At 40.3% G+C, this 132,500-nt stretch overlaps 6 protein-coding genes across 7 annotated transcripts; 1 reads left to right on the forward strand and 5 right to left on the reverse strand.

Annotated features, from left to right (window-relative positions):
- The first annotated feature begins 41,881 nt into the window (after positions 1–41,881).
- pou3f2b (POU class 3 homeobox 2b) lies at positions 41,882–43,451 on the forward strand. Its single transcript, XM_058419115.1, has one exon. The coding sequence runs from the start codon at positions 41,932–41,934 to the stop codon at positions 43,171–43,173; it is 1,242 nt and encodes a 413-aa protein (XP_058275098.1). The 5' UTR covers positions 41,882–41,931; the 3' UTR covers positions 43,174–43,451.
- A 6,351-nt stretch (positions 43,452–49,802) lies between these two features.
- fbxl4 (F-box and leucine-rich repeat protein 4) lies at positions 49,803–65,835 on the reverse strand. Of its 2 annotated transcripts, none has more exons than XM_058419112.1 (8): positions 65,689–65,835; positions 62,356–63,068; positions 60,895–61,189; positions 57,246–57,490; positions 56,887–57,100; positions 53,420–53,491; positions 51,675–52,005; positions 49,803–51,550 (listed from the first exon to the last, which is right to left on the reverse strand). In XM_058419112.1, exons 2-8 carry the CDS (start codon positions 62,844–62,846, stop codon positions 51,387–51,389), a joined length of 1,812 nt encoding a protein of 603 aa, XP_058275095.1. In that variant the 5' UTR covers positions 62,847–63,068; positions 65,689–65,835; the 3' UTR covers positions 49,803–51,386. The 2 variants fall into 2 exon arrangements, with proteins under 2 accessions (XP_058275095.1, XP_058275096.1); XM_058419113.1 differs by lacking the exon at positions 65,689–65,835 and adding an exon at positions 65,518–65,662.
- A 12,834-nt stretch (positions 65,836–78,669) lies between these two features.
- On the reverse strand, positions 78,670–87,967 carry faxcb (failed axon connections homolog, metaxin like GST domain containing b). Its single transcript, XM_058418060.1, has 6 exons — positions 87,543–87,967; positions 84,987–85,119; positions 83,770–83,966; positions 82,482–82,687; positions 82,258–82,374; positions 78,670–79,962 (listed from the first exon to the last, which is right to left on the reverse strand). Exons 1-6 carry the CDS (start codon positions 87,653–87,655, stop codon positions 79,691–79,693), a joined length of 1,038 nt encoding a protein of 345 aa, XP_058274043.1. The 5' UTR covers positions 87,656–87,967; the 3' UTR covers positions 78,670–79,690.
- A 200-nt stretch (positions 87,968–88,167) lies between these two features.
- Positions 88,168–92,460, reverse strand: coq3 (coenzyme Q3 methyltransferase). The gene is made up of 6 exons (XM_058418061.1): positions 92,192–92,460; positions 90,797–90,949; positions 90,572–90,671; positions 90,227–90,475; positions 89,628–89,787; positions 88,168–89,088 (listed from the first exon to the last, which is right to left on the reverse strand). Exons 1-6 carry the CDS (start codon positions 92,359–92,361, stop codon positions 88,940–88,942), a joined length of 981 nt encoding a protein of 326 aa, XP_058274044.1. The 5' UTR covers positions 92,362–92,460; the 3' UTR covers positions 88,168–88,939.
- Positions 92,461–94,387: 1,927 nt separating this feature from the next.
- On the reverse strand, positions 94,388–101,376 carry pnisr (PNN-interacting serine/arginine-rich protein). The gene is made up of 12 exons (XM_058418058.1): positions 101,326–101,376; positions 99,976–100,087; positions 99,695–99,892; positions 99,319–99,557; positions 98,991–99,141; positions 98,711–98,898; positions 98,111–98,239; positions 97,872–97,971; positions 97,298–97,351; positions 96,299–96,475; positions 95,046–95,955; positions 94,388–94,732 (listed from the first exon to the last, which is right to left on the reverse strand). Exons 2-12 carry the CDS (start codon positions 100,061–100,063, stop codon positions 94,702–94,704), a joined length of 2,265 nt encoding a protein of 754 aa, XP_058274041.1. The 5' UTR covers positions 100,064–100,087; positions 101,326–101,376; the 3' UTR covers positions 94,388–94,701.
- Positions 101,377–117,097: 15,721 nt separating this feature from the next.
- On the reverse strand, positions 117,098–131,584 carry LOC131370659 (galanin receptor type 1-like). Its single transcript, XM_058418059.1, has 3 exons — positions 130,262–131,584; positions 126,732–126,797; positions 117,098–119,063 (listed from the first exon to the last, which is right to left on the reverse strand). Exons 1-3 carry the CDS (start codon positions 130,976–130,978, stop codon positions 118,746–118,748), a joined length of 1,101 nt encoding a protein of 366 aa, XP_058274042.1. The 5' UTR covers positions 130,979–131,584; the 3' UTR covers positions 117,098–118,745.
- Positions 131,585–132,500: the final 916 nt, after the last annotated feature.

Consider the following 132,500-nt stretch of genomic DNA (forward strand, 5'->3'; position numbering starts at 1 on the left):
ACTAAACACAAACACTAGACGCAAACACTAAACACAAACACTAGACGCAAACACTAAACACAAACACTAAACACAAACACTAAACACAAACACTAAACACAAACACCAAACACAAACACTAAACACAAACACTAAACACAAACACTAGACGCAAACACTAAACACAAACACTAAACACAAACACTAAACACAAACACTAAACACAAACACTAAACACAAACACTAAACACAAACACTAAACACAAACACTAGACGCAAACACTAAACACAAACACTAAACACAAACACAAACACTAAACACAAACACTAAACACAAACACTAAACACAAACACTAAACACAAACACTAAACACAAACACTAAACACAAACACCAAACACAAACACTAAACACAAACACTAAACACAAACACTAAACACAAACACTAAACACAAACACTAAACACAAACACCAAACACAAACACTAAACACAAACACTAAACACAAACACTAAACACAAACACTAGACGCAAACACTAAACACAAACACTAAACACAAACACCAAACACAAACACCAAACACAAACACTAAACACAAACACTAAACACAAACACTAAACACAAACACCAAACACAAACACCAAACACAAACACTAAACACAAACACTAAACACAAACACTAAACACAAACACCAAACACAAACACTAAACACAAACACCAAACACAAACACCAAACACAAACACTAAACACAAACACCAAACACAAACACCAAACACAAACACTAAACACAAACACTAAACACAAACACTAAACACAAACACTAAACACAAACACTAAACACAAACACTAAACACAAACACTAAACACAAACACTAAACACAAACACTAGACGCAAACACTAAACACAAACACTAGAGTCTTGTGAGGTGTGTAGTGAGGACGCAAGCACAAGGTTTTTTGGTCAAATAAGTCGCTTTTGGAACAAAGTCGTTTACATCCATACTGGCCTGGTCAGGGTCAGGGTCAGGGTCAGGGTCATATTATTTTTAAATACTTCGGGAAATACCGCCGACTAGAAAATACAACAGAAAAACAAACAAAAAGAGAGAAAAAAGATGAACTCAAGTGATGTAGCAGAGGAACCGTCAGAGCCAGGCTCCAGGCTGACATTTCTACATCTGTATATCTTTTCTCAGTGAAAGCCAGATAGAAGAAAGCAGGGAAGGAAAGAAGATAGAAGACACCCAGAAAGAAAGAAAGAAAGAAAGAAAGAAAGAAAGAAAGAAAGAAAGAAAGAAAGAAAGAAAGAAAGAAAAGTGGGTGGAGGCAAGGAAGGAATGAAAAAAGAAGACAAATACAAGAACAGAAACCAAAATGAAGAAAAAAGACAAAGAAAGAAATGTAGTTAGATAGATAGATAGATAGATAGATAGATAGATAGATAGATAGATAGATAGATAGATAGATAGATAGATAGATAGATAGATAGATAGATAGATAGATAGATAGATAGATAGATAGATGGATGGATGGATGGATGGATGGATCTGCCTAAACAGAAACATGGAGAACTCCACATTTTAGAGAGAGAGAGAGAGAGAGAGAGAGAGAGGGAAATGTTACTTTGGCAGCACTGCAGCATATATAATGGAGTCATATCCATGTGTGTGTGTCAGAGAGAGAGAGAGAGAGAGAGAGAGCGGGGGGGGAGAGAGTCGTTGTAACTCTCTGGGACCTGTGGAGCTCATTTGAATTCATCTCACCTCCACACACACACACACACACTCACACACACACACACACACACACACACACACACACACACACTACCTGCTTGCTTTGCCATCATTTGCATAAAATAAGATGGAAACTGAGGCCTGATTTGTTTCAGCACAATGTTACAGTAGTGTTCAAAACTGAGCACTGTTTGTATTTTAGCCGTTATCAAACATCAGCCATTTTCTTCCATCACTATCCTGTAGTATGGTGTAAAACATTCACACTCAACATGTCCTGGCTCACAGTCTCCACTCTAATTCCTCCCAAACATGTTCTGTTGGGTTGAGGTCAGGACTCTGTGAAGTTCCGCCACACCAAACTCACTCATTTATGTGTTTATGGTTCTTCCTTTGTGCAATATTAGGGAGGTGGTCATAATGTTATGGCTGATCAGTGTATAGAAAATGTATGAAAAAAGGTGCTTGGGAATTAAGATGATATTTCACATGGCATTATATTAACACATCCTAATGTAAATTAGGATAGTGTGCATAATAATACAGTAATAAAGGCTTATAACAAAGATATAATAAAGATGTTTACCATTAAAATCCAAACAAAACAAAAAGTGTGCAGAACAGGGAGTGTTACAATTATTCTACCCCTACATCTAGTAGATAAGCATTTGGGACACTGCTCCTTTTTCAATATATAATACATCGACTTTAGTGTGTGTGTGTGTGTGTGTGTGTGTTTGCATTTATGTTTGCTGTAAAATACACTCTCACTGTTTACCTAGGGTTGATGTAGGTGGTGTTTGTGCGTTTGAGTATGTGTGTGTAGTAGGATAGATTAATGGCAGTCCCAGAAATGACTCTGTGTGTGTGTGTGTGTGTGTGTGTGTGAGGCCAAGTATAGTGGGTCAGATTAATAGCAGTGCCAGGGCCGAGGGAATATGGGTGGTTTTATGTTTGTGTGTGTGTGTGTGTGTGTGTGTGTGAATTGATAGCAGAGGGAATGTGTGCAATGTTCTGGCACTCCATCACGCCCCCCAGAGGCCAGTGTCACCGCTGCTAATGTGCTTCTTAATTACATTCGGTTTGCAAACTGCCATCACACACACACACACACACACACACAGAGACAGCTTCCACTAATATTTTAACAGCAGCTGAGGGCGAGAGGACTGAACTCTGTGTGTGTTAATGTTGACTGTGCTGTGAAATGGAGACATATAAATATGAGCCCACTGCTGAAGCCTGCGATCCAACCCCACATCCTCGCCAAAAATAAGTACACCCCCCTCCCCCTTAAGATTTTCACTGATGTTTTTTGCTGAAATATGTCTGATGGTCTGGGGACATTGCTGCATTTGAATTCTGGCCAGACAAAATCTCAAAAAAACAAAAGATTTCAAGGAAAAATATGTTTTTTCTCCAATAACACATTTTTAAGAAGCAATAAACAATGTAGAAATGTGTTTTCTGATTTTCTAACTATCTGACATTTAAGCTAAGTCGTCTTTATTCGTCACATATACATCACTGCACAGTGAAATTCTTTCTTCACATATCCCATCCTTTGTGGTTGGGGTCAGAGCCGCAGGGTCAGCCATGATACAGCGCCCCTGGAGCAGGGTGGGGTTAAGGGTCTTGTTCAAGGGTCCAACGGTGGCAGCTTGACGGTGCTGGGGCTTGAACCCCGATCTTCTGGTCAATGACCCAGAGCCTTAATCACTTGAGCTACCACTTTTTGCCCTCATTTAACACTTTTATTCAAGAGCACTATAAAACGTTTCACTGTGTAAACATGAAAATCATATCAGTATATTATCTAATAATATAATCAGTATATTAATTGATTAATTAATGGAATAAATAACTAGTTTTAAACATTCAGAGAATTCTATCCAATGTTTATTTTCTCTTTTTGTTCATTGTTCCAAATACTTTTGCAGCACTACAGCTCTGTCCTCTGGATCCGCTCACGAAATCTACAAAACTGTGCTGCGACCTAAAACACACAGCAGGATTGAATCACTTCATGGAGTTGATTCTGAATCAGTTCACTTTTTCAGTGCAATGGAATTGAATCGTTTGGAGTTCGATCAGAATCATTAAGACCTTGTTTGAGACCGTCTTGCTCGGCTGCTCCCGGATCGGGCGGCTGCTGTGTTTTCACCTGCCTTAGGGATCACGTGAAAGAGGAAAATAAAATACACCAGGGATTGATTCAAACAGACTAATCACTACGTAAAGCCTTAAAGAGCCTAAATGATTCCTCTTGGTTAAGATTGAGATTGAGGTGCAGCATAGGATTAATAAACTGAAGTAATAATTATGTCTATGTCTATGGAAGGTCCGCACAAGGATAGTAAGACTAATGTGTGTGTGTGTGTGTGTGTGTGCGTGTGTATGTGTGTGTGTGTGTGTGTAATCACTGTAGTTATATTCATCAGTGTAACATTGGCGCTCATGAGGGATGAAGCTGTTAGCATTTGGTACAACAGCCATGAATCACACACACACACACACACACACACTGGCATCCCACCCTAAAACAAAAGATGGGGATGAAAAACACGGCAATTAAGTGATTTGATTTCTACTTGGACTTTTCTATTCGTTTCTTTTTTTTTCTTCTTCGCTTTGCTTTAGAGGGACATTAGTGGCTTATTGGTTAGTATGCTTGCTGCACATCTCCAGGGTTTGCTCTTTTTACACAGAGTTTGTATTCTATCTGTGTTTTGGGGTTACCTGCTGGTAGTGCGATTTCCTTTTCTAGTTCAAAGATACATACACCATGTTGCCAAAAGTTTTGGGACGTCTGCCTTTACTTACACATGAATGTAATATGGAGTTGGCTCGCCCTTTGCAGCTATAACAGCTTCAACTCTTCTGGGAAGGCTTTCCACTGATGTTGGACAAGAAGGTCTGGCTCAAAATCTCCGCTCTAATTTATCCCAAAGGTGTTGATGAGGTTGAGGTCAAGACTCTGTGCAGGTCAGTCAAATTCCTCCACATCAAACTCCCTCATCCATGTCTTTATAGACAGTTTGGGGAAGGGGTCATCCCCAAACTGTTCCCACAAAGCATGAAATTGACCAAAATGTCTTGGTTTGAAGCTGAAGCATTAAGAGTTCCTTTCACTGGAACTAAGAGGCTGAGCCCAACCCCTGAAAAACAACACCTGAATTCAATGATTTGGAGGGATGTCCCAATACTTTTGGCAATATAGTGTATGTTAAAGGCTGGTTGGCATATCTGAACTGTGTGTGTGTGTGTGATTGTAGCATGTGAGGTCCCCCACCTTAAGCAATGAGTCCCCTGATTGTTATAAGTTTGGCAATGAGAAGCTTTTCATCAAAGGTTTTTGAATATTGTCAGTAAAGAAATTTTATTATTTCCTAAATCACCTTGTATTTTCTCACTAATAAGATATTTTTCATCCTACATATTTGTTTTTTTTGATTTACCCTCTAACTTGCATCCTGATTGGCCAGGAGGTAAAAAAAAAAATGTAATATGTAATATGTGTGCTGGTGGTTGAGAAACCGTAAATGCAGCCTAAGTCATGTCCAGCTCCTGCAGGAATTGCCTCCGGTCTGTGTCCTAATCCATTAGGAGTTATGTCTGACTGCTGTTGTAGCTCAGTAGGTAGTTGTAATGTTTAACTCTGGAGTCTCCTCATTAGTGTTGTTATTAATTACTTCTCATTTAACCTCTCATCTATGGTATGTGTCCTAATTCATTAATCCTGCATCACTGAACTGTATTCAAATGAATTAGTGATTGCGTCTGGGTCGTGTCCTAATTCTTTAGGGATGGTCTCTCGGTTGTATCCTAATTCAGTAGGAATTGTCATGTATTATTTTAGAAGAAATCATCTATCATTATCCTTTGGCAGTTGTCAGTGGAACTCGGTCTGGAACCCAGCTACATCCTAATCATGTGTGTGTGTGTGTGTGTGTGTGTGAACTTTATCCCTTCCTGTCCTTCTACCCTTCATCTCTCTCTCTCCAGCTGTGTATCCTGTGCTGGTCGTGAGCTCTGCACATCTCAATCCATCTCGCTGTTCCCGTAGGCATCATGATTGTCGTATGTGTGTGTGTGTGTATGTGTGTGTGTGTATGTGTGTGTGTGTGTGTGTGTGTGTCTGTCTGTCTGTCTGTCCATCAAGGCATGGAGAGATGAAGGCAGCAAGGAGATCACTGCAGGATGCCTAGCAAACACACACACACACACCAAGAAATGACATCATCACCATCGCCTAGACAATTATGAAGACAGAGCATGGAGCAGGGAGTGAACAGACATTTAAAATGATCTTTGGGACGTGTCCTATTCCAGTAATAATTACTCCTGGGTTGTGTTCTATTCCATTAAGAATTGTCTTTGTTCATGGAAATCTACCGCCCAAGATGGCTGCCCTAAAAGCAAAAAGCATTTCTGATTATAGAGGTGCATCTTGAATCTCATTAATATCTCAATCTCTGTCCTTAAGGGGTTTTCTCCCACTTTTCTCAGAAAACACACTGGCTGGTGAACTGGTGACTTCAGGAAGTGTAAACGAGTGAGTGAACATGTGTGTGTGTGTGTGTGTGTGTGTGTGTGGTGCCCTGTAATGGGTGTATTCTTGCCTCACTTAAAAAAAATAAATTTTAGGGCATGTCCTAATCCAGTGAAAATAATCTCTGGGTTGTTTTCTGGTTCTAGCAACAACTGTATTTGGGTTGTATCTGGGAGTCAGCTGTGTGTCCTATAGTACAGGTGTGTCCTAACCTGGTGTAAGTTGTCTAAGTAGTGTGTCCTAATCTAATTCATTCTAATTCTAATCTAAATTCTAAATTGTCTATTTTGTTCTAGCAAGAATCATCTCCAGGCCTTGTCCTATTCCAATAAGCAGTCTCTGGGCCATGTCACATTGTACTTAGTACAGTCTCTGCGCCATGTCCTATTCCCCTAAACACTCTCTGGGCCATATCCCATTCCACTAAAAATAGTCTCTGGGTCATATCCTATTCCACTATATATTGTCTCTGGACCATGTCCTAGTCCACTAAACACTCTCTGGGCCATGTCCCATTCCACTAAATGTAGCCTATGAGCTACATCTTGTTCCACTAAATATAGTCTCTGCTCCATGTCCTATTTCACTAAACACTTTCTGGACTATGTCCAAATCAAGTAAGAAATGTCTTGGGACCATGTGATAAACAGAAATTGGCCCGTCTGTATTCTGATGGAGTGTGAGAGAGAGAGAGAGAGAGAGAGAGAGAGAGAGAGAGGGAGAAAGAAATGTTAAAAAATGAAGACAGACCATGGACGTGTTTGTTCTTCTCCTCTCTTACTCTGCTGTGGATGCTGTGGATGGCACGCCGTCACCATGGCGACAGTGGTGGTTGAGCCCTATGTATGACAACGGTAGCCATAAAGCATCTTCAGAAGGATGTGTGTGTGTGAAATTAAAAAGCATAAACCTGCTTCCTGTTCTTAATATGTCACTTAACAAACCCAGGATAAGATGACATAATTGCCTAATCACGATAAATCCAGATGTGTTCGTTTGGCTCTTCGAATACGTTGAAAAAACACACATTCTTGTGTTAATGTAAAAGCTAATGTAAAAGCTATTGACATTTGTAGAGACCATTAAAAAAAAGCTTTTTTCTTTCTGCCACATATTCTAGTGATCCTTAATGTTAAACAGGAAATCACAAACAATAACGCTTTCATAAGATTTAGCTGACTTTGCTGTTTATAATCATTTTATTACAGTATTTTTCAAATGCTAACCATTGCAGCACCAAATACAATGGACAAATATCATGGCATGTCATGTCAAATGGTCAACAATCCATTCTAGCTAACTCCAAAAACACAATGCTTCCCGTTCCATAGCTAGTATATCAGCTAATACAACTTTAGCATCAGTTTAGACCCAGATCTATTCCTGAACTCTGATGGAAATAAATATAAAAGCCTAAACTAGCTACGAAAATCAGCTCATTTTAGAGTTAGCAAACAGGAAAAGTGGGACGAATCCTAAAATCTTCTCACTGTCCAAATTATTATCTCAATTTAATTCTTATCTTGCTGGGTCACTACAGCTTATGGAATGTTTTTTTAAGCTGCTAAATGACTACATTTTAATGTTTTTTTATTAATTATTATTTTAGCCTGAAACATAACAAAATAAGAGTCTAGATACTTTCTAAATAGACTGTACACTATATGTTTGACCTAAGAAGCCATTTAAAGCATCTCATTATGTTTGGTAGTTAATCCATAATATCGTCCATCGTCCTCTCTATCTCTGATATGAGGACGTTTCCAGGTTCTTACAGTTAGTTCATCCGAGTCCAAAGGAATATTCATGACTCTCTTGATGCCTTTACCAACAACTCTCCTTTTAACTAAAGACTAGACTTGATAGAAAGCCTGGATGTTATGGCTAAGTTAAAGTTCAGACTTCCACTTGTTTCTGTCTCAACTTAAGTGTATGGGTAATATCTTTAATGTAACAAAGAGCTCTCTAATAAATTATGAACGAAGCTACATTTCATCACACACACACACACACACTGACACACACTAGAATCCCTGTAGATCGCTTGTCCTCTTTAATTATTAGTGAGCTCCTTATTCGTCTCAGCACTTTGTAATGATGGGGTGATTAATTAATGAGAGGGAAAGAGATGCTCTGCCTTGTTGCCTTATAGGATTTCTATACTCAACCCCAAAGACTTCAGCGGACATGTTCAGGCTTCGTGTTTAAAATTTCAGCCCTGGTATTTTACTAGTATGCTGTGGTATGATGGTCGATGCTCAATTTAGGGAAAAGCAAGAAGCACTGTCAGTGTCCATAACCTTTGGTAAGACTACACGAAGAACTTGACTTGGGTTCACCCCTGGGTCTTAACCTGATATCAGTTAGTCCTGGTCTTGGGTTTGTCAGTGGTGGTCTGGCATTTGACAGATGCCCTTATCCAAAGCAACTTACATTTTATCTTTATATACAACTGAGCAATTCAGGGTTAAGGACTTTGCTCAGGGGCCCATCAGTGGCAGCTTGATGGACCTGGGATTCTGATCAGTAGTCCAACACTTTAACCACTAAGCACTCATGAATAATGAATGAAACACATGGGCAGTTGTAGCTCAGTAGATCAGACCTCTGATTGGACGGTCGTGAGTTCAAATCCCAGCACCATCAAGCTGCAGCTGCTTGGCTCTTGAGAACCTGCAACTTCTCAGGTAGAGATAATAGAAGGCCCTCTTAATAACGGTGTCTGTTAAATGCTCTTGAATTCAGGTGTTGTTTTTCAGGCGTTGGGCTCGGCCCCTTAGTTCCAGTAAAAGGAACTCTTAATGCTTCAGCTTCATACCAAGATATTTTGGACAATTTCATGCTCCCAACTTTGTGGGAACAGTTTGGGGATGACCCCTCCCTGTTAGAACATGACTCCACACCAGTGCACAAAGCAAGGTCCATAAAGACATGGATGAGTGAGTTTGGTGTGGAGGAACTTACACAGACTCCTGACCTCAACCTGATACAACACCTTTGGGATGAATTAGAGCAGAGATTGCGAGTCAGACCTTCTCATCCTTCTCATTGGTGTGGGCCAACTCCATGTTACATTCATGTGCATGTAAAAGCAGACGTCCCAAAACTTTTGGCAATATAGTGTGTGTTCAGTTCTCTGAGAGGGGTTGAATTCATGACCCACATATACACTCACTTTGGTCGACATGTAATAGAATAGATTTGGTCTAATCCCATTTCAATATGTATTAATTGTGCGCCCTCAAAGAACACACACACACACACACCTCCACTGGTGCTGCAAGTGCACACTCATGTGATGCAAACTTAGTTATGGGAAGTTGATGAGGGCATGCTGAAAAGAGGCAGCTATATTTAACACATCCTGAGAGGTTTGCTCATTAACACCTAGTCATGTAGCAAAGAAATGATCACTTACAGTTAATGTGTGTGTGTGTGTGTGTGGATAGAGAAGAAAGAGACAGAGACTTATTGTGCCACAGTTTGACTTTATACATATACATATATATATATATATATACATACAGAATAGACTTGCTGTGTGTGTGTGTGTGTGTGTGTGTGTATAGGTGTTAATTGGGGGTGAAAGAGCAGCGAGCAGTGTTGATGTGTGGACACACTGTGCCAGAGTGTGAAGAAGCCTCAGGATAAAATGTCACAAGACTGGGAAAGAACACACACACACACACACACAGGCTCACCATCTGCTAACAGTCGAGCTTTATTATTATCTACTCACTTCTCTGCTGTATCATTTGTTTCTGAAAGAAAAACAGTGAATTCCACCAAACAAGCCAAAGCGGTCAACAAACACTGGACGGAAGCCAACAGCCACCAATCAGCTTGAAGTCTTTTCCGAAAAACTCCATTTTTGCCGAATATGGTCCTATTATTTGAATACATTTTCACTCATTAGTTAGCTCTAACCTATGATATCCCCGCTAGCATGTGCATCCTCTTCCTCATTTGCATTATAGAGAAGGATATCACACTCATCAATAAGCTATCGGCTATCTGCCCTCTTCCACATACCTGAGCTCACAGATGCCCATAATTGGTAAATGTGTTGCTGTTTGGAAATTGATGAGTAATGTTGTTAGCATGCCTCCAGCCAGCTAAGTGTGCTAAGTGATCTATATTTACCTCAGTAGTCAGTGCGACAGATTTATAAGCGAACATTTGTATGTATTTATGTATTTGTATGCATTTGTATTTTTCATTTATCTCACATTAACTGTAAGCACTTGTATATCTGGTGTGTAATTTAAAAGTCTTCTTTGTTTACTGTTGGAGATATTCCGAGCAGGAATTCCAGGTTCCGAAAAGGGGCACGTTCCTCATCAGTGTCAGAAATATTTAGTAGAACGCATCATATCTCAGTAGAGACGTTTGTGCATATAATGACTTTTTATCACACTTGCAGTATCAATAAGCAGAAAGAGACTGTGGAAGAAAAAGAGAAAAAGACTCAAACAGATGGAGAGAGAGAGAGAGAGAGAGAGAGAGAGAGAGAGTCATTAATATCTGCTGCAAAAACAGAGCATGTCTTCCTTTGCTTATCTTCATTCCTGATACCTTTTTCTCTAAAATCTCTTTTCCCCTCATCTCTTCCCTCTTCTTCTGTATTCCTCTCTTCTCTTCTTTTTTGCTTACCTCGGCGTCACTTATCATTTCTTCTTTCCTCTTCCCGCTCCTCTTTTCCTTATTTTCTTTTTCCCGTCTTGGTTTTGTGCTTTCCTCTCATTTTGCTCCGTTCTCATCTTCTCTTGTTATGTCTTATATTCTTTCTTCTTCTTCTTTTTTTCGATCTTCTTTGATTCACCTATCTTTTCATCTCTTCTGTTTCCTACTGTAATAAATTATCCTTTGACATGTTCGCGAGTCCCACCGCTGCTCATTACACACACACACACACTGACACACACACACACACACACACCAAGAGGTTTAATGCTATACATGTGGGCTATTCCACAGAGATATGTTACATGTTTATACCAAATCCTTAACTTTAGGATTACTCTCAATAACTAAAACTAAAATGAATGATCTTCTTTATATTTCCATTTATTTTATGTAAATCTTCATGAACATCCAACAAATTTTTACGATTTGCATTGCTGGTCAGAATGTGTACTATATGAACGTATAAATTCCTGTTAGCGTTTACGCTATAGATCCTTTTTGTGCCACGATTACCTCACAGCGCTAGCTGGAGGCAAAACAAAGGGAAAACTGGAGATGACCGATACAAACCAGTACAGAGTCGGTCATCTTGTTGTGTTGTTGGGTGACAGAATGGAGTACAGGCTCCAATTTGAAGTTTTATCGCATACCTGCTGCCACTGCCGGACAAAAAAAACAACAGCTGTGGCTAAACAGTAAGTTAGCTAACTGGTAGCTAACAACCGGAGACTAAACAAAGGAAACTGTTTGTGTCATCTCCCTTTCTACAGTTGCCAGATAGTCGTAGATGTCAGGTCACTCAACCGGTCAACTCATCCTGTCACATGGTCCATCTATCGAAGAAAAACATCACAATATTTACTAACAGAAAAAGTGTCTATAGCAGCTATAATCTGTCAGTCCATTACGGTCTCCTTTTTTTTTGTCTCCTGAATAAAAAATGTAGCATGTCACGTTACCAAGAAACCAACTACATAGTCATCCATCCTGAAGTGTTGGGAAACTTAACATAACAGCTTTACCTCTTACTGCTGAACTACCAAAAAATTGAGACTCCTTCCAAAAAGTTGCTAACCAATTTCACACATTTCTTAATTCATTAATGTTGAACACCCACTAAATCCTTTAAGTCCCTATGTTGGTTGTTATTATAGAAACGATACTGTATTAGAACGACACATTAATATAAACCTGTCTGTGATTTAAATTACAGCTGAACCCATGGTCCGAGACTGATGACGTGGAAAATGATGTGGTGGTCACCTTTTTGAAGTACAATGGAACCTCAGCATATGAATGTCCTCCCTTAAGAATTTTCACCTTAAGAAATGAAATTTTGCAAGGAATTTGCATCAGCATTTTCGTCAACCGAACGAACCCCGGCTAAGTTACATGTATGTCCAGGACCCGTTCAAAACTTGTTAGTGTCGGTGGAAAGCCAAGCTAAGCAAGTTTACAAATTTTACGATTTAGTCAGCTAAAGCTGTTTCAAAAGAGCCAACCCACGATACCAGCGTTGCCTTCGGCATGTGTTCAAAAGCTAGGTGATTTTTCAGGCATTTTCTTGTTGACAGATTGGTGGCATGGGTGGTCTGTTCTACACTATATTGCCAAAGGTTTTGGGACACCCCTCCAAATCATTGAATTCAGGTGTTGTTTTTCAGGGGTTGGGCTCGGCCCCTTAGTTCCAGTAAAAGGAACTCTTAATGGTTCAGCTTCATACCAAGACATTTTGGACAATTTCATGCTCCCAACTTTGTGGGAACAGTTTGGGGATGACCCCTTCCTGTTCCAACATGACTGCACACCAGTGCACAAAGCAAGGTCCATAAAGACATGGATGAGCGAGTTTGGTGTGGAGGAACTTGACTGACCTCAACCTGATAGAACACCTTTGGGATGAATTAGAGCGGAGAGTGCGAGCCAGACCTTCTCGTCCAACATCAGTGCCTGACCTCACAAATCCACTTCTAGAGGAACGGTCAAAAATTCCCCTAAACACATTCCTTAACCTTGTGGAAAGCCTTCCTGAAGCTGTTATAGCTGCAAAGGGCAGGACAACTCCATATTACATTCATGTAAAGGCAGATGTTACAAATCCTTTGGCAAAATACTTCCTGTGAGGAACCTTGACATGGAATGCTTGGCTTGGGTCAGTTCTTTGTAAGCAGCCTTTGTGTACTGTTTGAACACCTTCATAACAGGTATGCATTCAGACACACACTTCATCTTCACCCCTTGTCATGTTAAATATAGACTTTGACACACCCCAGTTCTGTGTGTGAGTGTGTGTTTGTTTGTTTTTCACGCTTTTATGTCTCATATTTCACGGACCCATATTTTTGAACTGAATATGGAGGATGCTGTGAGGATGGTGTGAAGGTCACTTCATGTCACACAACAGGGAAAAAATGAAGAAATAAGAGCACTAGTGATAGCAAAAGAGACAAAAATGCGGCAGAAAGAAATTAATTCAACATTATTAGCTCATTTTGCAAAATAAAAGAGAATAAAAAGCAGAAAAGTTTAAGAAGAGAGTTATATGAGTGACATTTTTCTATAGAGACCAAATTCATAAAATTGTAGAACTGAGCTTATTGTTCTTTATATGTTGTTATTGACTCATTATAAGCACTCTACAAACAGTAATAATATGCTATGAATGAGTTCCTAGCTCCTCTCTCTTATCTGCGTCATAGCGAATTAATAATCTAACACTCATGACATGTGGCTGTATTCAGTAGAAACTATTCAGGGTCTGTTGCAGGGTCTGTAGGACCTCATATCTGCACCTGAGTCTCACTTTTCTGCCCCTATATACTATACAGCTAAAGGTTTGTAGACATCCATCACACCTACTGTATATGTGCTTGATGAACATCTCATTCCATATTTAGGCCTCATTTTGCTGTTACACTCCTAAAAAATGTTTCTATGGTTCTTTCACTTGCTTCATATATGGAACCCTTAAATGGTTCTTCATACAGAACCATATTGAAAGGTTCATTGAAAAACAAAAACAAATGGAGACCAAGTTAGATAGTTAGATGTTTTTTAGAATTATTTTGGGGTTCTTTATAATAATAATAATAATAATAATAATAATAATAATAATAATAATATTTATTATTATTATTATTATTATTATTATTATTATTATTATGAATAATAATAATAATAATAATAATAATAATAATTATTATTATTATTATTATTATTGTTATTATTATTATTATTATTATTATTTACAAATTTTTATAAGAAAATACAGCACATCCATAACTGTATAAGGTTTATTGCTCTCCCAGAGTTCAACCATTTTCTGGAAAAGGTTCACATAAAAGTTCCTAAATGGTTCTTTTTCAGGTGTAAGGTTCTGTGTAGATCCTTTAACATCCATGGAGCGTTTCTATTGCAGGAAAGGGACTTTGTGTTGGAAAACAGTTCTTTAGACTATAAAAATGGTCTATAATGTTCTAAGAATGTTCTCTACTCTTTATGGCACTAAGAGAAAAATGTGTTCTTTTACTTGAAAGCTTCTTCGCGAAACCAAAAAAAAAAGGTTCTTCTATGGCATCATGGTGAAAACCTCCGCTTCTTCCTACACCTTTATTTTTAAGTGTGTTTTATTGCCCAAAAAAACCCCTAAGGTTCTATATAGAATTGCAAGGAGCCTCATTTTTTCAGAGTGTATTCTTCTTGTGTGGCTGTGAGGATCAACCATAAGAGCATTAGTGAGATCAGACACTGATGATGATGATGATGATGATGATGATGATGGTAAGGAAGTCTGGGGTGCAGTCGCTGTTCCAGTTCATCCCAAAGGTGTTCGGGTTGAGGTCAGGGACCTGTGAAGGACACTCGAGTTCTTCTACTCCAAATTTGGCAAAGCATGTCTTCATGGAGTTTGATTTGTCATGCTGGAAGGTTTGGATCCAATACAAGGACTTCAGCTATGATTGTGTGCTTCTGAATGTTTGAGGACCATCTCACCCAAAGGATGGGTGAGATGGTCCGGTGTCCATGTACATTTGGCCAAGTAGTGTATCACTTGGCCAGGCGCGTTCTTGTATCCAGTATCAACCAGTCGACAGTCTTTACAGCTTGAAGAAAGCAGATTAATGGCTGTAAGTGGTTAATGCTCTTCATCTAATCCAGTATACCTCTGATGTTTTGAAATTTTTGTTTTCATTTTTAGATTTTCAAATCCCCCCCAAAAAAAAGAGTCTCAGGAGACCAGAAGTGGATTTTCAAGAGCAAAAACGCCTTTTTGCAAATAAATCTGTGTGTGTGTCTGTCGCGGTTCACTAATTAATTCCCATGTTGAGGGTTTTTCTGAGCCTCTTGGCCCAGTCTCTCTTTCTCTCTCTCTCTCTCTCCCGGTTTTTATTCTGCTGTGATACAGAGGAGAGGTTTTTGGAATAATTTGTCCCAGAGAGAGCAGCTCAGTAAATCACACATGCTTTGATTTAGCAAAGCAGATTTAATTTTGTTTGCTTTATGCAAACCCAGTGTGTTTGGGGCATGTTTTTTTATGTCTTAGTGGGGACCAAATGTCCTCGAGTGAATAGAAACATCTGATAGTTTTAGAGGTCAAAAGCAGCCATTTGTCTGGTCTGTAGTAAAACTGTGAAAGAGATAATATCTTGCCTTTTGGTCACTGAGGTTAAAAGTAGTGTTTGATTTAGATGTGTCCAAGCATTAGTTTTAATTTCCATTCATATTTATGTCAAGGGAAGGTCAAGAGGAAAGGGAGCTGTTCATGTTCATGTGTAAAGTTAACCAACTGAATCCATATATCTAACTGTGTGTAAATACAGTAGATGATTAATCTCTGTGAAGGTTTAAACTAAAAAATAGGTTTAGAATTCTCTCTTTGAGCTCATGTATGTGGAAGAGGACAGACAGCACCCTCTGTTATTTGCCTTATATATATTTTTTAATATATTTCGTAAATGAAAATGTATATTTTCATATTTTCACATTGTATATGAAAAATATGTATTTTGTCTTTTAGTTATTATTTTAGATTTTGATTTTTTAAATTTATTATATTATTGTATCATAATTTCTAAAGTTTTTTTGTTTGTTTTTTAAATTGTCCTTTATTTGTAGAATTTTATTTTAATGTTTTTCTTTTTTTACTTTTTTTATATCTAAGATATTTTTTAAGAAGGTTTTTTCAATTTTTTTATTTGAATTGTTTTGTATCTAATAATGTTTTGATATATTAACCATTTTAGCTGTTTTTTATGTATGAAAGCTGCTATACAAATCATTAAATTAATTTAAATAATTAATTAATTAATAATACTTTTATTATTATTATTATTATTATTATTATTATTATTATTATTATCATTATCTCTTGTGAATTCCCTGTGACGATGCATGAAAATATGTTTTTGGATGGCTTCATTTAAATACATAAATAAATAACAAAGAATGAAAAAAAAGAAAGAAAGAAACAGAAAAATTCCCCTCTCTCCAATGGCCTGGACTGTGCTGAGGCTGAGCTAATTAAAACCTCAGTTTTAGCCAGGAGGCGAGACATTTCCCCAACAGTGAAACATACACGAGCTCTATTTAATCACTCCTGCTCTTCAGCCATGTGAAAAAAAGAGAGAACAAGATATGAAATCAAGTGAAATTTTAATGAATCTTTCGAACCGTTACCTTGGTTTTGATGCGCTTTATAAATACGAACCGAAATGAAGCATTAAGTATGGACTTTAATAATATTGTTATAATAGTGATGTTATTATATTAAACATAGGCATGTGTTATTATATATAAGTCTTATTTTATCAGAATCCAATGCAGTCAAAGACAAATCTTTGGTTGAATCTCTAAAAGTCTTTATTTAATTAATGCTCTACAATGAGCTGCCTGGCTTTTTCGCCCAAAACGACCTCCACGATCATCTCCAAAATGACCCGCTCCACAGAAACTGCTCATGTAGCTGAGAAGACTCCTGCTGTTAGATTAGGCAAGCTGTCATCGACCCTGACCCTTCTTACCCTCTCAGCAGCGTTGCGCTCGGTCAATCGCAAGAATCTCCTGTGTGTCCTCATGAGCCATGGACTTAGAGGCACAGCATGGCGGAGCTTTGCTTTCTACCCCGGTCGGAGCCTCATGTCTGACGATCCTTCATGTAGACTCTCACTTGGAGTCCCTCAGAGCTTAGTGCTTGGTCTTCTTCTTTTTGTTTTTTTGGGGTTTTTTTTTTTCTCTGCTCTCTCTGAGTGAGATTTTCAGCATGCATCTGAGGATGTCTAGCAGATACTTCCTCACCACCTAATACTGAGATCTTTCTGATCTTTGGTGTTTTTTTTCAGACTCTTGTTCAGTCATCTCAAAGATTAGCAGCATGCAGCCAGACATCTTTTCACCTAACATCACAATGGCACGGTGTTCCTGGCCCGAAAAACAGAAACATGATATTAAATGTAGTTTCAGTGACATTTACCGAAGCTGAATTTTGTGGTTTGGTGTAAGGAAAACCGTCTTTTGTGCAACTCTTCCGAACTGTCTGCTGTAGAAGTGGCACCTAATCGATTTTATTGGTTTTATTGGTCAGAATGCATGTCAGTCCTAATTTATTTACAGTCGCCAGGCACTACGCACTACGTTTTCATTCACACACGGACACACACACTTACATCTGGGCCAGATATAAGCACAAGAAACTTAACTTTATCTCATTTCTTAGGGAGGAATCAGACACAACCCGAGTAGTCACAACATCAAAGGCAGAAAAAGATCAAAGACATTTTTGTAAATATGAAACACAGCGTAGGGGTGTGTGTGTGTGTGTGTGTGTGTGTGTGTGTGTGTGAAGGAGAGAGAGAGTGTGTGTGTGTGTGTGTGTGAGAGAGACAGAGAGACAGAGAGAGACAGAATGTAGGGTATGAAAAATGAGTGTGGATTCAGATGGCCGTGTTTGAAAAATGATCTGGGCTTTATGAGGCTCTATTAGAATGTTTACATTGCATTCTGTATCTGAAGAATTAATTGCCACCATTTGGAAATTAAATGCGCATTACGACGCAATTAACAACGCAAATGAGTCCTGTACTTCCTCATCCAAACACAGAGACAGACAGAGAGAGAGACAGAGAGAGAGATATTAGCAGTAACACCTTGTGTGATATTTTCCAATGTAACTTCACTGGCGCACTGGCTTGTTGTTATTATTATTATTATTATTATTATTATTATTATTATTTATATATACACAAATCCATATATGGATAAAAAAAAATCCATAAACAAAGCTAAACATGCTGATGCATGGAAAAATTAAAGACAGATACAGGGACAAACAAATGACACATGGAGAGAATACATACATATAGAGACAGAAAGACAAACAGAGAGGCAGACAGAAAGAAAGACAAAGAGAGAGGCAGACAGACAGAGAGACAAACAAACAGAGACACCGACAGACAGAGAGACAAACAACTGAGACAGAGAGGCAGACATATATAGACAGACGGAACTTTGGAAAAACAACAGACAGACAGACTGACAAACAAAGAGAGAGACAGTAAGACAGACAGACAGATAGACAAACAGAAAGATAAACTTACAGACAGACAGACAAACAAACAAACAGAAAGTCAGACAGACAGGAAGACAAACAAACAGATACACAGAAAGACAGACAAATAGAGAGACAAACAACGGAGACAGAGAGGCAGACAGAACTTTGGAAAAGCAACAGACAGACAGACAGACATAAACAGACAGACAGGACTTTGGAACTTTGGACATAAACAGACAGACAGACAAGACAGAGAGACAGACAGACAGACAGACAGGCAAACAAATAGACAGATAAACACAGATAAATAGACCTACAAATACAGACAGATATATAGACACATGGAAGTAATACAGACAGGTCGATACACAGAAATATGAAAAAAAGTACAGGCAGAAATAAAAGTCAACAGATACATACAGATAGAAAAATACAGACAGAAAGAGAGAGACATGAAGAAAATACACAAACATATAAAGCAAACAGACAGACAAAGAGTCAGCGAGACACATGGACACTCAGACACACAGACATCTATTTCTTCTGTCTATTGATCTGTTGGTCTGTCTGTAATGAATACTGTCCAATTCACCATAATATCACATCTATTTCACAATAACAAGCTGCTTTTTGTAATTGATAAAACAATTTCAGTATTATTGTGTGTGTGTTTGTGTGTGTGTGTGTGTGTGTGTGTGTGAGAGAGAGAGAGAGAGAGAGAGAGAGAGAAAGAGAGAGAGAGAGAGAGATTTTGTTCATAAAACTTGAGTCGGCCATAACCTTCCCTCTTTGCAGGAAAAAAAACAGATATAAAAGTTTATAGTGTGTGTTTTAATGCTGCCTGCTCACCTCCAGCACACACTTGAACAAATGCACACACACACACACACACACACACACACAGCTGACGGATGCTTCATGTCTTACAAGCTTTAATTGGTCATAAATTGACCTCGAGAAACGGATTCTCTGCCGGTGTTGGAATCGAGGGGGGGGGGGTGAAAGAGAGAGAGAAAGAGAGAGATAGATGGATGAGTGAAAGAGATAGAGACTGAGAGTGAAAGAGATAGAGAGGGAGAGAGAGAGAGAGAGAGAGAGAGAGAGAGAGAAGGGAGCATGAGAGAGAGAGAGAGAGAGAGAGGAATAGAGAGAGAGAGGAATAGAGAGAGAAAGAGAGAGGGGGGGCAAGAGAGAGAGAGAGAGAAATAGAGAGAGAAAGAGAGGGGGGGCAAGAGAGAGAGAGAGGAAGAGAGAGGAATAGAGAGAGAAAGAGAGAGGGGGGCAAGAGAGAGAGAGAGAGAGAGAGAGAGAAATAGAGAGAGAAAGAGAGGGGGGGCAAGAGAGAGAGAGAGAGAGCACAATGTCCAGAAGGCCACTTCCTATATAGTGCACTATGTAGGGTATAAATAAGTTCTTCTACACCCTATGTAGTGCACTTCATGTCAGTAGAGAGCCCCATAGACTAATGTTCCCTACTCACTATATAACCTCCCTACATAAGATATGAGATAATTGCGTCTCCACCATATGTAGTGCACTAGGTATATCCAATAGGGAACCTTTTAGGACACTGTTCCTGACTCTCTATAAAACTGTACTAGAGAGATAGTGGGGAAAAAATGCACAAAAAAGATTTCTTAGATTTATTTATTTATGAATTTCTTGGATTTTTCTGTTTCTGCCCCCAGCAAAACATCAAAATTGTGACTTAGTATGAATTATGCATTAGCGGAGGCTGAGATGAGGCCCCTGGGGGGACAAGGGGCTGCCCGAGCGCGTGCCTGCTCAAAACCCCCCTGCTGTGACAAACCTGCCCCCCCACAGGAAACACATCACTCTACTTCCTCTGTCCCCGAGGGCGAGACGGTATCTCACACACATATTCAGCCAGCCTGTCAATCAAAAGCACAGATACACTCAGTGCAACACAAAAGGCCAAAACACACACACACACACACAAAATTAGTATGTATATACTCTTCACTTAACCTTTGTAAATTTAGCAAACAAACTTAAATTCAGATCTAAGATGCCTCCTCATCATCACCTTCATCATTTTTTTATGTTAAAACCCCCGTGAGTCAGCTTCAGAGTGGTCATGTGTTTCTGTATGTTAAAGATCTTCTTCTTCTTCTTCTTCTTTCAGCTTTTCCCTTCAGGGGTCTCCACAGCGAATCATCTCTCTCCACCTATCCCTATCTTCTGCATCCTCAACACTTGCACCCACTAGCTTCATATCCTCATTTTTTACATCCATATACCTCCTCTTTGGCGTTCCTCTTTGCCTCCTGCCTGGCAGCTCCATGTCCAACATTCTCCTACCAATATACTCACTGTCCCTCCTCTGAACATGTCCAAACCATCTTAACCTGGCCTCCCTAACTTGTCATGTCCAACATGAGCTGTCCCTCTGATGTACTCGTTCCTAATCCTGTCCAACCGGGTCACTCCCAAAGAGAACCTCAACATCTTCAGCTCTGCTACCTCCAGCTCTGACTCCTGTCTCTTCCTCAGTGACTCTGCCTCTAAACCATACAGCATGGCCGGACTCACCACTGTCTTGTACATTCGCATGATTAAATTTGGCAATGTTTTACGCCGGATGCCCTTCCTGATGCAACCCTCTCTATTTATCTGAGCTTGGGACCGGCACAGAAGTCACTGGACTGTGACCCTCATGGCTGGATCGATTCTGTATGGTGAAGACGATTTCCTTTTTCGTGGTCGGCTTCCATTCCGAGTTCAAGACTAGACATATTTAACATTATCTAAGGTAGCTAGCTAGCTTGATGGTGCACCTGTGGGAGGAGTTAAAGTTTTCACAGGAGGCAAAAATCTGTTTTAAAATCTGTAGTAGAAGACAAACAGGAAGTCTGTCCTAAAAGGATGTTCAGTATGAACATATTCCGAGCACAAGCCTCATGTTGAGACGATGTTCAGCTGGCTTTGATCATATGACGTAATTGTGTAGAAAATGCCCCTAGCGTATAGGGAAGCTAGATCGATATCAGTTAGCGTGCAAACTTTTGCTAATGATAATCTTCCCAATTGTCTGTGAATGTAGCTAGCTAGGTCACGTAGCTACGAGGAAGATCCGTGATGAAGCACTGCTGCTTGTCGAGGACGTGCTGTAACATGGCCGAATGAAAGATTTGTATTAATTACCAAGTGTTTGTGTGACATAGTGTGAAGCTCCTCACTAAGGTGACCTTAATGTCCAGCTCACAGCAAGCCTCAGTCTGGTCTGAGTGCTTCATTATGCTAAGTAATCTTAATTAGCTTCAAATGAACCAGGACACTGGAGGAAGGTTTTATCTGAAGTGTCTTTATCACATGAAAAACATGATATGTGGCATCCTTTCAATCTCTTGTTTCCTCTGCAAATGCACCTGTAATCAAAAGGAGCCTGATTATTGGTTGGCGAATGGCGTTGACAACAGATTGGAACATGTTTTGGAAGATGATCCTACAGATGTGAAGGTGAAAGAGCTGGACAGACTAAAAGAATAAAGTGCTGCTGCATCATTCTCTTTATATATATATATATATATATATATATATATATATATATATATATATATATATATATATATATATATAAATAAATATATATATATTATGTATATATATATGTATAATATGTATAATATGTATATATATATATATATATATATATATATATATATGTATATATATATATATATATATATATATATATATATATATATATATATATATATATATATAAATATATTATATACACTATGTTGGCAAAAGTTTTGGGACATCTGCCTTTACATGCACATGACTGTACTATGGAGTTGACCCCGCCCTTTGCAGCTATCTCTTCTGGGAAGGCTTTCCACAAGGTTTAGGAGTGTGTTTATGGGAATTTTGGCTCACAGTCTCTGCTCTAATTCATCCCAAAGGTGTTCTATGGGGTTGAGGTCAGGACTCTGTGCAGGCCAGTCAAGTTCCTCACTCATCCATGTCTTTATGGACCTTGCTTTGTGCACTGGTGTGCAGTCATGTTTTGGAACAGGAAAGCGGTCATCCCCAAACTGGTGTCCCAAAACCTTTGATAATATAGTGTATATATAGAGAGAGACTAAATCACACTGTCATCACTACCAGCAGGTAGGTAATGTGGGAAACCAAATATGACCAATATATATCGATGTTGCACCAATGAAGATCACATGCAAATTATAATTTCTGTATAATTTTATAAGATTAATATGCATATATTCAGGGTGGATTTTGGCTTTAATATTCCAGCTGTTTTGATGTAAAATCTATGGATATAACACTACCAAGTACAGGAGAGATACATTGCACAGTGTGTGTGTGTGGTCTGTGCTTCACTGTGGATTATAGGATTAGTCAGACGAGAGAGAGAGAGAGAGAGAGAGAGAGAGACAAAGAGAGGTGTGGATCTATCTGTTGGCCATCACAGGCAATGTGTGAACAGTGCATTGTTTCTTCTCAGATGTCAGATGCACAACTAATTAGTCTTATTAGGTAATTAAGACAAGAAGTCTTAATTAAACAAGATACACACACACACACACACACACACACGGGCCTCTGGGAGGTGTTGACATTGTGTTCATAGTTAATTGAATTTTATCTATGTGTTATCTTAATTCAGTGCATAGTCAGTGCTAAAAACTTCAAATGTCAAAGCAAATAGTGTCGCTGAGAATAGAAGGCCAGGCTGAATATGCCACTGTGTGTGTGTGTGTGTGTGTGTGTCCGCGCAGTGGTGTTGCTCACTGCTCACCTCTTTTGAGATCAGATGAGCTGCCAATGACTCTCCATTCCAAAAGCTGTCACTCACACCACTAGCACCCCCTCCACACACACACACACACACACACATAGCATTCCCATTCTGAAAAGAAGATGGTCGACACCACACAGCAAGATCTCAAGGAGGGCACAGAGGCATGAAAGAGTGAAAGAATCCTCAGACAGTTAAAAGAGGGAGTGAGAAAAGGAGAGAGGCAGAGGGGAGTGCGAGAGACAGTGGGGAGAAAGAGAGATGAAAAGCTGATGTTTTTTTCTGCCGCTTCACTCAGTGACAGCCTGAAAAGGAGCCTATAGATCTGTACATGTGATATGTGAAGAAGGAAGAGTTTCATGCAGTGCTTGCTGCCTAATACAAGAACCTGTCAATCACTGATTCAGGCAGACATGAGCTTAAATTCTCTCTCTCTCTCTCTCTCTCTCTCTCTCTCTCTCTCTCTTTCTCTCCCTCTCTCTCTCTCTCCCTCTCTCTCTCTCTCTCTCCCTCTCTCTCTCTCTCTCTCTCTCTCTCTCTCTCTCTCCCTCTCTCTCTCTCTCTCTCTCTCTCTCTCTCCCTCTCTCTCTCCCTCCCTCTCTCTCTCTCTCTCTCTCTCTCTCTCTCTCTCTCTCTCTCTCACTCACTCTCTCCCTCTCACTCTCTCTCTCTCTCTCTCTCTCTCTCTCTCTCTCTCTCTCTCTCTCTCTCTCCCTCTCTCTCTCTCTCTCTCTCTCTCTCTCTCTCTCTCTCACTCTCTCTCTCCCTCTCTCTCTCTCTCTCTCTCTCTCTCTCTCCCTCTCTCTCTCTCTCTCTCTCTCCCTCTCTCTCTCCCTCTCTCTCTCTCTCTCTCTCTCTCTCTCTCTCCCTCTCTCTCTCCCTCTCTCTCAATCGCAAACCCTCTCTCTTGTTATCTGTATGTTACATGTACAGTACATATAGGATTAGTTGGATTGTATACAAGTATATCAGTGTGTATTCAGACATACTGCACTGTACTGGTGTGTATCAGGATATTATGGGATGTATAGTCATATACTGGGGTGTATTAGAATATTATGGGATGTATAGTGGTATGCTTGGGTGTATTAGAATATTATGGGATGTATAGTGGTATACTGGGGTGTATTAGAATATTATGGGATGTATAATGGTATACTATGGTGTATTATGATATAATGGGATTTATAGTGATATACTGGGGCGTATAAGGATATTATGTGATGTAGGATATTATGGGATGTATAGTGGTATACTGGGGTGTGTTAGGATATTATGGGATGTATAGTGGTATACTGGGGCGTGTTAAGATAGTATGGGATGTATAGGGGTGTATTGGGGCCTATTGGAATATTATGGGATGTATAGTGGTATACTAGGGTGTATTGGGATATTATGGGATGTATAGTGGTATACTAGTGCGTAATTTGATATAATTGGATTTATAGTTGTATACTGGGGCGTATTGGGATATTATGGGATGTAGGATATTATGGGATGTATAGTGGTGTACAAGGGTGAATTGTGATATAATGGAATTTATAGTGGTATACTGGGGCGTATTAGGATATTATGTGATGTAGGATATTATGGGATGTATAATGGTATACTAGGCCGTATTTTGATATAATGGGATTTATAGTGGTATACTGGAGCGTATTGGGATATTATGGGATGTATAGTGGTAGGCTGGGGAGTATTGGGATATTATGGGGTGTATAGTGGTATACTGGGGTGTACTGGGATATTATGGGATGTAGGATATTATGGGATTTATAGTGGTATACTAGGACATATTAGGATATTGTGGGAAGTATAGTGGTATACTGGGGTGTGTTAGGGTATAATGGGATGTATAGTGGTATACTGGAGCATGTTCAGATATATAGTGGTATACTGGAGCATGTTCAGATATAATGGGATATATAATGGTATACTGGGGTGTGTTAGGATATTATGGGATGTATAGTGGTATTCCGGTGCATGTTAGGATATTATGGGATGTATAGTGGTATTCTGGGGCATATTGGGATATTATGGGATGTGTAATGGTATACTGGGGCGTATTAGGATGTTGCATCATTATAGGATATTTTGCATTGTAAAATAAATTAATACAATTTGGGGGGTTAAGAGGTACAGTGGTGTGTGTATCTTAGGCTATTCTTGGTATTTGATATTGGGAAAATTAGGATTAGGGTATACTGGTTTGTATGTGGTTTCACTGGGTTGTGCTGATGGTTTGTTGCAGTGTATTGGTATATACTGGTTTGCAATATACTGGAGTGTATTACTGTTCATTGGGGTGTATTAGGAAATATTGGGATGTATTGGGGTATATGATAATATATTGCATTGTACTTAGGTTTATTGGGGTGTATTGGTTTTTTTATGATATATAGGGACATACTGAGGTCTACTGGAGTGTATTAGTACATACTGGCTTGTATTGGGGTGTATTACAATATATTGGGTTTACTGGGGTGTGCTGGATATACTGGGTGTATCAAGGTTCAATGGGGATGCATTAAAGTATACTGAGTTGCATTTGTGTCCACTGTGGTGTATTAGGAAATATTGGAGCATAGTAGGGTATATTTCAGGGACTCTTGGGGCGTATGGTACCAAATGGGTTTTACTGGGGTGTAGAAAGGTAAAACATATTATGGTTTTGTGAAGTTGCTGATGTATACAGGGGGAATATTAGAAAATACTAATAGGGTTTATTGGGCTGTACTGGTGTATACTGGGGTTTGTTGGAGCCAGTTGAAATAAGGATGTGGTAGTTTAGTGGTTAAGGTGTTGGACTAGAGTTTGGAAAGTTCGAATCCCGGGTCCACCGAGTTCCCACTGCTGGGCCCTTGAGCAAGGCCCTTAACCCTCAGTTGTAGAAAAATGAGATAAAATGTATGTCGCCCTGAATAAGAGCATCTGCCATATTCTGGAAATGTCAGTGAAATGTATTTGGGTATTCTGTGGAAGTCTGTAAGCCTGCAACCTACTGGGTTACTAGGAACTAAAATGCACTAATGTAGTAAAACATATTTATTGCAAACTGGTGAATACTGAAGTATATCAGGGTGTACTAGCATATACTGAAGCTGCTGTGTTGTGAATAATTGATGTAGGCTATTTGGACTGCAGCCGGCACCACGCGACTCTCTCCTGCTGATCTACATGTGTTCACACAGCACGAAATCTTGCTGGCACAAATCCACAAGCACTTTCTTCTTCTTTTTTTCCCCAGACTAACTCCCTCTCTCTCTCTCTCTCTCTCTCTCTCTGTGCATCCTACACTATCTCTCTAAATCATGCCCACTGTCCATTCCACAATCTCTCCTGCAATTTCTCCCGCTAATCTTCCTCTTGCTCTGTGTAAAATCATCCATCCCTCTTTCTCTCACCATTTATCTTTGTCTCTTTCTTTGTATGGCTCTCAGAACGTACGTTTCCCCCTGTCCTGTTCTCTTTATTCCAAACCCAGCATGTGGGTTTTTTGTGTACTGGTCTACTGTTTTCATTCACAAATAATGATCATGGAGAAAAAAAAGTGACACAATTAGAATAAAGGAAGCTGTTCCGAGCAGAGGCTTTTATCAATTTTGCTGTATTATTGTATGGCGCTTAATTTTAGAGAATTTCAGCATTTCATCATAGCTGACTGTGCTATTGTTATCAAGCAAACATCAAAATCTGCATCCCTGAATGATCCTAAACATGTTGCTGTGAGGAGCCGTGTAACAAGTGTCTTTTTATTTTATTTTTTTTCACGGGCAGCCACATAAAATATTAGCATATACTTTTAAAGGGAAAGCAAGAGGTATACTCATGCATGCTCATTAATATCCACTCAGACAGTCATTTAGGCAGAACACAAACACCAGAATGGCAAAAAAAATATGTGAGCTGAGTTACTTTAACCATTGGTATCCTTCCAGAAGGTTCCAGGTTGCCCGGTCCAGAGAGGTTGGTTGAGTATTTTAGGGATTTTCAAACACAGAAGTTTATCAAGAATGGTACAAAAAAGCAAAAATGAATCTATTTAGCAAAGGAGAGTGTCCAAAGTGGTTTCATCTGACAGGAAGGTTATGCTAACTGTGAAAAGCATATCAGAAAGCACAGCACATCAAATCTCGACACAGATACAGTCTTAAAAATATCGGTCCTTAAATGGTTCTTTGTCCAGGGGTTACATTTCTATAAAAAGGGTCATTTTTAAGTGTTCTTTATTCCATAAGAATGTTCTTTATGGCGCTAAGAAAAAACAGGGTTCTTTTACGAAGGATTTACTAAAAGGTTCTTCGATGACATCACTGCGAAAACGTCTTATTGGTCCTTTATTTCTAGGAGTTATTTCCCATAACAGCTGAGAATGACAGAGTGCTGCTTCTATTTTGTAACAGATTAGAATATGAGTGAAAATCATCATTGGTTTCTCTTCCTCCATCTTTATTCCTCCAACATTAAAGCTCTGTTCAGAACCTGTCCTATTTGCTGTCAGTAAAAATCTTCTCTTTTTTTTTTGGTGTCTGCTGTGTCCTCGTATTCTCATTACAATCAAACGAGATGCTTTAACACCAAAATGTGTGCATTGGTAGTTCATTATGTTCAACGAATGCCGAAAACACCACCATCTTGTGACGTAAAGTGTGCAGCTTAAGCCGTTTAAAGAGTATGTCTCTTAAGATGCACGTGTTTATTCGAACTGTACCAAAAAAGCTACAAAACTAGCAAATTGAATTGAATTTTAAGGCCAAATTTAATTTTGTAGATGCGTGTTGTAAAAGGGAGCGATATTGACTTTGTGGGGAGAGAGGAGCGTGTCTGCGGAGAGTCGGCGCTCTGCTTGTGGTGAGAAACACTATCGATTCACTGCTGACATCCGGCGGCTTATTTACCAACAACAAATCGATGCTGCCCTCCGTCGAGGGGAGGCGAGAGCTGTTGTTAGATCCACCTCGGTTCGGTACTGTTACAATGAGAAGATCTGGAAATCCATCAGTGTTTGTATTGTTTCTACTGCTACCACCAGCAGCCTGCATTACACGTGTTATTTTCAGATTCTAAAATGGAAATGATCGACCATGAGAAGATGGGATGGTGCAATGTATCCTGATCACACCAAAGCTGATTAGGGTCACAGGGATCTGCTGGAGCCTATCCCAGCACACATTGGGTGACAGGCAGGGGTACACCCTAGACAGGTCACCAGTCCATCACAGGGCCACATGTATAGACAGACAACCACACACAGGCAATTTAGAATTACCAATCAACCTAATGTACATGTTTTTGGACTGTGGAAGGAAACCAGAGTAAACCCACACAGGCATGCAAACTCCATACAGAAAGGCTGTTCGAACCCGAGAGTCAAACCCAGGATCTTTTAGCTGTGAGGTAACAGTGCTAACCACTAAGCCACCCTGCTGCCCCAGCATTTCATCATGTGTTGGAAAATTGAAATTAATGTTGTAAAGCACTGAAACTGGAGACTCCTTCCAAAAATGCTAAACAAACATCTCCTCAGAGAAAAGCTGTTGCTTTAGAAACAAAAATGTATTGGAATGAAGGCATTCAAATAAACCTGTGAATTGAATTAGATATTAAATATTGCTGAAGGCAGCAAAAGACACAATAGTTAGAGAAACAATAATTAATATTTAACAACATATGGGATATACTGCTTCCTGTCCCACTTGACCTGTACTGGTTTTTTTGCAGGTAACAGAGGATCCAGTACAGGCCATGTGACCTGTAATGTCTGGGACCCCCGCCCTATGCAGGGCTCGGCCCCAGACGCCCGTGGTGTGCACGCACGCCAGCACACGGTGTAATGAGCCCCATGCGCAGGATTCAGCGAAGCACTGCTTTTATTACATTTAAGATGCGACATAGGGAAACAAACGTTACAAGACATGGCGTGGTTAACTAAACAAAACAAACAAAACCTAGACCTTAGCTTGGACATGAAACCTAGCAAACAAAACCCCAACAGAAACCACGGTACAGATTACAATCATGGACCAGGACACAAACACAAGGATCCCTATTTATAGGGGTAGACATTAGGGCTAATGGGATACAGGTGACACAATCAGGATAGGAACAATAGGAAGGGCGTAACACAAGACACACAAAGAAGCAGGCTTCCAAGGTTCACCTGCCAGCGCCCTCTCTGGGACTGGCAGGGAACTGTCCAGCTGTTCCTGACATAACCCCCTCCTCTAAGGCGCAGCTCCCGAAGCACCCAACCTCCGCCTAGGGGACGCCTCAGGAGTAGGCGGAAGATGTAGTTCATAGAGGGGACATGCAAGGCCTGGTGTAGTTCATAAATGCAGTCTACGGCGATGCCCCAGGTCCCAGGGGTAAGTTGACATCCGGCCCTGGAAAGAAACGGGAGGGAAGCGTCTTCCACCCGTGGTGCAGAGCGACGTCCTCCACGGAAACTCCATCGTGGAGCGGCGTCCCCGGCTGACATGGTGGTGGAAGCCCGCCTCCAGTGGGACCGATAAAAAGGGGGTGTCCCCCATGGCCTGAAGTTGAGTGACGTCCTCCTTGTAAATTCCCTGGGGGAACGACGTCCTCGACCATAACGAAGATGGGGACACCTCCCTGGTGAAACGGGGAAAAGGATCCGCCGGATGCCATCCACCGGTTGTCCAGGGCTCTAGCCAGCAGACTGCAAATCCTTACCGAAGACAGGAACTAGCTGGGAATCCCGCTGGGTCTCAGAGATGGTCCATGATTCTGTAACGTCTGGGACCCCCACCCTATGCGGGGCTCGACCCCAGACGCCCGTGGTGTGTGTGCGCACGCCAGCACACGGTGTAATGAGACCCATGCGCAGGATTCAGCGAAGCACTGCTTTTATTACATTTAAGACGCGACATAGGGAAACAAACGTAACACTAGACATGGCGTGGTTAACTAAACAAAACAAAACCTAGACCTTAGCTTGGACATGGAACCTAGCAAACAAAACCCCAACAGAAACCATGGTACAGATTACAATCATGGACCAGGACACAAACACAAGGATCCCTATTTATAGGGGTAGACATTAGGGCTAATGGGATACAGGTGACACAATCAGGATAGGAACAATAGGAAGGGCGTAACACAAGACACACAAAGAAGCAGGCTTCCAAGGTTCACCTGCCAGCGCCCTCTCTGGGCCTGGCAGGGAACTGTCCAGCTGTTCCTGACATGACCACCTAGTTAATATTTTTACATACACTTAAATAATATTTTTCTTGCTTATTGCCAATAACTCAACTTAACACTATATTTCATTATTCACTTATTTTATATTCATTTATTTAAATTGTATTTCATTCTTTTTCTATTATCTTCGTTATTTTTGATTTAGTTCAATAAATGAAGTATAAGGTATAATAATTGCATTTGAATTGTAAACAACTTAAGTGACCATATAGAACCTTCTCTATAGAACCTTAACACAGGCTACAAAGAACCCTGTAGTGTTCTTAAACTTAAAAAGGGTTCTATATAGCAGCGTTTCCCAATATGAAGCACCTGATAGAACCTTGTACTTATTCCATATATGAAGCGCTTGACAGAACTTTTGAAGGTTCTATGTAGAACATATTAGGCTTCCAAATATGAAATGCCTGATAGAAAGGGATAAAACCATTTAATGTTTTACTTGCAACCTTTGCAAAGGTTTAAAAAATCTTGAACAATCTATATAGAACCTATGAAAGGTTCCAAATATGAAGCACCTAATAGAAACCTTTAAGGTTCCATATAGAAAATCTTAGGGGTTCCAGATATGAAGCACCTGATAGAACTATTGAAGTTTCTCTACACAGTCTTTTACTGGTTACAAATATGAAGTGCTTGGTAGAACCTTTGAAGGTTCTATATAGAACATTTTAGGGGTTCCAAATATAAAACACCTGATAGAACCCTTTAATGTTCTACTTACAACTTTTCACAGGTTTTAAAAACCTTTAATGATCTATATAGGACCTATTAGAAGTTCCAAATAGCAGCTGATAGAACCCTTTAATGATCCCTATAGAATTTTGTTCTGCTTCCAAATATGAAGCGCTTGATAGAACCATTAAAGTTTCTATACACCACCTTTTACTGGTTACAAATATGAAGTACCTAGTAGAACCCTTTAATGTTCTATATATATTCTATATATTTCACGTCTCTAAATATGAAGCACCCAAAAGAACCCTTTCATTTTCTATACGGAACCCCCTGCTGATTCCAAATATGAAGCGCTTGATAGAACTTTTGCAGGTTCTAAATAGAACATTCTAGGGTTTCCAAATTTGAAACACCTGATAGAACCCTTTAATGTTCTATGTATAACCTTTAACGAACTATATAGAACTTATTAGGGCTTCTAAATATCAAGCACCAATAGAACCTTTTAGCTTGCAAATAAGAACCTCTTGATAGAAACCTGCAAGGTTCTGTATAAAAATTAGTCCTGGATGCATCAGTGACAGCAAGACAGTCCTAAACATTAGCACCTAGGAATTAGTGGAGTAAACCATGGAGCCTTCTTCTATATCATGCAGAAGAAACTTAGAACCTAGAACACTGTCGATGTGAAAGGAAAAGATCCAGATTCATACTCGTAGGTTCTGTTACAGTAATCATACCTACTAATAAAAAATGGACAAATTGCCAAGATTCCAGCCGATGGTGATGGCGTCGGATGATGGTGATGGTGATGGAGGTCCAGATTAGTGTGTTAGACTGAAGGAAATAGGGTGTAAGGAGGCCATTTTGTTCCTGACACTGTATGTCTATCAAACTCGTGAAAGCTCTGTTACTTTAGCACTCTCATTCTCACTTGGCCCGAGTCTGACCACTGGGTTCTTCTCTCTTTCAATCACACTCTCGCAGTGTGTGTCTTCCAAACACACAGTCCATCCCAGCGTGTGCTCGCTCTGAAGTGTGTGCATGTCTGCTTGTGTGTCACGCCTCTTAATCCAGCTTCTAGCCTCGCAGTGTGTCTAACGAGACAGCAGAGGCACAGAAGGTCTGACACACATCACTGGCACAAGATGGCTGGAACGTAACAAACACAAAAGTCTTTACAAAGCCGGGCGCTTGTTTAGAGATCGCCGGACCTGAGAAGGGTCCGAGAATGAAAATGAGAACGGCTGAGTGGACACAATAACCAGTATATCATTTTATAAATAAAGAATAAAACACTAATTAGGGGAAAAAAAATCAATGATTTGTCAGCAGTGTTACTGTTAGCTTCAGGTGAATGCTGATTGGTTGAAAATTGCATACAAATGACCGAGAATCAATCCTACGTGGAAATAATTAACTGCAATGAATCAGCACAAATTCGCCCCCCCGATTATGAAAAGTCTATTTGTGAGCCGCTAGTTAGCTCAGCTACCAAGCTAGCAATAATCCTGTGGTAACTTCAGCCTGTAGCTTCTAGCGCAAAGACTCAAAGCTAAAGTGAGCAGCGAATCTCGGAAAGTCCGTCGCCTACTCTTCTGCACTACTGTTTTGTAGTAGAAATACTTTGAGTAGCTATAATCTTCAATTATGCTTTTATTCAACGAAGTGTGGAATGATGGACACTTCATACAATAGACGTTTGTAGCTTTGCTTATGTAGCGGGAAAAGGGTGGCGCTAAAAGGCACTGAAGATGGATGAGAGAAAATTTTCAAGATGGCCGACGACTCTGGCAAACAAAACGTCTTTCAAATGTCTTTTAGATTAGCTTGGGCTATTGTGTGATTTGTTTTTACATTTAAAAAAGTAAAGTGGCGTCACGTTACACGGGTTTGACATCATTTGCCAGCAACCAGGAAATTTCCGGCTAGTAGAAAAACAATTACTGTCCCATTTTTGAGACAATACTACTCTTTCTACTCGAGCGTAGAGTGCACAGTGCATAGAGTAAGTGCGTAATCATTTGGGACCACAGTCTATCTGAAGTATCATTTGTTCTTGTGAATTGTTCTTGTGAAGTTCACGCTAGTTTAAGCTTCGTGTTCTTGCTGCTGATTCTGACAGCGCTAATTCTGATGTCTGAAATCACACCGTACTCAAACAGAGGTGTTTACTATTAGGAAGCCAAATGGTAGAAAAGGGATGATTATTTTTGCTCCCATGAAATACTGCAAAAAAAAAAAAAAAAAGCTGACGCTAAATACCCATAATGCCCTGTAGCGTTTGTAGGGGAAAATTCTATACAGATCACAATGAAATGTGAAATAGCAATGAAGTGTGATATTTGTTGCTATAATAATATAATGTTAATAATAATAATAATAATAATAAAGACCTTCACTCTTCTGGGAAGGGTTTCTGCTAGATTTGGGAGCTGTGGCTTTGGACTCATCAAGAATACCCAAAAGATTTTGTTAGCAGATGGATATAATATATATATATATATATAAAACCTGCTAGCATTGACCTGCTATATTTTAACCTGCTAGCACTGACGCTTCAATCAGAACATTGTGACAGACGTTATCATGCATCTCCAGCCATCTGCTCCATAACCGACAAGCCAAACAGTGTGTGCTTAAAAGTGTCGCAAATTAAACACGTGACTGCAGGGTACTCTCATCAACCCTCTCTCTCTCACTATAACATCACCGGGTCTAATCTCAGGCTGTCCAATTCCCAGGATAGAGTCAGATTCCTGATCTTGGCTGACAGAAGTGGGACCTCATGTGGTCTTCTGTGGAGGTAGTTTATCCATCTCAAGGTTTGATGCTTTGTTCTGAGATGCGTTTCTGCTCAGCATGGCTGCAAAGAGTGGTTACTGTTATAAGTTATTGGTATAAGTTAAGTGTCTGGCCATTCTCCTCTGATTTCTCTCAACAGTGAGGTGTTTTGTCCCACAGAATTGTCCCCCAGTGGATGGTTTTTGTTCTGTGCACCGTTCAGTGTAAAATCTAGAATTTCAAAAGCCACACTGGAATTTGAAATTCTAGATTTTATACCAAATGGTGCACAAATTTTTTATTTAAAATGTGAAATTCTACATTTCACACAGAATGGTGCAAACATTTGAATTTGAAATTCTACAATTTACACATAATGCTACGCAGATTTGAAATGTGAAATTCTAGATTTTATACAGAATGGTGCACAAATTTGCATATTTTAATTTTAGATTTTACACGTAATGGTATGCAGATTAGTGTTCGAAATTCTAGATTTTATACAGAATGGTTCGCAAATTTTTATTTAAAATGTGAAATTCTACATTTGGTGCAATGGTGCAAACATTTGAATTTGAAATTCTAGAATTTACACATAATGCTACGCAGATTTGAAATGTGAAATTCTAGATTTTACACATAATGTTGCATAAATATTAATTTTAAAATGTGAAATTCTAGATTTTACCCAGAATGGTATGCAGATTAGAGCTTGGAATTCTAGATTTTATACCGAATGATGCGCAAATTTTTATTTAAAATGTGAAATTCTAGATTTTCCACAGAATGGTATGCAGATTAGAATAGTGAAATTTAAAATTCTAGATTTTAGACAGAATGGTGTGCAAAGTTTAATCTTGAAATTTGATATTATAGATTTTACCCAGGATGGTATGCAGATTAGAGTTTGAAATTCTAGATTTTACACATAATGGTGTGCAAACTTTAATCTTGAAATTTGATATTATAGATTTTACCCAGGATGGTATGCAGATTAGAGTTTGAAATTCTAGATTTTACACATAATGGTGTGCAAACTTTAATCTTGAAATTTGAAATTCTAGATTTGACAGAGAATGGTGAATAAATTTTAATTTTAAAATGTGAAATTCTAGATTTTACACAGGATTTGAATGTGATCTGTATTTACATGATTTTATATGATTTTTATGCATTTCACCGATGCCACATGATTGATAACATGAGGGAATGAACGTACAATTGTTCACAAAGTTTTTCCAACGTTCCTCTTTAAAGACTTTAAGCGTCTGTGACATTTATTTATTAGTACCAGTAAAGTACAAACACAGGATAATAAAAATAGATGATAAAAAAGTTGTTTCTTAGATCCTGAATTAAATATGAGTTAAATATATTTGGTTAAAAGAAATAACAATAAATAAAAGAAAACATAAAGCCATTAAACTGTTGGTTATTTGGCTTTAATTATGCTATTACAGTACATTTATACTCAAACATTTCTAGTATTTTGGATTTATAGAATATATCAGGACGAAGTTAGCCATTAATGTCTCACATGCAACATGTTACTATTTGTCTTTTGTTGCCTAGATAGATTGAAAATATCCAATAAATGTGATATATTTTAAAGAATATGCGACACTACATGTATGATGCCTAGAATGCTAGATGTTTTTTTGTTGTTTTTGTTTTTGTTTTTTTTAAATGTGTGCTTATTTATTCAAATGAACCAATTTGACTGTTTCACATCTGCCTCTAAAATATATTTTGGTACAATAATACCACAGACATGTCATTTGATATAATATATATACTGTAATAATTCACAATAATAGGACTTTATTTATTTAATCAGTCATTCATTTCCCCACGTTTTTTTAATAATGTGTATTTGCGGGTTTTGTTGGATGAAATGAACCCAAAATCGTCGTAGCGTGTGACGAAGACGGATGTGTTTCGGTGCACGAAAAAGAAAAGCTGAGGCAAATCCTCAAATAAACACTGAGCGGGTTGGAGACGATTAGATATTAGGATGTAATTTGATTTCACTTTATTGTCATTGTGTGTATAACAGAGTAGAGAAGAGCATTATGCGGCCCTCAGGACTGAGAGCAATCAGAAAACTAGGGGTAACACGGACGGTGGGATGTTGTGCGCATGCACGCTGCTGTTTGATCGTCATGGGAAGAAAACGGTGCTTTAGTTCATCAACAATGGAAACCATGCAGCTATTCACCTCTCTCGCTTTTTTAAAGATCTAGGGGGCACTCTCTCTCTCTCTCTGCCTCTCTCTCTCTCTCTCTCTCTCTCTGTAAGCTCTCTCTAAGTCACACACACTCACACACACACACACACACACCACACACCAGGGTGGTCGTTCTTTTCAACCCCAACAATCACCAGCCGAGTTTAGAGAGGGACAGATTTAACGATGTCTTTGTGCTCCCTAATTGCATTGGATTACGAGATCCTGGTGAAAGATACCCCACCACCACCACCACCACCTACACCTCCACCACCATCACCGCCAGAGAAGAGACACACTCTCACTCACTCGCTGTGTGTGTGTGTGTGTGTGTGTGAGACCGCCTGTGTATGTGTGGAGAGTTTAACACTGGAATGTGTCAAATAACTCCTCACACTCTAGCACTACAATGTACCTTTCTTTGTACTTTCAAGCGGACGTCGTACCTTCCGTACCTTCCATTTGCATCGTTCACCTTTAAAAAGTGGATTTAGAAAAGAAATTCAATAAAGGTACACACATGGAGTGTAAATAGTATTCACTTTCTGGGTAAAAAGAAAGCGACATAAGCGACTAAACGTACAAGATGTCTACTGTTTAGCTGGATACGGTTTAGTGGAAAGGACAGGCCGCCCCTGCTAGTAGGCTAATCGCCTTGTGTCTCTTGATTTGGCTCCGATTTACAGCCTGTCCTCACAAAACGTGCTTAATTATTTTTTAACTCCGTGTTGGAACATGACACATGAAACCCCCGCTGCTGTACAGGGAGACAGTTATCCAATTAGACCATAAAAAATGAGAATCTTTAGAGCATGTGGGTCACATAATTACTGTTAATTTAACGCTTTGATTCTCCCTCTTCCATTTTTATTTCCTTATATGTAGTTTGGGCAGCGGCTGGCTCGAGCTGTGTGATAGCCTGGACGGGAGTGGACGTGTAATCGTCGGCGCTTCCTAATGAATCAGCGCCGGGCCTCACGCATCATTTATGCGCCGTTAAGCCGTGTAATTGGACGAGCCGTAGTTTGCATATTAGACCATTAAACGTAATGTGCTCCGGTTTTCTCATGACACGGAGTGTTTAAGGCTTTGTGGTGACATGCTAATGCGCTGAATTATGACCCTAATTGCACACAATTGTTCTTTTGATTTGGCCGATTTGGCTGTTAGCAGCGCAATGATGTTCCTTATTGCACCAGCGGATTTCCGGACCATGCAGAAGCCTGAACGTTTTCGGTCACGGTCCGCGTACAAGTCATTTAACTTGTGCGTAAAAACCTAGCACAAGCTAGCGTGTTCTTTAAATGGCTAATGCATGACACGGCTCTTCCCTCACACTTTTAGGACCTAGGGTTCAACAACTGCACAATTAGCTCTACTCGTGTAATCCTTCCCAGAATCCTTCCATTAACTCGAAAGGAAGCAGAAATGTGACTTAGAAATCTCTTACCTAGAAGTCCATTTAAACAAAGTCCATTTGTTTTGCTTTTTGTATCAGCTAGTAGTTTACGTCTTGTTTAATATGATATATCACCTCACCACCCCACCACCTCTCTACCCCTTCACCCCAACATCCCTCTACTCTTTCACCTCACTACCCCTCTACCCCGTCACCTCACCTCAGTACCACCCCTTCACCCCACCATCCCTCTACCCCTTCATCTCACCACCATTCCAACCCTCTCCCCCTTCACCACATCACTCCTCTACCCCTTCACCCCACTCTCCCATTACCCCATCACCCCACCATCCCTCTACCCCTTCACCTCACCACCATACCAACCTTCTCCCCCTTCACCACATCACTCCTCTACCCCTTCACCCCACTATCCCTTTACCCTTTCATCTCACCACCCCCTCTACCCCTTCACCTCACCACCGTACCACCCCTTCACCCCACCATCCCTCTACCCCTTCACCTCACCACCATACCAACCCTCTCCCCTTTCACATCACTCCTCTACACCTTCACCCCACTATCCCATAACCCCTTCACCTCACCACCCCTCTACCCCTTCACCCCACCATTCCTCTACCCCTTCACCACACCACCCCTCTACCCCTCCACCCCAACCCCCAGATGCCACAGAGACTGGAATTAAACAGCGTGGCTCAACTGGTGGCTGCAGCAAGAGAAATGACTTTCTCACACTCATCTGATAAGGATGACAGACCTTCAAGTTAATGCAAAGCTTCACATTGCACTTTCTCATATCCTGGATCATGGATTTTATCAAAAGCCTGAAAGCACTGGTCAGTTAGGGGAAGTATTGAGGTATTGATAAGAGAGATTTAGACACTGACTGCATGGTTATTAATGTACACCTCTTTGCTACAGCATCAATTACAGAAAGGGTCACTCGAGGATTTCCAGGAGGTTTTAATTCGCAGCCAAAAATTTCATTTTGCAGCAAAAAAATTTGCGATGGAGTTTTATGTGCTTATTCAGCGTAAAACCACTTGAAATTGAAAGCTCAGGATTCTTCTTTTACACTCCTACCAGTGGAAACTCATAAAGTATGTAATGAATTTCTATGAGTCAATGAAGGAGGGCTTCAGGTGGTGTGTTGTGGTCACATGACACGTCTTGGTCCAAATCTGTGGAAAATTTGCGGTAAAAAAGCAAGCCCATTTCTATGGCTGCTATTGCTCTATACTGTGTTCATTTAGAACCATTGTCTAAGATTGTTTTGAATCTTGTTTACATATCAGCCAACAAGATATATTTAAATTATTATTTAAATTAGCTAGCTATTGAACAAGCTAATCAAGTTTGCATTTTTTTTGGGGGGGGGGTTGTTTGTTAGATAGATAGATAGATAGATAGATAGATAGATAGATAGATAGATAGATAGATAGATAGATAGATAGATAGATAGATAGATAGATAGATAGATAGAAGCCTATCATCTGAAATGTAACTATATCTTTGTTTAGATGTTATTAATAGAATTGATTTTCTTTTTGTGATTGTGATGTAATTGATTCGCACCACTGGCTCACTCACTGGGTTGAGTGTTTTTGTTTAACTCATCTCAGTTTTGTTTAATACGCCAATAAAGAGAAGCTCTGATGAAACCAGTGTCACCCTCCTCCACTCCCTCCCTCCACCTGTACACACACACACACACACACACTCTTAGTCTCTCTGTCTTCTCTCATTCGGTCCTCTCCTACTCTGCTCTTTGTCCAGTTGAAAGCTGATGTAAGTAGGCTCTCAGATGCCCCAGAGGGGGGTGACGAGGGGGGGTGCTGTTTGATTTGCCCCTACCCGTTTCCTCGGCCGGTCTCTATAGCAACCCCCTGAGCTGATGAAGAAATGTACGGTGGGGGAGAATAATGCGGTGTGCTTTTGCTTTCAGCACGGACATGGACAGCTGGTCAGTCTGAGACACCTGCAGCCTGCTAACACACACACACGGGCACACACACACTGACCACCTGAACTTCACTGTGTGTGTGTGTGTGTTTTCTTCTCTCTGTTCTTCATTTCTTTTTCACCCTCCTACTATTTCTTTTGCTATAATTCTCCATCAGCTTCGTTTTAGCTTTGTGTGTTTCTCAGATATTTACCAGAGAGATTCGTTTCACATGATAAAACAGCCACAAGTAGATTTCACCATTTTATTTAAACTTAATCCAGAGTGTCCAGTATTGATGAACGTGAACCTACTGTAACCTCAAATTCCTGTTCTGGAATTAAAGGAGTGGAATGTAATATGGCCTGTTTGACGTTTTTTTATAGGTTTGTTCTGAGATTCTTTTCCGCTCACCACGAGTGCAACAAGTTGATCTTTGAGTTCTATTGCCATCCAGTAGGCTTATCTCGGTCTGGTCATTCTCCTCTGACCTCTCTCATCAGTAAAGGCTCCTGCTCAAGGGATGTTTTTTTTTTTTTTCTGTGTAAACTCTACACTCTTTAATAAAAAAAAGAAAAGAAGAAAAAAAGGTTCCTTGCAGTTCTACATAGAGTCCCGGGAGGCATAACATTATGACCACTGCTAGGTGAAGTGAATAAGACTGATGATCTCCTCATCATGGCACCTGTTAGTGGGGGGGATATATTAGGCAGCAAGTGAACATTTTGTCCTCAAAGTTAATGTGTTAGAAGCAGGAAAAATGGACAAGCGTAAGGATTTGTGTGAGTTTGACAAAGGGCCAAATTGTGATTAGTAGACCACTGGATCAGAGCATCTCCAAAACTGCAGCTCTTGTGGGGTGTTCCCGGTCTGCAGTGGTCAGAATCCATTAAAAGTGTCCTGTAAGTATCCTTTAAGACCTGTAAGTTGTGAGGTGGAGCCTCCTTGGGAAACTTACAGGACTTAAAGGATCTGCTGCTAACATCGTGGTGCCAGATACCACAGCACAACCTCAGGGATCTAGTGGAGTCCTCCTGAATACCTCGAAGGGTCAGGGCTGTTTTGTTTTGGAATTTTATCAACATGTAGATAACGCTGCAAGATGTTTTGAAGTAACGTGTGTTTATGAATGACATATTTCAGAAAAGATCAAATAATTGATTAAATCTGTGAAATTGTTAAAACTGAAAAGATCGAAACACTACATATACAGAATACAGTGTTGTTTGAATTTGCTGTATTTTCTTGTCCAAATTTTCTATATAAAAATTTATTAGCAAAATAGAACCATCTCACTTGGAATTAATAAACCCTTTCTATATAAAGAACCGTTCTGGGGTTATATATATGGAGCAAGGTTTCAGAAACCATTCCTTTTAAAGTGCAGAGACTTTTTGTGTGTGAAAATCCAAGGAGATCAGAAGCTTTGGAAAAACTCCAACCTGCTCATCTGCAGTCAAAGTCACTGTCATCACATTTTCCCTCCATTCTGATGTTTAAAGTGAACATTACCTACAGCTCTTGACCTGGAACTTTACTTCACATGATTGACCAGATGGTCTGATAAAGTGTGTAATGAGTGTGTAGATCTCTGCCTCTATATTAGCAACAGACCTAAAGCCTGTCTATTTGGAAACTGTGCAAGAAGGAAAGTTTTTAACTGTCTTTCTTTGTTGTTGCAGTTCTCTCTCTCTCTCTCTCTCTCTCACTCTCTAATATCTATTTTTGGATGACGGGATATGTGCATAATTTATATAAATGATTTAAAGGAAATGAAAGAAGGCAGAACGAAAAACATAATGATGCCCATAAACAAATAAATACAGAGAATATTCATGGGAGAGGAAATGACTTTTAACTTACTCTGTAGTACCACTAAATGAATCGAGATCAGAAGTGTGTGTGTGTGTGTGTGTGTGTGAGAGAGAGAGAGAGAGAGAGAGAGAGAGAGAGGAAAGTACATACAGAGAGAGGGGGAGAGAGACAGAAAAAGAGAGAGAGCTTGTGTGATAGATGATAGACAATGAGGGAAGCAGATAGAAAGAAGAGCAGAAGAGAAGAAAGTCAGAGAAAGAGGCAGAAAGTAAGAGACAGAGATAAAGAATGACAGAAAAGTGTGAGACAAAGATACGAGGTGAGAGAGACAGAGAGAACTCACTGCAGTGTGCAGTAAAGACGCATCTGCTAACCAATGAGCCTCATTTAGAGGCGGGGCTTCGGTTGAAAACGTGTGTGTGTGTGTGTGTGTGGTTGTGTGTGTGTGTGTGTGTGTGTGTGTGACAGAAAGACAGAAAGAGAGAGAGAGTAGGTGTGTGTGTGTGTGTGTTTTACCTACGTCTCCTCTGTTCACTGCTTTTCAGTTTCGCGCTGCTCCTCATGGCCGCGACAGCCTCCGCCGCTCACTACAGTCTACTCAGCGCGAGCGCGCCGGTGCACGCGGACTCCGGCGGCATGCAGCAGCACGCGGCTCCGGGGTCGGCTTACAGGCACGCGCACGCCGCCGCGCTGCTGCAGAGCGAGTTCGCGCTGCAGAACAACGGCGCTGGGAGTCACGCGCACCAGTGGATCGCGGCCGCGCTCTCTCACGGCGGGAGAGGAGGATTAGGAGGAGGTGGAGGAGGAGGTGGTGGGGAAGGAACCGCGTGGACGTCCGCCGACATCAAGCCCACGATCCGTAGCACCGGAGACGACATGCACGAGGACAACGACAACAGCGACGATAACAGCAACAACAACAACAACAACAACTCAAGCAGCGGCAACTTACAGCACATGCTTCATCATCCTCATCATCCCCATCACCATCATCATCAGCATCACGAGGAAGACGCCACACGCGCTTGGAGGAGCGCGAGCGGTACGGCGGCGGCTCACCTGCCCAGCGTGGGCGCGGCGACTGGGCAGCAGAGTCTCGCGTACTCCGGCGGGTTTGGCGCGCTCAGCGGGCTCGTGCCGGGCATTCAAGCGCATCACCAGCACCATCCAGATCACGAGCACGAGCACCACCATCACCACAGCCCGCATCTTCGGGAGCACCAGCACCATCACCGGAGTTTGCACGAGTCGCCTGCGTCGGACGAGGACGCGACCCCGACGTCAGACGACCTGGAGCACTTCGCCAAGCAGTTCAAGCAGCGGCGCATCAAGCTGGGTTTTACGCAGGCAGATGTCGGGCTCGCGCTCGGCACGCTCTACGGCAACGTGTTCTCACAGACGACAATCTGTCGGTTCGAGGCGCTGCAGCTCAGCTTCAAAAACATGTGCAAGCTCAAGCCGCTGCTTAGCAAGTGGCTCGAGGAGGCGGACTGCAGCGCGAGCGGCGGCGGCGGTGGCACCGGCCTGGATAAGCTCGCCGCGCAGGGCAGGAAGCGGAAGAAGCGCACGTCCATCGAGGTGAGCGTAAAGGGCGCGCTCGAGAGCCACTTTCTGAAGTGTCCCAAACCGGCCGCGGCGGAGATCACGAGCCTCGCGGACAGTCTGCACCTCGAGAAGGAGGTGGTGCGCGTGTGGTTCTGTAACCGGCGGCAGAAAGAGAAGAGGATGACGCCGCCCAGGGTGCATGGCACGCACGGGACCGAGGAGGCCATGCTCGAGCTCAAAACGCAAAATGTGCAGTGATGGAGAGAGAGAGAGAGAGAGAGAGAGAGAGAGACCGGAGTGTGTACGGAGCTACAACAGGATTTACTGTGCGGAAACAAAATGCATCACTGTGACAGAGGCTTAACTTGGAGAAACACACACACACACACACACACACACAAAATCCGCGCGTGCAGGGCTGCTTTCCTATTTCCGCCTTTCCTTTGCAGAAAATTGTTACAGTCTTGAGACCAGCCTGCGGACGATGAGTACACTTTAAAAATAGTCTCCATTATTATTATTATTATTATTATTATTATTATTATTATTATTATTATTATTATTATTATTATTATTATTATTTATTATTATTATTATTATTATGTTTGATTGGTATTAATAATAATAATAATAATAATAATAATAATAGGAGAGTGTGTAAATAGTGTATCATTGAGAGAGGGCGATTATTTCTTCACTTCAGCACTTTTTTTATTTCTTTAAACAGGTAAAAAAAAAAATTCTAGTGCTTATTATTCTTAATTATTTTTGGTTTATTTTTGTATCATTTTGTTTAGATATATCCAATATGTTATAACCTTCATCTTTGTTTTTTCCCCCTCTTTTACATTTAGCTTTTTTTTTTTTTAAATAAAACAAAAAAAAAAATAAAATAAATAAATAAAATATTTTATAAATTTGAATATACAACATGACGGAGTGTCCACGCTATTGTATACCCCCATATCCAACTCTGTAAATATTTTAAACAAGTGATTTTTAAAAACCTGCTTTTTCAACATAAAAGTATTTAAAACTCCGACTGAAATCTTGCTTAAAAGGCTGCAGTTCCATTTGTTGTGTATTTTATATTTATATTTTATATGAAACAAAAGCAATGACACGTTATTATTATTATTATTATTATTATTATTATTATTATTATTATTGTGGTCTTTTGTACAGTTCCTTCAATATTCAGATATCCACTTTTACAACCTGAATGAATTCCTTATTTATACTGACTGTACGTGTCCCAATATAAGATTTTTATATTGTGAAAATTGCCATGAAAAAAAGTGATTTATTGTACATTATTTCTTTTCTATCACATTATTATAATAATACACATTTTTATTTATGTACAATATGAATCTGCTTAATATAAAACATTATTATTATCGAGGCTTTAGACCTCCATATTAGATTTGTTTTCAGCTGGATGTGTGTCATAACAATAATAATAATAATAATAATAATAATAATAATAATAATAATAATAATAATAATAATAATAATATAATGCACAGTCTTAAAGGGTTTCACTTTTATTTTTTTATTTTTTTTAAATATTCATGATAAATCACAACCCTCAAACGATCTCTAATCACTTTCTATAAATATTTAATAATTCATATACAAATGCTTGATTTATAATAAGGATATAAAGAAATAACTATTTTTGGGGATTTCCAGGCACTCGCTTTATGTTTCAATGGATGACCCAAGAGATCTAATTTGCACAACAACAAGCTCTTGACCTGATTTATTTATCGCATGATTATTCTTTTTTTATTATTATTATTATTATTATTATTATTATTATTATTATTATTATTATTAAATCTTTCGAAACCTTCTCCAGTCAGGATTATGGTTGAACTGGTTAATTGTCACGATGTCTTTTGGCTATAAATTGCTGAAAATGTAACAGTGTCAGTGAGACTGGGAGACCCGTGTTAACCCAAGACAGACGTGTGCTAGAAGGAAGAGAGGGGGAAGAGAGAGAGAGAGAGAGAGATGGAGAGAGAGGGAGATGGGGAGAGAGAGAGATGGCGAGACAGAGAGAGAGATGGGGAGGGAGAGAGAGAGAGAGAATCACAGAGAGAGAGAGAGAGAGACAGAGTCTGAGAGAGAGAAAGAGACAGAGAAAATAGAGAGACAGGGAGAGAGATAAACAGACAGAGAGATGGGGAGAGAGAGAGAGAGAGAGAGAGAGAGAAAGAGAGTGACAGGAAGAGAGAAAGAGATAGAGAGAGTGGTGGAGAGGGAGAGACAGAGAGATGGGGAGAGAGAGATGTGGAGAGAGAGAGAGACAGAGAGAAATGGAGAGAGAGAGAGAGAGAGAGAGAGCATAAGCCTTCAAAAAAAAGCTAAATTTAACTTCAAGCTTTTCTTCAAACCCTAAAGAACTGACAGAACTAAAAGCCTTGCAAAAAAAAAAAAACCACCCACTTCTAAGTTCTCACAATGAGAGAAAAATATTTATTTATCTTTCCTTTTCCGTCACCTTTGTCTGAAATGAATACACTCTTCCTGCTACCACACATCTGAAAACTATTAGTACACAAAAAGATAAAAACAAAATGAAGTAAACACGGTCAACAAACAACGTTTAATCACCAATCCTGTCAGTCTATAAAGCTCCAGAGCTCCAGAGCCGGGTTTGGTGGTATCACAACACGTCCACAGCCCCTGAGTCGGTCTTATACAGAAAAAGTAAGGAGGAGAAATGGAGAAATAATGACTTTGGCATTGAGGTAACAAATTAGACCTGATCTGTATATAATCCGAAATAATCCGAATCAGCCATTTAAAGAGGAATTAAGTGTTTAAAACCCATAGAGTGGGGAAAAACTTCTAGGACGTTCAGTCTGGTGCTGTAATGTGAACTTAACTGTAAATGTAAACAGCAACAACAAGAAAGATGATGAAGGATTTTATAAAACTGACCTCATGATCCTGTATGTTCTTCCTGTCCCAGACGTCACAGGGTGTGTGTATTTAGTGTCTTTAATCAGGGAAAGCTGGAACGTTTCTGAGAGATGTGGCAGTACTTCTATCCTCTTCTGCACTACATGTGTGTACTTTTCCTTCACAAGAACCAAGTGCCTACTTTTCAATGCACAGTATGAGAAGTAGGAGAACTGAGCCACAGCGATTCTCGTTAATGTAGTGATGTTTAATGAACATTTAGAGAAAGATTCTCCTGTCTCTGTGATATGATATTTCTTTAGTCTTGAGAGAGAGAGAGAGAGAGAGAGAGAGAGAATACTTCTGTTGAAAGAAAGAAAGAAAGAAAGGAGAATGTTGTACAACACAATAAAGAAAGAGAGAGAGAGAGAGAGAGAGAGAAAATACTTTTGTTGTTCAAGGTACAGCTTTATATCAAAAGAAAGAAAGAAAGAAAGAAAGAAAGAAAGAAAGAAAGAAAGAAAGAAAGAAAGGAGAATGTTGTACAACACAATAAAGAAAGAGAGAGAGAGAGAGAGAGAGAGAGAGAGAGAGAGAATACTTTTGTTGTTCAAGGTACAGCTTTACATCAAAAGAAAGAAAGAAAGAAAGAAAGAAAGAAAGAAAGAAAGGAGAATGTTGTACAACACAATAAAGAAAGAGAGAGAGAGAGAGAATACTTTTGTTGTTCAAGGTACAGCTTTATATCTTTCTTTTGAAAGATATAAAGAAAAGAAAGAAAGAAAGAAAGAAAGAAAGAAAGAAAGAAAGAAAGAAAGAAAGAAAGAAAGAAAGAATAGAGTACGTTTATTGTTCATTGTACAGTTGTATGTCAAAATGAAGAAAGAAAGAAAGAAAGAAAGAAAGAAAGAAAGAAGGAAAGAAAGAAAGAAAGAAAGAAAGAAAGAAAGAAAGAAAGAAAGAAAGAAAGAAAGAAAGAAAGAAAGGAGAATGTTGTACAACACAATAAAGAAAGAGAGAGAGAGAGAGAGAGAGAGAATACTTTTGTTGTTCAAGGTACAGCTTTATATCTTTCTTTTGAAAGATATAAAGAAAAGAAAGAAAGAAAGAAAGAAAGAAAGAAAGAAAGAAAGAAAGAAAGAAAGAAAGAAAGAAAGAATAGAGTACTTTTATTGTTCATTGTACAGTTGTATGTCAAAATGAAGAAAGAAAGAAAGAAAGAAAGAAAGAAAGAAAGAAAGAAAGAAAGAAAGAAAGAAAGAAAGAAAGAAAGAAAGAAAGAAAGAAAGAAAGGAGAATGTTGTACAACACAATAAAGAAAGAGAGAGAGAGAGAGAGAATACTTTTGTTGTTCAAGGTACAGCTTTATATCTTTCTTTTGAAAGATATAAAGAAAAGAAAAAGAAAGAAAGAAAGAAAGAAAGAAAGAATAGAGTACTTTTATTGTTCATTGTACAGTTGTATGTCAAAATGAAGAAAGAAAGAAAGAAGGAAGGAAAGAAAGAAAGAAAGAAAGAAAGAAAGAAAGAAAGAAAGAAAGAAAGAAAGAAAGAAAGAAAGAAAGAATACTTTTATTGCTGTGGTACAGCTGTAGAAAGAAGGGGAGAGAGAGAGAGAGAGAGAGAGAGAGAAAACACAGGAATTTTATTTTATTGTATATGGCTGAGCTGCACAGTTACATAGAAAGCTACGGTTTAGCCGATTTCTTTCCTGATAAATATAAATGGCCAATATTTCTGTAATCCAAAATTCTTCCTCCAACTCTGGAAACTGTCCAGTCTAGAGGAAAGTGAACAATTTACAGCAAAATGGTGTTGATGGGAATCAAAATAGAGTGAGTTGTACATGTAAGATCTGTAGTTAAGGTTTCTTAGCTTTAAATCATTTCTACTAAAGAAACAGAGGAGCAACTGAGGAGCCGAGAAAGTAGCGGTGGAATCCTATTAAATCATTTCTATTGAAATATCCGGTAAATATGCGGTCAGTGAGTCTGCTGATAATTTGTTTGAGGGATTGTTATAGTTTCAATTGTGTTTAATAAGACGGAATCCTTTTACGTACACGATTCTTCTATTAAACTCCTACCTGTGAAGACACATACACCGTTCAGGCATAACATTATGACCACTGAGAGGCGAAGTGATTATCTCCTCATCATGGCACCTGTTAGTGGGTGGGATATATTAGGCAGCAGGTGAACATTTTGTCCTCAAAGTTGATGTGTTAGAAGCAGGAAAAATGGACAAGCGTAAGGATTTGACTGAGTTTGAAGAAACTGTGATGGCTAGACGACTGGATCAGAGCATCTCCAAAACTGCAGCTCTTGTGGAGGTGTTCCCGGTCTGCAGTGGTCAGTATCTGTCAAAAGTATGCTTTAAGTCCTGTAGGTGGTGAAGTGGGGCCCATGGAGGCATCTTGGTGCCAGATACCACAGCACACACCTTCAGGGATCTACTGGAGTCCTCCTGAATGCCTCGACATGTCAGGGCTGTTTTGGTAGCAAAAGGGGGACCAACACAATATTAAGCCGGTGGTCATAATGTTATGCCTGATGATTTTTGTGATGACGTGACACGACTCAAAACTGAAGTAAATCTGCGGTAATATATTATTATTATTATTATTATATTATTATTATTATTCATTTACATTTATTCCTGGTTTATCACGGTTTCCTTCACTGAAATTAAAAGGCAGGAAAGTCAGTATCTTCAGCCACAAAATAGGGTTTCTTTAAATAAAATAAATTGTTGAAATTATTTCGTATTGTTTACTGCCCCCTGGAGGAGACCACCGGATATTACAGCACAGCGTCATTTCAATGCAATGCTAAATAGTTTCCCTAAACAGCTGTATAATGTTCAAAATAGTCGGAAGTGACGTTATTTGGGATGCAAAAAAGAAAGAGTGTGTGAGAGTGAGAGAGTGATGGGAGAGACCTCTAAAATCAACTGTTTTAATCAACTGTTGAATTTGTTTTTAGTGCACACCATGTTTCAAACACAGAGTAATGGTTTTAATGGACCATTCTGGGTTAGAAGGCACCAGTTACCTCACTTAGACCCACAACAAATTGGGAAAGGCAATAAGCGATAATCGAGGTCCATCGGGACGGGAATCACGCTGCCCCAAGTTACTGTAACTTCAGTAACTATTTTCTACTCTTATTTATATCAGATTCATGGCATGGGGTTGTAGTTATGATTACATTATCCTTAAGAATGTTACTAGGATATTATATACATGTATACACTGATCAGGCATAACATTATGACCGGTGATCTCCTCATCATGGCACCTGTTAGTGGGTGGGATATATTAGGCAGCAAGTCAACATTTTGTCCTCAAAGTTGATGTGTTAGAAGCAGGAAAAATGGACAAGCGTAAGGATTTGAGCGAGTTTGACGAAGGGCCAAATTGTGATGGCTAGACCACTGGATCAGAGCATCTCCAAAACTGCAGCTCTTGTGGAGGTGTTCCCGGTCTGCAGTGGTCAGTATCTATCAAAAGTGGTCCAAGGTAGGAACAGTGGTGAACCAGTGACAGGGTCATGTACGGCCAAGGCTCACTGATGTACGTGGGGAGCGAAGGCTGGCCCGTGTGATCCGATCCAACAGACGAGCTACTGTTACTTAAATTTCTGCATCAGCTTGTGTTGTGTGTCTTTTCATAAAACTATTACACAATACACAAAGGAACACAAACACTGAAAGACAGATAGACACCACAATTCATGACTGCTATTCTTTTTTATTTGATTAAAGTCGAGTCCTTCTAGTCTGTAATCATGCTGTGTCTCTTACGAACCTCTTTCTTTCTCTTTCCTTCATTTACAAGCACACACAAAACCTAGGATTCTGTCCTTTCTGCTTTTTCTGTAATTTGGGCTTTGTTTTCGATTGTGGTTTGTTTTGTTCGTTGAGTTCAAGTTTCTCTGAAGGCTTTCTGGATCAGAAAATCCGAGACGGATAAAGTAATTCACATTGTTCATATTTATTACACTCGCAATTAATTGTCCTTCTCTCACTCTCACACACACACACACACACACACACAGAGTATTTCTTCCTCAACATAAGGCACTGACACACTTCAGCCTTCAGTGTGTTATTCAAAAGGAAAACTTTATAATACACACACACACACACACACACAATGGCACATTAACTCACAGCTTCAATAAATAATCCAACCCCCTTCATCTTCACTTCTTAGATAACAAAAGACAGAAGTTAATGCATCAGTAGTTCCATCATCAGTTCAACACTTTCACCTTAATCCTTTATCTTTCTCCCAGAATCCACTGCTGTGTTATTGAGATGCACCTCAAAAAAAGTAATGGTCTAAAAATAAAAAATCTGTAGTCACATACAAATGAGAATAAGACAGCAGGGGTGTGTACTGTACTGTACGTCTTATAAGGCTTGTACAGCCACCGGTTCAGGTGCATGTACAGTATAGTTTAGTGTTTGTCCTGTTAGTGTTACTGATATAGACTGGATTCCATCTGGATTAAAGCTAGGGAGATATTCAGGATATTTATACTACAATGAAAGCTTCTTAGTGTCAGGTTCATTGAATCTGGTCTAGAAATAACTTCACGAGGGTCAGAACAATGTTTTTGTCATTTTTACGACGTGTAATTTGACAGTTTCGGAAAATCGCTTAAAACTCTATAGTGTATTAGTCTTTAGTGAACAAGGCTTCGGATTAATTTTTATAAATACTTCATCTTCATCTGCAGACATCATGAGGAAGAGCTCGGACTGGTGTCCGCCAACGAGACGTCTAAAAAAAAAAAAAAAAAAAGCTCAAAGTTTTGCTATAACAAGGACAAAGCGGAGAAAAAATAAAAAGAATTGAATTTTTGGTGATAATGATGTTTTCTACTTTCTGTACTTGAGAAAAAATAAAAAAGAGATTGTCCTATTATTTTATCTTCACCTTCATGAATTTAGGACAAAGAAGGATCGGCAGAATCAAATTCTTTCTTTCTTTCTTTCTTTTTTTTTTTTGCTGTGTAGCATGAAGTTAACAATTATTATTCATTTTCTGGTTTGCGAGTCGCCTGACCAAAAAAAAAAAAAAAATAAATACAAATCAATACCTATTTCTTATGTTCGTCAAAAGGAAACAATAGGAGTGATCAAATGACTTTCAGAGAATGCGAGTTTGTTCAAAAGAAATATTGTGGGCTGTTAGTTAAGCACAATGAAGGAGGCGTCACTCCGTGGGAGCGTGGCGATTCGTCGTAGTTGCGGCTCTGAGCCAATCAGAACACGGTATTTTCAAAACGGATGACAACTGAATTGAAGTAGTGGATAAGAACGTGTTCATTCACAACTTTTCAACAAAGGTCAAAAGGTCCTGGTGGATTTCGAATAAAAACAATTGATATGATCTGGTGTGCTGGGTAATTTCTCATCTAGTATGGTGTGTGTGTGGGTGTGTAGTACGTCACTGAGTTCCAGTATCGTGGTGTCCGAACTGTGAGCGTCAGACCGCAGGGTCCTAGTGTCCGCTTAGGAGAGCTTCAACAAAATGAGTAGGGTTAGAGGTCACTGGGTGAAACTCTTTTTGATGGAGACGTTTGGGAAAAGTGCGCTGAGCTCCTGTACGGTCCGTGTGTCAATCTGCGAGCAGAAGGAAACGTCGAGCAGACGCAGACGGGGACACGACTGGAGGAGTCTGCGCAGAGCAGCCGGACTCACCAACCGTGTACCTGCATGTGTACACACACACACACAGAGTGAATACACAAATCACACACCTCAGAATGCTTTAAATATGACAGGGAATGTTCTGGAAAGTAAGAGTGTGAGTGTGTGTGTGTGTTTTACTCTCACCGAGTATATCGAGGTGTTCCAGGGCAGGACAGTGTGTAGCGATGTGTTCCAGGTCTGCGTCACAGATGTTGCGGTTAGCAGTGAGGTAGAGTCTGCGCAGATGGCTCAGTCTGCGTGCTGCGTGTCTGAATGAGGCAGATGCGCCGTGTAGGGCGGAGCCACTGTGTAGGGCGGAGCTCCATCCCAGGTCGAGTTCCTCTAAGGCGCAGCAGCCCGACACTAACTCTGAGAGGCCGCGCTCGGTCAGACTCCTGCAGCGCCACAAATCCAGAGAGACGAGGGAGCGACAGCGAGCGCTCAACACGCTCACCAACACGTCGTAGTCCTCAATCTGGAGAGAGAGAGAGGCAAACGGAACAGTGCCATCTTTCAGACCGTTCAGCATCACAGGACATTCATGAGGCAAGAAAAAAATCACCACAAGGGAATAAAATCCTGACTCGTGTCAATCAGAGCAGCACTAGCCAATCACAGGTCAGGTATGAGGAAGAAGGCAGACATCGCTGTCCTCTCAGGGTTGTGTAATAAGAGCAAAGCAAGCTTGAGGGAAGAAACTGGCAAATGACCCACATGTGGGTGACTCATTAATACTAAACTGACACTTCTAGAGGAAAATGTACTTAGAGCTAGGTGACCAGACGATATAAAATAACGATATTGTAAAAAAAAAATTAATAATACCAAAGTTTTTGTGATAACAGTACAGTTTTTTGAGAAGTTAATGTATATTCACCAATCAGGCATAACATTATGACCACTGCCAGGTGAAGTGAATAACACCAATGATCTCCTCATCATGGCACCTGTTAGTGGGTGGGATATACTGAGCAGCAGGTGAACATTTCGTCCTCAAAGTTGATGTTAGAAGCAGGAAAAATGGACAAGCGTAAGGATTTGAGCGAGTTTGACGAAGGACCAAATTGTGATGGCTAGACCACTGGATCAGAGCATCTCCAAAACTGCAGCTCTTGTGGAGGTGTTCCTGGTCTGCAGTGGTCAGTATCTATCAAAAGTGGTCCAAGAAAGGAACAGTGGTGAACCGGTGACAGGGTCATGGGCGGTCAAGGTTCATTGATGCATGTGGGCAGCGAAGTGTCCGGTCCAACAGACGAGCTACTGTTGCTCAAACTGCTGAAGAAGTTGGTTCTGGTTCTGATAGAAAGGTGTCAGAATACACAGTGCATGATGGATCAGGGCTGTTTAGGCAGCAAAAGGGGGACCAACACAATATTAAGCAGGTGGTCATATGCCTGGTCGGTGTATCATGATAGAAAAAATTTCTTTGAGAATGGGGATATCACCCTTCACTATAATGGACCATCAGAGCGCTTTCTACACTGAACACACAGACAGAGATATGTTCTTAGTGAAAAAAATGGAGCTTTTTCCGACTGAAATTATTCTCCAGATTAAAAAAGCAGACTCCTATGAAAGGTAAAGAGAAAGCTTTGTGTTCAGATGGGATTCTGCGGCTGCAAAAAACAGGCACATTAGACATTTTTGAGATCTCTGAGGGAAGAACAGTGACTTTTCATATACGTTTAAACAGCTAGGAAAAGGACACTCCGTCCTAATCAATGGCTCATCATATCAGTGACATGACTGTATGTCCAAATCTTAAATAAAATCCAAATATGTTACAGTGTGTGAACTTCGGTGTGTTTCAGAATACTCTGAAGTGGAAGAACAAGATGATGTCATCAAAAGGCGCCAGATAGCGACGAGAGGAAGAGAAGAGAACTCACCATCACGCAGCTGCCTAAATTGAGGTGTCGCAGTTCAGTGCAGAAAGTCAGGATGCTCAGTATGGCTGTTTGCTACACACACACACACACACACACACACACACACACACACACACGAAAAAGAGCACATTAGTACGAATAACCAATATGTAGCATGTTTATTTAACAATGGATATAGTCACAAAGCAGCTTTCGATACAGAAACGTATAGAAATATATAAAATCAGGACAGAAATGATTCATTTTAAATGTATCCCTAATGAGCAAGCCAGAGGTGGAGGCTTCCAAGAAACAATTCCCTGAGACGATGACGCTAAATAAACCTTTGTTATGGGGATGTAGGAGCTTAGTGGTTAAGATGTTGGGCTACTGACCAGAAGGTTGGGAGTTTGAATCCCAGGTCCACCAAGCTGCCACTGCTAAGCCCTTGAACAAGGCCCTTAATGCTCAGTTGTATACAATTTGGCAGACGCTCTTATCCAGAGCGAAGTACAAAAGTGCTTTGAGGTCTCTATCAATGGTTCAGTAGGTCACAGTCCTAGGATACCATCAGCCTAAAAACTGTGATGGGTTTTGTTTTGTTTTTTTAATATGTACATACAACAATACATAAAATAAACAGGGAAATATAAGAGCTAATTTAAGCTAGTTTAAACCCTAGCCCCTAACCCTAAACCCTAACCCTAAACCTAACTGTTGTAAACATATAATAAGGTGTTTATGTCTTAAAGTTAATAAAACAATAAATAAATAAATAAATAAATAAATAAATAAATAAAAATTCATTCTTGTGACTGTTATAAACATATAATAAGGTGTTTATGCCTTAAAGTTAATAAAACATAAAATAAATAAATAAATAAAAAATAATAATTCTTGTGACATATAATATAAACATATAATAAGGTGTGTACGTCTTAAAGTTAATAAAGCTAATTTTAAAAAATAAATAAATAAAAATTCATTCTTGTGACTGTTATAAACATATAATAAGGTGTTTATGTCTTAAAGTTAATAAAACATAAAATAAATAAATAAATAAATAAGAATTAATTCTTGCGACTGTTATCAAAGCTCTCGGACACTTCTGGCAAATCAGAATGATCTGAGCAAATTAACCATTTATTTACTGCTACTGGTGAAATTAAAAATAAAAAGTTAGTGCACTCCAAGTGTATTTCTGAACCCTGCACCCAGGAGGAATGACAGAACAAACACTTCGTCTAAAAAATAAAATAATTCAAGAAAACAGATCCAGGAACCACAAAAGACTGAGAAAGCCTCGTACTTAGGAATAGAGATGTCAAAATAAAACTATTACATGACTTCATGGTCTGGCACGTAGCGCTAAAACCTGGATTAAAAACACAGGGGTTTAAAATTTCAGGAAAAAGAAAAACATCTTAATTTCACAGAGACTAGCAGAGTTAAAAACACGTCTCTGTTAAAGCGCAGAGAACAGAGCTATTGTTCCAAACTCGCGTTAAAACACGTCTCGGTGAAGTGTGTGTGTGTGTGTGTGTGTGTTGCTTTGACTGTACATCTCTTATTCTGCTGATGTTGAAAAAATGAAATGTTTTAATTATATCAGTGACAATATAATAACATGATTTGAGTGTGGAGTAGATATAGCTCGTGTGTGTGTGTGCGTGCGTGCGTGTGTGTGTCCAGATAAGTAAATAACACCTCAAAACACTATTTGAAAAGGATAGATATAGCTACAGTGTGTGTGAGTGAGTGGGTGTGTGTGTGTGTATGTGGGTGTGTTAGTATGGATAAGTAAATAATGCCCCAAAACATGTGAAAAGATTAGTTGTGTGTAGTATACAAGAGTCTACAACAGCCCCGTTTCTCCTTTGTGTGAGATATTACCCGTTTGGTACAGTATTTATAGTTACTGCAGCAAAGCACTTATCAGTATTATTATTTATCTCATGAGATTTAGATCAGTTATCTCATGTTGCTGCTCATTTATCTTTTGTTGCTCAGTTATCTCATGTTGCTCAGTTATCTCATATTGCTCAGCTATCTTTAGTTGTTCAGTTATGTTGCTCAGTTATCTCATATTGCTCAGTTATGTTGCTCAGTTCTCATATTGCTCAGTTATCTCATATTGCTCAGTTATGTTGCTCAGTTCTCATATTGCCCAGTTATCTCATATTGCTCAGTTATGTTGCTCAGTTATCTCATTTTGATAAGTTATCTCATGTTGCTCAGTTTTCATATTGATAAGTTATCTGATTTTGCTCAGCTATCTTTTGTTGTTCAGTTATGTCATGTTGCTCTGTTATCTCATATTGCTCAGTTATGCCATGTTGTTCAGTTGTTTCCCAGTTATCTCATATTGCTCAGTTATCTCATGTTGCTCAGTTATGTTGCCCAGTTATCTCATGTTGCTCAGTTATCTCATATTGCTTAGTTATGTTGCCCAGTTATCTCATGTTGCTCAATTATCTCATGTTGCTCTGTTATGCCATGTTGCTCAATTATGATGTTCAGTTATGTTGCCCAGTTATCTCATGTTGCTCAGTTATGTTGCCCAGTTATCTCATGTTGCTCAGTTATCTCATATTGCTCAGTTATGTTGCTCAGTTATCTCATTTTGATAAGTTATCTCATGTTGCTCAGTTTTCATATTGATAAGTTATCTGATTTTGCTCAGCTATCTTTTGTTGTTCAGTTATGTCATGTTGCTCTGTTATCTCATATTGCTCAGTTATGCCATGTTGTTCAGTTGTTTCCCAGTTATCTCATATTGCTCAGTTATCTCATGTTGCTCAGTTATGTTGCCCAGTTATCTCATGTTGCTTAGTTATGTTGCCCAGTTATCTCATGTTGATCAATTATCTCATGTTGCTCTGTTATGCCATGTTGCTCAATTATGATGTTCAGTTATGTTGCCCATTTCTCTCATATTGCTCAGTTATCTCATGTTGCTCAGTTATGTTGCCCAGTTATCTCATGGTGCTCAGTTATCTCATATTGCTCAGTTATGTTGTCCAGTTATCTCATAATGCTGAGTTATCTCATATTGCTCCGTTATATCATGTTGCTCAGTTATGTTGCCCAGTTATCTCATGTTGCTCAGTTAACTCATGTTGCTCAGTTATCTTTTGTCGCTCAGCTATCTTTTGTTGCTGTTATATTGCTCAGTTATTTTTTGTCACTCAGCTATCTTTTGTCGCTCTTATCTCATGTCACTGAGCGCTGACTTGCGTAGTGGGATAAGTGGAATTGAACTTTTCAGCATGTGGTGTTTTATTCCAAATGTGTTTTATTCCAAATTAAAATTCAATCGCAAAGAAATGCTGAGAGTCAGAATAGCAGATAAATATTAAATCTCTGGTTATTTCTGAGGTCTGAATACACAGGAGAACTTATAAACGGTATAAACGGTTGAACACGACACCGTGATGGTCTGAAATGTCGGAGGTGGACGATTGTATCACAGCTGCAGGGTCGCTCACCTCAATCTTGGTGCGGTACAGGACAAGTCGGCGCAGACGTATGAGTTTAGAGATGTGGTTGAAGGCCTGAGGTTCGAGACGGTCGCATGACGCGAGGTCGAGCTCCTGAAGGCTGGTGCAGGTCTGCGCGATCACTTCCAAACACGCTTCATTCAGGAAGTGACAACAAGACAGCTCCAAACACAGCAGGTTTGCTCCGCATGCCCTGATGAAACTGACAGAGAGATAAGAGAACGAAAGAGTGAGAAGGACATGTGAGAAATCGTACACAGCAGTAAGCAGTGAAAGCAGATGATTATCATGGTGTAACGTCACCACACTCTCGTGTCCTCATGCAGCTACATCCTAAACTGTCTCACCTGCAGAATCCGCTAGCCGTGACGGCTCCTCTGTTTCCGGTCCAGGACATGTTGAGGCGCTGCAGGAGCGCACAGCGGGATTGTAAGTGTGCCAAAGAAAGATCGTCCAAGCGGAACCAATACGGCTGCAGGCTGAGCTGAACGTACTGCAGCGGGTCGTAACAGTGACGCTGTAGGAGCTTACAGCTCTGAGCCAAGCGACACAGATCCGGCACGGCCAGATGACTCACAATCAACTGGATCAGCTGGGGATAGACGCAGAGGATTTATTATTAATATGGAGGCACGGGAATGTATTTGGGGAGGGCCAGAACCAGCAACTTGCTCTTTTTAGGCTACAAGGAAATTTTGTGCATTGGTCAAAGATCCCCAGCACTGAAATCTACTAGTGCAGTGAAAGAAAAACCATCACAAGCACAGAGATACAGCTTCCAACAACCAGATGTTATGACTGTTCAGTCCCTCGAGTATTTTTGTGAAATGTTCATGATTTTCCCGCCTTTTCCCATAAGTTTTTGTGTTTTTCTTTGCAAAAATGTACTTAAATTTGTAAAACTGCAAGCACAGGATTCTTCTTTTAAACTCCTACCAGTGACAACACATATATAAAGACTTTCTATGAGAGCTGTACTCATGTGAACTGAAGAGGGCATTGGGTGAATGTCTGTTTTGAAGACATCACATTACAAGTCTCAGGCTGAAATCTGAGAAAAAAAATCTGTGGTAATTTGGAAAGATTGCAAGCTCCATCGAATGTCATCGAGTTTGCTTGATTTCCTGTTCATTTTTGTGATCACAAAATGGTGAAATCCTGTAGGGACTGACTATTTAGATCACTTAACACACAGAATTTGTCATTTTCTCAGTAGCAACTAAGAACAAACAACTCATTTGTGCTATTAAAGATGAATTCAGACACAAAGACTGTCTTTCAGCCATTAAGTCAGCATTACTAGATGATCTAAATTATTTCCAGGAGCCTAAGAAAGCAAAACTGCTCTCAGGGTGGACGGGATCTCATACTCTTTTCCCTCTGTCAATCACAGCCAATCATGGGCATCCCCAACTCAGGTATGTGGAAGAGGGCAGTGTGTGTCCAATGTCCAGAAATGTACGTATATAGAGAAATAAGTTTATTTTACACCTGAAAATAAATCTCAGAGAGTTTAGCACAAGTATATATAGACAAACCAGGCAGCTGATGATGTCATTCAGTCCACAGAGCTGTTTTCGAGTTAAGACTGTTATATGTATAATATCATCTGGCTTCAATCATGACGCGGTCAAACGTAAGATGGCCCGTGTTTGTAGCTCCTTGCTCAATTTGTTCATAAACAAAACTTAGCAGACACAACGAAATGTGACTGGAGTACATGTGTCTGTCTGTGGTGTCCCAAACACACCAAAGAGAATAAATAACCAGGCCACGTGTGTGTGTTCCTGGGATTAAAACAGTGGTTTAATGTTACTGAGAAATAAGAAGCCCTGGGAAACAATACACTCAAGAATCCTGTAGCTAATCTGGAAACAAGCGGGAACGTGTCGAACACGGTGTCAGCTGCCACATAATAGCCGGATAGCATTACAGACATAACAAAGTGCTAGCAGCTTGGCTATAAGATCTGAGGCAGGCTAGCAGAACACATCATGCTGTCTTTTCTAAAGTGACGTCCTAATGATCAAAAAAATGATGATAAACACGGTGTAATAAGGAGTCGAGTCGAGACTTGAAGCGCGTCGGGTTGAAAGCATCCAACAAAGAAGCGCAACCATTTCGGATCTTGTTCATAAAGCAGTGAGGTGTTAAAAATGAACTGAGCTGACCTCGCCGATTACAGGCCTAGTTAAAGCCGAATCTCAGCTTAAAAGACCTGAAGGACGATCGTCCACTTTTTCAGCAGCTGTGATGCTCTTCCAGTAATAGCATGATAAAATGATGACCGCTTTAACAACCTACAGATGCTCTTTAAAAGACAATGCTAAAATGTTTCACTGGTCTCAAAGGCATTTTCATTGTGGCTAATAATATCACAGCGCCGTTAAATTCTCAGTTCTGATTGGTCAGAACATATTGATTCATTTTCACTCATGTGTTCTGATACGTTGCTGTTTCCATAGTAACAAGTCACTCACTTGGACTTGTACTGTAGATGCTCTACGCATTATTAAAACGTCTCTACATAATTTTACCACCGAATTCCTTTATTAATAAATACACTGAATTTAAAAGCTTTACCTGGGATCCCTGCACAAGTGACAATGTAAGCTTACATCATGTCTGTAATAAACCCTGTATTAATCCTATGCTTATTGATCTTCAATAAAAAAAATTTCATGTTATTGCTGCAATGGGACTGAAACATTTATTGAAGCAGAAAGAAATGCCAATATGCCAGGTGTAGAGTAAGACTAGCAATTTAACTTAATTAATAATCAGGAGTGTGGAAATTCAATGAACTTCCTAAGAATCTTAACGACTGTCCTGAAAAATGACATTTTAATGAATTTCACAAAAATCCCATTTTAATGAATTTCACAAAAATCCCATTTTAATTAATTTCCTAAAAATCACATCTTAATGAATTTTCAAAATATAACATTTTAATCACATTTTAACAAAATTCCAAAAATCGCATTTAATGAATTTCCTAAAAATCACATTTTAATTAATTTCCCAAAAATCATATTTAATGAATTTTCTAAAAATCACATTTTATAGAACTTTCTAAAAATCACATTTAATGAATTTCCTAAAAATCACACTTTAACAAAATTCCAAAAATCGCATTTAATGAATTTCCCAAAAATCACAATGAATGAATTTCCAAAAAATCATATTTAATGAATTTTCTAAAAATCACATTTAATGAATTTCCCAAAAATCATATTTTAGGGAATTTCCAAAAATCAATTTTAATAAATTTCCTAAAAATCAGAGTTTAATAAATTTCATAAAACTCTCATTTTAATAATTCTCCTGAAAATCACATTAAGCAATAACATCAATAATTCTGATCCTCACCCTTCAGCTCTGTAGCAGTATAAATTTGTGCTATATTGTATATGTGTTATTAACGTATCATTAACCCTTTTTCCCAGTATGCTAGTGTTCTAGTCCACCGGTGGAACAGAAATGGACTAATCAGACATTTTCAATCAGAATAAACAACTGAATTATTTCATCGCAAGTCACAAGTCCTGATATAAAATGAGTCAGGACTCTGTTGGCTTTCAGTGTGAGACGTGTGTTTTTCCCTCTGTTGGATAACCTTAGAAAGAGAGCGGACATGGATTTGATCTCAGCATTTACTTTGAAGATAGAACTTTTTTATAAATATATTGCCCCTAGGAGACTGGATAAAAAACAGAAATACTTATGAAAAATGTCATAATGGAAAACCACTGTGGAGTGGGACATGACAAAGACATTCAGTGCTGAACATGGGCACAACCAAACAGGCGCAAATGCCATTTTTTAGCTACTGGGAAAAGAGTCAACATTGTGCTTATGTTGAATTTTAAAAACCACGTGATTTGACCGTTCTGGAAACTCCTGGGACTGTCCTTCATGAAGAAGGCGGTCCTATAATTTATAAAAAAAAAAAAAAACGCAATATAATGGCATGATAATATCATTTGTTGTGATCACCTCATATGGTAGTTTGTCGAAGTAGCCATTGCCCATGTTGACATCGTTGCCCGGCAGGTTGCTGTCCTTCTTGGGTGTGGTGTTGGCGATGACAGGTGCGGTGATACTGCTGACACGGTTGCGCACACCACGCAGCACGATGGCGTCCAGCTCAGTGTAATAATCCAGTAAAGAGCTGTTTACCTCCAAACGCAGTAAATTCGTGGCAAAGCTAACCTGACGGATGGGGGGGCAAAACTGCCGCGCCTGAGGACTGGCCACTTTGGTGGGCTCCCCTGCCCACAGCACCTCCCACCTGTATACATTACGAAGAAGACATCATCAAAACATTGCCAGGTACTCACATGTCATCACGGAATGCCTGGAAAATTGCATTTCATTTCATTTAGATCAGCGTTAGCGGCTACTGCAGTGGATTTTGTAACACAATACCATAGTTAACAGTACTTATTAGTGATTTGGAACAGTGCAGAGTATACACCGATATGCCATAACATTATGACTACCTTGTCTAATATTGTGTTGGTCCCCCTTTTTGCTGCCAAAACAGCCCTGACCTTTCGAGGCCTGGACTCCACTAGATGCCCGAAGGTGTGCTGTGGTATCTGGCACCAAGATGTTAGAAGCAGATCCTTAAAGTCCTGTAATTTGTTAGGTGGGGGTCAACATGGGCACCCTGACTGGTCTGCGGCAACAAACTGCAATGCACTGTGTATTCTGACCCCTTTCTATCAGAACCAGCATTAACCTCTTCAGCAATTTGAGCAACAGTAGCTCGTCTGTTGGATCGGATCAAATGGGCCAGCCTTCGCTCCCCATGTTCATCAATGAGCCTTGGCCGTCCATGAACCTTTCACCGGTTCACCACTGTTCCTTCCTTGGACCACTTTTGATAGATACTGACCACTGCAGACTGGGAACACCCCACAAGAGCTGCAGTTTTGGAGACGCTCTGATCCAGTGGTCTAGCCGTCACAATTTGACCCTTCGTCAAACTCGCTCAAATCCTTACGCTTGTCCATTTTTCCTGCTTCTAACACATCAACTTTGAGGACAAAATGTTCATTTGCTGCTCGATATATATCCCACCCACTAACAGGTGCATTGATGAGGAGATCATCAGTCTTATTCACTTCATCTGTCAATGTTATGGCTGATTGCTGTATAATGCATATACAGTTAGTGTCATATAGTATATTTACAGTCACCAGATTTCCTCTTGGGGATTAATAAAGCTCTCTACACTCCTCCATTTTCTATTACATTCCCATTTTGTTGTAAAATGCAAGCTAATTGATTATGAAAATACCTTTAAATACTATTTTCTTTAACATACAACAAGCAAGCTCCATAGTTTATTTCATGTGGAGATGTGTGTGATTGTGCTGTCAGTGCTTTTAAGCATGAGGCAGTGTGTTTGTGGTTATGTAGCAAATGTTTTATGTATGCTCTTTCATTCACCTGACATCAGAAGTGGGGTTTTCAGCATAGGGATTAAGTGAGCAGGCCAGGATTTGGATGATAGCCCCTGGGTGGTAGGTCTCCAGAACAGTGATGGAGGTGGGGAAAACCTGCTCCTCGAATGCCACCTCGAGGAAATCCCGGCTGTGGAATGAGCTTGGCGTGCGGCTAAAGCTTTGCTCCGTGCGCTCGTCCTCCCACCAGCGTCCGTACGTGCGGAACACGGCGGTATGCGTGAAGTCCCCTGAGCTCGGGAACACGCTGGGGGCTCCGGCTGCGTTCCACATGGTGTATGACATGCTCCCTTCGCCGCCATAATGCGAGCTGAAGTCCAGCACTTCCTTGGCGTACTGATCCAACTCAGCCTCCGTTTTCGTGGCGGCGGGAAGAGCTGGGCGTCCGTAGTGAAACGCAGCATCGTTGTGTGAGCCACTCCTGCACCGACGCCAATGCACAAACACGAAGGAAGACACACCCAGAAGAGTGAGCATAGGGAAGATAGGGAGCTCAGGCAATATAGCAGGAGGGTAGGGACTAAGTGAAGGGCGATCTATACATTATTTCAATAACTAGGGAACAACCTAGAAGACCTCTAAGCTAAGCTAAGCATAAAATAAGGAGGCTGGGAACACAAAGAGGACACTGGGTGGTGGTGTGGTGCAAAAGCGGTGGTAAGGCGTCTACGATCCTACAGGCCGAGCTGCATGCATGACCTGCGAGACACACACACACACACACATACAAAGAGTTAGAACAGCAACCCTACAGCACACCAAACCTTTTCTTATAGCAAGCAGACTTTTTTTGCCCACAAAACAAAACAAGTCTTGGAATTTGACATCTTTTTAATGTTTATCTTCATTTATTCTGTAAATGTGTAGGTATGTTTGTAACATAGCTCATACAGAGACATTGCACAGTTAATGTAACGAGTGTTAATTACAGCACAGATCAGTCCCTCCAGGATTTCAGGAGGTTTTTTTTGTGATTGTTGCAACCAAAAATGCTTGATTATATATCTCCGTTTAAACTCCTACCAGTGAAGACACATATGTAGTTACTTTCTATGGTAGCTGTACTCATGGGAATGGAAGAGGGCTTTGGCTGAATGTGTGTTGTGACGACACATGACACCGAAAATCTGTGAAAAACTGCAAGCGACTCCAAATATTGTGGCGTTTGCTTGATACTGTGTTACTTTCTGTGAAATCCTGGAGGGACTGACAGACATTTTCAATCTTTTACAGATGACTACACAAATATTGGCAGCCTTCAAGAACCCAAGCAAAAGTTATGGAATTAAATCAACATTATTTTTGCAGTATTTTAAAATTTCCCCTCAAGCTACACCTCCGTAACTATCGGAACATACTATTTAATAACCACACCCCCTTTATAAAGGTCTCTCAATCTCCAGTAAACAAATTTGAGCTTGCAAACAAGTAAAATATCTTTCAACACAAAAGAAAAGAAAAGAAAAGGTGGTGGATCAGTGATGCTTTGGAGCTATATGTACCAGGTAATATCAGAGCTCTACCTGGTTACCACTGCCAGGAGGTCAAGACCTGGAATTAGAAGATTAGGTGTCTGGATTTGAGCTGTAGTAGTAAAGACACGTGGTCTGGATCCACAAATCTAAGAATCTTCTAGAAGGATTGTTTAAGATCCTCTACAAATAATTCCAAAGAAAGTACAGGAAAAGAAATAGTGCTGTCTTTCTCTCCTGGTGGTCCAGCGGCATGATCCCGTGCTCTCATTGCCACTGTCCAGGTTCGATTCCTGGACAGGGCGCTAACCCAGCCACTGAAGAGTTAACTCTCGGTGCCGGTCCCAAATCCGGATTAAATGGAAGGGCAATGCATCAGGAAAGGCATCCGGCGTAAAACCTGTGCTAAATCGAAACATGTGGACCAACGATCTACTGTGGCGACCCTGAACAGGGAGCAGCCGAAAGAACAACAACACTATAAAGATCTTAGGCTTTCAGAAGGGTGCCAATATTTTGAGTTGACTCTTAACCAATCCAACGAGCAAGTCAATGTCAAGTCAAAAGGAATGAAACACAATAGGGCGTGCTGTTGGAGGTAAATAACCAATGACAAGGTTGTGCATGTCATCATTTAAAGTGAAGTGAACTTGATGGAACCCTGAAGTTGATTAATATCCAATAACAGCATGTCCTGAAGTGGTTTATTCCTTTAAATCAACAGAAATTTACACTTTTTAAGAATTTAATAACATCATGACAGACTTTAAATATTGAAAGGCGTCCATGAGACTCCCTGTTAACTGTTATGTTACCAGCCTCACATTTTTCTTAAAATTAAAGAAAAGTCCTTGAACCTGAAACCTCATCATCTAGCAAGTTATTACCATCGAGCATTATTGTCATATAACAATGCGCTAATACCACAGCAATTTGTCAACAATGACAGTTCCATTTATTAACAAATAACATGTTGTGAGATTTTATGTTGAGGAAGTTAGTTCCTGTTCTCATGTACGTTATAGCCACTATAAACTCTCCCTTATTCTCCTGTAGACAAAGCATTTACAACTTCTTCCATAAATGTTAAATAAATGTAACCTTTAAAAAAATTTTTTTTACCAACAATTCACTTATATTAAACGCCATAGAAACAACTACATATTAGAACAAGCACATTATTATTATTATTATTATTATTAAGCCATCATTCAAGAAACAGCCGGAACTACTTTCCCAGCCATGCTGTTACACAAAAGTAATCCGCATCTTTCGACCAATCAGATTTAAGCATTTAATTGCCCCGCACCCACCATACAAGTTACAGTGAATGTGTTGTTACCATGGAAACGACAGCGCAGCGTATTAATATAAGCCTATTTGGTTTTACAGCCGGGACTACTTCCTGTGTTATGCTTAGAGAAAATAAACCGCCTGACGACACTGAATCGAGAGTTATTTATTTATTATTATTATTATTATTATTATTATTATTATAATTTTTTATCTATATATAGTATATTGTTTAAAGATCAGTCAGCCTTGTAAAGATAAGAAAATACAGCAATTAGATGTTTTTTTTTGGTTTGTGACAATTAATAATGGCTTAGGTCCATATTGATAATGAGCGCTGAGGCTATTTTAATTATATCTACTATGTCAATTAACAGCGTTACCTGCGAATGAATCAGAATGAATTAAAACAGCTTCTGTAGCCGAAAATACAGAGCCATAACCCGGCTGTGAGAAAGGATAATAGTCCATCTCTGCCGTGTCAAATCAGCAAAATGTAGAAGCTTCTTACTAAGCTAGAGGTTTATATAAAAAATGAAGCACAGCTAACTCACAGCGAATCAAACTCCGGAAGCTGGAAGTTCATCTGTTCTTCCCTCTGTCCTTCCATACATATAACTATATTCTATAAGTTAAATTTTGACTCTTTTTATATACATTACTTGTAGTCATGTGTCACTGCAGGCTCTCATATTGTTTACTTCCTGTATTACCATCCGGGGAAACGGTTACGCGCTAAGCATTGTGGGATTTGTAGTTGAGTTCAATAAAATTGGCGAATACATCAACAAACTAAAGGATTAAAGAATATTTTATTTTTAAAGGTCATTTCATATATATATATATATATATATATATATATATATATATATATATATATATATATAGAATAAAGGATTTTATATAATCTTTATATCATTACCATACACTACTACTACTACTAATAATAACAATATAATTGCTGGATATAAAATGGAACCTGTAATTATGATATTATAAAAAATAATATTCTAAAATTTAAAACTATTTGCTGTCTCGACTTTGTCTATTTATAATTTTGGTTATTTATCATTTTTATTTAATAATTATTTATACAATCATAAAGCTATTATTATTATGTTCATAATTATTATTATCATCATATTATTTAATTTATATAATATCATATAATATTTATAATTTATTTTTTTTTTTTGTTTAATATTATTAGGTTTACAATAATTATTATGATCATATTATTATTTTAATTTATATAATATAATATAATATAATATAATATAATATAATATAATATAATATAATATAATATAATAATTTTTTTTAAATTTCATTTAGGGAAAAAAAAACAATACATGAGAAAGTGCTCATATAAAAGTACTGCATTTATTTATTTATTTATTTATTTAATAATGCATTTGTGCACCATGCAGTAAACAACTAAACATGAACAGATGCTGTAGTTTGGGTGCTTTTTGGGTGGCACAAGGAGTCTACAGTATACCATCATTCAAAACCCAGAACCTGAGACAGGGAGAGAGAGAGAGAGAGAGAGAGAGAGAGCTTTTTCACCCAAATGTCCAGTCTAAAATGCCTAACAGCTTTATATGTCTGCTGGATGTGCTGAATAAAACATTCCCACAACACAAATGAACAGACAATGTGTTAATTGTGACATTTAGCTCTTTTCCCCATAAATGCCCGTTCCCTGGTGACATGCCCAGCTGTCTCTCGTGGGATGTGTCTCCGAGCTGAGCGACGTTCTCAGCGAGTTGCCCGCGTCCATCACGCATCACAAGCCTCTTTTTGAGGAAGACGTGATTTTTTTTGGCGTGACATTTACATTTAGAGGATGAATGGCTCGTACAGTCTCAGAGGAGTTGAGCCACAAAGAGTGGGAGAATAACAGCAGAGCGTCAGTGAAATAAGAGGAGCTTTCACTTCCTTCTCTGTTCTTACTACAAAGGCTTTTTGTGCATCAATGAATGTCTAATTTTCAATAAATACAAATTCTGCAACCTTTACATGGAGTGTTACTGGGGCTTAGTTGGGCTGTCCAGAAAACAATGTTAATTAAGGACATTTACCACCATATATTTCCTTTATGACAAATACTTCACGAATACTATACATGTAAAATACTATATTTATTAGTTAGCTAACTTTGACTGGAGCATTAAATGGGTCTTGACATGGCATTGGGGTTGTTTGATTCCTGCCTCCACCTTGTGTGAGTGAAGTTTGCCTGTTCTCCACTCAGCTCAGGGGTTTCCTCCTTAGTCCAAAGATACTGAATCATATGCAGTAGGTATTGGATTGAATGCTGTAGGTACAGAATCGTTTGCAGTAGGTACCTAATGGGATGCTGTAAGTACTGAATTGTATGCAGTATGTACTGAATCGAATGTTGTAAGGACTAAAACGTATGCAGTACACACTGAATCAAATGCAGTAGATGCTGAATCAAATGCAGTAAGTAGTGAAGTGAATGCTGTAAGTACTGAATCGTATGCAGTAATTACTGAATCGTTTGCAGTAGGTAGTGAATCATATGCAGTAGGTACTGAATCGAATGCAGTAGATATGGAATCATATGAAGTAGATACTGAATCAAATGCTGTAGGTACTGACTTGAATGCAGTATGTACCGAATCAAATGCAGAAGGTAGTGAATCGAAAGCTGTAAGCACTGAATCGTACGCAGTAGGTACAGAATCGAATACTGTAGGTACAGAATTGTAGTACAAATGCAGTAGTACAAATGCAGTAGGTACTGAATCGAATGCTGTAAGTGTTGAATCATATGCAGTAGGTACTGAATCGAATGTTGTACGGACTGAATCGAATGCAGTAGACACTGAATCAAATACAGTAGCTGCTGAATCAAATGCAGCAAGTAGTGAAGTGAATGCTGTAAGTACTGAATCGAATGCAGTAGATGCTAAATCAAATGCAGTAGGCAGTAAATCGAATGCTGTAGGTACTCAATCAAATGCAGTAGATACTGAATCGTATAGAGTATCGAAAGCTGTAAGCACTGAATCGAATGCAGTAGACACTGAATCAAATACAGTAGCTGCTAAATCAAATGCAGCAAGTACTGAATCGAATGTTGTAAGGACTGAATCGAATGCAGCAAACACTGAATCAATTGCAGTAGATGCCAAATCAAATGCAGTAGTTAGTGAATTGAATGCTGTAAGTACTGAATAATATGCAGTAGGTACTGAGTCATATGCAGTAGGTATCGAATCAACTGCAGTAGCTACCAAATCATATGAAGTAGATATTGAATCAAATGTTGTAGGTACTGAATTGAATGCAATATGTACTGAATCAAATGCAGAATGTACTTCGGTTTCCTCCTCAGTCCAAAGACATGCGTTATCGGCTGATTGGGTGTGTACTTGTGCCCTGTGGTGGACTGGCAGCCTGTCCACTGTCCAGAGTGTCCCCTGCCTTGAGCCCTGAGGCTTCTGGAATATTCTCTAGGTTTCTTGTGTCCCTGTGTAGGATAAGCAGTGAATAAAATGGATGGATGGTTGGATGCATGGATAGATGGATAGATGAATGAATAGAACTGAGAACTTTGTCACTCAGACGTTTGTCTTTATATTTTTTTGTTTGAGTGTAATCAGTGTTTCTGGTAACAAAAATGTTCTTTCAACAATATTATTCTTCTCTTTAGACGTAATGTCGTTTTGAGCAAATCATTATTAATCTTATTGTTGAACAAAGACATATACAAACGTTCAAGTTTCATTCAAAAAGTTATTCTAGGAAGAGCCATAAATATGCACGCCCTGGCAGTATTCTATCTTTCTGAATCAATAGATGTGTTTTGATCCATTTAAGATCAATTTAAGGGCTTTGAATGAAATATGGTTTGAAATATAAGTATGTTTGGATCTTGTATTTGCTGGAATCTCTGATAGCGTTTTTTGTTCACTTTAATATCACTTAAATGTTCACTTTTGTTCCCTCTTCAAGGTGCTTGAAGAATGTAAGTGCAAAAAAGCATTAACTACAAAGGGCCCATGATGGAGGGGGAACCATGTGCACAGCATCTACTAGTAGCTACGTCAAGTAACTTTCACAGAGAATTAGTTTTGGATTGTGAAGTTTTTTATTTCATGTCCTCAGGAACCCTGATGTGCTTTGTGATGGATGAATATTTATCACCCAACACATCATTTAAGGAAAATATTACTGTTATTAATTTGGTCTAGTCACAAATCAATTCATAATCCTGACTTCATGGTTCGCTTGGATCGTCAGAATACTATGGACAAAAAATTTAATTGAACTGAATGCTGTAAGTACTGAATCTAATGCTGTAGGTACTGAATCTAATGCTGTAAGTACTGAATCTAATGCTGTAGGTACTAAATCATATGCTGTAAGTACTGAATCTAATGCTGTAAGTACTGAATCTAATGCTGTAGTTACTGAATCTAATGCTGTAGTTACTGAATCTAATGTTGTAGGTACTAAATCATAGGCAATAAGCACTGAATCTAATGCTGTAAGTACTGAATCTAATGCTGTAGGTACTAAATCGTATGTAGTAAGTATTGAATCATATGCAGTAGGTACTGAACCATATGCTGTAGGTACTAAATCATATGCAGTAGGTACTGAATCTAATGCTGTAGGTACTAAATCATATGCAGTAGGTACTGAATCATATGCAGCAGGTACTGAATTGAATGCTGTAGGTACTAAATCATATGCAGTAGGTACCGAATCATATGCAGTAGGTACTGAATCGAATGCAGCAGGAACCGAATCAAATGCAGTAGGTACTGAATCTAATGCTGTAGTTACTGAATCATATGCAGTAGGTACTGAATCAAATGCAGCAGGTACCAAATCGAATGCAGCAAGGTACCGATTCGAATGCAGTAGGTACCAAATCATATGCGGTAGGTACTGAATCAAATGAAGCAGGTGCCAAATCAAATGCTGTAGGCACTGAATCATATGCAGTAGGCACTGAATCGAATGCAGCAGGTACATAATTGAATGCAGTAGGTACCGAATCATATGCAGTAGGTACTGAATCAAATGCATCAGGTACCAAATCGAATGCAGTAGGTACCGATTCACATGCAGTAGGTACTGAATCAAATGCAGCAGGTACCAAATCAAATGCAGCAGGTACTGAATCGAATGCTGTAGGCACTGAATCATATGCAGTAGGTGCTGAATCGAATGCAGCAGGTACTGAATCGAATGCTGTAGGCACTGAATCATATGCAGTAGGTACTGAATCGAATGCAGCAGGTACCAAATCAAATGCAGCAGGTACAGAATCGAATGCTGTAGGCACTGAATCATATGCAGTAGGTACTGAATCAAACTCTGTAGATACTGAATCAAATGTTTTAGATAATGAATTGAATGCAGTAGGTACTGAATTGAATGCAGTAGGTACTGAATTGAATGCAGTAGGTACTGAATCGAATGCTGTAGGTACTGAATCAAATAAAGTAGTTACTGACTCAAATGCAGTAGGTAGTATCTAGTCCACTGGGATAGACTCCAGGCTCTTCATGACCCTGTGTAGAACAAGTAGTGCGGACAGAAGATGGATGGATGAATCGAATCAAATTATCATTAGTCTTAAGTCCCTAGCTAATATTATACAAACATTAACATATTACAGCGCATTAATATAAAACCTATCTGCTATCATATCTGCTGGTCACATTCTGACTTTCTCTTCACCTTCTGACCAATCAGATTCAAGAATTCTGAGAACACTCTGGTACACAAACAATGAGTGACTCCTTATGAGCGTAAACATATAGAGCCACCATATGGTTTTAATTTAATACAACCTTTTCATAGGAGGTGCTATTTGTCTGTAAAACATTGGGTTCGAAAATATTGGCACCCTTACAGTTAATATTTGTTGCACTGCACTGGGCTTCTTCCTGTATTGGCTAATGAAAATCGGAGACACCTGTTGAACAATTAAATGCAAAACTTCTGACCAGGGAACAATGCCAGTGTTGTACCTTCTGTAACAAAATAACGCTAAATAACGATATTACTTCCTTATCATGATATCATAATACAGGTGTTCTAAACATCTGGGCTTTGCCCTTCGGTCCTGAATGTGTCAATAAAAAAATATTAACCGCTAATCAACAGTGTACATTATATCTATCTTTTATTAACCATCAAGCTCATATTTATTCATAAATTCATCTTGCCTATCAGAATATTTGATTCCCGCTCAGCAAGCATTTTGATTATGACAGAGTTTCAATTTCTTTTTTTGTCTAAATGACAGAATCTGCAAATGTAATTAACACGACGCGATAGTGCTGCGAGGGACTCATAACCTTCGTCTTTCCCCTCGATACTTCAGTTATCATTTTGATAAAATTCATGCAAATGACTGAGGAAACAAGGAAAAAAAAAATAATAATAACAGAACGATTTGGATCTGATTAAAGCTAATGTCATTACAGAGATATGAACAGGACGCAGTGACCCTTCAGCAGTTTGGTTGCTAACTTTTATTTCCGCGCTTGTGAACTGCTGTCAGCTGAACAGAGCAGATAAAAGACTTTATAGATTTGACTTAACTTGAGATGAATGAGTAAATGACCTTGTGTTCCTCAGCGTTTCTTGTAGAAACCGTACTTCAAGTGAATACATATCCCTATACACCTGAGCATTAGATAGAGATATCCAGTCAGCCAATCATGTGACAGCAGTGCAATGCATAATATCATGCAGATACAGGTCTAAAAAAATGGTCAATTTAACCGTGGTATCTCTGTCAGGTGACCCTGGGATGGTCCGAGTATTTTAGAAAACTGGGATTTTCACACACTACAATCTCTATTGTGCGAAAAACAAAAAACATCCAAATCCTTTATTTTTGTCACATAAACATTACAGCACAGTGAAATTCTTTCTTCACATATCTCAGCTTTGAATCAGAGCACAGGGTCAGTCATGATGCAGTGCCTCTGGAGCAGAGAGGGTTAAGGGCCTTGCTCAGGGGCCCAACAGTGGCAGAGCTGTGCCAAATTGACAAGGGCCAAATTGTGGTGGCTAGATGACTGGATCAGGGCAGCTCCAAAACTGCAGCTCTTGTGGGGTGTTCCCAGTCTACAGTGTTCAGTATCTATTTAAAGTGGTGCAAGAAAGGAACAGTGGTGAACCGGCGACAGGGTCACGGGTGGCCAAGGCTCATTGATGCACATGGGGAGCGAAGGCTGGCCCGTGTGATCCGATCCTAGAGACGAGCTACCGTTGCTCAAATTGCTGAAGAAGTTAATGCTGGTTCTGAGAGAAAGATGGCTTGAAGCCTGATTTTCTGATCAACAACCTAGAGCCTTAACCACTTGTGTTGTCCACTGAGTGACAGTTCTGTCGGTGGAAATGTTAAGTTAATGAGGAGGTTCAGAGAAGGATGGCTAGACTGGTTTGGGCTGACTGAAAGGCTAATGTAAATAATCACTCATGGTGAGCTAAAAAGCATTGAGATTTCAAACCTTGAAGCAGAAGAAGACTACAACTTACACAACTAAGAATGTGAGTCTGAGACTGCAGTGGGTACAGACTGGACATCTGAAGACGAAAGAGGTGATGATGATGATGATGATGATGTATGCCGTCAGAATCTTATTTGCAGCCAGTTGTCATGGATTATTGCTTTTGAAGCTACTGTCCCCTTATTATACTCAATATATTCATTTCCATTTTTATATTGGAGTACATTCTTGCTTAATCTACAAGTGTGCACTTCATATTTTTAACTTTTCTCATCAGATTTTCTTGTTTGTTTGTTTTTGGTTTGTTTATTTGTTTGTTGTTGCCCAACACATGAAGCACCAGACTGCTGCATTCATATTAAACCACATTTCCAGCTCGGAAGGCGGTTGGTCGCTCAGCCTCGACGTCAGCCTCAAGGGAGTCGTCTCTTTCACCACCATTTAAAATTCATGATTACTAATAAACCAATAGCGTTCTCTTCAGCCGTGATGGGCCAGCAGATTAGAAAATTCACATTCCCTCTAAACGCCTGCTGATTCTCATCAAAACAGCACAAAACATTCGGTGATTAAGAGCGCGATGAGGCGTGCTAATGCTAGCCCAACTTAGCTGCTAGCGCATCTGCTGGGACTTCATTCAGGCAATAAGATGCATTTAATCAGATTAATGAACGTCATATGCTCTCTGAGGCTTTTGTATGAAGAGGTTAGCATTAGCATGAGAACTCATTTGGGTTAGGGAAGAGAAAATGACAGATTTTACTACTTTAAGAACACTACTTTGTACTGTCTAAGTACAAAATACATTTGAAGCTGAAGTCAGAAGTATAATAAATAACAAAAACGAGATAGAATAGATAAATAGAAATATATAAAATCTATCTATCTATCTATCTATCTATCTATCTATCTATCTATCTATCTATCTATCTATCTATCCTTCTCTCTCTCTCTCTCTCTCTCTCTCTCTCTGTATGCCTGTAATAAGTGTACAGTGTAAAGATGAACTTAGCATGTTAACATTAGCATGTCTGTTTACATGCGCCGTTTGCTATGCCATCATCCTATAGGTAGCTTTCAGACTATCTATCTATCTATCTATCTATCTATCTATCTATCTATCTATCTATCTATCTATCTATCTATCTACTCTCTCTCTCTCTCTCTCTCTCTCTCTCTGTATGCCTATAATAAGTGTACAGTGTAAAGATGAACTTAGCATGTTAACATTAGCATTAACTGTTTACATGCGCCGTTTGCTATGCCATCATCCTATAGGCAGCTCTCAGACTACATTTTTATCTATCTATCTATCTATCTATCTATCTATCTATCTATCTATCTATCTATCTATCTATCTATCTATCTATCTATCTCTGTATGCCTGTAATAAGTGTACAGTGTAAAGATAAACTTGTTAGCATCATTATCGGAAACTAAGGGGTGTCCAAACTTTTGCAGTTCCTTCATTTGTACCGATAACATGTAGGATTTGGTTGCTACATTAACACACTATGTGAGAGCTGTGTGTTTCAGGTAAATAAAGTAAGTAAAGTGCCATTCTTCTGGTCATATGTAATGGAAGCTCAGTTCTTGTTGACACCACGTGCCCTTTACCTCACACTGTGTGTGTGTGTGTGTTTGGACATGGATGAATAATTAAGTCGCGTTCAAATCCACCGCGGCTGTGGTGTAAAGGGACAACGAAGACAGATGGCACAGCGCAGATAGGATCCAGCACACGCACGCGCACCCCCCCACCCCCCATCAGAACCGAGCTCGCACCGCTAACACCGTCCTCGCGCCTTTTGTTTCTGCCGTTTTTAATTTGGGAGAGCCGATCGAGTGTGACGCCGCGTGTTTACCGGGCGCGTCTGCTTAAAGCCGTGAAGCGTAGAACATAATAGAAATTAACATAAGACAATCTTCCGGGGCTCGCGCGGTGCCGAATTAATCCGCCAGAACACTGCAGAGGTTAAAGCAGCTCCGCTAATAACCGCTCTGCCTGCAGGAGGAGTGAAAAAAAAGAGAAAAGAAGCAAGAGGTGAGACGGATAAAGCTGCTAAATTTCCCCTCGGAGTCGCGAGCGGATTGTTTTCAGAGGCCGATAATCACGGTATTAGGGCAAAACTCTGTATCAAGAGGCCAAGAGAGGAAGGCTTGAGGAGAGAGATAAAGTGTATCCCTTCATCCATCTCTCAGGAGCAACCTCACACTCATCCTTCTCACTGTGATCTGTGAAAAATGACTGCGCATCATCAGTCAGCTATAAGAATATTTCCAAAAAAAATTATTTTCTCAATCCTGCACACGTGCGTAGGGGCGAGCGGGGTAGGTGGTCACATGGCTAGTGCTATGTTCACAAATACAGCAACCTGAGACTATGCATTTTCTGTCAAAGCTGTCACACTTCCATTGATTTGAGTGACAGCGAGTGTGGGTGACTAGATGTGGGCGTGTCTAGTGACGCAACAAAGTTTATGCAAATATGGAGCAGAAACTACTAATAGGAGTGAAGACTCGCGTGATCCGAGGCAAAGAGCAACGACTGATTCTTCTCCTTCATCTTGTATGATATGTTGCATATATACACTGGTGAATTTTAGATACGAACACAGAATGTTGGAATGCTGTTTCCTAAACATTAATAATTCAGTAACCAGTAATCGGAACGTCTACTTGTGACTTCATAACACAGCGACTGATGATAAAAACACTGTATGTGTGAACGAAGCATAGGTTGTCACACTGTTCATACCTCTAACTCAGTTTCCTCAATTTTTTCCCAGAGGCAGGTAGACTTCCTGGAGCATCTCTTTAATCCAGAGGCAGGTAGACTTCCTAGAGCACCTCTTTAATAAAGAGGCAGGTAGACTTCCTGGAGCATCTGTTTAATCCAGAGGCAGGTAGACTTCCTAGAGCATCTCTTTAATCCAGAGGCAGGTAGACTTCCTGGAGCATCTCTTTAATCCAGAGGCAGGTAGACTTCCTAGAGCATCTCTTTAATCCAGAGGCAGGTAGACTTCCTGGAGCATCTCTTTAATCCAGAGACAGATAGACTTCCTGGAGCATCTCTTTAATCCAGAGGCAGGTAGACTTCCTGGAGCATCTCTTTAATCCAGAGGCCGGTAGACTCCCTAGAGCATCTCTTTAATGCCCATGCACAGGAGAAACTGATTGTGGAGTTTCCTACTAGAGGTCGAGGTAGTGACTTCCACATCCCAGTGGTTATAATCCGAGTCTTTCCTTGGTAATAGTACAACAGTTGATCTGATGACTGAATGGTCGCCGTCTAGTCTACATATTACCATAGGATGCATACTGGACATAACGAGGGACACATAGCAGGTGCCCCATTATAAAATGCTTCTTGGTCTAATAGACTGGTTAGCAAAAGTGAAAAACCTTGTGGCCCTTAGGAACCCAACAGTCCACTCGATCCAGATGATGGAGTACTACTAGACAGCAGAAAGTCTAGAAAGTTTATCTTAGGGGCCACATGGTGGTCCAAACTTCTTGTCACTTCGCCTGCATCCACCCTCCAGAACTTAGACAGAAAAACTAGGATCCAGATGATATAAGGAAGACCATTCACTGTGAATAAGTGCAATACTGAGGTACGGTATTTAAGATGCAGCAGAAGGTCTGTTTATGTGCATGACTGACATTCTGATAGAAACATGGGTTGCACAGTTTAAGCACAGAATGCAGTAGAACAGGACACACACATACACACTTGTTCACCAAAATGGTCAAGCAAAATTGTAATTATTTAAGAAGACAGCGCCACCTTTTGGTGATGAAGTGGAAACAACACACAAAGCATACACATGGCAAACAGCAGGAGGCAGATGGAAGGGTCACTGTTTGTGCCAGGCGGTCAGGGAGCCAGGAGATGAAGCCAGTAAAACACACACACACACACACACACACACACACACACTTTGTTCTGATTTGAAGACAGGGTGTTGGGGGAGTTCCCATTTAATTTCTTTCTCTGTTTACCTTCAAAATGGGCTGACAGAGAAAAAGTGTTTATATGTGTGTGTGTGTTTTTTCTTTTACAACAACCTCTAAATCTACTACAACTACAACTAACTAGTGCCCAGTTAGGATTTGCACAGTTCAAAAACTCTGTGCCAGTTCTCACTTGTAGCAGATGTTGTCTGAAGAACCTTATGTTTCTTTGCTAGGAAAATATCCTGCTGCTCTGTCTGGATTACAAAATACTTTACTGCCTTTTCAGTATGGATGGTTTCATGTTTTCATCTTCCTGACAATCAATTTTACAAAGTCCTCAATAAAATACACCAGTCAGGCATAACATTATGACCACTGACAGGTGAAGTGAATAACACTGATGATCTCATCATGGCACCTGTTAGTGGGTGGGATATATTAGGCAGCAAGTGAACATTTTGTCCTCAAAGTTGATGTGTTAGAAGCAGGAAAAATGGACAAGTGTAAGGATTTGAGCGAGTTTGACGAAGGGCCAAATTGTGATGGCTAGACCACTGGATCAGAGCATCTCCAAAACTGCAGCTCTTGTGGAGGTGTTCCCGGTCTGCAGTGGTCAGTATCTATCAAAAGCGGTCCAAGGAAGGAACAGCGATGAACCGTTGACAGGGTCATAGGCGGCCAAGGCTCACTGATGCACGTGAGGAGTAAAGGCTGGACCGTGTGGTCAGATCCAACAGACGAGCTACTGTTACTCAATCTGCTGAAGAAGTTAATGCTGGTTCTGATAGAAAGGGGTCAGAATACACAGTGCATGACGGGTCAGGGCAGCAAAAGGGGGACCAACACAATATTAGGCAGGTGGTCATAATGTTATGCCTGATCGGTGTATGTTCATTATATTTTTTGTAATAATCAAAATATCGGCTGAAGATGTGAGGAGGTCATGGGTGTAGAAATTTTGGTTTGCCTATAGAACATAGCAGCAAGAGAGAAATTTAAAGTTCTCTGTTTTCCATGGGTGAAACTTCTAATCTCATTGCTCACAATATATTTAATGACCAGACCACATTTCTTCTCGAACTTTCCATAACAATAAGTGTAACTATGAATAAATAGAAACTACAGTGTGTGATTTCAGACAAAAATTGTTACCATTATATCACTTCTATACCCCCTACAGTGCTGATAACAATCATAGGAAGCGTCCTGCTAGTGTGCTGTCCACGGTTCTTGAGTTTCTTCAGGAAATTGAGTTTCTAGTGGGCAGACCATACGACTCCATCCGGAGAAATCCTTAAAGGTTTTATGATGAACCCTACAACATCGTATTTCTGTTTCAGAATAGGTTCCAGATACCAAGTTTCCCCCCCTATGTCTGACGGCATACGACAAACAACCCAGTGTGAAGTTCTTTTATTTACAATGTACAGAAAATTAGACAGAGCGAACGTACATGTGTGTGAACATAGAGACATTGAGGAAGACATTTAAAAATCATCAGCCTGTTATCATTCATGTTTATCGTTATAAATAGTGTGAATTTCTGTCAGTATAATAAAAACTGTTGTGTTTCCATTAGCTAATGTTGAGCACCAGCTACACACTCAAAGACTTCTTATTAGCGTCTCAGGATTTTGGGAAAATGTGTAAAATCATTCAGACAAATAATAATAATAATAATAATAATCACTTTATATATACTGTATATATATATTCGTTTTTGAGTGGCTTTGAGTCTAGGTAACCAATTATCCACAGTCTGGGGTAAAATAATGATGAAGCTGCTTCTTGAAGCATATTGGTGTATGAAAATAGTTAGCAAAAACAGCTAATGTAGCACCTAGGTTGCATGGTGCTTCTATAATGGTGGCACGATATAGTATGGTACTTCAAATAAATGCAGTTTATATTTTCAGCTTCCAATCTGAGAATAATTTTTTAAAGTCTCTAGTCCAAGGTGCTACTTTCATACACGGTAATATTTGCTTGCTAATCCGGGAGCTGATTCCTAGCAAGCTAGCATTCTATAGAACAATACAAGAAAATGAAAACCACAACAAAAAGAGATTTGGGCGTTTAATGGTGGCTTAAAGTAAAAAAAAAAAAAGGAGTGCACAGTTACATTAGACTGTTTAGAAAAAAAAGAAGAATTTTATATGAAGTGGCAAAGTTTATTTAATAACTTTTTACGTTCAAGTTTGTATTTAAAAGCAGAAAGAGAGGGGGATGAGCGCCATCTTGTGGTTATGAAAAGAAACTGCAAAGCCAAACAACTGTTTCTCCGCCTGTCTCTCTCCCTTTCTCTCTGTTTGTCTGTGTCTCTGTCTCTCTCTCCCTCTTTCTCAGTCTCTCTCTGTTTGACTGTATCTCTCTCTCTCTCTCTCTCTCTCGCTCATTCTCAGTGTCTCTCTGTTTGTCTGTCACTGTCTCTCTTTTTGTTTCTCTCTCTCTCCCTCTATGTCTCTCTGTTTATTTCTGTCTCTGTCTCTCTCGCTCTGTTTCCCTCTGTCTGCCTCTCTCTCTCTCTCTCTCTCTCTCTGCGCATGTGAATTTAATATAAAATGCTTTCTATCTTTTATACTATTATCTATTACAGTTAGGTAATAACAGACTGGACACACATAGGTACAATCAATCAATCAATCAATTTAAAAATACATCCATACGTACACACACACTTCTAATAAATAATCAGTTTTGGGATAAAACCGGCAGAAAAGATATGAAGAGACACACTTCTTCACCAAGTAACTGATGCCCAATATGTCCAGCATCTCAGTCCACCCTGTACAATGACCGCAAATCCTGATGCACACATGCAGATACATAAACAAACACACACACACACCCCACTGTGTCTGAGTGACAGGTTTCCATTTTAGTGACTCATAAGATCACCTTTTATTTCTGGATATTTACTGAGCCTTCACAGAAGAATTTCAACCCTGATGCTTTAATTTAAAAAAACATTATGACAGACACACACACACACACACACACACAAAGCTATGATATGAATTGCATGTGTGTATCAGGAACTCTTTTCCTCGATGCAAAAAATTCCACTCATGTAAAATGTCTTTCAAGCATTGACCTTTAGCTCAGCACCCGATTCATCCACCTCGATGTCGGAGTCGGAGAGCGAGCGTCCGGAGCGGTCCGTGTCCGGCGAACGTTTGTGTGAAAGAGTGTGCGTGTCCACCACGTCCAGCGTGTCGGCGCAGGAGAACAGGCTGTGTTGCGTATGAGCATCCGTGCACATCTCGGAACACAAATCCTCATAATCTAGCACCCACTCGGGCCAGAACTCCCGCCGAATCCTCTCACAGTATCGCGCCAGGTTCGGCAGCTCACCTGAGAACAGGTAACATAAGCATTTGTCATAAGAACCACCACATGAGGTGAATGTCATCTCTGTGACAGATCAGTGAATTCTGAAGTCTAACCCTCTACAGTATACAGTCCCCTCCAAAACTATTGGAACGATAAGACGTGTTCATTTATTTCTGTTTTAGAGTGAAGACATTTGGGTTTGAGGTCAAACAGCATTAAGGTCCTGGAAAAATATTCTACAAATTGTTTTTAAAAAATTTTTCTTTTAAGAAAAAGACAGGATTGAATAGATAACCCGATGTGTACTTAGTCAGAACTCAGTACAATGTTTTGAAAGGAAAAGTCCAGTCTGAAGCATATTAACACTGATCAGGCATAACATTATGACCACCTGCCTAATATTGTGTTGGTCCCGCTTTTGCTGCCAAAACAGCCCTGACCCGATATGTACTGTGTACTCAGACACCTTTCTATCAGAACCAGCATTAACTTCTTGAGCAACAGTAGCTCGTCTGTTGGATCAGATCACACGGGCCAGCCTTCGCTCCCCACGTGCATCAATGAGCCTTGGTCGCCCATGACCCTGTCGCCGGTTCACCACTGTTCCTTCCTTGGACCATTTTTGACAGATACTGACCACTGCAGACCGGGAACACCCCACAAGAGCTGCAGTTTTGGAGATGCTCTGATCCAGTGGTCTAGCCATCACAATTTGGTCCTTCGTCAAACTCGCTCAAATCCTTACGCTTGTCCATTTTTCCTGCTTCTAACACATCAACTTTGAGGACAAAATGTTCACCTGTTGCCTAATATAGCCCACCCACTAACAGGTGCCATGATGAGGAGATCATCAGTCTTATTCACTTCACCTCTCAGTGGTCATAATTTTATGCCTGACCGGTGTATAATGAAATGTTTGTGAAGTGTTTAATGATTCCTATGGTAATTTATTTGCTGGTACTGTATTCCTATTATTCCTGTTACAAGGATAAAAAGAAGGGAAAAAACATTATTCAGGTAAAATTAATCAGGTTTCTGTTAGCTTCTAAAAACAAAACAGAACAAGCCTGGATCCTCACATTTGTTTTTACAGAGAAGTTCAATGACATTAATTAGAAATCCAGCATAAGAACAAAGACAAAAGAAGGACTCATTGTTCTCAGCTTGGTCAGTCAGAGATCTGTGTGATGGCACTGACTCTGGAATTAGCATGAAAGTTGAAGCTTTGGTAACGGAGTGTAAAGATGGCAAAAGTTTTGGGACACCCCTCCCATCGAATTCAGGTGTTGTTTTTCAGGGGTTGGGCTCGGCCCCTTAGTTCCAGTGAAAGGAACTCTTAATGCTCCAGCTTCATACCCAGACATTTTGGACAATTTCATGCTCCCACCTTTGTGGGAACAGTTTGGGGATGACCCCTTCCTGTTCCAACATGACCAGTGCACAAAGCAAGGTCCATAAAGACATGGATGAGTGAGTTTGGTGTGGAGGAACTTCACAGAGTCCTGACCTCAACCTGACAGAACACCTCTGGGATGAATTAGAGCGGAGACTGCGAGCCAGACCTTCTCATCCAACATCAGTGCCTGACCTCACAAATGTGCTTCTAGAGGAATGGTCAAAAATTCCCATAAACACTCTCCCTAAACCTTGTGGAAAGCCTTCCTAGAAGAGTTGAAGCTGTTATAGCTGCAATGTGTGGGCCAACTCCATATTACATTCATGTGCATGTACAGGCAGGCGTCCCAAAACCTTTGGCAATATACAGTAGTGTATAAAGAGGAGGTGAGACAGCTGGGCAGATTTAAAGACTAAAGCTCTGCCGCATCGCTCACTGTAAAAAGCGATAAAGCGAGGATAAATCTCACTACGCCACTATCAGCAGGTAGATGAACCACGGAGTAGGTAATGTGCCTGTTGGAAATGTTTCTGTTAGCTAATGGAATCATAACAGATCGATTGTTGGAAATTTTATTGGTGGAGCTGAAAATTATATGCAACATGTCAGCGGATTAGAATGTTCCTGTGGATTGATTCGGGGAGAACGGAAACGCTCTGGTGTAGTCTAAAGTGCCTTAAAGTGATATTATTAAAGATGGTGGACTGTATTTCTCCATTTTTAAGGGCCTTCATTTGTAATAAATTTCACTCAGCTTTTAATAAGTAAGTATTATAATTATGAATTTATTTATTTATTATTATTTATTTATTTATTTAAACATGGTCTTGCAAAATTTACAAAAAGCTGTGATGTGAAATTTCAAATATTCAGTACAGGAACATGGTGTGTGTGTGTGTGTGTGTGTGTGCACGATTAACCTTTAATGAGTCGCTCTGGGCTGGATCCCGGTAACGTCCACATGACCTGAGCAAGATGTCCAAACACTGCAGCATCCACACTGGACACTTTAGAGCCCATGATGTACTTCTTATCTCCTAATAAACAAACACGCAAATACTAATGACAACAGTACACACTACCAAAGTATAGAGATACTATCCATATCACACACACACACACACACACTCAACATGTGTCTTACCCAGCAGTGTGGAGAGAGTGCGCAGGTCTCTCTCTAACAGTGTGTGGATGAGGTGTGTGTTGTAGCGGCCAATGCCGTGGCAGTACATCTCCCTTTTTACCAGGTTGCCATTCAGCTCACACACACTCCACTGCAGCAGCTCACACACACCCAGCATGTGGCGAGTCTCCTCCATGTTCTCCACCCACTGACAGTACGCTATCGTCCTGCAGACACACACACACACACCCACACACACACATACAGTAAATATGGATATTGTTTTATACACAGACAAAGAGACAGACAGACAGGTAGACAGACAGACAGAGAGAAAGGGAGAGAGAGAGATACAGACAGACAGACAGAGACAAAGAGAAACAGAAAGAGCGAGAGAGAGAGAGAGAGAGAGAGAGACATACAGACAGACAGAGAGGCAGACAGAGCGATCAGGGTCTGAATCATTTAGCGTACAGACAGACAGACAGACAGGCAGGCACAGACTAACAGAGAGACACAGAGAATCAGACAGACAAAGAGAGAGAGATAGATGCAGACAAACAGAGAGACACAGAGAAACAGAAAGCGAGAGACAGACAGAGACACAAACAAACAGAGATACAGAGACAGACAGAGATATACAGTGAAACAGAACAAAAGAGAGAGAGAGAGAGAGAGAGAAAGAGAGAGAGAGTGAGACAGACAGAGAGACAGACAGAGTGATCAGGGTCTGAATCATTCAGCGTATATTGTCCTGAAGGCTTCTTTCTTAAATAGAGGAGGAAGTGAAGCGTCCTTCCTTACTGATGTACATCAGCAACACACTCCAGGGTTTTAATACAGCGGGTTCCATTATAGTTATTTATAGCCCTACAACTCATACACACACACACACAGCAAGAGTCCTGAGCCATAAATAACTGAATCAATAGGAGGGTGATGTGCAGCATCCGGTCCAGGATAGAGCGGAGAAAGTGCGGACAGCTATGCAGAATTATTTTTGAACTGGACATGCAGAGATGATGGATCACATAACCCATAATAACCCATAAGGGACAGTATGACGAATAACTAGACATGAACTGTGGGACTACTGGGAGAGCTGCAATTCTAGTAGAAACCTGTTCAAGAGCTCCAAAGAGCTAAACTGTCCGTCCTCTCTGAGGGGAAGTGACATCATTATTCTCTCCCCAGCCACACTGACCAATTACATCTGAGCTCACGTATACAGAAGAAAGCAGACAACGAGTTTCCTCCCTGCGACGGAGCCGCAATTCGAAAAGATCTCTCTGAAGAGCCCTGCACTCACCAGTGTAAATGTTCCTCCACCATTTTAGTGATAGTGTGAGCGATGGCCTCTTCCTCGGCACTCAGACTCTTATTGAGACTCACACCCAGCTTCTTCTCCAGAAATTTGACGATAAACTCCGTCCCAGATACACGTTTGTGGTTGTACTCGATCCATGGCATTGTGCCCTGAGCAGAGAGGCGGCCGTCAAAGTAAGTCTGCACGGAGACGAGGAAACAGAGTTTATAAGATTATGACATGATAACATTATAACATGTTCACACAAATAGTAGAGCATGAAAGTAATGCGCAAGAACTATCTAACAGTTGCATGTCCATCCCCTCTATCCACAAATACAACCCCAACTGAAAGTACTGGAAGTAATAGTGTTTAGTGGTTTGGTGGTTAAGAGGTTAGACTACTGAGCAGAAGGTTGTGAGTTTGAATCCCAGGACCACCAACCCTTGAGCAAGGCCCTAAACCCTCAACTGTTCAGGGGTATAAATGAGATAAGCATAAGTTGCTCTGGATATAAGGATAAGGGTGTCTGGTAAATGTAAGTAATGGCCAGGCCAATTCCTTTGCTTTTGCTTTACACTGAAAACACCGAGTTTTGAGATCAACAGATGAATATGAGATAACAGATGAGCTATCATTTCCTGAACAATAAACAACTTAGAACATGGTGGTAGACCAACTAGTGTTTTTAGGTTTCTCACTTTTTCAGACATTCCAGATTGCTGTATTGGATATGCCCATTGCTTGTGCAGTGGCTCTGATCGATTTTCATTAAAATGGCTTGCTTTTCTTTCATAGACAGCTCTCTGGTCTTGATGTTGGTTTATCCATTAAAACGCAAATGCAGTCTTCAGGGCTCAAAGCAAGAGCAGACATTTAGAGGTATTAATTATGTAAATAATTCATCTAACAGGGTACACCATCTCTAGCAACTAGAAATACCTCAGATATCTATCCATCCATTCTCTGTAGCACTTATCCTACACAGGGTTTGTTGGGAGCCTGGACCTATCCCTCCCATCCATCCATCCATCCATCCATCCATCCATCCATCCATCTATCTATCTATCTATCTATCTATCTATCTATCTATCTATCCAGCCATCTATCTATCTATCTATCTATCTATCTATCTATCTATCTATCTATCTATCTATCTATCTATCTATCTATCTATCTATCTATCTATTAAAGTTAAGAGTTGTGTGTGAGTGGGTACCTGATAGGGAAGGTCCACCATTCTCAGGTAGGTCTCTATCTTCAGGCAGAGCGGATAAAGACTCGGAGAGAGAACCGGTCGGGAGAACTGATGGAGAATGATAGCATCTGTAGAGTCAAGTTCCTGCTCCTTCCTGCAAAAAAGCACTCTGTATTAGCCCTGTTCATGTTGGACTAGCCTTACCCAGGGGGATGGGGTAATGTAATCATAACTGGAGTATCTCTGGGATTTCTGTGGAAGGTGTGAATGATAAAATGGCAGAGTGAGTGCACAAGGAAGGTGATCCTAAACAGGAAATGGATGGTAAATGTTAAATGCCCTAATGTGTGAGACAAGTACATTATGTATTCACAATATCGGTCTATAATATTCATCATTTCCCAGCAGAAAAGTGACTCACCAGACTGTAGTCATGTTGTCACCGGCACGTCTACTTTTCCCGTCCATCAATCAGAGACAAACAATCTCTCTCTATTGTCCTTTGGAGTTTGAATGCAATCCAAATGATTCAATTCATCTTATAGTGTGGTGATGCATCTTGATGCTGTAACTGCAGCTTGCTACGGTTTCCTTAATTTCATCAAACGAGGACACATTCTGTCCATGGCCAAGAACCATTTTAATTAAGTATGAAAAAATGACGTCTTACTGTATCAGTCAACTTAACTAGACAAGCAGCTTATAATCATTATGTTAGCTGTCACTTTTAGCTTTGCTAGCTAGGTAATTTGCTAATGTCTTCAGTTTTAAGGTATAGTTTTGGAGGACCCAGTGCCAATGAGGATGATGATGGAAATCAATCAATCAATAAATAAATATCAATCAAGAAATAAATAAACAAACAAAAAACATAGGGATGTAAAGAGGTATGCGTTTATGCTTAGGATAAGGAGGGTACATGGATTAGGACTGAATATTTTGATCGTTTTAAATTCTAGACCAAAGTGTGTGTGCATGAATAAATGCTTCAAATTTAAAATGAAGCATAGTTTCTAAAAAGCATTCACACTCTCTATGAATTCATAACATCATTACACAGGCAGAAAGCAGTCAAACTGAGAACCCCTTTCGATAATGCCCAAATGAATCATCTAAATAGTTAGAATGTTTAATTTATCTGTTATGTTAAAAGTAAGGAGATTTTTATACTGCTATGTAACAGTGAGATTAAATGGGTTTCAAACATTCAGAAGAACAAAATTCGAGTCATTCATTCAGCTTCAGTAAGCGCTTAATCATCTCTCTCCACCTATCCCTATCTTCTGCATCATCAAAACTTGCACCCACTAGCTTCATATCCTCATTTATTACATCCATATACCTCCTCTTTGGCCTTCCTCTTTGCCTCCTGCCTGGCAGCTCCATGTCCAACATTCTCCTACCAATATACTCACTCTGCCTCCTCTGAACATGTCCAAACCATCTTAATCTGGCCTCCCTAACTTTGTCCCTTAAACGTCTAACATGAGCTGTCCCTCTGATGTACTCGTTCCTAATCCTGTCCAATCGTGTCACTCCCAAAGAGAACCTCGACATCTTCAGCTCTGCTAATTCCAGCTCTGACTCCTGTCTCTTCCTCAGTGACACTGTCTCTAAACCATACAGCCTGGCCGGTCTCACCAGTGTCTTGTACACCTTCCCCTTTGATTCTCGCTGATATTTTTCTATCACACAGAACTCCCGACACCTTTCTCCACCCATTCCAACCTGCTTGCACTCGGGGGTCACAGTCCAGTGACTTCTGTCCCAAGCCCGGATAAATAGAGAGGGTTGCGTCAGGAAGGGCATCTGGCGTAAAACATTGCCAAATTAAATCATGTGAATCGTCATGATTCTGACTCTATAGTAATAATAATAACAACATTAGAACCGAATAGACATGCGTGTCGCTGTCCAACGTGCTGAAATCACCGCAGCTCAAAATCACTGCTGTTTTCTGCAAAGATCCTGCTGATTCAAAAACAACATCTAATCAATCTAATCAATCCCCCTGCTTGTGGATTAAGATATTTCTATTTAGTCTCACAGATCCATTCTTCGAATCCTAGATTATTATTCTTCAACTCGACTGACAGAGCTTTTATTTTACTGACATTGATGAGCTGAGGCTTTAAGAGAAGGTCAATGTAAACACCAAGCTCAGAGGACTATGATAATGGTTTTAAAGGGCTTTCATAAGCACGCCATTTAAAATTATTGAACAATCACAGGATGGTGCTTTTTCCAACAGGATATTATGGCTGATTTATTGTTTTATAAGTGTCATAATAAATCACTCAGTGCTCTGTCTCTCTGTCTTCAATCGTAAATAGCTCTCTACTTCCATTGTATACAAACAGAACATACTGTACACTATACAGCATTATATATATATATATATATATATATATATATATATAGTATAAATAATCATGTGTAATGAATGATGGTATTATTACTACTACAGAAATGATTCAAATCGATAAACAATACTGCCTCATATTGGTTTAGGATACCACATAATATATTTGGAAATGAAAAAATATATATATATATGAATAAATAAAATGCTCGTACTTGATGGATAGCAGTTCGTAGAAGATATAAGCAGCAGCAGCGAGCAATGCTCCTCCGCTCACATACAGGGTTTTCCTCCACCAGGAGTCAGACACCCAGGCCGCAATCATCATCCGGCCACTTTCCTGAGGAGGCACGCCGACTCTCAGAGCACCAAAGTCCGCAGGACAGAGTCCGACTCTCGCCCTGATCCAGCAGCACTGAGCGGGACGAGGGGAAGTCCTCGAGCCGCAGCAGCATTCCCCCGCTTCCTCCTGGATTCTCTCTTAGTCTTCATCGATGGAAAGGGACTGAGATCTAATATATAAACAGCTGTTGTTGATCTTCAAGTCATAACAAAAACAACCCGAAGGTGAACGGGACACCATCCGGAAATCTCCTCCTGCTCTCAACCCCAACACAGCAGCATCCTTGGGCTGTGTCCCAAATAGCCCTCCCTCCCTCTTTCCCTGCGCACTACCTGCACTGCGTAACGAAGGGTACAGTCTAGTATGGATACTGTTATTTTTTTAGGAGTAGTAATAGTGGTAATTCAATGTCTTGCATAAGTATTCGCCCCCTTGAACATTCAGTGGGATTATACTGTACACCAGCTACACAAAATAGCCCATGTAAACAGATCCCAAACTTTGAACATATTTTATTTTTAAAAAGGAAATGCACCGAAAAACACAACAAAGGCTGTCTCTACATGATGCTACCACCACCATGTTTCTGGCTTTCTACTGAGTCAGTCACAAGTGGCACAATGCACAAAAATAGTTTTTAATCACAACTGAATTTAAAGTACAAACAATTAGCATTAACCACATAATATACACTACATAAGGAGAGGGTGCTGGTGGCTCAGTGGTAGGTTTCTCGCCTGCCGTACGGAAGGCCCGGGTTTGATTCCCAGCCACTGGATGCGGTGCCGGTCCCAAGCGCGGATAAAATGGGAGGGTCGTTGTGCGGACTGGTTGGTTTGCTGTGGCGACCCCTCACACACGTAGGGAGCAGCCGAAAGATCAACACTATATAAGGATCAATGCTTTATCTCAGTTTAAACCATAGTTCAAGCAAACTGAAATGTACACAATTCTCTTGAACCTAAATGTAATTGATCCGTGCTTGGTGTCTGATTTATCTGACATTGTATGACATAACACTGTCTCTCAAAATGGGCCCATGAATATAGCTGAGATTTTAAAATAAAATTTAAACAAAAGAAGTGTTAAGGTTGGAACGTTTCTTGTTCACGTTATTAGTTAGATCATGTTTGATTTGTACCTTTAATTCGACATTGAGGCTAGAGCATTCTGATATGGATTTTTTTTATTTATATTGTGATGATGTACACGTTTTCTGTATTAAAAGCCTACACTGAGTAACTCTGTATTGACTGTATGGACAAAAGTCTAATCCTCAGCAGGGGTCTGATTAAGTGGCTCCTCCTTCTCTTTGATGGCGTGCAGCGCATAATTCACGGCTGTGCTCTTCTGCCAGCTCCAACATCCGGAAAGAGGGTTGTAAAACATTCCTCTGACAGTCTGAACACTCATTCCAGCTGAGAGAAAACAGAGACAGAGAGAGAGAGGAGACAAAAAAATGATTAGCAATATACAGTGCTCATTAGCGAATTAGGACATGGGGGCTAGATAACAGTGTAAATATAAGCTTGCGTTCAGCGTTCATACTGTTTGAAGCGAATAAGTGATCCATAATCACTAGTTTAAACACTGAAGATGTCACAGCTATCTGTAGCCAGTAATCAAGTGAGTGAGTGAGCAGATTTGTCTGTGTTTTCTGGCTACCAAATCCAGAATTTCTCTCTCTTCCTGGTCGATCAGAGCGACGGTACCCGATCATTGCTATCTGTAAGCTCATGTTTTTGAAAGTGTGTGTGTAGTTCCTTCCTCCTAGGGTGTCATGCCAACCCAGCTCACTGAAAACGAGGTGTAATAGCAATGAAAGCAGCTTTTCAAGCCTTGAATGGAATAAAAAAGTTGATCAATATTCAGTTTGCTTCTAATGTGCTCTTTATTGTGTACTCTGTAAAGTGCTTTCCAGTCTGTGTGTGTGTGTGTGTGTGTGTGTGTGACTCACAAGATTCCAGCAGTGTCTCCAGCTCCACCGGGCTGATGAACTTGTCCCACTGATGTGTCCCTTGTGGTACAATACGCAGCACCTGTTCAGCCATCACGATTCCCAAGGCATAGGATAGCTGAGTCCGACTGATAGTGGTGATGAAGACAGACCCACCCGGCTGGACACACGGACACACAAACACACACCCAGCTCAGTACGGCCTGACAAAGTGAATAGTGTAACCTTGAATATTATTATTATTTATTTATTTTTCCATTGTCTATACCCGCTTTATTCCTAATTAGGGTCATGGCGATCTGCTGGAGCCTATCTCAGCACACACTGGGCGAAAGGCAGGGGTACACCCTGGACAGGTCTCCAGTCCATGCAAACATGCAAACTCCACACAGAAAGGCCCCTGCCTGTTGGAACCTGGGATTCGAACCCTTCTTGCTGTGAGGCAACAGTACTAACCACTAAGCCACTGTGCTGCCCAGTATTACATTATATTAGACCTTATATTTACATTAGTAAAACCAGTACATCAAACTGTGTGACCAGCTGATCAAATATGAATCAGGGACACTGGTTTGAGTGACCATGAGAGTGATTGTTACCTTCAGCATGCGGTAGCAGCAGTGGACGAAGGTGTCGAGATCTGCCAGGTGTTCGACCACTTCCGAGGCCACGATCGCATCGAATGCTTCCTCATTTTCCTCTTCCTCAGTCAGCTCTTCCAGAGTGCATGCACGATACCGCACTCGTCCTCTGAGCGCAGGATCGAGGGATGAGTGCAGCTCGGCTGTCCTCACGCTCACCTCTACTGGGTCAACACCCAACACCTTGGCACCCATTCTCCCAAGGGGCTAATACAGCAAGGGATCAAAACGATGGTGGAAAGTGAGTTTACCTGAGTTTAGTTTACAAAAAAAAGAAGCTGGTGGGAGATAAAGTTGAGGTACCTCAGTGAGCAGACCTCCACCACAGCCCACATCAAGTATCCTGAGCCCAGCCAGGGGGCGACCCATCTCACCCCCACCGTGTACAGTCAACAGGTTATCACTGGAGGCAAAAGATCAGAGGGAAAGATCAGCATATCCTCATCCACCTTCTTTTGTGGTCTGTGATCATATGAGTAATTCAGTAAATGTGGAATTTTAATAAGAATGTGGAATGTGAATACTGACCGGATGAAGGGCACTCTGAGATCATTCATGGCATGGAGGAGGGCAAATTCACCTTGTATATCCCACCATTTATTGGCCAGAACCTGGAACTTCCTGACCTCCTCCGGGTCTAGAGTGCTGGAGGAGAGAGGACGGACACTGTGGATATGGACACTAGAAGAAAAAGGGGTTTGTTGTTATTAGACAAATAAACATTATGTACAAAGCACTTTATTGTGGAGTGCTCTGCATATGGGAAAGTGAATTACATTTCTGACAAGGAAATATGAATCAACTAATGACTACACTGATCAGGCATAACATTATGACTACTGACAGCTGCCGTGAATAAGACTGATGATCTCCTCGTCATGGCACCTGTTAGTGGGTGGGATATATTAGGCAGCAAGTCAACATTTTATCCTCAAAGTCGATGTGTTAGAAGCAGGAACAAGCGTAAGGATTTGAGCGAGTTTGACGAAGGGCCAAATTGTGATGGCTAGACCACTGGATCAGAGCATCTCCAAAACTGCAGCTCTTGTGAGGTGTTCCCGGTCTGCAGTGGTCAGTATCTTTCAAAAGTGGTCCAAGGAAGGAACAGTGGTGAACCGGCGACAGGGTCATGGGCGGGCAAGGCTCACTGATGCACGTGGGGAGCGAAGGCTGGCCCGTGTGATCCGATCCAACAGACGAGCTACTGTTGCTCAAATTGCTGGAGAAGTTAATGCTGGTTCTGATAGAAAGGTGTCAGAATACACAGTGCATTGCAGTTTGTTGCGTTTGGGGCCACATAGCTGCAGACCAGTAAGTGTGCCCGTGCTGACCCCTGTGCACCACCGAAAGAGCAACAATAGGAGTATCAGAACTGGACCAATGGTAGAAGGTGGCCTGGTCTGATAAATTATGTATTCTTTTACATCACATGGATGGGTGGGTTGCATGTGCGTCGCTTATGTGGGGAACACATGGCACCAGGATGCGCTGTTGTTGACCTGGTGTTGACCTTGCCTCCAAATTTGCCAGATCTCAATCCATTCAAGCATGTGTGGGATGTGCTGGACAAACAAGTCCGATCCATGGAAGCCCAACCTCGCAACTTACAGGACTGCTGCTAACATCTTGGTTCCAGATAACACAGCACACCTTCAGGGATCTAGTAGAGTCCATCTAGCGCCATCTAGGGCTGTTTTGGCAGCAGAAGGGGGACCAACACAATATTAGACAGGTGGTCATAATGTTATGCTTGATCGGTGCATACGTAATAAAATCAAAATTTTATTCAATGTAAAAACAAAATGAACAGCGCAACGATGACGGTTTGATACATAATACACGTGACCACTGCATAAGCGTATAATAACGCTAAACAAATGTGAAATATACGAGTTATTTTGTTGGGGAAACTGACTTTCTCACCCTCTCGTCTCGCCCCCAGAGTGTGTGTGCTGTTTACGTCCCGTCCAGCTGCTGTGTGACATTCTGACACGCTGACATTCATTTGTAGGATATTTTACCACAGGTATCGTCCATTTTAATCTGTACTTAAATACAAAGCCAGTAAGGCGTGCACATTTCTGAGAAAACATCACCGCGATTTATTTAAGCTCACATTTCATGATATATACTGCAAAGTACTTCAATGTGACCGAACAGGTCCGGCACCGATTTCGGTCGGGGGGAATCTGAGCAGTGTTAAACCAGTTCCGGCTCTCAACTCTATATTTACTGTTTCTATAATTTTTAAAAATAGATTGAATATATATATATATATATATATATATATATATATATATATATATATATATATAAAACTCGGAATAAAGCAATATACATGTTATTCTCCACACTTTTCTCCAAAACTAGTCGCGTTCGGCTATGCAGTTATGCTAACTGTAGACTGAACCTATTCCCGGGGAAATATGTATGTTATATAATAATTATATAATAAAATAAGTTATATATGTATCAATTAATCTACAATCCCTTCTTTTATATATTAAAATGCATTTATTTCCGTACTTCGTGATGTTTTATTAGTGGAATTTCCTAACTTAATAGCAACCTCGTGTGTCGATATTGAAAGAATAAATAAATAGACAGATAAAAATGTTTTATTCGAGCCCTTGATTAAGAGATTTTACACATGAAACAGCTTTTAGAGCAGAAATTTGAGCAGAAGGTGATTGCGCAGTCTGAAAAACTTCCCAAATGGTTTCAGGTGAAAGGTTTAGCGCTTGCTCGGAAGAGTCGCTTGACGTCGCCATACGATGACGTGGTGGGATAATTTGCATATTCATTTAAACGTCACGCAGATTTGCATGGAGCTTTTTCTGAAGCTACTTACAGAATTGTACAATTTTATCCGGAATATAAAAATAGTTTGTTATAATTCACGACTGTGGTCATGGCACTAGAAACCAATTATTTGAATAGTACACTATATTGCCAAAAGTTTTGGGACACGCCTCCAAATCATTGAACTCAGGTGTTGTTTTTCAGGGGTTGGGCTCGGCCCCTTAGTTCCAGTGAAAGGAACTCTTAATGCTTCAGCTTCATACCAAGACATTTTGGACAATTTCATGCTTTCTGGGAACAGTTTGGGGATGACCCCTTCCTGTTCCAACATGACCAGTGCACAAAGTAATGTCCATAAAGACATGGATGAGTGAGTTTGGTGTGGAGGAACTTCACTGGCCTGCAGAGTCCTGACCTCAACCTGATAGAACACCTTTAGGACGAATTATAGCAGAAACTGGGCCGTCTGCCTTTACATGCACATGAATGTAATATGGAGTTGACCCCGCCCTTTACAGCTTCAACTCTTCTGGGAAGGCTTTCCACAAGGTTTAGGAGTGCGTTTATGGGAATTTTTGACCAGTCCACTAGAAGCACATTTGTCAGGTCAGGTGCTAATGCTGGACGAGAAGGTCTGGCTCGCAGTCTCCACTCTAATTCATCCCAAAGGTGTTCTATGGGGTTGAGGTCAGGACTCGTCAAGTTCCTCCACACCAAACTCGCTGTCCCAAAACTTTGGCAATAAAAGTGTATGGTTTATTACAAAAGACAAAAACAAAAAGTGATAATGAGCAAAGCAGACATGAAGGGCTGACTAATGGAGTAACACAGAAAGTGCTATTGTACATTCTGCATCATTGTTCCGGGGTGTTAGATCCTGAGCATCAGTTTCTGTCTGTGTGGTGTGTCTGAGCATCATCTTCATGTTCCTTGGTTCCTAACCACCTTCCAAAAAGTATGCTGGTATAAAGATTTGCCACATCTGCCCCTAAACTAAGGTGTGACTGTGTGTGTGTGTGTGTGTGTGTACACATTGGTGTCCTTGAAATCAACTTCCCATTCAAACATTTTGTTAGTGATGGTCATCGATTTTTGATCCTGATTAGAATAAATGGCTAAAGTGCCTTACAGAGGTCTGCTATGCCTTAAAGATTCACAAACTTGTGGCCAAAAAAACTAAACACTTACTCCCTGTATCCTATGAGAATCGCATCCAAGGCAGGGATTAATCAGCGACACCAAGACATTACACTAAAAGATAATAATAATAAATAAATAAATAAATAAATAAATAAATAAAAAACACGACACTCAATCTGAACAGAAAAAAAGCATTCTTATTTTATTGGACACTTTACATTAGATGAATTCTGTCCCTCGTCTTGAGGGCTTTAAAATGTTACAGCTTTCGAGATCCTGTATGAACTACCAATGCTGAGTCTTTTCATGACACAAGGCAAAAAAGAACCTTATCGTTGGAAACTTTGCGTATCACAGACGTCGCTTAAAAACAAACACGTATTTACAGTGTGGGTTTGAGTGCAGAGTTCACCTACAAACGCGGCCTCCATAACGAGACGCGCCCTTTTAAACTCATGGAATTTTAAAATAAGTGAGAGACGCAGGAATCCTCAGCGCCTGCGACGGCTCGGGGAGTTCGACCTGCGGAGAAACGGAAAAACACACACACGGAGGGAAAGTCAGTGTTATCTCGCCCTGGCACTCGCGGTGTCACACCTCACAGCTTGTAGCATCAACACAAAACGGAAACACGAAGCAGGGTTAAAATGTACAATGGCTCAGTACAACATGGATTACTGCTCTATGTCTTGAAAATCTATTTTCAAAAATAGATAAAATGGGTAAAAGTGCATATGCGGAATTAAGGCGTTAAATAACGTTAATGCAATGTTACACCATGGACAAGGTTTAATATATGGGGAAAAAAAGGAAAAAGGATAAAAATGGATACTACCTTGATCGCGACTTAGACTTGTGTTTGCGGCTTGCCTTCTTACCAGACTTGTGCGATTTTTCCGTTGACCTTGATCGACTACGTTTGTTTTTTTTAGACTTTTTGCCTTTGCTAACCTCAGGGGATGGGGACCTGCTGGAGTCAGAGTCTGAATACTTCCTGTTCGGTTTGGCCGAACTCTTTCTACTAGACCTGCTGTCCTGTCGGGAAATAGTGTCGCTCTCTCGCCGCTTCTTCTTGGATCTACTCTCGTCCTCTCTGGCTGAGCTAGCGTCCCTCTCTCTTTCTCGTTCCCTTTCTCGCTCTCTTTCCCTCTCCTTTTCCTTTTCCCTTTCCTTCTCCCTCGCCTTTTGCTTGTCTTTCTTTTTCTCTAGCTCTTTGTCCCTCTTCTTCTTCTCCTTATCACGGCTTGGACTCCTCTCTTTCCTCCTCTCTCTGTCTCTGCTTCTTGTTCTCTTCCTTCGACTGTGGCTGCGGCTGCGACTGCGCCGTCTATCACGGCTGCGACTGCGTTTTCTGTAGCGAGCAGAGCTCCGGTCGCGACTGCTCCACCTCCTCTCTCGGTCACCGCGTTCTGAATGATTCCTGCGGGAACTCCGACTGCGGCTGCGCCTGCGAGTCCCACGCGAAGCCGAGCGACTGCGCCGTCTCTTTCTGCGCGGCGAGGAAGAACGGGACGAAGAGGAGGATGACGTGGAGGAGGAAGACGAGGACACGGAAGAAGAGGAAGACGAGCTGGAGGAGGACGTACGGCTGCGGCGTGACTCTGGATGCTTGACCTCACTAACTTCTGACCTCTGGCCTGCCTCTACTACCTCCCTCTCCTTAACTTCCTGTTTGTGTTTAGAATCTAACGGCTCATCCTCATGACTCTCTCGCTCCCTTTCCCTGCTTCCTAGACCTGGGGGTTCTAGAAAAAAAATACACAAATACAAAATAATTAACATTCTCAGACATAATGACCAAACATATTTTATGACACAGAAGAAGAGATAAAAAATGTAGTTAAAGGGGCAAAAAGGGGAGCTGGTGGTTAAAGGGCCAGATGAAGTTGCTGGAGATTATTTAGGGCAAACAACAAGGCTGGTGGTTAAAGGGGCAGATGAAGTGGCTGGAGATTAAATAGGGCAAACAACTAGGTTGGTGGTTGGGTGGCTGGATGCTGAAGGGGCAAACAGATTGGCCAAGGGGGTTAAAGCGGTCAACAGGGCAGCTTTGACCTGAAAGGAAGTCTGGAGTAATAAGACTCTTACCTGGGTTAGTAACAACATGCTCCTCCAGCTCCTGTCTTTCCTGCTCCTTGCGCCGAAACGCGTCCTGTTTCTGGCGAATCCGGTGCCGCAGCTCCTCTTCGTCCGTATCGGACGAGTCCGAGCCCTTCAAGCTACGTTCATCCTCGCTCTCGTCTGATCCGTACGCCCCGAGGCCGCCTGCAGCCGTAACATTGTTTATTATTATCAAATATCGCCGGAAAAAAACTCATTACAGCCTTTTACTCAACCCTGAACCATTTTAATGTGTTTCTTTTTTTCACAAATGATCAGCAACAACAGCAAAGACTAAATATCAAACACCAGTCCTGCCTACGGGAACATGAAGAGTTAGACAAGACACGCGCACACACACACAGAGATTTAACCATAAACTGTAGGATGTGTGTGTTCGTTCTGACGGCCTACTCTTGTTTTCCGGTTTGAAGACAGCCGTGTTTAACTCAAGCTAACACTGAGGTGACGTTAGCCTAATAAGGGCAAGTGTGAGATTAGCATGAAGCTGGCATTATAGAAGTGTGAGGTTAACTGTTAGATTAGCATGACGTGTACACGAGAGCATTAGCATGAGGTCCGAGGTGCATGTTAAGGCGTTAAGTTAACGTACAGTCAGTGTGGGGTTAGTGTTAGACTGCCATGAGCATAAGATTATATTGGAGATTATCATTAAATTGTTTTGCTGATAAAACAGACAAATAACCATTCAAACACACACACACACACACACACACACACACACACACCGTCTCTAATGTGTCCTTCTGGGTAATGCAGCATGCTCTTAATTATTCATTACACAGTTTATTAACCTCACACTAATGTTAATATACTGAACAGCAAGCACATGATTGCTCATTAATCAGCTTTAAAAAGAGAGAAAAAAAAAAAAAAGAAAGTTATGCCTCTATAGATCCCCCTCCCTTAGCCCTGTCCTTTGACCCCCCCTGACCCTGACCCCCGTCTGAGGAAGTGTACACTTACCGAGGGAGGACAGAGAAGCCAGTGCACTGGACTGTGCCAGCTGTTTTGCAGGAGCTTTGATTCACATCAACAACAGGAACAACATGTTAAAACACAAAGCCACCATTTTCTCTCTCAAAGCCTCTAGACAGGAGGGTACACTGATAACGCAATATTGACAAGCGCCGCCTTGGCAAGAACACAATAAACAAAAACAAAACAAATAAACAAAACAAAACAAAACAAAAAAATGGAGAGAAGAAGAGGGTTAAACAAACAAACACATACACAGAGCAGTAGAGGGAGAGAACCAATCTGTACTAATGAAGTGTGTCTCTGGGAAAAAGACGATCCATTAGTAACAGTTTTCATCTTGCAGCTTTTTTTTTTTTTTTGTCCTTCTCCTTTATTTATTTATTTTTTTGCATTTGCATTTGATGTTATAAACATTATTAGCAGCTCATCTAATTTAGGCTTTCACATTTTGGGAAATCAAACAAACGGTCAGCAAAGACTGTGTGAGCAACTGCGTCTTGCTTTCATTGCTAAAATGGAAGGCACAGCTGAATGGGCAAAAAGAGGAGAGGACTCAGACCTTTGCCGGCTTTGCGATGCGTCTCCAAGGCGACGCGGACGATTTCTTCGTTGGTCACCTCCAGCAGAACTTCGGTCAGAAGCGTTTTGGTCAGCAGCATCTGACGTGGGGGGGGGGGGGGGGGAACACTATAAACCTTAATCTGCAAAAGTAAGCTTCATTTATAGTTATGGATATTAAGTTCAGTGCAAGCCTTGTGTGTGTGTGTGTGTGTGTGTGTGTGTGTGTGTGGGGCTGACCAGCTGAAACTCTCGCTCCTCTTCAGTCATTTCCGGCTCGCTCTGCTCCTCATGTACAGGAGATGGGACTTTCAACGTAACGCTTTCCTCTGCATCGTCACCTTCATCACCATCCTCATCATCACTGTCCTGTAATAGAAATTAAACACATATCTATACCTCACATATACAGAAATACAATGAGACTGAATATGTGTATAGAGAAGATTTGTTTCTCTTATTTTTTATTATTTCTTTTGATTTTTAGGTTTTCTTTATGTTATTTATTTCACTTGCACTGCTGCGTTAATCTGAATTTCCCCTATGGGGGATTCAAATCTCATCTCCTCTACTAGAAAACCAACCAGATATTCCATTCACTTTATGCAAATAGGTTGGTTAGGTAATCAGAGAGAAGTCCATGTTTAGCATCCATCCTTTGTTCTGTCAGGCGTTAGCGGAGCTGGCTGATATAACGCGCTAAACGCTCGTCAGAATGTCGCCTGACGGGCTATGCCAACTTGGATGCGGTTTGGGACACGCCCACCTTCTGGATCTCGATTTGATAAGGATGTAAGATGTTTGCTGAAGAGGGTGTGGTCCCAGTGAGCGAACACTTACAAACTTGCTCTTGCGTGGTAACCGGACGCCGTCTCCCTCCTCCTCGGCCTCGTTGTCTTTTTCTTTGTGAGCCATTTCAGCACGCTCTTTCTCCATCCTCTCCTTCTCCAGTTTCTTCTGCTTCTCACGGTCCATTTTTTCGAGGCCTTCTCGAATCCACGCAGGCAGAGTGCGCCTTTTCACAGCGTCTGGGTTCCAGATCGAGAGGAAAAACATCAAGAATGAACGTCGCAGGAAAAGAGGAAGAAATATATTTATATATTATATCATAAAACCTTACCAATAACTGGTGCTTCTGTTTTGATGCCCATCTGCCCAGGTGATCTGGGTCGTTCTGGTCTGAATCCTGGCATCCTGTCTCGCCTGTTTTGAGGGCCGTCGGGCCAAAATGGTGGGGGAAACCCAGTGCCAGGAGGACCAAATGCTCCGTGCTGAGCATAAAAACAGTAATCTCCATAAGAAAACCTGTAATACTTAATACTACCTTTAAAACTAATACCATAAGCTGAAGTTATAGTCAACAGATTACACTCTTCGATTAGTGATCACAAGTGATAACATTAATATTATCATAATGTGTATTTTATACACCTGCACCTATGTGATACCTGATAATCAAACTGGTTGACTGCCATAGGAGCGACAGGGTAGTGTTCTGGCCCGCTGTTGAACCCATGACTGTTCTGGTTAAAGACGTGATGCGGGTCACTGGTGAACTCGACGCTGTCCTGACTGTTACTGTCCTCGGATGGATTTACGATGTCCATTGGCGCCGGCGCTGGGGGAATCCAGGTCTGATCTGCGGGAGGCGGGGGAGGAGGAGGAGGTTGGCTGTGCATCCCCCACTCTACACAAGAGCAAAAGGGGAAAAAAAGATCATAAATAAACATCACGAAGGTGTTCCAAAGGTCACAGACATGCCATGGCAGACATGGTGTCTAATGCATCATTTGGGACACAACCTGTGAGATCTGAACTGCCTACCTGGCTGCCACATCCTATTAAAACTGGAGTCATTCTGAAAGTTTGTGTGATTGTTATGAGCTTCGAGTCCCGCCGTGTCCTGCCCGTTAGGCTGCGGCGGCGGCGGCGGCTGCTGCTGCTGCTGCTGCTCCATTGTGGTGCCACTCGACTCCTTCTGCGCGATCCATGCCTGAGCTAAAGCCGCCCAGTCCACCTGACCTGAAACACACACAGTCGGGAGATTCTGTGAGACAGCCCATCATGGTTCTGGAAACCTTACTGCCTTTTTTCAAGTCACCTACCTGGATCTTGCTGATGCTGAAACGACTGCATCCACTGCTGCTGACTCAGAGGCCATTGTTGCCAGGGCTGACCTCCCTGGTCCCACATCTCTAAATCTTCAATGCACTTAGCCTGCAAGAAAAACAAGCAGAAAATTAAACCCAGGGTAAACAAACCACATACTCCAACTATGCAGCTCATCTCAACCACTCTGTTTTCCCCATTACATGACCTTTGGCTTGTGTTAGATAAAGGGGGGGACATATATAAATACATTCATGCGCACACAAATTATTTAAAGATGTTCACTTCCAGAACAAGAATCTACAAATAATTTCCTCACCCTTGTCATCCAAGATGTTCATGTCTGTCTTTCTTCAGTCGTAAAAGAAATGATGTTTTTTGAGGAAAACATTTCAGGATTTTAGTGAACTTCTATGGTGCCCCCGAGTTCCAATACATAATACATAGCGTCACAGATACGCATCCCAGAGCTAGTGCTAGACAGTATACTGATATATAATGGCTGATGGTTTTGCTAGATAAGACCCTTCTTCCTGGGCTGGGATCATTTAGAGCTCATTGAAGCTGTATTTAAACTGTATTTTGGACCTCGCGGGCACCACAGAAGTTCACTAAAATCCTGAAATGTTTTCCTCAAAAAACATAATTTCTATACGACTGAAGAGAGAAAGACATGAACATTTTGGATGACCAGGGGGTGAAGAAATTATTAGTAGATTTTTGTTCTGGAAGTGAACATCTCCTTTAAAACCGGCGTGTATTGAATTGACCGTGATGGTTAATAAAGAGCAAAATAATATCGTGCGATTAACCGCTTTTCCCTCAACATATTCAGACCTACTGTTTGTGTGTTAATTAAAGCACTATGGCATTAAACATTTCTGCAAAACACTGAGAAGTGACCCGATGGACTCTGGGCTCGTGCACAAGAGTATAACGAGCAGAAGACTCCAGCTCTATGACAACACAGCGGATGAATAAGAGCTGAAGCTGACATCTCTTCCAGCCCAATAAACCGCCATATATATTTATTCACCACTCCTTGACTTCACAAATCCTGAACTCGTTCCCTTGAAGCTATTAAACATTACACGGAGTTATAACAAAACGTTAGCGCTGTTATAAACGCGTTATACGGCGCTGCTATGCTAACGCTAATGCTAGGCCTCGAATATGAACACAGGCATGCATTAAAAGCAAAAAAATGTCGCCTCATAACATACACTGACGCTAACATCCCCGCATTTCGAAAAGGATAGGTGCAAATATTCTAAAAATATGATCACTTATTAGCGTATAATGTTTGTATTTTTATTTCTTTTGCACAATCCGCTGCGCTCCCCTACCTCTGATGCGGCCTGCACAGAAAATGGCGTTTATTTGATTAACCGGAAGTGCTTTTCGCTAAGCAAAGCGGATGCGTTTGAATCGCTTCGCATTGGCACAAATAGGACTTTTATTTTTTGTGATTAAATTTTTTTATTGCTTTTGCATATAAAGGGTCACATACAATTGTATACAATTGCTTCTTTACAATAAACAGCTCAAACTGACCATCTGAACCCCTCCAAACATCCCCACCCCCCAGCGGTCCCCAAAGTCCAGGCGCGAGTGGGACTTTTATTTTTATTTTTTTGTGATTAATTTTTTTTATTGCTTTTGCATAGAAAGGGTCATATACAATTAAATTGCTTCTTTACCATAAACAGCTCAAACTGACCCTCTGAACCCCTCCAAACATCCCCACCCCCTGGCGGTCCCTAAAGTCCAGGTAGGAATGGGACTTTTATCAGAACGCTCTTTTATTTACGATATTAGCTGCTTAATAACAAAAATAATTTTGCTATCGAACTGAATTGTTTTTTTTTTGTTTTGTTTTGTTTTGTTTTGTTTTAAAAGCAGATGTTTTCCCCCTAAGGGATGCCGTGGCTTCACAAGACAAATGAGCCTGCCACTTAATACACAGCATGGGACTTTTAGTTTGTAGAACTACTGCATAAGACATGGGGGAACGCTGTTATAGGCAAATTATGGATCAACGACGAGTTGGAATTATATCTAAAGAAATCCATTATAAATTCCTCAACAATCAAATGAGCTCTTGAGGAAAAGATTCAGTATGGATCACAATAATTGTGTGTGTTTTGTGTGTGAGGATAATACCGAAACAACCTAACACTTATTTACCTTCTGTGATTTCTCTTCAGCTTTCTGGGATGATATGCTTGATTGGTTGGTCACTAAAATACATGCCCTTCCACCATTATATTATATTTGGCATGCTGCTGCCTGATAATAAAGCTGACTTCCTTGTAAATGTCATTTTATTACTTGGGAAGTTCTTTATTCACAAATGTAAAAACCCTAAAGACCAGACCTTCCTTCTTTTTTTTCCTGTTTTCATAAGAGACCAAGAAAATAATGTTCTCCTTTCACTAAAGCATATGCATTAAAAAATAATGGAATAAAACTTCTTATATGCCGTGAATTTAGCATTATCTATGAAAATTAAATGGACCCTCTAGCACCCCCCCCCCTTTTTGTATTAATTGTTTTCTCCTTCTCTCTTTGTTGGTTGATTTGTTTATGATCATGCGGTATTCCTACAATTACTATAATGTACTAGTTTTGTAAATTTGTTCTGTGTCTTGTTTTGTTTGAATTGTTCTAAATATTGAATGCTTTAATGACAAATTGTTTGCATTATAATAATAGCAGATAAAAATTTTTTTTTTTTAAAAAAAAGGTTGGAATTATATGGCGCCTGCAACCACCTTGAATATTTATTTATTTATTTATTTATTTATTTATTTATTTATTTATTTATTTATTTATTTATTTATTTATTTATTTTTAAAGATTATTTTCCTATAACTGAACTCCCAGAGAGTCTGAGACACCAGTCTTACAAGAGAAATTTGTCAGCTTACCTTTTTATCCATTTCTAGGTACATTGAATGAACTGGAATGTCCAACAGTCCACCTATTTCCTCGTATTGCTTACATTAAAACAGCCAACAGTCTCTCACCAGCCTTTCTAATTTCTCTCTCTCTCTCTCTCTCTCTCTCTCTCAGTCATTCAGACAAAAATGTAGATTGTCAGGTTACTGATAAAACTCAAAGCTAACTTATTAAGTAGTGTGTCCTTCCACTTACAGGTTTAAATCTAATGCCTTTGTTATATGTTCAACATTATTGTTACTATAGGACGATTTTATGCCCCCAAAAACTAATAAACAGATGCCAGTGGGTTTTTAAAATGCCAGTACAAATCTAAAACATTTGGCAAACCATAAATATATCCAAAACAAAACGACGTATTATTATATAAGTACCTGATGTGAAGAGAAAGTGAAGTGCCAGACCAGTTCTGACCACACGAGGGCGCCGTGTGACTTCTTCTCTACAACAATCTCGACCTGTGCCCTGAGATAGTTTGGTGTACTTACCTCAAATGTTTCCTTTGAACATGGCTTTTAGAATAAGAATAAGTCTAAAACTAAACAAACGTTTCATTTCAACGTCAAACTGCAATGACATTGAAAAGTTCAACATGTCTCATACTCTACTGCAAATACCTGGGTGTCACACCCATGCGTGGGTCTTCCCCAACCTCAAAGTTCCAAGCACGTAGCTGTGTCATTATAGGATGTACAAAGCCCTGACCTTTCCTCCTCTGAACACCTTTGGGATGAATTGAAGCAGATCTTTTTGCCCAACAGCAGTGCCAGTTCTTATTAATGCTCTTGTGCATTTGAGTCCATAAAGATAGGAATTTTAGGAAGTATGCAACCCCAATTACAAATATTTTAGACAGTATGGGTGTTTAGGAGCAGTACCGTGTTCTATTAAGTTCTTAAAATCGGTGTGTGGAGTTGATACGATTCGATATACCTACATACATCGATCATGTATAACATTATGACCACCTGCCTAATATTGTGTCGGTCACCCTTTTGCTGCCAAAACGGCCATGACCCATGAAGGCATGGACTCCACTAGATCCCTAAAGGTGTGCTGTGGGATCTGGCACCAAGATGTTAGCAGCAGATCTTTTAAGTCCTTGGACTTAAAAGACACTTTTGATAGATACTGACCACTGCAGACCGGGAATATCTCCACAAGAGCTGCAGTTTTGGAGATGCTCTGATCCAGTGGTCTAGCCATCACAATTTAGCCCTTCGTCAAACTCGCTCAAATCCTTACGCTTGTCCATTTTTCCTGCTTCTAACACATCAACTTTGAGGACAAAATGTTCATTTTGTGTGTTCAAGTTCATCAGTCTTATTCACTTCACCTGTCAGTGCTCGTAATGTTATACTTGATCGTCGTATATTCTTAGGTTTTAATGCTATTTACAGTTGTGTGCCCATTTTTACATATTTCTAGTCTTGTCTAGTTTTGGGCATCAAAATGCTATTTAAGTTTATCACATTGCTCTACCATAAATAGAGCTTTGAAATATAAAACTATAGCTTCATTTACAGCATTTGGCAGAAACCCTTATCCAGAGCAGCTTACATTTATCTTATTTATACAACTGAACAGTTGAGGGTTAAGGGCTTTGCTCAAGGGCCCCAAATGTGTCAGCTTCCTGGGATTTGATCTCATAACCGTTTAATCAGTAGTCCACTGTCTGATAATTGATGTTAGCATTCACATACACCCACATGGCCAATATTTAACTTCTTTTCACATCATTGGCACTTAAAGCTCAAGCAAGGAATGGATTTTGCTTTGTTTATTAGTGCATCCTTTTTATCGTTTTTATCTTCTAACAATAGGGTTCGTCTTGGAGGAAGCCAACGTATACCGAAATGGCAAGATGATTGACTGTTGAAATTACATAAAGACGATGATGACAGTGACATCTCATGCCATTTTAATGCAGCTCTAGATAATGCATGACATTACCATATTTCTTGGTAAATGTTGATTACATCTATCAGATTGAGAGAGAGAGAGAGAGAGAGAGAGAGAGTACATTAGAAGTAAAGAAAAAGGGTTTTCTGCTGGAGGGAAACCATGCAGAGTCTCAGAGTCATTTCTGGGAAATGTGGTGCATTGTGAGTAATTGCTCTCTCTCTCTCTCTCTCTCTCTCTCTCTCTCTCTCTCTCTCTCTCTCTCTCTCTCTCTCTCTCTCTCTCTCTCTCTCTCTCTCTCTCTCTCTCTCTCTCTCTCTCTCTCTCTCTCTCTCTCTCTGTCTCTTGTTTGTACGATCACTGTGACCCAGTGTTGCAGGTCCATAGATTTCTGAGGATAAATTTGAACTGTTTCCACACATCGATTAGAGGTTTGACATTTGCTATACATGATATTAACAATATTAATCTTCTCCAGGTTGAATAGATGATTTAAAATCCACTGTGACCCTGATGAATGACTGAAATGAATGGATATGTATTGTGTGGTGTTTGCGCTGTAAATGTGCTAATGTAATGTATTTGTAAAGTTGTGAATAGAATTTAGAGGGAGTTTTTGTTCCTCTGCTGGTTTTAGGGCTGATTTTGATCTGGCAGCCTTGCTGGGTAAAAATCCACTCTAGCTTTAACTCTATAACAGTATGAGGCTCTGATGGTTAGCACTTTCCCAGCATTGTTTTGCCCCACATGCTGTAGCAAGTCAGTTGTTGTTGCTGAATGGAGTGAGTGGAGGGAAAAGTGAACAGACTGAGAGACTGTAACAGAGGTATAGTCAAAGAGTAGGTCTGGTTTCTGCTATATAATCTGCTCAGTTCAGTGGAGGACACTAGCTCCAGGATCTCCCGTAGATCCTGCTTCAGTTCAGGGTGAGTAAGGGACAGGCTTTGCTGTAGATAGATAGTTGGGTGGCAGCAGACCCAGGTTGCTGGAGGACAGCAGGTCCAAGATGCACTATAAGCTGTGTTCAATTTAGTGGGGGACAGCATGACCAAGAGAAGGTCCAGGTTCTGCTGTAGACCTTGTCCAGTAGCGGATAGACAGTGCAGGCTATCTGGTAGGCCTGTTTTAATGGGGTATAGAAGGTCCAGGACACAGTATTAGTAGAGGACAGCATGAACAAGAAATGTAGCCCATGTTTTAATGAGGGGTCAACAAGTCCAGGCTCTGCTATAGACCCTGTCCATGTTCTGGCTCTGTAAGCTTTGAAAGGGGTATAGTAGGCCCTCTACAGTTAGAGACAGGACATGCAGTAGGCCCTTTTCAGTTGGGTACAGCAGGTCCAGGACATGCAGTAGGCCCTGTTCTCTTGGAGACAGCATCTCCAGGACATGCAGTAGGCCCTTTTCAGCTGGAGACAGCAGGTCCAAGACATACACAAGGCTCTGTTCTGTTAGAGACAGCATGTCCAGGACATGCAGTAGGCCCTTTTCAGTTGGATACAGCAGGTCCAGGACATGCAGTAGGCCCTGTTTAGCTGGAGACAGCAGGTCCAGGACATGCAGTTGGCTCTGTTCTGTTAGAGACAGCAGGTCCAGGACATGCAGTTGGCTCTGTTCAGTTGGAGACAAGAGGTCCAGGACATGAAGTAAGCCCTGTTCAGTTGGAGACAGCAGATCTAGGACATGCAGAAGGCCCTGTTCTGTTAGAGACAGCAGGTCCAGGAAATGCAGTAGGCTGTGTTAAATTGGAGACAGCATCTTCAACTTTATCATCATTTTCTCCATAATTTGATTTGGAGGAGAAACTAAAATTTATATTAATTACATTTACAGTATTTAACAAATGCTCTTATCCAGAGCAACTTATTATTACTACTGCTGGTTTAGAGGCTTTTTTTGTTGTTGTAAGAAATACAACACCTTTTTGAAAACTCACTTGCTAAACGTACTAGAGAAGTCAAAAATGTACTGACACTTCTGAATCCAACATCAACATTTATAGCTTAAAAGTAATGTAAGTATCTTATAATGGTCTGATTAGGCCGGGTAATTGACCAGAGGTTGAGTAATGTTTAGCACCACTTATCTTCTGCAGATGGAGACTGGACCATCCAGGCTTCATCATGAGGACGAGGAGTATGTTTGCTCTGAAAGGCCAGCGGTAAGGACTGGTAATAATACTGTTCAATGTTCTTGTACTTCATGAACCCATCTGATTTGACCTGTGTGCAGGATAAACAAGAGGCACAGCCCTCCACCTTTCCATGTGAGTGGAACGTCTGTGTTTAACCATGAATATGTCATACCTTGTCCTTAACTTTGTTTACTTTTAAAGGAAGTGGATAAAAACCCTCAGTATAAAAAGCTGAATATTAGGAAATAATAATAAACATAAAGACAATTAAAGCTTTATACATTATGCTTCATTTGTGATTATTTCATTTGAATGAGATGACTAAAAATTCTTTGTCTATGCAAAAACATAAATTATTATGAATTAACCACCGTAAATCTTAGCCTACATGGCTAGTCATGTTTTTTTTTCTGGAAAGGGTGTCTACAAAAACTCTATATTATATAACTCTATACACCCATGGTGAGCAGAAAAGCATCTCAGAACAGGAATACAGGGGCTAGCAGTTACCAGTACATCTAAACTATCTAATTAACGTTTGGAAAAACATCGCCTGGTCTGATGCATCTCCGTTTTCTCTGGAAGGGTCAAAATTGGTGTCATCAGCATAGATCAGTGGATGAAATCTGCCTTGTCTCAACAGTTCAGCTGCTTGCGGTGATTGTAATGGTGCCAGGAATGTTTTCTTGGCATGCACTGGGCCCCTTAATATCAACATCTCTGTGGGCTATTGCTGACCATGTGCATTCAGATCAGTGTACTTCAGTGGTCTTCAACAGTCAACATGAACCATGATTCCATACCACAAAGAAGAGTATAAAAAGAAGAAACCGGTGTCCTTAGCGGGTTACCTTTTTCGGCCATTTAGCAGACACCCTTATCCAGAGCAACAAACATTTGAGGGTTGGTAGCTTGATGGATCTGAACTCACAACCTTCAGATCAGTAACCCAACACTTTAACCACTAACACATCCCCCTGTTACTTTAGCTAGTATGGTCAGTACAGTGTTCCTAATAAAGTGACTGCTAAGTGTATATATGTATTAAATCAGATAATGAACTACTGTTTTACTCATAAACCATATACAAGATCTACAATCCGGGAAATTATAATCCTATAAATCTATTGACTTGAGGGTTTAAGATTAACTTTAAGATTCAATTTCTTTTGAGGAACCAAAATTCCTTCCTTCCTTCCTTCCTTCCTTCCTTCCTTCCTTCCTTCCTTCCTCCCTCCCTCCCTCCCTCTCTCTCTCTCTCTCTCTCTCTCTCTCTCTCTCCCCCTTCCTTCCTTCCTAAATGGCTAAACTAAAATTAGCTGTTTTTCTGTTGTATTAATGCACCAAAGCATTCTATTACCAAAATAGCTAGCTGTTTTGATGGAGAATGGCAGCTGAGCTCAGATATTTAGCCAAACAGCTAGCATCAGCTAATATACCAAACCTTATTTTTCAAATGCATAAAAGACTCACTACTTAATTCACTGATACACTATATTGCCAAAAGTATTCGCTCACCTGCCTTGACTCGCATATGAACTTAAGTGACATCCCATTCCTAATCCATAGGGTTCAATATGACGTCGGTCCACCCTTTGCAGCTCTAACAGCTTCAACTCTTCTGGGAAGACTGTCCACAAGGTTTAGGAGTGTGTTTATGGGAATTTTTGACCATTCTTCCAGAAGCGCATTTGTGAGGTCACACACTGATGTTGGACGAGAAGGCCTGGCTCTCAGTCTCCGCTCTAATTCATCCCAAAGGTGTTCTATCGGGTTGAGGTCCGGACTCTGTGCAGGCCAGTCAAGTTCCTCCACACCAGACTCTGTCATCCATGTCTTTATGGACCTTGCTTTGTGCACTGGTGCACAGTCATGTTGGAAGAGGAAGGGGTCAGCTCCAAACTGTTCCCACAAAGTTGGGAGCATGGAATTGTCCAAAATGTCTTGGTATGCTGAAGCATTCAGAGTTCCTTTCACTGGAACTAAGGGGCCAAGCCCAGCTCCTGAAAAACAACCCCACACCATAATCCCCCCCCCCCCACCAAACTTTACACTTGGCACAATGCAGTCAGACAAGTACCGTTCTCCTGGCAACCGCCAAACCCAGACTCGTCCATCAGATTGCCAGATGGAGAAGCGCGATTCGTCACTCCAGAGAACGCGTCTCCACTGCTCTAGAGTCCAGTGGCGGCGTGCTTTACACCACTGCATCCGACGCTTTGCATTGCACTTGGTGATGTATGGCTTGGATGCAGCTGCTCGACCATGGAAACCCATTCCATGAAGCTCTCTGCGCACTGTTCTTGAGCTAATCTGAAGGCCACATGAAGTTTGGAGGTCTGTAGCGATTGACTCTGCAGAAAGTTGGCGACCTCTTCGCACTATGCGCCTCAGCATCCGCTGACCCCGCTCCGTCAGTTTACGTGGTCTACCACTTCGTGGCTGAGTTGCTGTCGTTCCCAAACACTTCCACGTTCTTATAATACAGCTGACAGTTGACTGTGGAATATTTAGGAGCGAGGAAATTTCATGACTGGATTTGTTGCACAGGTGGCATCCTATCACAGTTCCACGCTGGAATTCACTGAGCTCCTGAGAGCGACCCATTCTTTCACAAATGTTTGTAAAAACAGTCTGCATGCCTAGGTGCTTGATTTTATACACCTGTGGCCATGGAAGTGATTGGAACACCTGATTCTGATTATTTGGATGGGTGAGCGAATACTTTTGGCAATATAGTGTATATGGTTTACTGTAGCGGTCTAGCTAAATAGCATCCAGGAACAAATAGTAGTGCATTGAGTTAGTAGTGCTTTCTATATCTGTAGTTTTCCTTATTATCTTTAATTTTAGCTAGCTACTTTATCAAAAATGTACTTTGGCTGGAGCTTGACCAGTCACAATTGCAGAGCAGTTTTCAGAGCAGAGAGAGAGAGAGAGAGTAAACCGGACTCGGAGATAAAATATTTTGGTATTAATCAGAATTCATGATGCCATCTATCTTCCCATGTGGCCTTGAAACACCAGCAGCAAAATGTCCACAAGGCATCAATAATCCTCCAACATGTCTTACAGTGAGTTTAAGCGTCTTTCTTCAAACATTTACATTTAGTGCATTTTAACATTGTCAACAGTTCAGGCTGCTGGCGATGATTGTAATGGTGTCATGAATTTTTTTGCCACACACTGGGCCCCTTAATATCAGAATCTCTGTGAGCCGTTGCTGACAATGTGCATTTATTTAAGGCTACAATTCTGCCATCTTATAAGTCGAGTCAAGTCAAGAAGCTTTTATTGTCATTTACGCAGTACTGTGTAGGGACAGAAGTTTCTCTCAGGTTCATCATGGCAGTGAGATCAGTGTACTTCAGTATATTTCAACAGTCAACATGAACCATGATTCCAAGAGAAACAAGAGTCCAGGAGTTCTTTCTTCCTTCCTTTCTTCCTTTCTTTCTTTCTTTCTTTCTTTCTTTCTTTCTTTCTTTCTTTCTTTCTTTCTTTCTTTCTTTCTTTCTTTCTTTCTGTTTTTCTTTCTTTCTTTCTTTCTTCCTCCCTCCGTCCCTCCAAACAAAATGCATTTGCTATATTCTTAGAAAAACAGCAGCGAAATTAATTACATAATTACATAAAACAATAATTATTATGACATTTATTTCCATTTGTTCAGCCAGACATTATGAACAGAGCGAAACACCTGAAAACGAAGGACAAACTAAAGATATGAGAAAAAGTTTGTTCAGTGCTTTGGTTTCACCAGGACTCCATTCATTCACATTAGAGACAGTAATACAACCCCTCTCACTTAATTATACTGACTACTTTATTATTATTACTGACTATGAAGGTGAATAAAACAAGTTCCAAATGAATTTATCACCATTAAGGACAAATGAGGAGAAGATACAAGAGAATGTAGGTGTACAACCCTCAGCCTCTGGCATGAAGACAAGCCCATTAAAATACACCTTGTCTTTCGTGTGGAAAATACACTATATTGCCAAAAGTTTTGGGACACCCCTCCAAATCAGTGAATTCAGGTGTTGTTTTTCAGGGGTTGGGCTCGGCCCCTTAGTTCCAGTGAAAGGAACTCTTAATGCTTCAGCTTCATACCAAGACATTTTGGACAATTTCATGCTCCGAACTTTGTGGGAACAGTTTGGGGATGACCCCTTCCTGTTCCAACATGACCAGTGCACAAAGCAAGGTCCATAAAGACATGGATGAGGGAGTTTGGTGTGGAGGAACTTGACTGACCTGTACAGAGTCCTGACCTCAACCTGATTCTGAGAACACTTTTGGGATGAATTAGAGCGGAGACTGTGAGACAGACCTTCTCGTCTTACCAGTGCCTGACCTCACAATTGCAGAGGAAGGCGAGAGGAATTCCAGAGGAAGGGTCAAAAATTCCCATAAACAAACTCCTAAACCTTGTGGAAAGCCTTCCTAGAAGAGTTGAAGCTGTTATAGCTGCAAAAGGCGGGACAACTCCATATTACATTCATGTTCATGTAAAGGCAGACGTCCCAAAATCTTTGGCAATATAGTGTATTATACGCAATCATTTCGATCTTATTGGACAGAGAGAAGAAATGAGTAGAAAATATTTTCCAGTCTACGGAAGCATGTAGACAGTTGCTATATAGCTATTGCTGTAACTGTCAAACCTCTTGACGTGTTTGCCCTCGGAGGGAACAGAGCAGTCGGAAGGAGAAGAGAACAGCTGATGGAGATTCAGTAGCATGGGTCAAAATAATAGCTCAGGAAAAAAATAAATGCTAATCTTTATTTCTTTATGAATCCGCAGAAGCGTGTATACGCTATATCACGTCCTGCTGAGCTGAGAGGAGCGAAGGAATATAAATGCAGGTATTAAGGTCTCTATGTGAGGAGTCTCATTTTCAGGGCTGTGTTCCAATTCCACCATATTTTTTATTTCCTATGTCGTGAGACAGACCACAATAGATTAAAGTGTGGGAAATGACAGTGATGATGGATTTGCTCAGTTGTTGGTCAAATCACTGTCTTTTCTCTGGATTTTTATGTCTTTCTTGACATAAACATTTACGATTGAAATAACAGTTGCTTTCTATCATTTGACCCCGACTACTGAGGACATTGTTGTTAGGGCAGGTTAGTGGTTTAAGATGCAACCAAGGTGTGTTTGTTATTAGTGCACGGGTAAAATATAGTGTTGTTAATTCCCTTTCTCGACCCATTCCTGGCATTATGAACACTGTTGATTGTATCCTAAAGATTTGAGCCTTATATAATGCCATTTTGTCCATTTTTATGGATCATGGGTTATCCTAATTTGATGTTACCATTCATCTATTTTCTGTAGCCTACAACCTGGAGTCTATCCCAGTGGACTCAAGGCACAAAGCCAGGGGTCACCAACCCATCACATGGTACAATCACACACACACATACACACTATAGACAATTTAGAGGTATCAGGCATGTCTTTGGACTTGGGGAGGAAACTGGAGTACCCAGAGGAAACCCCTGAAAAACAGGGAGAGCATGCAAACTCTGCAGGTCAGACCCCCGACATGCAATGCAAATGGTGTGGGCAGTGGTGGTTCAAGTGGTTAAGGCTCTGGGTTGTTGAATGGAGGCTTGGGGATCAAGTCCCTGCACCACCAAGCTCCACCACTGGGCAATTGAGCAATGCCCTTGACCCTCTCTGTTCCAGGAGCGCTGTATCATAGCTGCTCTGAAGAAAAGAATTCCACTGTGCTGTAATGTATGAGTGGTGAAAATAAAGGCTTCAAGGCATCCCAATTTAATGCTACCTACCATATCTATACCATATATTGACTACAATTCAAAGTTTCCCCGAATGACACCCAAAAACCCCCCACACACGTCCAGTGTCCTGTCCACAGTATCCAGGAGACTTAGAGCCAACATAACAGCAGGGTCAGCGTATATGCTCCTTTATCTAGACAGTAGGTGTTTAGCCAGATAAAAGTCTCACTCATGACTGATGAAGAGCTAGCACTAAAAGGTGATCATGACAAGAGTCACTTCACTCCTTCGCTCGTTGTTCAGAGTTATGAGCCATACAGTCCTTCTTCACAAATCACACCTCTGTCTCAATTATTGTGAAGTGAAATGCTGTGCTTAGATTTTTTTTTTCAGCATCTATGAGAGCAATATCACATTTCTTCTGTATATGTAATTTTCTGTTTTCAAAAATATGACCTGGTATAAAAAAAAATGTGTACAAAGATGTTGGTCATATTTTCAGAACACTGGATGCCTTTACTTTCCTTTTTTAAATGCAGTTACAATTACCATTAAATGGCTAAAGGAAATGTTTCTTTCTTTGATCGTCTGCTTCTTTGAATGGTTTCTGTAGCATTGTAATTGAACAAAACTTTCTTTTCAGTACAGTTATTATTTGTGATGGCTCTTTTTAATAAAAAAGGGTATTTCTTCCAGTATAAATTTCCTGTTACGTAAATAATTCAGATTCAGTCAAAGTCTGTGAAATCGATCCTTCGGAAATGCGCTTTGGAAATCACTAGAGCGGAAAGTTTCATCTTGTATTTCTCCTCCAAATAAAACATCTTTTACGTCACAATCGCAATCATAAAGCTGCAATGAAAGCCCACTCTTCCACTTTCTGTTCAACTTCATTGAAATGCGTGGTGACGTCATGATGAACGAGTACATCAGAGGGACAGCTCATGTTGGACGTTTGGGGGACGACATTAGGGAGGCCAGATTAAGATGGTTTGGACATGTTCAGAGGAAGGAGAGTGAGTATATTGGTAGGAGAATGTTGGACATGGAGCTGCCAGGCAGGAGGAAAAGAGGAAGGCCAAAGAGGAGGTATATGGATGGAATAAATGAGTATAGATGAGTGTTGAGGATGCAGAAGATAGGGATAGGTGGAGAGAGACGATTCGCTGTGGTGATCTCTGAAGGGAAAAGCCCAAAGAAGAAGACGATAGTGGTGATGTCATGATGGTGTCTGAAGCTACCAAGTGTTTCAGAATAGATATGAAATTCAACTGTCACATTATCATGTGTTTAAGTATTGTAAATCTCCAGGTTTTGGCAATGAACACTGTTTCCCAGAATGCACTGCATTGCTGTAGCACTCAGTGTTCACATACCTATTAAAACTGTGTTGTTATATTCTGCTTGTTGATCTTTTTTCCACTTCCTGGTTTTTGTATTTTGGGTTGTCCCTGCTCTTCCTGATGGCCCAGTGGCAGAATCCTGCTCTCTTATTGCCGCAGCCCAGGTTCGATTCCCAGGCAGGGAGCTAACCCAGCCACTGAAGAGTTAACTCTCAGTGCCGGTCCCAAGCCCGGAGTTGCTTCAGGAAGGGCATCCGACGTAAAAAAAACCTGTGCCTCGTCTTCTTCTTGGCATAAATACATTTGGTCAAATGTCAACTGTTCACATCCCTTAAATGTGAGACACTGTTGTACATTTTGGTAGTTTTTCCCCCCAGGTCTGTGGTGTGGGTTGAAATGCAACCGATGTGTACTGCTGTGAGAATTCTAGGCAATTCTAAGCCTGGATTTCCCACAAAGGTCATACCGGGGTGTGATATGTATATGGAGTCATGTTGGAAATAAGACAGGTCAAGAAAATATGATCATATAATCCCAATATTTCTTATCATCTTTATACTGGCTACCTGTTAAGTTTAGAATTTATTACAAACTACTTACTTACAAAGTCTAAATGGTTTAGCTTCCACGTACCTAACCGGTCTTCTAAGATGCTACACTCCGTCATGGGATAGTTTAGTGGTTAAGCTGTTGAACTATAAAGGTTGTGAGATTGGAAGGTTATGAGTTCGAATCCCATATGCTGCTGGGCCCTTGAACAAGGCCCTTAACCTTCAATTACTCAGTTGTATAAAAATGGGATAAAAAATTTAAGGCTGTCTGCAAAATGCCAGAGATCACAAAACTCTGGAGTTCTGGTAGCTCCAAGAATATCAAAGTCCACTAAAGTGGGTAGAGCATTTTCGTATATAGCTCTACTTTCGTGTAGATTAAATACATATCTCTTTAGCCAGGCATATACATAATACATCCCATAACCTTGTGCTCCAGTACATTTGATGAAATGTACATTATCATCTAGTGCTTGCTAATATTATGAACAACAATTACGCTAACTCCTCCCCACTTGCTTCTCTTTTTCTACCCATCCCGAGGCATCTAGAGATTCCAGCTCTAGTTGTGTTCCAGCTCTAGTTGTGTTCCACTTCATGAACATTTCGGACATTCAGTGAGAAGAGGCCAACCTTGTGAGGATCCCGAGGCATCCAGAGATGCACCAGCAAGATCAGAGCATCTCCAAAACTGCAGCTCTTGTGGAGGTGTTCCCGGTCTGCAGTGGTCAGTATCTATCAAAAGCAGTCCAAGGAAGGAACAGTGGTGAACCTGAGACAGGGTCATGGGTGGCCAAGGCTCATTGACGTGCATGAGGAGCGAAGGCTGCCCCGTGTGATCCGATCCAACAGACGAGCTACTGTTGCTCAAATTGCTGAAGGAGTTAATGCTGGTTCCGATAGAAAGGTGTCAGAATACCCAGTGCAGGACGGGTCAGGCCTGTTTTGTCAGCAAAAGGGGGACCAACACAATATTAGGCAGGTGGTCATAATTTTATGCCTGGTTGGTGTACATCCAGGGTGTATATTCCTGCTTCAGCTCAGTTTTCATCTACAGTTTTTCTCAACAAACTTCTTGATGATGTCACCAAAGGTGATAGGAAGTGGTAGCTCAGTGGTTATGGTGTTGGCCTACTGATCAGAAGCTTGTGGACCACAAAGCTGCCACTGCTGAGCCTCTAAGCAAGGCCTATAGCCCTCAATTGTAATTTAAAAATAATGAGACGAATATAAGTTACCAAATACCATAAATCTAAGTGAAACACAGCCATATTAATTCTCCATACTATTTAATATTTCATCATTTGTGCTGATTGTATCACTAAACACTGTGATGCATTGTATAACCATCTCTTTATCGCTAAAGCCTACAAAATGTAGCGTCAGATAACAATAATTCTTTAATTTGCAAATACAATTATAACACATTATCAGCCCCTGAGAGGACATAATGCTGATAATAACAAGTGATGTATCTCTATTATAGGGCTCAGATCTGAAGTGGGTAATAAAATCACTCCATAAATGCTTATGTGGTTATGTGATCAAGATATAATAGCTAAAAGCTTCTTCACTAATCTGCTGTCATTGTTAACCACATTAAAACTGATGCAAGGGTGCTACATCACGTCATTACATATGCTACAAGAGGCGCTTCGACTCCATCTCGCTAGTGTTCAGAACTTGCACAGGTTTATTTTGAATAGTAAGGATGAGAACTTCTCTGGAAGTCTGGAAGGCAGAATAGAAAGAGAAAATAAGAAGAAGATGAAGCAGAACTGTGGTAAGTGGTGGAGAAAACCTTATTATGAAATAATAATATGAAAAAATGTAATTATTTAAAAGCAGAGGTCAACAAAAAAAGAAAAGAAAAAATACACTCACCAAATTAGAAGAGAATAGATCCAAAGTTTTTGAAGACCAGAAACCTGTTGCTCCGACTTTAGACACAAGCTACAGAGTGGATACCTCCAAAACAATGTAAACTTTATCATATTGTGATGCAGAGATCCATCCATCCATTTTCTATACCCACTTTATTCCTAATTAGGGTCACGGGGATCTGCTGGAGCCTATCCCAGTGCACATTGGGCGAAAGGCAGGGGTACACTCTGGACAGGTCGCCAGTCCATCACAGGGCCACACATATAGACAGACAACCTCACACATGGGCAATTTAGAAATACCAATCAACCTAATGTACATATATTTGGACTGTGGGAGGAAACTGGAGTAAACCCACAAAGGCACAGGGAGAACATGCAAACTCCACACAGAAAGGCCCCCGCCTGTTCGAACCCGGGATGTGAGGCAACAGCGCTAACCATTAAGCCACCATGCTGCCCCGATGCAGAGATTATTTTTGAAAAAATACAGGCTCAGGTTGAAGGCTTAAAGCCCGAACAATTGTGATAATAATTAATCCGCGAAATAATCGTAGTATACTAGTATTTTAGCCAGAGAGACAAAAACAGTTCAATTTACAATTTTAATATTCAGGTGTGTGCCTCAGTTTCAGGTTAAACACATGGTACTGAGCAGAAAAAAGCAGCTTAAGTATCATTACAGTAGCTGAGTGGCTGAATACACACACACACACACACACACATGAGGTACTCCATGAAAAGAGGCACACACCTCACTAATTTCCTCTCACTAAATATACAACAATGGCATAAGGACATAAATAAAGGCACAATCCACACATACACACATGAAACAAAAGGCTCTTTGCCTTAAAGCTAATATTTACAGCACTGGATCCTAGCATATGCAGTGTAAGGTACAGAGTAAACATGCTAGACATATCGTGAAAGTAAACACAGACAGCGATGCAGCGCTCTTATTTTACAGCAAACTTTCAGAGATCAGTCTAAAATCCACCTCATTTCAGGATATATAGGCTTTTCTTGTAAGGTTAGCTTTTACTCGGTAGTTAGCTTTTGCTAGGTTTTTTTCCTAGGCCACTGATTAGCTTCTGTGTTTAGCCTTTACACACTAGTTTGCTTCTGAATGTAAATGAATTGTAGCTTTTCACTGGGGTGAAACCTTTCACGTGCGTATTTGATGAAGCTCTATGAAGAGATAAATAAAGAGGTTGGCGAGAGAAAGTGGTGTCCATCCATCTGTCCACTTGTCTCTATAGGCCTGTTGGAGACATGGCAGAGCATCTCAAGGTGGAAAGACTGGACATGCTGACTGTTTGGATGAAAAGTACAGTGGATGTGATCAATACAGTGTGACAATAACATGTGAGAGGGGACAGGAAACAACAACTTGTGTAGATTTATCCAAGATTAGCTCCATTCACTTTCAGATCAAATTCATATAGAGGTTGGGAGGTGACCAGACATGCTGAATATAAAGCTAATATGAAGATTATTAGAGAACATGAGTCATTATAGCTTCTTTTTAAGAACTTACTATACACACATGTTGATTTATTTCATTTGAGGTTTTCTCCGTTTTATGGATTATTAAACTCTATATCCTTAGTGTAAGGCTAGGCAGTACATTGTGTTTAAGAGTCCAGCCTTGTCTGGTCATCTGAACCTCATCAAGGTCTGTGAGGAGATAAATAAAGTGTTTAGAGAGATAAAGAGGTGTTCATCCATCCTTTTTGGAAATCCTGGACATACTGAAGATAGAGAGTAGGAGTAAGAGCTGCCAGTGGCAGATGTTCATGACAAGGCTTGAACCTCAAAAAGCGCCCTAATTGCTCTACTGCATAAAATTATATTTCCTCAGAGCAGAAGGGATCTCCAACACAGATCATAAAGGCAGAGCTTCAGATCTTCAGATCAGCATCGGCGTTCTCATTTTCTGTACAAAGTGCCTTTCGCAATGCTCACTGTCCTTCTATTTGTTCCTGACTCATCCACCGAGAGTTTCCTCTCATGCTCATAAGTGGCTGTTTTTACAAGCTGGATATTGACATGGAAACCACATCACGTGAGGACAGAAAGGAGAATCAGGGCAAAGATTGAATACTGTACACACTGCTTAAAGGAGGCTTTATATACAGAGAGTAACTGTCTTACATGGTCCTTAACACGGGTCAGGCTTTATTATGTTCAGAAAGAGAGAGGCTTTTTTCATTTCGAAAAATGCCGTGTGTATCTATTAGACGCTGGTACAGTTGGTGATGGGTGGCGTCTCGGCTTTGCTGCGTACTCCCTTGACTTCGTTGGACGGAGATCCCCCGTTGCTCTGGCACTTGAACACTTGCTTGTACGCCTTCCGGAAATTTTCGGAGAGGAAAGCATAGATGATGGGGTTGACAGAGGAGTTGCTGTAGGCCAGGCAGTGAGCGATGACGCGGAACATAAAAGATGCTTGGTTCAGAGGGAACGAGCCGAACTCCACCCACAGATGGACGATATGATGAGGGAGCCAGGAGAGGCAGAAGACCACCACGACTACCAACACCGTCTGTGCCGTCTGAGGAAAAATACATATACATATTTATTTAAAATCAGTACAACATTTCCCATCCTTATCTCGGTGCTGATTGGCACCAAAGCTAGCCATTGAAAGCGGGTAAAGTGAAGAACTCCACTGTAAATGCTTAAAAATTGCTTTTTGGGGTTTTTTTACACCATTTTCTTCCATTGACAATCTCTATCAACTAGCTAGATCCTCCATATCATACAGCACCTACCAACTGTGGAGAGTGAAGGCTTCCTCAAAGTCCTAGATTCTGCCATTTTGTACGAACACCAGATCAGAGAAGGGTATGACTGCCTAACGGCTACGGATCAAAGGCTATAACTGGCTAATGGCCATGTGGCACCACTTGAGAGCCAAGAAAAATAATGTAAAAGCTGCCAGAGAAGAAGAACAAACCTAACAGTGTCTCTTTCTCTGTGAAAAGATAATAATCTTGTTACTATGTAATAAATATATTATAAAAACGACATAATTGATTTAATTATTTTTTTCTTAGTAAAACCTTCATGGTTGCCATGGAAATATACAGAGATACAATACTTCCTTAATCCCTGTGTACTTAATACTGCCCTTTTTGAAGGAAATAAAAGCCCTCAAGGTTTCATAGAATAGTCATTGAATCATATTAAAATGGATCCCAGCATCTGAATGGATGTAATTTTAATTAATTGTTATTAGCTTATAATTTTTTTGGTTATTACAGTAATTTATGGTTACTTGGCTGCAAAATTAGCATCAAAGTGAACACAAGTGAACACTATATTACAGAGAGGAGGTCAGAGCCCTGACTGCTTGGTGGTCAGACAACAACCAGTCCCTGAAGGTCAGTAAAGCAAAGGAGATGATTGTAGACTATAGGAAAGAGACGAGTGGCTTAGTACGCCTCAATCCACATCCACTCTATAGGACATTTACCTGAAACGGTGCCTGAGGAGAGCCATAAAGATCATCAACGACAGCAGTCACATAGAACACTCGCGTTCAACTGCTTCCATCTGGCAGGCACTACCAGAGAACTCGAGAATGCAAATAGACTCAAAAACCCTTTCTTCTAAGCTATCAGAGCCTTAAACAGTCAATGATGGTGCAATTTCCACAGCCACCCTTTCTGCACATTAGTAGGTACATCCCAACCCATCTATATCTAGTATAGTTTGTGTATGTCTTGTGCATTTCTCTGTGTGTTTTTTTTTTTTTGCCCTGGATATACTTGCTATTGCAGTCACAGTTTTGGGACACTTTTTGGGTTGGGCTCGGCCCCTTAGTTCCAGTGAAAGGAACTTTTAATGCTTCAGCATACCAAGACATTTTGGACAATTTCATGCTCCCAACTTTGTGGGAACAGTTTGGTGGATTTTCTTCTTCCAACATGACTGTGCACCAGTGCATAAAGCAAGGTCCATAAAGACATGGATGAGTGAGTTTGGTGTGGAGGAACTTGACTGGCCTGCACAGAGTCCTGACCTCAACCCCATAGAACACCTTTGGGATGAATTAGAGCGGAGACTGTGAGACAGACCTTCTCACCCAACATCAGTGCCTGACCTCACAAATGTGCTTCTAGTGGAATGGTCAAAAATGCCCATTAACACACTCCTAAACCTTGTGGAAAGCCTTCCCAGAAGAGTTGAAGCTGTTATAGCTGCAAAGGGCGGGACAACTCCATATTATATTCATGTGTATGTAAAGGCAGACGTCCCAAAACTTTTGGCTACATAGTGTATGTTATATGTTAATATATGGATTTCTCAATAATTGCTTCCATAAGAATTTCAATGAGCAGTTTTCCATGTCTGTCCAAATGACAAATAAAAGTCTTTGACTTTATATATCGATCTATTAAACATGCAATAAGCTAAACAACTCCATTCATTATTTCCATTCATTTTTCTATCTAGTTGATTAATAGTTGTCTCAAAAAAGATATTTTCCTGAGCCATTTTCCCATTACACTCGACCTTGACTATACCTGAACTCATTTAAGAGGAATTCCTAATTCATGGGATTCATTAGATATGCAGAATAAGTGCAATATATGTCAGTTACTAAACTAAAAATTTTTTATTTTGTTATTTTTATAATAAGCTAATATTCAATGAATAATTCTTATTAATCAATATGAAATAAAACTATTCAGACAATCACTTGAAATAAACTTAAACTAGAAATTAAGAGCCAGAATCTAGTCAAAACAATGAGATATAAAGTTAAAATTTCATCAGACAAAGTCAAACTTATATGAAGAGACGTTAAGACATCGACACAGCTTGAAATATTAATATAAACATAATATTAAGTCACAATGTTAAAATAATGAGTTTTAACAACTTATTTTGAATTAATGTGTTCATATCTTAATAAAATAATGAGATATTAAGTAGAATTATATAAAGATTATTTGAAAGGATATGCTGAAATAAGGGAAGTCTGAATAGTAACAATATTCTAAGAAAATGAGTTATTATTTCAAATTAACACCATAATATCTTTTATATAGAAGTTATTAGGTTGTAATAACAACTAGAACATTTATCCATCCATTTTCTGGAGCACTTATCCTACAAGAGGGTCACAGGGAACTTGGAATCTGTTTTTAGGGGACACGGGGCACAAGGCAGGACACACACACACACACACACACACACACACACACACAGACTATTTAAAGATGCCTACGGTGCATGTCTTTGGACTGAGGGAGGAAACAGAGTACACAGAAGAAACCCCTGAAGCACGGAGAATCTGCAAACTGATCAACAACAGAAACCAACCATGGGCTGGTTGAGTTAGACAGCTAACTAGATTAGAGATGAATTATGGATTAACAGTGTGAATATCTTACTTCTTAAACACAATGTAGTTTTCTTCTTCCTCAAAATGAGCATCAGTGAAATTCTGTAGAATAAGAATAATAAAAACTTCTATACATTCTGAGCTAAAGACAAAGTGACGTATATGAATATCAACACTAATAGATAAATCATTGAGACCTCTCTCTCTCTCTCTCTCTCTCTCTCTGTGTGTGTGTTCATTAATTTAACTTTAATTAGCTAGAATCATGATGTGATGAAGAAGAGAGCTGAATTTTTCTGTCTCTCTGTTTCTGTGTGTGTGTGTGTGTGTGTGTGTAAGCGTGTACACAGATAGGAGCTGACGTTTCGTAAGCGCAGCGATAGTGCCGTTTCCTCAGCTGCATTTTAACAGCACTGTTCTCAGAGAACGGAGTGAGTAATGTCCATCTGAACGCTGCTTTTAACCTTCATCAGTCACGCTGATAAGAGAGAGGCTCCACTTTCCTCGGGCTCACGCCGACCGGACACGACTCGCCGTAGCAAAGTGAATCCAGCACACACCTTCAAAATAAACAAAACCCAAAGAGAGATGCTTCGTCATATCGTGTCATTATCTTATCGAACCACTCAGGGCAGCACTTTATCATGTTAATGTGAGCAGTTTAGCGTTTGTTTCATGGCAGACGGTGTTCGGTCTGTCGAGTCTGACTGTTAAATCAACATGGAAAATGGTGACGCTTTGGAAAACGCCCTGAGCTTAATAATTTATATGATCGTTATCATATAAAAAAAAAGAGAGATTAACTGTTTTAAAACGGACTTTGCTGGGGCAAGAAATGAGATTTTTACTCTTTTAGCGTAGATTCAATCACGTATCCTTGATGGTTGTAATACAACAGATTATAATTAACACGTCAGGATCCATCTGTCTGTCGATTAAGGACACGCCCCTTTCTGTAGGATAGAATACACAATCATATTTGATGTGCATGTGACAAATATCAGCCCAAATATAGAGCAAATCTAGAGGGTGTGTCACTGTGAAATATAGAGTCTGGGTTAGATAGAAATCAGCCCTAGCCTCCCAACGATCTTAGCACTGTTACTGGTGCTGCTGTGACTCAAACAAACAAACAAACAAACAAACAAACAAAAACTTTGTATGTCCTTACATCAAATGCGTATACCTGATCGCACATTTGTATCAGCACTATACATGTTTTGGTTCTACACTGGCTTAAAAAGAGTTGGCTGGAGTTTTATATAAAACCCCAGGGTTCTTTCCATAGCTGCAAAGTACCAAGTATATACATACATTCTGCTATAGTTTTTAAATTGTATTTTACATGACTATAACATGATCATTATTATTATTACAAACAAATGCCAAGAAATAACTCAAAACATTTAGAATGAATGAACCCATAGTTTCTATATAGAACCTTTTCACGAGCTACAAATAACCCTGTAGTGTTCCATTGACCTAAGCCATAAAAAGAGGTTCTGTATAGAAGTTTTTACGGTTTCTAAACATGAAGCACCCGATAGAACCTTTGCACAGGCTACAAAGAACTTTTGATCAAAAAAGGGGCCTATATAGAAAACCCTTTAATGGGTTCCAAATATGACGCATCCCATAGAACCCTTTAAGTGTGTGTATCGAACCTTTCAGCAGTTCTACATTTGAAGCGTCTTATAGATCCCTTTAAGTGTGTGTATCGAACCTTTCAGCTGTTCTACATTTGAAGCGTCTTATACATCCCTTTAAGTGTGTGTATCGAACCTTTCAGCTGTTCTAAATTTGAAGCATCTTATAGAACCCTTTAGGGGTGTGTATCGAACCTTTCAGCAGTTCTACATTTGAAGCGTCTTATAGATCCCTTTAAGTGTGTGTATCGAACCTTTCAGCTGTTCTACATTTGAAGCATCTTATACATCCCTTTAAGTGTGTGTATCGAACCTTTCAGCTGTTCTACATTTGAAGCGTCTTATAGATCCCTTTAAGTGTGTGTATCGAACCTTTCAGCTGTTCTAAATTTGAAGCATCTTATAGAACCCTTTAGGGGTGTGTATCGAACCTTTCAGCTGTTCTACATTTGAAGCACCTTATAGATCCCTTTAAGTGTGTGTATCGAACCTTTCAGCTGTTCTAAATTTGAAGCATCTTATAGAACCCTTTAGGGGTGTGTATCGAACCTTTCAGCTGTTCTACATTTGAAGCGTCTTATAGATCCCTTTAAGTGTGTGTATCGAACCTTTCAGCAGTTCTAAATTTGAAGCACCTTATAGAACCCTTTAGGGGTGTGTATCGAACCTTTCAGCAGTTCTAAATTTGAAGCACCTTATAGAACCCTTTAGGGGTGTGTATCGAACCTTTCAGCTGTTCTAAATTTGAAGCACCTTATAGAACCCTTTAGGGGTGTGTATCGAACCTTTCAGCAGTTCTAAATTTGAAGCACCTTATAGAACCCTTTAGGGGTATGTATTGAACCTTTCAGCTGTTCTACATTTGAAGCACCTTATAGAACCCTTTAGGGGTGTGTATCAAACCTTTCAGCTGTTCTACATTTGAAGCACCTTATAGAACCCTTTAGGTGTGTGTATCAAACCTTTCAGCTGTTCTACATTTGAAGCACCTTATAGAACCCTTTAGGTGTGTGTATCGAACCTTTCTGCAGTTCTAAATTTGAAGCACCTTATAGAACCCTTTAGGGGTGTGTATTGAACCTTTCAGCAGTTCTAAATTTGAAGCACCTTATAGAACCCTTTAAGTGTGTGTATCAAACCTTTCAGCAGTTCTAAATTTGAAGCACCTTATAGAACCCTTTAGGGGTGTGTATCAAACCTTTCAGCTGTTCTACATTTGAAGCACCTTATAGAACCCTTTAAGGTTCTACATAGAACCTTTTCACAGGATATTAAGAACACTACAGTGTACATTTAATCAAACCCAGCTGTTTTAAATCTGAAGCCCCCAGTAGAACCCTTTAAAGTTCTGTATGAAACCTTTTCTTTTGAGAATATAGTAAAAGTCCGATCCTGAAACCTACAGTACTTGACCACACAGGACCTCCTTGCACCTTGTTTTATTTTTTGCACTATTATAACAGGTTCATTTTGTTTTGTCCGGCTTCGTCATTGATTTGTTGCTCTCCTAAAACAAAGACAAGAGTATCCGAGTTGTGTGTTTTTCTCTATATTTTCAGGTCAGGAAAGGTTTTATGTGCTTGTTATATAATACACCGATTTATAGAGTGAGAAAACACTAAAGCGGTCAGTCCTCTAATTCACATTTGCGTTACAATCCAGTATCATGGCTATCACATTATACTACATGATATAACAGATTTTTAATCCAGTATACCTAAATGTTCACCAAAACACTGAAATTTTCATCTTATAGTAGATGTCATAAATAAAGGCTAGCTATGAAGATGACTAGACCAATTTACTACTAAGTTACAAACTAATACAGAGGTGTGTATGAGAATATCACGACACCCCAATTAACCCATTACAGCAGTTTAGTAATTAGAGTAATTCCCCAGAAACACGTACAGAACAAGCAACAGTGACCCGTTATCCAATGTTAGCTAATGTTAAGATCATATTAAGTCAGTTATCTAACTTGAGTTCAACTGCTGACTGCATTGTACTGACTGTAGTGTACTGCCTGTAATGTACTGACTGCATTGTACTGACTGTAATGTACTGACTGCATCATACTGACTATAATGTACTGACTGCATTGTACTGACTGTACTGTACTGACTTTAATATATTGACTGTAGTATACTGAATGTAATGTACTGACTGCATTGCACTGACTGTACTGACTGCACTGTACTAACTGTATTGTACTGACTGTAATGTACTGATTGCATCATACTGACTGCATTGTACTGACTGTATTGTACTGACTAATGTACTGAATGTATTGTACCGATTGTATTGTACTGACTGCATTTTACTGACTGTATTGTACTGACTGTAATGTACTGATTGCATTGTACTGATTGTACTGTACTAATTGTATTGTACTAACTGTAATATACCTACTGCGTCATACTGACTGTACTGAACTGACTGCATTGTACTGACTGTAGTGTACTGATTGCATTGTACTGATTGTATTGTACTGCCTGTAATGTACTGATTGTACTGTACTGACTCTAGTGTACTGAGTAATGTGTCAGTCCTCCTGTAATCCAGCGAACAGTGGAGAAGAACCATCATAGGGCTACCTCTGATGATCAAAAGTCTTTGACAGCTTTTCACCTCCCCTGCATCATGGCTTTAGCTGTAGGAGTTTTTTCACCCATAGTGGATTCCTCTGTTACATATTGCACATCAGCTCCAGTTTTACTGGAGTCCCTACATTTTTGACATTTGTCATTTCCATGAGCCACATTTGGGGACCATGTCAGTGTTCAGGCCCGAGTCTGGTTTCACACCATTCATGTTAATATTACTTAAGCTTAGGTAGGCTATAAGCTGCTTAATCAATGCCAGCATTGCTACATTGGCTACAGTTCAGTTTTTACATTTCTGCCACATCTTCAGTATATTTCAAGCTAATGTATTTCTGCCATTCGATATCAGCAAAGAAATGCAGGTCAATTCGCTTATACATCCACAATAGTCAGAGCAGGTATCAGGAACCTGTGCATTGCCAGCTGAAGGTAATTGAATTTTTAAAGTGGGAGCAGTGAAGAAGGAAAGAGATTTATTTCATAAACCCAAGCTGGAAAAAAAATCCTTTGGGACTTAAAACCTGAAGATGCAACTCTAACGATGCCATTTACAGCTCAGTTTGTGATGTGAAAGAAGATTATTAAAACGTAAAAGGTGTATTTAAAAGCCTTACCTTCCTCTTAGATGCCTCTGATTTTTTGGACATGTTCTTCAGTTTTTTGTGTAAGTGATTTAAAACCTGTAACATGCAGAAAATGAAGAGAAATGTGTAAGAGAAAATCTATTCTCTCTTTCAAACTTATTTTCTTTCTTCTATGTCCTTCTTTCCTTCACCATTAAATCCTGTCAAAGCCATGAGAACACCCCCCCCATGAGTCCAGAAATAATCCTATAATAATTACTGCCTTTGAAACAAAATTAAATCATAGAAAACATGGGGAGAAAAGTCCATCTATCTTTCTGTCTATCCGTCTATTCATCCTTCCATCCATTGCAATGTGGTTCCTCACTGTAAACAATGTTATCCACAGTAGAGACGCACCTTCAGTGTGCACACTTTATTGGCGCAGACTGACTGTTACTGACTGTACTGACTTTAATGTACTGACTGTATTCTACTGACTGTAGTGTTCTGAATATTGTACTGATTTTAGTGTACTGACTGTAGAGTACTGACTGCAGTGTAGTTACTGCAGAGCACTGATTATATTTTACTAACTTTTGTATACTGATGTTTGTGTACTGAATGTAGTGTACTGACTACTGTACTGATTTTAGTGTACTGACTGTAGAGTACTGATTGTGTTATACTGACTGTAGTGTACTGACTACTGTACTGATTTTAGTGTACTGACTGTAGAGTACTGATTGTGTTATACTGACTGTAGTGTATTGACTGTAATGTACTGACTGTAGTGTAATGACAATTGCACTGATTTTAGTGTACTGACTGTAGAGTACTGATTATGTTATACTGACTGTAGAGTACTGATTATGTTATACTGACTGTAGAGTAGTGATTATGTTATACTAGTGTATTGATTGTATTGTACTGACTGTAGTGTACTGACTGTAGTGTATTGAGTGTAGTGTATTGACTGTAATGTACTGACTGCAGTGAAGGGACTGTAGAGTACTGATTATATTGTGCTGACTGAAGTGTACTGACTGTAATGTACTGATTATATTGTACTGACTGTAGTGTGATGACTGAGATGTACTTAGTGTATTGTACTGAATGTAATGTACTCATTGTAGTGTACTGACTGCAGTGTGCTGACATCATAGTACTGACTGTATTGTACTGACTGTAATGTACTGACTGAAATGTACTGACATCATAGTACTGACATTATTGTACTGACTGTAATGTACTGACATTAGTGTCCTGACTGTATTGTACTGACTCTAATGTACTGACATTATTGTACTGACTGTACTGTACTGACTGTAATGTACAGACGTCATTGTACTGACTGTACTGTACTGACTGTAAAGTACAGGCGTCATTGTACTGATTCTAATGTACTGACATTATTGTACTGACTGTATTGTACTGACTGTAATGTACAGACGGCATTGTATTGACTGTAATGTATAGGGTGTCATTGTACTGACTCTAATGTACTGACATTATTGTACTGACTGTATTGTACTGACTGTAATGTACAGACGGCATTGTACTGACTGTAATGTACAGGGTGTCATTGTACTGACTCTAATGTACTGACATTATTGTACTGACTGTACTGTACTGACTGTAATGTACAGACGTCATTGTACTGACTGTACTGTACTGACTGTAAAGTACAGGCGTCATTGTACTGATTCTAATGTACTGACATTATTGTACTGACTGTAATGTACAGATGGCATTGTACTGACTGTAATGTATAGGGTGTCATTGTACTGACTCTAATGTACTGACATTATTGTACTGACTGTATTGTACTGACTGTAATGTACAGACGGCATTGTACTGACTCTAATGTATAGGGTGTCATTGTACTGACTCTAATGTACTGACATTATTGTACTGACTGTATTGTACTGACTGTAATGTACAGACGGCATTGTACTGACTGTAATGTATAGGGTGTCATTGTACTGACTCTAATGTACTGACATTATTGTACTGACTGTATTGTACTGACTGTAATGTACAGACGGCATTGTACTGACTGTAATGTATAGGGTGTCATTGTACTGATTCTAATGTACTGACATTATTGTACTGACTGTATTGTACTGACTGTAATGTACAGATGGCATTGTACTGACTGTAATGTATAGGGTGTCATTGTACTGACTCTAATGTACTGACATTATTGTACTGACTGTATTGTACTGACTGTAATGTACAGACGGGATTGTACTGACTGTAATGTATAGGGTGTCATTGTACTGACTCTAATGTACTGACATTATTGTACTGACTGTATTGTACTGACTGTAATGTACAGACGGCATTGTACTGACTGTAATGTATAGGGTGTCATTGTACTGATTCTAATGTACTGACATTATTGTACTGACTGTACTGTACTGACTATAATGTACAGACGTCATTGTACTGACTGTACTGTACTGACTGTAAAGTACAGGCGTCATTGTACTGACTGTAATATACTGACATTATTGTACTGACTGTAATGTACAGACCTCATTGTACTGACTATACTGTACTGACTGTAATGTACAGATGTCATTGTACTGACTATACTGTACTGACTGTAATGTACAGATGTCATTGTACTGACTGTACTGTACTGACTGTAATGTACAGGCGTCACTGTACTGACTCTAATGTACTGACATTATTGTACTAACTGTAATGTACTGACTGTATTGTACTCAGTAATGTGTGAGTCCTCTTGTAATCCGGCTAACAGTGGAGAAGAACCACCACAGGGCTACTGCTGAAGATTCATGCTGGTGCAATCTCAGCGCAGCAGTGACAGTAACCTGCTAGTGTGTGTGTGTGTGTGTGTGTGTGTGTTTGTGTGTGTGTGTGCGTGTTTGTGTGGCAAGTAAGTGCACCCAGCATAGAAAGACCAAAGTCAGCTTCTGCACCCGAAACACTCAGTTACAATATATTTGTAGAGTACGCTTTTTTTCTCTTTTTCTATTATTCACAATCACACTCTTTCTCTTTCTCTTTACATTTTGCAGTAGTCTTTCTTCCTAATTTATTCCCACATTTCTTTATTAATTTTCTTCAGTATTCTTTCTTTCTTTCACTCAATTTGTATTTCTCAATTTTGTTTCTTCCACTTAATCATTTTCTTTACCTCTTCTCTCTTTAATTTCTCTCTCTCTCTCTCTCTCTCTCTCTCTTTCTTTCTTTCTTTCTTTTCTCTTCCTCTAATCTGCTCTCTCTCTCTCTCTCTCTCTCTCTCCCTCTCTTTTACATTTTTCTTAATAGGTATGTTTATTTTTTCTCAGCTACTCTTTTTCTCTTCTACAATGCTTTAATAAACAACAAAGCAAGCAAAGGGAAACTAATATTTCTTTTTCTTTCTTTCTTTCTTTCTTTCTTTCTTTCTTTCTTTCTTTCCTTTACTTGTATATAAATAATAATAATAATAATAATAATGATAATAATTATAATAATTATTATATAATATAATTATTATTAGTAGTATTATTATTAATGTTGTTGTTGTTGTGTATAATTTATTAGTGTTTATTCTGTTCACTCACGCTGGCGTAGCAGAAGCAGATGAGCACCAGCGGCAGAACGTATCCGAACACGAAGGTGCACACCACATAGATCTTCCGGTCCCGCGCGCTCGGCCACAGCTCCCAGCAGTACGTGGCGTTCTCCTCGCGCTTGATGATGTTCTGGTAGTGCGCCACGGGAGCCGCCATGGCCAGCGACAGCGCCCAGATCACTGCGATGGCGCGCACGGCGTGTCGAGCCACGCGCACCCCGGAGCACCTGCGCGAGTGCACAATGGCAACGTAGCGATCCACGGACATGGCGGAGAGCGTGAATATGCTCACGAGCATAGAGACGGTGAAGAAGTAGTGCGTAAACTTGCAGAGAAACGCGCCAAGCACCCAGGTGGGCAGCACGTACACGGTGGCCTGGAAGGGCACGCAGAAGAGCAGGTAGGACAGGTCAGCCACGCTCAGGTTCAGGATGAAGATGTTAGTGGTGCCGCGCGGCGCTCCGGGACGTCTGCGCGCCAGCACCGCGATCACCACCGAGTTACCCAGGACGCCCAGCGCGAAGATGAGCGCGAAGGCTAGCAGGGCGACTACGTTGTCTGCACCGATGCCGAGCGCCAGCTTTCCCGATGCCGCCGCCTCCGCCGTTCCGTTCTCACACCATCCGGCGGTGTGGTCACTCGCACCAGTCCGGTTCATCCCTTCCTTCAGGTCCATAAGGTCCATTATGTCCCACAAACACTGCATGAAGCACGCAGACGTACACACTCACACACTCTCCGTGCGCACTTCCCAAATGACTCTCGATGCGCGCTGATGCTGGTTATGTGCTCATTTCGGCTCCAGAAAGTCTCTCTCTCTCTCTCTCTCTCTCTCTCTCTCTCTCACACACACACACACACACACCCACACACGCTCAAACTCTATTCACTCCTGAGCATAAGAAGTCTTGTCTAAAACTTTAAACCTGATTCTGACCTAAAAGTAAGTGTCTCACAAAGAGACATAGACAGAGAGAGGTGCGCGCTCCCGCTGATTATGGAGCTGCGGTGCGCGTTCCCGGATCCAGTTATGTGGAGTGTTTTGTAGAGAATGATCATTCTTATTCATAATCAGTGAGATACACAAGCCGTTAATAAACTCTCCAGAGAAACATAATAGCTATCATCAGCATCCATCTCTCTCTCTCTCTCTCTCTCTCTCCCACACACACACACAGTATGCGCAAGATGCCCGACCCTTGAGTCTTTCACATCAACAGAAGACCACATCAGTTATTTCTCTCTCATCATCCCTCAACAGGATTCGGAGGCTACAGTGGGCAGAGACTCACCCAACCTGGAGATTTGAATATAAAAAAGACCTGAAAAAAAGACTAGGTGACCATTTTTTAAATCATCCAGTTGTATTGCATTCATGTCGAACCTGTGGTTTGCTTTTAGACAGCCAAGAAGCTACAACCCTGTCCCCAAGACGATTAGCGTGAAGGTGTTGATAGTGCTCTTTTTGAGCACTTTGGTGTACAGGTGATAAAGCTAGGCTGAAAAAAAAGGACTAAAGCGCCACTGCATCGGTCAGTTTTTGTACAAGCAAACTAACTGCACCGTGGTGACTCAAGTGGTTAAGGCTCTGGGTTGTTGATCTGAGGATCAGGGTTCAAGCCCCAACACCACTGCTGGGCAATTGAGCAAGGCCCTTAACCCTCTCTGGTCCAGGGGCGCTGTATCATATCTGATCCCAACTTCCTCAGTTAGGATATGTGAAGAAAAGAATTCCACTTAGCTGTAATGTATGTGTAGTGATAATAAAGGCTTCAGTTCTTCTGAAATAGTACTCTTCCAGATGAATCTTGTACACCGCTGAAGGTCAGATGTTAATTCTGCGGATGAATATGCACATGGTTCACGGTGGATTTGTCCTTTAAGAGCCCTTCAGAACAATCATTAGCACTTGGCCCTCACCCAGTTCCAGCTTCAGTTCAAGTTCAAAAACACGTTATTAGCATGACATTATGCAACAGTAATTGTAACAGAGAGGAACAGAACAGACAGACGTCCCGCTGTGGCGTGGCTTCAGCGCTATATTCATGTGCATGGTCTCGAATTAGCCTACTTCAAAATCAATAAGCAATACATTACTGCATGGGGAAGTTTTCACTGGTTATCAGAGCAATTTGCCGAGATAACACTGGTTCCTGTTTATATTCCAGTTCACCAAGCTGGTAAACACCTCCCACTTTACTGCTCAAAGGTCTGGATGATATACGATA

The sequence above is a fragment of the Hemibagrus wyckioides genome, linkage group LG20 (assembly GCF_019097595.1).
Source record: "Hemibagrus wyckioides isolate EC202008001 linkage group LG20, SWU_Hwy_1.0, whole genome shotgun sequence".
Lineage (NCBI taxonomy): Eukaryota > Metazoa > Chordata > Actinopteri > Siluriformes > Bagridae > Hemibagrus > Hemibagrus wyckioides.

Coding starts and splice junctions, on each gene's coding strand:
- pou3f2b (XM_058419115.1), top strand. CDS start 41,932: ATGGCCGCGACAGCCTCCGCCGCTCACTACAGTCTACTCAGCGCGAGC.
- fbxl4 (XM_058419112.1), bottom strand. CDS start 62,846: ATGCTCACTCTTCTGGGTGTGTCTTCCTTCGTGTTTGTGCATTGGCGT. Junction 61,190..62,355: donor AACCCCACTTCTGATGTCAG/GTGAATGAAAGA, acceptor TAATGTATACAG/GTGGGAGGTGCTGTGGGCAG. Junction 57,491..60,894: donor TCGACAAACTACCATATGAG/GTGATCACAACA, acceptor GTCTATCCCCAG/CTGATCCAGTTGATTGTGAG.
- faxcb (XM_058418060.1), bottom strand. CDS start 87,655: ATGATGATTGCGGCCTGGGTGTCTGACTCCTGGTGGAGGAAAACCCTG. Junction 85,120..87,542: donor TACGAACTGCTATCCATCAA/GTACGAGCATTT, acceptor GCTTTTTTGCAG/GAAGGAGCAGGAACTTGACT. Junction 82,688..83,769: donor GTGGAGGAACATTTACACTG/GTGAGTGCAGGG, acceptor GTGTGTCTGCAG/GACGATAGCGTACTGTCAGT.
- coq3 (XM_058418061.1), bottom strand. CDS start 92,361: ATGTTTTCTCAGAAATGTGCACGCCTTACTGGCTTTGTATTTAAGTAC. Junction 90,476..90,571: donor GTGGAGGTCTGCTCACTGAG/GTACCTCAACTT, acceptor TTGCTGTATTAG/CCCCTTGGGAGAATGGGTGC. Junction 89,788..90,226: donor GCTGCTACCGCATGCTGAAG/GTAACAATCACT, acceptor CCGTGTGTCCAG/CCGGGTGGGTCTGTCTTCAT.
- pnisr (XM_058418058.1), bottom strand. CDS start 100,063: ATGTGGGACCAGGGAGGTCAGCCCTGGCAACAATGGCCTCTGAGTCAG. Junction 98,899..98,990: donor AACAGAAGCACCAGTTATTG/GTAAGGTTTTAT, acceptor TCTGGAACCCAG/ACGCTGTGAAAAGGCGCACT. Junction 95,956..96,298: donor GCATGTTGTTACTAACCCAG/GTAAGAGTCTTA, acceptor TTTTTTTTCTAG/AACCCCCAGGTCTAGGAAGC.
- LOC131370659 (XM_058418059.1), bottom strand. CDS start 130,978: ATGCAGTGTTTGTGGGACATAATGGACCTTATGGACCTGAAGGAAGGG. Junction 126,798..130,261: donor TCTGCTTCTGCTACGCCAGC/GTGAGTGAACAG, acceptor TGCATGTTACAG/GTTTTAAATCACTTACACAA. Junction 119,064..126,731: donor CAGAGGCATCTAAGAGGAAG/GTAAGGCTTTTA, acceptor ATTTTTCCTCAG/ACGGCACAGACGGTGTTGGT.